The sequence below is a fragment of the Eublepharis macularius genome, chromosome 18 (genome assembly GCF_028583425.1).
Source record: "Eublepharis macularius isolate TG4126 chromosome 18, MPM_Emac_v1.0, whole genome shotgun sequence".
NCBI classification, from domain to species: domain Eukaryota; kingdom Metazoa; phylum Chordata; class Lepidosauria; order Squamata; family Eublepharidae; genus Eublepharis; species Eublepharis macularius.
The window spans coordinates 10,516,831-10,633,803 of record NC_072807.1 but is presented as its reverse complement, the minus strand read 5'-3'; the positions used below and the strand labels follow the sequence as shown (position 1 = coordinate 10,633,803).

Sequence of the window (116,973 nt, the reverse complement as noted above, 5' to 3'; positions counted from 1 at the left end):
CCTGCAGGAAGCCTTTGCTTCCAGCAGGATTTTGCTAGCCGCTTGCTAAGGCAAACGGCTAGCAAAAACAAAATGGCGATTCTCGAATGCCGAAAGAATCCCGAAACGTTTCGGCTTTTTCTTTCGGCTATGACGAAACGTTTCGGCATTCCCTGAAACGTTTTGGGTTACCCGAAAGAAGCCGAAACACTTTTGTTTCGGCATTCTTTCGGCATTCTGAATGCCGAAACGCACATCCCTAGTGACAACCAGTGGTATTCTGTTGTTAGTTCCTTTAGGTTTGTCCTGGAGCAGGCTGTTTCTGGGTACTAGTCTGGCCCTGTCGATTTGTTTCCTCTCTTCATTTGGTGGGTACTGTAGTCCCAAAAATGCTTGTTGTAAATCTCTTCAGTGGGAGACCCAATCAAGAGCATTGGAGCAGATACAATTGTAACGTAATAGGAGACATGAACCATGTAATTAAGTAATGCAGGCCACAGCTTAGTAATAGAGCACCAATTTTGCATGCACATCCAATCTCTGGCATCTCTAGTTTTTATTTTTTTAAGTTTATGTGAAAAACCTCCCGCTGAGACGCTGCTGGACAGAGTAGACAAAATGGAGAGACTAGTGATCTAGTATAGGTGTTAGGGATTTGGGGGGTAAAACTCATTGATCTGGACTGCTCAAAGCTTGTGAGAAAATTCTTCTACCCATTCTGTTTTGCATTTCTGTTCCTGAAATTCTGATTGTAACATTATAAATGTAAAGGCCATGAGAAAGCCACTACACACTGAAGGCTAAGAATTGTTTATATACAGAGATATTCAGCTCTGGCCTTGAGTATCTTTTCCCAGTTATGTTTTGAAATTATTGGTGCCATCTAGGAATGTTATTCTTACTGTGTTCCAGGGCTTTTTTTCTGGGAAAAGAGGTGGTGGAACTCAGTGGGTTTCCCTTGGAGAAAATGGTCACATGGCTGGTGGCCCCGCCCCCTGATCTCCAGACAGAGGGGAGTTTAGATTGCCCTTTGCACCACCACGCAGCGCAGAGCGCAATCTCAACTCCCCTCTGTCTGGAGATCAGGGGGCAGGGCCACCAGCCATGTGACCATTTTCAAGAGGTTCTGGAACTCTGTTTCACTGCGTTCCAGCTGAAAAAAAGCCCTGCTGTGTTCCTTTAACTGCTGCTTATAGCTTGTCACTCTCCACTGTCCAGAAGATCATGTACTTTGACTTGATTGTAAGAACAGGCTGCTTGTTTACAGAATTGTATGAAATCTTATGAACTGTATACAATATTTTCTATATTGACTGAAAGGTATAAAATTCATGTGCTGATGCTTCCATGTAACACGCAACAGTAGCCCAGGGACCAACAAGTCAGTGAAACTACAATAGATGCCAAAATTGAAAATAGTATAGTTCTGAACAATGAAACAGTGAAAAGTAGCTTTAAATATAATTACAAACAACCATCTCAGTGGTATAAGTACAGTTATAACGCCTTTAACACTAGAGTAGACATTTTCAAATTGATGAGGCTCATTAAACTTAGGAAACTCTTTGGTTGTAGCTTGGATATCCCCATGTACAAGGGAATTAAATACAAATCTTCATTTCCCCCCTCAGTCTCTGGCCCATTAATTGTCTCTTTTGAAAAGGTAGTCCTAAGAGACATCCATAAGTTAGAACCAGCACAGCAATACAAGAGATATAATCTGAGCAAATTAGAATGGGATGCTTTAAACTCCCTAAAAAACGACTGCAGCATTATTATCTAAGCTGCAGATAAGGGAGAAGGTATAGTGATTCAGGGCGTTCAACACTATACCCAAGAGGTGGAAAGACAATTGAGAATCCAAACGGATTACAAACCACTTCCTTGTAACCCACAAGTCCAGAATGTAATAAGAATCATTCTCGATGAGGGTCTTATTGCCCATGAAATCAATCAAAGGACCCATGATGCCCTGATAAATAAACAACCACATATGTCAGTATTCTACACTCTGCCAAAAATCCACAAGGAGGGTTCCCCCCACCCCTGGGAAGACAGATAAATTCGGGAACCAATTCGGTTTTGGAACCCCTATCAGTATTTTTGGATTTCTTTTTACAACTACAGACTCGGGCTTACCTTAAGGATACTATGTCCCTTATCACCTTAACTGAACCTCTTGTGATCCCAAATACAGCTTACCTCATGACTAGGGGTGTGCAAAGGCACACTGTTTCGGGATTCTCGTTTCAGGTATACCCGAAACGAGAATCTGCTTTGGCAACAGCTAAATCCGAAATGGCAAGCCGTTTCGGGTTTAGCGGTTCGGGTATCATTTCGGGTTGTTTCGGGTTTCTTTTCAATGGGAAAATGCCTCCGTATTCCTGGATGCCTGGGGGAGCCATTTTCCCACTGAATCAAGCCAAAATTGGTGGGGACCTTCCTCTAACTCCTCTCTAACAACCTCCCAAGTTTCAGACCGATTGGACTTTGGCCCCCCAAACCAGGTCCCCCTATCCTCGCCTAAAAAAGGGAAACGTGAACATATTTTTAGCTTGCTGCTGCTAATTTTCTTCATTATTTCCTATGGGGAAAAAATGAAGAGGCAGGCTTGTCTAGCCAGGGGTGGCATTTTGCATGCAAAATGCCCCCCAACCCTCTGGGGCCCTTCTCCCACCTCTACTCCCACTCCCCACCAAGGCTCAGCCTGCTGCCACTTGGGGGGGCATTTCATGGCCTCCCCAAGTAGGTGCTCTCAGCCCCCAAAGTCCACCCCCCACAGCCGCACACAAACCCAATTCCCCCCCAGCAGCCACACACAGACTCAAATCCCGATTCCCCACATTAGCCCCTCACAGACCGAAATCCAGCAGCCCCACACCCATAACCCCAGGAACAGGCTGGCAAAGGCCAGCCCTCCCCCTTTGTTCCCTATGCTGGGAACTTCTAAACTCTCTTTCCCAGGGCAATTCCGCACAGCCCAGGGTGCCACAATGGTGGGCAAACTTCTGAGTGCCAACTTGTCCCTGGGAAAGAGCACCTGACCTGACACACAGACAACCACCCCCTGACACCCCCACCACCTACAGAGAAGCCTGGCCAGCCTGCTGTACTGTTTCCTATGATGGGAACCAACTGCACAACAAAGAATAAAACACGAACAACACAAAATAATTTTTTTTAAAAATTATTTTCTCACTTTCAAAGTACAAGTAGGCAAAGCATTATGACACATTACACCAGCAGTCCCCCACACAGAAAAATAACATGACTCACTTAAGATCAGAGAATCACAAAAACACAATTCCTGTCAAAAACACTTTATTTCTTGAACACCTTTAGGTTACACAGCAGGGGGGCACACCAAAGGGTATGCCAGAAGTATCTTACACAAAAATAACACAACTCACTTCACATTAAAGAATCACCCGAAAACACAATTGCTTTCAAAAACACTTTATTTCTTTAACTGTTTTAGGTTACACAGTAGGAGGGCACAACAGGGCATGAAAGCAGTGTACTACACAAAATAATACAGTCCACTTCACCTTTTTTGACAGCAATTGTGTTTGAGTAATTCTCTGATGTGAAGTGAGTTGTGTTATTTTTGTGTAGTAGAGTGCTTTTATGCCCTGTTGTGCCTTCCTACTGTGTAACCTAAAGCAGTTAAAGAAATAAAGTGGTTTTGACAGCAATTTTTTGGGGTGATTCTTTAATGTGAAATGAGTTGTGTTATTTTTGTGTAAGATACTGCTGCCATGCCCTTTGGTGTGCCCCCCTGCTGTGTAACCTAAAGCTGTTCAAGAAATAAAGTGTTTTTGACAGGAATTGTGTTTTTGTGATTCTCTGATGTTAAGTGAGTTGTGTTATTTTTGTGAGGTGGAATGCTGGAATGCCCTTTGGTGTGCCTCCCTGCTGTGTAACGTAAAGCTGTTCAAGAAATAAAGTGTTTTTGACAGGAATTGTGTTTTTGTGATTCTCTGATCTTAACACATTCTAGCCGCAGTAATCATATAGAACACCATTATTCTGTCCATTTTATCAAATTCTTCTAGGGTCATACACAATAGCATCAATTCTGGGGATTTACTCACAATTTTCTGTAAAATATCTGACATAACTTCTATTATTTCTCCCCAGAACTGTTTAGCTTTCTCACATGCCCACCACATATGGTAAAATGAGCCTTCATGTTTCTTACATTTCCAACATTTATATGACATTTGACTATTTCCGTTGGCTAGCTTCTTTGGTGTTAAATATCATCTATACATCATTTTATATACATTCTCTCTTACAGTGGTACATGCTGAAATTTTGACTGTATTTTTCCACAACTTCTCCCGAGCTTCCATTGGTATATCTTTGTTACAATTTATTGCCCATTTTACCATTTGAACTTCAACAACTTCCTCTTCTGTAAACCATTTCAACAAAATCTTATATACTTTAGATATCATCCCCCCCCCCTTGGAGTAAACATTCTTCTAATTCTGAATTTACCATCCTGAAACCTACTTTTCTACGATCTACATCATACAAATCTTTTATTTGTATGAAACCAACCATATTTGTATTGAAACCGACCATACTGAAATGGCAATTCTTCATTATTTTTAAGAGTATATTTATTCTGATTAACCTCTAAAATTTCTTTGTACATCAACCACTCCTCCCCAGCATATTCCGTCTTTGGATTTACAGCTTCTGCAGATATAATCCACATTGGTGTTTTCTCTTCCAGGTATTTCTTATATTTTGTCCATACCATAAATAAATTTTGTCTTACAAAATGATGCAAAAACATGGCATCTGCTTTCACCTTATCATACCATAAATAAGCATGCCATCCAAAAAGCTTGTTATATCCTTCTAAAGCCACGAGCTTATAGTTTTTCAGCACCAACCATTCCTTCAACCAGACCAAACATATAGCTTCGTGATATAATTTTAAGTTTGGTAATTGTAATCCACCTCTTTCTTTGGCATCATATAGTACCTTCATTTTCACTCCAGGTTTTTTCCCGGCCCACACAAACTTCAAAATCTTTCTTTGCCATTTTTCAAATTGCTTATTATCTTTAACAATTGGTATTGTTTGTAGTAGAAACATTATCCTTGGAAGTATATTCATCTTAATTACTGCAATACGCCCTAACCATGAAAGATTCAATTTATTCCATTTCACCATGTCTTTATCTATTTGTTGCCATAATTTATCATAGTTATTCTTAAATATATCAATATTTTAGCTGTCAGTTCAATACCTAAATATTTAACCTTGTGGACTACTTCACACTTTGTCTTCTCCATCAATTCTTGCTGTTGTTGTTTAGTCATATTTTTACATAGTATCTTGGATTTATCTTCATTTATATAAAATCCTGCTAGATCTCCAAATTCTTTTATTTTTTCCATTAATTTTAACATATTCTGAGTCGGATCTTCTACTATAACCATCACATCGTCTGCAAAAGCTCTCACTTTATATGAAAATCCTCCTGTCTTCAATCCTTTTATCATATCCTCTTCTCGTATTTGTCTAAGTAGAACTTCCAAAACCATTACAAATAATAGTGGGGAGAGTGGACATCCCTGTCTCGTTCCTTTTCTTATTTCCAATTTTTTCGTTGTCTCAGAATTAACAACTATTGTTGCAAATTGATTTTTATATATTGCTTTAATTGCTTGCATAAATTTCTCTCCCATCTGCATTCTTTCCATCGTAGCAAACATGAAATCCCAATTCAAATTATCAAATGCTTTTTCAGCATCTGCAAAGAAAAAACCAACCTGTTTACCTGGTTTCTTATCATAATATTCAATGGCGTTAAGTACTATTCTCAAATTGTCTTTTATTTGTCTATCAAGTAAAAAGCCAACTTGTTTGTCTGCTATAAATTCCATCAACCACACTTTGAGTCTTTCCACTAATATCTTTGCAAAAATCTTATAGTCATCATTGGTTAATGATATCGGTCTGTAATTTTTTACATTACTTAAATCTAAAACTTCTTTTGGTAACAATGTAATATTTGCTTCATTCCATGTTTCCGGTATCTCCTGTCATTCCAATATTGCGTTCATTACTTTCTGCATCAATTGTTTTAAATCTTCAGCCATTACTTTGTAAAATTTAGCTGTAAGTCCACCTGGTCCTGGCGCCTTTCCCACCTTTGTGGTCTGTATTGCTTCCAAAATTTCCATTGTTGTAATTTCAGCATTTAATTTTTCCTTCAATTTTATGGACATAGCTGGCATATTCAATTTGTCAAAGTACTCTTTTATTGATTTATAATCCACTAATTTTTTCAGGTATAATTTCGCATAATATTTATAAAATGCTCTCTCTATTGAACTTTGGTCATGCAACTCTTTTCCATCTTCCTTTATTTTACTTATTTTCTTCTCTCTTCTCTTTTTCAACTGCCATGCTAAGTACTTCCCTGGTTTGTTGCCTCCTTCAAATGACTTTTGTTTCAGTCTTTTCAATTCCCACTCCACTTCTTTATTTTCCATTATTTTTATTTGTTCCTGCAATATTTTAATTTCTTTTATCAGTTTCTTTTTACCTGGTCTTTTCTTTAATTGCTGCTCTATTCGCACTATTTTCTCTTGTGTTTCCTTTAATTTCCTTTCTTTATTTTCCTTGTCTCTCCCATTTAAATCCATCAAAACCTCTCGAATTACTGCTTTGTATGCATCCCAAACTTTATATATTGGAACTCCTTTATCCACGTTGTCTTGAATAAAACATGGGCAGCCCAATCCTAAGAGGGGCAGGGAAAGTGAATAGGAACCGAACTAAGGCTTGCGACAGCATATCTGGTACTTACGCCTGCGTAAGTGGACCTTCGCCCACGCTGGGACACAGCGCAGGCCCGCTGGCGGGCCGGCATTGGCGCAATCCAAAGGCGGCCGGGCAGAGGCAGAGGAGTGGTGTAGAGCCCCACGCCGGCACGGGGTGCAGGGAAGAGGGTGGGATCAGAGTTAGTCTACTCCCTAAGGCCCTCCAGAAGCAGGAACGCCCACAGCGGCGCAAAAAAGCTACGCCACGGAAGAAGGCGTAGCCCATAGGCGCTCATGGAACGGCGAAAAACCAGCCCCCTTTCCGAGCACCCAGCCCCGCCTCCATGGCCCGAAGGAGCATAGGATGAGAACTATCCTGGGGACCAATCAGTGTGCATGCCTGGCATGGACGAGCCCCCCTCTCCGCACCCAATCATCTGCGACCACACCCTACAAAACATCTGGCCAGTGCAGGCCAAACCCCTCAGGTAAGTGAGCACTTGGCTGGAGGCTCTGACCCTCTGTCTGTGTGCTGCGTGGCATTGCCCCTTTGAACACCGAACAGGGGTGAGGGCATTCATGGTGGCAGGCACAGAATGCACTCGGGGGACTTTATGAAAAAGTGGGGGAACTCCCCGTAAAAGGGAAGAAGTGCAAATGTCTGGCTAACTCCCTTTTTACCCTGACAGGAAGAACGACTCAACATCTAACTGGACTCATGCAAGCTAGTTGCTTCTAACTAAGCACAAACAAATTAACCCTTCCATGACAGAAGGGAATGACACTTGGCGAACTAACTGCAGCCTCTACTGTTTCCTTGCAAGTACCCTGACTCTGGAGTTCCCGCCTGGTGATGTGTGACGGAGCGCTGACAGGTGAGGAGGAGGTAGGGGAGGGGGGGCGTTCCACAGATTAGTGCAAACTGCCCATTCAGCTGAACCCACCCGCTCACTTGCCGCTTTGGGTGAGGCCCAGCAGGGGTGGGGGGCGACCATGGCCGCCCCTGGCCGCCTCAGAGGCAGGCGCCCCGAAAACCACATGTGACCAGGTGTTTGTTATGACCAGCTCATTCCCTCCCTTAAAGGTAAAGGCTTCCCAAGGCCGAGTGCATCCTCGCCAGACCATCATGCATCAGCTGGTTGCTGCTGCCCTCAACTATGTGCATCCTCCCAGATGGCGGAGTGTGGGAGCCAGTGTAACGAGGCAAAGCCCACATGTGTCTTTTTCTCCCGCAGGCACGTCCAGGGCATGGCTGCTCTCCCGTGTCCCGCCCTCCCCAAACACCCCTGACGGACGGTTGGCTACAGCCCAGGAAGCAGTTTCGCGCTGCAGCCTGCATCTCAGCCCCGCCCCTCCGGGCGGGAAGAAGGGCCGTGTGGAATGCTCTGGCAACCTTGCTAGCCTAAAAACAAGCCTGCTTTTTCCAGTGCAATAAAACGAGTTGTAAAACAACTACTTTCTGTGTCTGCGAACCTGACTTCGTCCTCAGCCCCTCCCCCAACACTCTTGTCACATATCTCCACCTGCACATCACTACAAATGTATCTGACAGACCCCGTTCTGCCTCCCCGCCCCCTCCCTCCCCTCACGGTAAAGTCAGGCAGAGGGTTGGGGCAGGGCATGTCTGCAGGGAGGGGGGAGCCACCGAGGGCGTTCAATCCCTGGTAGGACAAGCAGCTTGCATCTGATAAGCCAGGGAGAGGGTTGCCAGGGGGGGAGTGCTGCAAGGGGGCGGGAGACGGCAGGGGAAACGGTCTGCTCACTCGAACCCAAGCCCCATCAGTGAAGAAACTAGGTCAGCGGCAGTCGGATGCCGTATCCCGGGCAGGAGGTCTCGCGCACCTGGGGAGGGTCGCTCCTGTTGCAGCCGCAGCTGCAGCAACACAGTCCCATGAGCGGCCGCCTCCCAGAGTGGGTCCAGCCCCTCAGGTGTCTGCGGCAGCCCCATTGGTCATTCCAACACCCTCCACCCCGCGGCGTCCCGCCTCGCATTCAATCCTGCAGGGCAGTTGCGAGGCTCCCACGCCAACACAGTGTGGTTGTTGGGAGGGAAGGGGTGTGTCCAAGGCTGCGAGTGGCTCCATCCTGGCCTGGCGCCATCTCCTGCTTTCAGCATCCGCTTGCGTTGCCCTGCTGGGGCATGGGAGCCATTCCTAGGCCGGCAGCTCCACCAATCCTGCAGGGGAGGCCACAGGCCCCGCCCACAGGGGCAGCAGAGGAGCACACCATCCGCACAAAGTGGCCGAAACGCGGGAGCCCGAGGTCCCCCAGCTGGCAGCGCCCCCCCGCCCGGGCCATGCAGGCTAGGTGGCCACCCCAGACCCTGGGAGGGCTCCCCCCACTGGCAAGTTGCATGAGCACCCCAGCTCAGGGTAGCATGCCAGACGGAGCAGGGGGCGAGCGGGGGGGCTGGCAAAGCAGCGTCCAGGCCATCAATAGGCCTCTGGCTGCCGGTCCTTCCAAATGGGGCCGTGCCTTCCCCTGGTCTCTCAACACCCTACTCCTCCTACACGCCTCCCCTTCCTCACATCTGCTGGGGGAGGTGGGATGGTATAATAATAAAGACTGATTTCTGTGCAACGGGTGTCTGTGGTCTTTGCCTTGGGATGGGGACGGGGGCAGGCCCGCTGTGTCTGCCTCTTGGTGGCAGCCTCAGGACAACCCTCCCCTTCGGCACCACTTGGTGGCTGTTCCCTGCTGCCCGGACCGGCTGCTTTCCTGGGATCCTCATGGCAGGGCGCCTGCCAGTCCCACGCCAACATCTCTGGATGCAGCCGCCATGTACTTGATGCTGCATTGGGCAAACGAGGGAGAGGCTCCTCAGACCACGCCCACCTCTCTCCTTCCCAACTGCGAGCCCCACCCAACGCACGAGCTGGGGCGGTCTGCCGGCATGGGCGTGGTTTGCCTGTTGCTCTGGGGCCTGGCCAGCATCGCGTGCTGCCCATTGGCTGCGCCTATCCTGGCCCCTCCCCCTGCTGCTTGTCGGGAACAGCGCCCTTTGGCTGCACCCGGCGGTGGCTGCGCATCAGGCCAACCCACAACGCTTTCTGGTTCTCCCAATTTGCATCTCTGCGCCGCTGCCAGAGCCAGCGCCGCTGCACTTTGCTGGCACAGGATACGGCCTGACGGCGCCGTTGCTCCACCTGTGCAGCCACTCCGGCGTTGGGGCCAGCCATAGGATTGCGCAGTTAGTCTCTCTTTTTAATACCTCCAAACTTCTTGGTCTCCCAACAAATCTTCATTTATTCTCCACCTCTGTTTTCTACATTTCATTCCAAATCTCCACATCACTGGATTATGATCTGAGCTAAGTTTTGGTAAAATATCTATCTCCTTTGTGGCTACTGCCAACTCTTTAGACGCCCAGATCATATCTATTCTTGAAAATGACCGGTGGCTCGCTGAAAAGTAAGTATATTGTTGAGTTTTGGGATTATATTTCCTCCAAACATCTTCCAGATTTTCTTGCTTTTGTAATTCAAAAAAAGACTTTGGCAATTTCCCCATTTTATTTTTACTAACAGCTGTTTTTTTATCCATCTGTAAATCCACAACGCCATTCAAATCGCCAGTCAAAATTATTTGTTCATAAGTCCATTGTTCCATTTGACTCATTACTTCTGTAAAAAATTGCTCATTAGATCCATTTGGTGCATAAATTCCCACTATCAGTGCTTTCTTAGCATTATATTGAAATTCTACTTCCAGGTATCTACCATCTTTATCAGAAACAATTAATTTTGTAATTATAAATTACAATTCCCCTCTTTTTTTGCTTGGTTGCCGCAGCGAATTGTTTTCCCAATTCCTTATTTAATACATATTTTACATCTTGATCTCTTATATGGGTTTCTTGTAAACAAATCAAATTACATCTTTGCTTGGCCAACCAATGAAATATTGCTTTTCTTTTAGAGGGTGAATTTAGTCCATTAACATTCTACGATATTAATTTGTATTCCATATTTAGGATTTACTTGTACTTGGAAAGTCTTTTTCATTGTCCATCAAAAACACATCCATTGCATATTTTGATTTAATCACCTGTCTCACAGATTGAAATTCAAAACTCAAACCTTCAGGTAACTCCCATCTATATCTGATATTCATAGATTTCAACTTCTGCATTAAATCCCTATATTTTTTCCGCTCTTGCAAGACCTTCCTCGGTAACTCTTTCATTATTCGAATCTTTGTCCCTCCAATCTCCAATGGGGACCCAAAGTGCTTTCTAATAATTTCCTCTTTAATTCTCTTTGTCATCAGCTGGACAATAATATCCCTTGGCAAGTCCTTCTGTTGTGCACATTTTGAATTAACTCTGTAAGCTATATCCAAATATGTCATCACATCCTCTTCCTTCTGATCCAGGAATTCCGCTATTATTTCTGCCATTTGCTTCATGGTTGCACAGCCCATTTTTTCCGGAATACCCCTAAAATGCAGTTGTTTTTCCATTGCTTTGCATTCCATCACCACCATCTTATCACACACGCCGGTCGCATCCACTTTTAACCCTTCCATCTTTTTTTCTACATCTTGTACCTTTTGCTGTGTCACTTGGAGTTCCATCCTTAATTCATCAATATCCTTCTGTAGAAGTGACTGTAGAAGTAATTCTGCCAAAAAACCTTCGCCACATTCACCCTACATTCCACATCAGCCTCTTAAAAAAGGCATCCGCACCAGACCAGTGGCATCCATCACCAGCAGCCCCTATTCCCACTATGATCAATGATCAAGTCCACTACGAAGTCGAAGAAATATTGGACTCTAAAATCAGATGCAACAACCTTTTTTTTTAATCCGCTGGAAGGACTTTGAGGAGGGGTACAGAGAGTGGGTGGAGTCAATTCATGTAAATGCCCCCCGTCTTGTTAAGCATTTTCATCAAACTTACCCAACCAAACCAGGGAGAGGAGGATCTTAAGGGGAGCAGAATGTCAGAGTCTGGTTAACCTAAGTGACGCCATATTTAATCCTGTAGTGTTTAGTCTTCTTTCCCTCTAGGCACCGACACCTGCAAGGAGCCGCTTCCATGGGAAAGGAACTTCTGTTATCTGTCTGCACAACCTTGGCTAGTCCAGCGTTCCTCTGAGAAACTAGCTATGTGAACTCGGGGGGGAGGCTGGGCTCTGCGAGTGTGAAATGTAACCATTTTCCATCATGAATCATTCCTAACAAATCTTTGGTCTGACAGGATCTACAATCCTGGAATATGCTCGTTTGGATTTGATTGCTGTCTCTAACAATAAACCTTTTGAAATCAAAAGACAATTGTCTTCTTGCAGAAGGGAGTTGGGGCAGACTATAAGTCTGGATATGGCATAGTCTGACAAACGGAACTGTCTTTCAAGAACAAAAACAATGTAATTGATTAGGATGTTAATGAAACAAGCCTTTGATATCTCCCTATAAAAGAGGGGCGAACCAGATACTTGGTACCCTTCTCTTATTAGAGGACAGGGACCTCACAGGTCCCTGCTCTCTGCAATGGCGGGGTCTCAAGGGCCCTTGATTTGGGGGGAAAAGATATCTTAATTGTTTTGTATTATTGTTATGTCTAAACTAATGATTTTGTACTCTGTATCTATCTCTGTAGTGTTCTAGTGTTCAGCAGAGGTGAGGCCCTGATCTGGTGCCTTGTTTCTCTGCTTGTATTCTCCTTTGCCTTTTTAAATAAAAACTTCCAGTCTTGCTTAAGACCTTTTTGCAACAGGCACATTATTCTTAGCAGAGACATCAGTTTAGTACTAGGGAAAGATAAAGTGAGGTTGCACTCTTTACATGCCTACGGTAAGAGGCAAACCCAAGCAACGAACCAAAAGCAACTGGTGGACTAGTCCCCGGTTGCAGAGCGACAATTTCCACAACAGAAACGTTCCAAAAAACACCTGGAAGATAGTGTCTTCTCATGCAAAATCACATCAGGAAGATGCTACTTCGCACAAAACTCCTGGATGAAAGTGTCTTCCTGGCACGATTTCGTATGAGAAGATGCTAGCTTCTGGATGTTTTGCGGAATGTTTCGTTGGCCGGTAAGTCGTGTGGAAATGGCCAAGGTTAGTAAAAATTGTAACTGGAAAGAAACTGGAAGTAGCCTTCTCTTGGGCAAGCTAGAGTGCATTTTCTTCCCGTCCTATTGGCCCACCACAGAACACATGAACTTTTCCGTAGGAGGTTATTGTTATAATTTGATTTCCTAGCTCACCATTCTGGAAACTGCTTTAATGAAACAGAACAGCTATTTCTGTGTGTATTTTCAGCTTGTTTGTTTTTTTCTGCATACCACTTGTGTCTATAGTGCCACCACCCTTTTGGCTAAATTTATCCCCTGCTAAGCACTCCTAGCACTCCATCCACATCACCATTTACAGGCTCTTAGTGGCCGCATTTCCAGCTCGCTTCCTCCAGGGAATTTGATTTCTGTAGCCTGCAGGTCAGTTTTAATTCTAGGAGAAGTCCAGCCTCCAAATGGAGGGGATCAGACGGACTTGAGCAAGGCACCTGGCAACCATAGTAACATCACCTGGTAAATACCATCTCACAGGAGTGCAGGCGTTTACACTTTCATCCCAGTTGGGAGGGGAATGAACTTCTTATCAGTTTGGATTTTGAAATCCCACAAGAACTCAACAACTTTTGCAGACGGTAGTTCGTACTTTTTTGCATAAATTCTAATGCAGCATTGCAGCTACTTTCTTGCGGCGCTTTTCATAGGGAATTCCCCAAATAGGACAGCATCCCTGGCACTGTGGCATCACGCCAAGTCCAAAACTGGAAGTGACATCATGGCACCAGTGACACCAGTTGTTGAGGTCTCTCCCCTTCATTGCTCCCCTTCATTGCTGGAGCAGTCTGGAGGCTGGAAAACCTAATTCCAGAACACACCTCTCAACTCAACCTGAGCAATTTCTCAGGGGAAAAGTAATGTGTTGTTAGGCCTGTGACATAATTGATGATGTGACTCCGTAGCAGTGTGGAGGAGGAAAGCACAGGGTGCAGGAGGGGAAAGACAGGCACTGTCTGGCAGAGTCTGCAATGCCAGCCAAGGTGGGCCAGTGCCAGGTCTGACGCAGCACAAAGAAGCTTCATGCATTCCTTCCTCCCCGCTTTCCTCCCCTTTACAGCGCTGAGGAATGAGAGCTACTCTAGCCCCCCTCCCCATCTCTTTTCCCTAGACCTTGTATAGTTCCCATAGTCCCTCCCAGGGCTTTTTTTCAGCTGGAACACGGTGGAATGGAGTTCCGGCACCTCTTGAAAATGATCACATGGCCGGTGGCCCCGCCCCCTGATCTCCAGACAGAAGGGAGCTTAGATTGCCCTCCGCGCTGCTCCAGCGGAGGGCAATCTAAATTCCCCTGTGACTGGAGATCAGGGGGCGGGGCCATTGGCCATGTGATCATTTTTGCTGAGGGTGATTTAAACTTTAAAAACTCCCCTCTTTGTTCCAGCTGACCCAAAGCGACATCATTGTGCGGTCCTAAGTTCCACCACTGAGTTCCACCACCTCTTTTCCCAGGAAAAAAGCTCTGGTCCCGCCCACTCTCCTGCCATTTCTTTCTTCTCATCCTTCACTCAAGGCACAAGTGTACCTTACAAATGACACAGGGATAGTACCAAAAATGGCATCCACAAATCTTGCCACAGGTGGCAATGCTGAGGAATTCTGACATCATTGTGGTTTCTTTCTTCCACAGAAACCAGCGATGGAGGTGATGACATTACAATGCCTGTCCTCTCAGGCCCTGTATTGTGTTCTTTGCTCAGTAAGGACAGAGTCTTCTCTTTGGTAACCCCTGAGTATTAAATGTTCTTCTCTCCCTGCACCAGGCGCTATCACTGGATATTTTAAAGCACTAGGCCAAGACTTTAAAAAGAATCACTACACTTTTAACTGCTTGTCTTCCATATCTGGTATATTTTTTCTTTCCCTTCTTCATAGAGTCATAGACTCATAGGGTTGGAAGGGATCTCCAGGGTTATCTAGTCCAACCCCCTGCATAATGCAGGGAATTCACCACTATCTCCCTTTCCCCCACATACACCCAGTGACCCCTGCTCCATGCCCAGAAGATGGCAAAACACCACCAGGAGCCCTAGCCAAATTGGCCCGAGTTTTATGAGAACACCATTGTTATAGGTTATTTAGTGTGTGTGTGTGTGTTTTGTCTAGTGCTCACTGGAGATGGGCACGAGCTGAAATACGAACCAAAATTAAGCATGAACCAGGCTAGTTCATGGCTCGCGAACTGTGGTTCATCAGATCCCATTTCTGATGAACAACCACGAACTTTAGGCTGGTTTGTTTGGTTCGTTTTTTGGTTCGTGACTGCAGACAGCCTGGTGCCAATCAATCAGTTTCCTAGGCAACAGGAGATGGACTTCCTGTAGACCTTCTGCTGACCCAGAAGTGACCTTCTGCTGGCCCGGAAGTGATGGTTTTCTGACCCGGATGTGATGTTTTCACGAACCAAATGAACCGGTTCGCAAACCAGGGGCAGGTTCGTGAAAGTTCGTGGTTCATGAAATTTGACGAACCACAAACCACATGGTTCATTTTTTCCCCAGTTCGTGCCCATCTCTAGTGCTGACTACAGGTAGGATCTCCCTAGTTATTATCACATATTATTGTTGATGACTGTTCACCTCCAGGGACATGACTGCTTTGGGCTTTGATGGTTTCCTTTCCAGACACACATGCCTGGTGCTTTCTGGTTGGGTTTGTAGCCAGTGATCAGTCTCCATGGAAGCTGTTTGTCCTCCATCCATTGAAGAAGCAGTTATAAGCAGGGCTTTTTTCTGGGGAAAGAGGTGGTGGAACTTAGTGGGTTGCCAGCACAGGGCACAACTCCTGGCAGGAGGTGGTGCCCATGGTATCACATGCGCAAAGTGCATGTGTGCTCCCACGACCGCACAATGACGTCACTTTGGGTCAGCTGGAACAAGGGGGGAGTTTTTAAAAGTTTAAATTGCCCTTGGTGAACAGAGGGGAGTTTAGATTGCCCTCTGCACCACTCCAACTGAGGTGCCAGAAGCCCTGGTTCAAGAGCACTCCACAGCCTTCCGGACAATTGGGCCAAATCCAATATTGGACTTTGTGAACTGACTTCTGTTTGCTTTCTAACAAATTAATGCTTACCACACTGGTTGCATTTCTGCAAACTGTGCAAATGTTGTTCCCAGCTTGGTACAATAAATAGCCTTGGAAGTCCTTGTACATGTTCTCTCTCTCACACACACACGGACACAGACACGCACACGCACACGCACATGCACAGGACTATTCTTGAGCATCACCAATGCCTCACAATCCAGCTCTGCCAACTGCCAAAAGTTTCTCTCCCAAAACAACCAAACCGGGGCTCTAAGAGATTAAGAGCCAAAAATATACTCTAATTTTCTGTATTACAAAGTGCAAACAGTGCAATAAATACAAACATGGATACAGAATATATTATATAAATTTTGGAAGTGCAAAAATACAGAGTCCAAACATATATCACAATATTTTGTTGTCCGGAAACATCAGAAAGGTTTTTATAAAGTGCCAGTTGCCAGTTGTCAGTACATCAAAGGGAGCCGGTAGGTAGGGAGTTGTGCACAGTACTTATATATTCTCACAGTCCAAAATCATGAATGTAATTAGACGAACGCCGACGGGAGTTTGCTGGCAAATATCATTAACCCGTTTCGTGAGTACCACGACTCACTTCCTCCTGGGCTTAAAACAATTCGGACTGGTCATAAGTATGTTACAAGCACAAGGCATACTCTCCTACCACTCCACACTTTCCTCGGTCATGTCCGAGGAAAGTGTGGAGTGGTAGGAGAGTATGCCTTGTGCTTGTAACATACTTATGACCAGTCCGAATTGTTTTAAGCCCAGGAGGAAGTGAGTCGTGGTACTCACGAAACGGGTTAATGATATTTGCCAGCAAACTCCGGTCGGCGTTCGTCTAATTACATTCATGATTTTGGACTGTGAGAATATATAAGTACTGTGCACAACTCCCTACCTACCGGCTCCCTTTGATGTACTGACAACTGGCAACTGGCACTTTATAAAAACCTTTCTGATGTTTCCGGACAACAAAATATTGTGATATATGTTTGGACTCTGTATTTTTGCACTTCCAAAATTTATATAATATATTCTGTATCCATGTTTGTATTTATTGCACTGTTTGCACTTTGTAATACAGAAAATTAGAGTATATTTTTGGCTCTTAATCTCTTAGAGCCCCGGTTTGGTTGTTTTGATTGCTATTGGTACCGGGGCCGCCCGTTGTTGTTTTTCTGAAAAGTTTCTCTCCCAGCTTTTTTCTATGAGGGATGATTGTGCCATTAGCAGAAAGCCTTTTCCAGGCTGTGCCCCTTCAGGTTGCATATCTGAAAGCTTGTCCATGGTTGGGAAAGATTGCACATATTTTTTAAAAAGCGTAATAATAAAGAGTCCAATGGCACCTTTAAGACCAACCAACTTTATTGTAGCATAAGCTTTCGAGAACCACAGCTCTCTTCCTCAAAATCATGTGACCAAGAGAGCTGTGGTTTTCAAAAGCTTGTGCTACAATAAAGTCGGTTAGTCTTAAAGTTACTACTGGACTCTACTATTTTGAAGCTACAGACTAACAAGGCTAACTCCTCTGGATGTAAAAAAAAAAAAGCATGACTCTGTGTCAGAAAGAAACAAGGTTGAATCTTCACATGCAAGTGTCAAGAAACTGCTTGGGGCGGGGAGGGGGTGTGTACACAAAGTCACATTCAAACACATGATCATTACCACCATTCCTACAGAGGAAAAGAATTCCTTCCTTCTGCAAATAGAACAATACAGGCCAAGCTAGAAGTGACGAATGACACTTGCCTGGCAAGTGAACAGACTCACGTGTATTCCTCCCTGTTCACTTGCCATTCACTTGCTCTCCACTTGATCAAGTGGAGAGCAAGTGAATGGCAAGTGAACAGGGAGGAATACGCGTGAGTCTGTTCACTTGCCAGGCAAGTGTCATTCGTCACTTGTAGCTTGGCCCATAGTTTTACTCAGGTAGTAAAAGGAAAAGAGAGTCATCATACAGAAACATAAGTAGGAGGCTCAGAAGGGCACACACCAGGAGCCAGTCTGGCCACTGAAGGATCGAAAGGCCCCAACTCAGGGCAGCCGTCGTGTATGACTCACTAACAACCTCTCTACATGAGACATCTTACATGAGGACACTCAAGTGTAGGGAGATGCGATGTTGGCCCGGAAGCGTAGTTTTAAAAGGCAGAGCCCAAGGTCAGTTTCACCTCTCCACACACAGCCCGCAGAGATGGCTCCACAGAGGGTGTGTTAATTTCATCTTCGCCTTCCCCAAGTCTCTGTCAATTTCACTTCCCCTTTGGGGTGCCGAAGATGAAATTAACAAACCCTCTGAGGAGCGATCTCTGCAGGCTCTGTGTGGAGAGGTGAAACTGACCTTCGGCTCTGCCTTTTTAAACTAGGCTCCCTGGCTAACATTGCGTCTCCCTACACTTGACCATCCTTGTATAAGATGTTTCTGGTGGTCAAGCTAGAAGTGATGAATTACACTTGAATAGCAAGTGATCACTATGTGATCGAGTGGAGTGCAAGTGGAGCGCAAGTGAACAGGGAGGAATACATGTGAGTCTGTTCACTTGCCATTCAAGTGTAATTCGTCACTTCTAGCTTGGCCCTATGGCTAAAAAAAGACTCATTTGTCTTTGTGGCCCCGCAAGAGTCCCTGCTATTTGGAGAGCAATGTCAACACAAATTGTGAGGAGGAGAGAAGGCTGGGACAGTGAATGGTTAGACACTTTGTTGACAGATCCTCTAATTAAAACACTCACCTTTGCTTTTGCTCAGCCTTGGGCCACATCCAGAAATCAGGTGAAGGCTAGGTTATCTCCCAGAGGAAATTGCCTAACGGAGCTTTTATTTGACTATCTGTGGAAATGGCTTGCTCTGAGGCAACCTCATCTGTCTGGTGTTGGGAAGGAGGCTGGCTAAGTTTCTCCTCTGGCCACCCTCTTGGATGGAGCTGCAATTGTGCTTATGGGCAGGCAGCACTGCGATAAATTAATCCATGCAAGTTTAAAACGAGTCCTTTCCAGGACTTTAATATTTTGCAAATAGATCCTCTATTATAACTCTGGGTCGAACCACCTGCAATCTGCATGGCATGTTGGTTTTGGCCTTCGAAAGCTCACTGGCCCATGCCCTGCGGTTCAGACAGTGCAGTTTGCATGACCCACCCGCCTGCCCTCCCACTGCATCTGCACGGAGCCTGCTATGGTTGCTGCCCATTTCACATCCTTGTAGGAACTGCCTCCTCTTGTCACGGTCTCCAAGAACAGGGAAGCGAAGTACCCCGTCCACCAATTAAATGGCCCTCTCTTGCGGTGAAGGGCAGAGTGAGGAAGGCTTCCAGGCTGTCAAATTTGTCTGAACCTGTAATCCCCACCAGGTGAATGGAAGATTTTATGCCTCGCACAAGCTGCCTTGTAACCTGGAACTGGGTTCCGATCGTCCCTTCTGTTGGTGGCATCTGTAGAATTAGCGGCAGCGCCTTTTTGGTGGGGGCTCTGTTGCAGTATGTGGCTATTCTGCCTGTGCAACATCCAGTGCCTGAACTGTATGTTTTTCCTTGCTTGGCCACCCTTGGCAATGCTTGAGTGGATGCTCGGGATAATTGGAGGGCAGCAAGACCTTGGCAGCTCCTGCCCCTCCCCTTCTGGTGGGAGAGAGGGGCAGTTTCGTCTATCACCTACCAAAACTGTGCCAGACCTTTGGGCAGGGCACTGCACATTCTTCTTTTCTGTTTACTGGGGCAAGGAAAGAGTGCTGCATAGGGGTCCAGTGGGATCTCATGGCAAGGAAAATTGTCCGTTCCAGAATTATTTGTCAGTGTAAGGTAATTTCTATCACAGAACTTGGTGCCAGCCTCACCCACGTGCTTTGTGAGGAATTTGCTGGAAGGAATCCTGGGCAGAATAATCAGCGAAGCATCTTTTTCCTGCTGATGGACAAGTTTGCCTGCTGGAGCCCCGTCTCCCTGCAGTGTGACTGGTTCAAGCGCAGGCCCATCAAGGAAGCCCTTTCTTCTGCTGCTTTCCCTTTGCCAGGGAACCGGCTTTGTGTGACTCAGAGGTGAAGGCTGAGGTTCCCTCTTCTCTCCAGAGAGTCCCTCCCAGCCCCCAGCCTTTATCTCACATGCTGTGCAAGCTATTTGCAGAGAGCCGGTATAAAGAGGCTGGCAGGCTGGTGCCTGAGGGAGCAAGAAAGGGCACAAAACCAGCCTCTGCCCCACTTGTGTGCCAGCTACCTCTAAGCAGCATGGGGAAGGACCAGTTTGCTGTGGGACTGAGGATCTTGCTCCTTCTCTTGTTCCTGATTCCTGGAGAGGCTTCAACATCGACCCCAGAACCGTAAGTGGGAGGGCTAGGGAGGGGCTTTGTTTTCTCGTCCTTGTTTCTCACATGGGGCCAAGCTAGAAGTGATAAATTACACTTGAATGGCAAGTGAACTCAGAGCCGAGCTACAAGTGACGAATTACACTTGCTTGGCAAGTGAACAGACTCATGTGTATTCCTCCCTGTTCACTTGCCATTCACTTGCACTCCACTTGATCAAGTAGATTGCACAAGGAAGCCATTGAAATGCACAAGCATAAGCAAAACTTCAACAGGAAAGAAGAGACTTTAAGAATGAATAGAGCATGGTTTCCAGTTCTGAAAAACACCAGGCTAACAAAAGACTCTACAACCCACAATAGCCCTGCAGAGAAGATTAGCATATCAATCACCAATCCATATGCTCCTCAGGATACAGTGAAGCCTCCCTCCATTAGCATTCCACACCCTGGGAAACTCTTACAGGATGACACAACCCAACCCACCTTTGTGAGTAGATATAAATCACCTGCAAACATCTCCTCCACAGTTTGACACTGAGAGATCCCTGTCTTTCGGTGATACACCTCTGAAGATGCCAGTCACAGCTGCTGGCGAAACATCAGGAACTACAATGCCAAGGCCATGGCAATACAGCCCGGAAAACCCACAACCACCATCGTTTTATGGCCATGAAAGCCTTCGACAATATATCGGAGAGCAAATGAATGACAAGTGAACAGGGAGGAATACACACGAGTCTGTTCACTTGCCAGGCAAGTGTAATTTGTCACTTGTAGCTTGGCTCTCAGAGGTATTCCTCCCTGTTCACTTGCACTCCACTCGCACTCCACTCAATCACTACATGGGTAATTGGGTAATTTAAGGGTAATTGTAGCTCTGTACATGTGAGTCTGTTCACTACGTGATGGAGTGGAGTGCAAGTGGAGCGCAATAGAGAAGAATACATGTGAGTCTGTTCACTCGCCATTCAAGTGTAATTCGTCACTTCTAGCTTGGCCCATGGCTCCATTCTGCTAACTTCCCAGAGTGTGCTACGCTGATGCTCTCTCCACACCGCTTTACAGAGGGGGATTTTAAACACAACATGTTTAACGTGGAACTCACAGCTCAAGATGTGGTGCAAACTCTCAAGTGGTTTTTTAAAAGAGTGAGGCAAATGCAGGGAAGAGAGTTCTCTCCGTGGTTATTAACCGTAATGTAAGAATGTCAAGTTCCCCACTGGATTAGACCAGTGGTCCAGCGTCTATTGGCCAACCAGCTGCCTAGAGGGCCAACAAACGGACAGCTTCCTAGCTCTGGCATTCAGAGAATGACTGCCCCTGGACATGGAGGTTCCCTTTAGTTTAAAGATGAATGGAATAGAAAAACTTAAGATAGCACCCTTCTTTTAAAATTTAAAACCTTCATATTTGGAGAACAGCCACGGTGTGCATTTCTGGCCATACCCATATTTTTATTTAATATTCCAGCAGGCTGTCCATCCTGAAACTATTGCTCATCAACTTCACTGACTATCTTATAAAATACTGTTAAGGTACACCGGTCAGATTGCATCATACGAACCCTCCTTTTTCGCCTCTGTGCTGGGAATCTTGTTGTGCGCAGGGTTCTTCTCTCCATTGTTGGCGGTCCTGCACTATCAGTAAGGAATTTTGGCAACAAATTCTATATCAAATCAAAATGATCAACCCCAGACAATACTGTTTTATTCTTGCAGTAACTCAAATATACCAAATATTTTAAAAGAACTCATTGTGGCGCTTTTAACAGCTGCCAAAGGGAAAGACACCAATCTCCAACAGTAAGCCAATGGTGTGTAAAAACATGGGAATTTTTTATATTAGATAAAATATCAGATAGCGTTGCACGCTCAGGAAACCATGGACCTCAAACGAAGTTGTTTGGAAAATGGCATCTTTTTTAGACAAAATGGCTCCTAACCTAGAAAATCAGACAAATTGTAAAAGGTACCAACTGTATGAGATTTTTTTATACCAGTAAATTAGGATATTGCTTCTCAACTCTTCAGTAATTATACATGTTAAATATCTTTAACATAGTAACATCAACGTTCTATAATATTCCAACCCTCCTTGCGTACATAGTAACATGTACTATTTAATTGTTGAGCCTGTACTTCTTTGTATTTTCTTTTTCAAATAAATATAAAAAGTCTTTAAAAAAATCAATTAGTTCCCTGAGTTCAAGTATTACAGGAAAGGGGGAAATTTTTCCCCACTCCATTCCCCCCCTCATACATAATTGTATAAACTTCTGCCATGTATCCCCTTAACAATCTTTCCTCAAAACTTAAACTTAAGACCATCTAGTCTTCCCTCACAGGAAAGGTGCTCCAACCTCTTAATCATCTTAGCTTATCTCTTCTGCACTTTTCCAGCTGTGCAATCCAGCTGTTGCTGTATCTTTTTGAGATACAGTAACCAGAAGTGCACACATTACTCTAGTTGAGGCTGCACCATAGATATATGCTTTTACAATATTGGCTGTGTTATTTTCCGGTCCTCTTCTAATAATCTTTTTCACATCGGGTGTACGCTAGAATTGTCAGCTCTGGGTTGGGAGATTGCTAGAGGTTTGTGGGGTGGAAGCTGGAGAGGGCAGGGTTTGGAGAGGGACCTCAGTGGAGTATAATGCCATAGAGGTCAGCCACTTTCTTCAGGGGAACTGGTCTCTGTTGCTTGGCGATCAGTTGTAATTCTGGGAGATCTTCAGCCAGGAGGTTGGCAGTCCTAGTGCACTGAACTGATATTTTCATTATAATCCCAAGATCTTTCCCCCTCCCACAGAATTCATGGCTGATTCCGCACACGTTGGATAATGCACTTCCAATCCTCTTTATAGATAATTTGGAATGGATTTTTTCGTGTGCGGAACAAAAAACCCACCTCAAACGATTGATAAAGTGCATTGAAAGTGCATTATCCTGGGAGGTGGGAGGAAAACTGTGGCAGTTTGAGAACTACTGAAGCACTGAAGTAGAGGGGGGAGACTTTACCGGGGGGAGAAGAGATAAATGTGAATTAATAAGCAGTCAGATTAATAGATTGATATATATATATAGATATATACAGGTTAACAAACAGAACATAGATAGAAAATAATTAACTATAAGGATTAAATATAAGGATTGATTAACTAACAATATTTTCTTTCTTTTTGGTAAGTTTTGTACCAAACTGAATGTCTGAAGATATAGATGAGTTAAATTGATTGACTACGTGATGAGAGATATATAGAATTATTACAAAAAGATAGAATGAGTAATATATAGAGAATAAGTCAAATTGTTTGATATAAATGAATGTATGATCTATATGGTTTATGATATATAGAAATATTTGAAATTGAAAAATGGGATAAATTGTTTATCGAAGATGGAAACAAAGACTTACAGTTTGGGCATACAATGTTAAAAATAGTTAAGGATGTACTGCTTAGAATAACGGAGAATATATATTTGTTTTAGATAGAGGAAGCTAATAAAAGTAAGGGAAAGGGGACAAAGGGTTGGAAAGCTGTTGGAAGTCAACAAAAAGGGGGGGAAAGGGAGGGGGTTAGAGATGAAAAAATTGGGGAAAATTGAATGTAAATGTAAAAATAATGGATTCTAACCCAATAAAAAAATTTTCAAAAAAAAAAAAAAAGAAAGTGCATTATCCAACGTGTGCGGAATCAGCCCATATTTAATTTGTGGAATTCACTGAGAAAAAACGTGGTGTGATAGTTAAATGGAACCTCTGTCTTGAAAAGCAAATTATCTGTGAGCACCACACGCTGAGTGTCATGTATGCCAGCACACCTGCCATTATTGTATTCTGCATTCTGTACTGGTCATTACTGTTTTGCTAAAGGTCATCTGAGAATGACTTAACTACTAACATAAAATGCAGGAGAGCCGGTGGGGCCTCTCCGTTATCTGTTGAAAATATGTACTTTCACTTTTACAGTGAGTATCCTTGAAGGCGAGCTGCTAGTAGTGAACGTTGGATCTTTTCCCAGAGACTGGGATATTTTTTTTAATAATTTTTTATTTTAACATCTAGAACAATAAACTACAAAAAACTACAATAGTACAAGGGAGAGAGAGAGAGAGAAAGAGGGGGAAGGGGGGTGGAAAAATGGGGAAGGCAACTCACAAACACTAAACACTACACTTCAATGCTTTCCCTTCATACTGCCATAATTAAAGAAAATAGCTTAATAAAGTAATGATGGAATGGTTGATCTTACAAAATACAAATTACAGTTCAAATTAAATCTCCACCCCCCCCCCCGGGCCTCGGACGCAGTTCTCTCTGAGCAGCTACAGCCGCAGCGCTCGTTGCCTCCCCCCTCCCTTCAGGCTTCAAATCTTCTTCTTTTTGCTTGGTGTCTGTCCCAAATTCTGGATTCTTGTCCACTACATCCCTTAGCTGATCTTCCGAATTAATCTTGTAAGCTTGATCTTTATAACTAAACCCGATTCCTTCCGGAAGTAGCCATTTGTACTTTATGTCACGTTCCCTCAAAAGAGCTGCCAGCTTTTTATACTTAAACCTTCTCTTCCGGACTAAAAATGGAACGTCTTTCAGTATCTTGACTTTATTTCCCAGAAAGTCCAACTCCGCATTATATGAGTTATATAGGATATTGTCCCGGACCCTCCTGGATGAGAACTCAGTAACAATCTCGCGAGGCAGCTGCCGCTTCATTGCATATTTTGAAGATGCCCGACGGACTCCCAAAATGGCGCTTTTTACTTCTTCTTTAGTTGCCCTTGCAGGTGTCGCTAAAAGTTCAGAGGCAAGATCCCATAAATCCTCGTTTTCCTCCTCTTTAACATTCTGGAGACGCAAAATGGTCTGTGTTCGCTCCACTTGCAGCCCAATCAGCTGGTTTTCCACCAACTTTAGCTCCTTGTTCGTTGCTCTCATAAGTGACGCATTTTCCCAAGCAGACTTCTCTGCCCCCCCCCCCCCGCTGCTTCCTTGATGGCTTTCACATCGCTCTCAATTAAGCCCACCCTTTGATCTGTTTCATTCAGCTTGTCAACAAAGGGTTTTATGGCTTCGATAACCGATCTTTTCACCAGTTCCTCAAGCGACTCGCCTCTTCCCTGCAGGGCAGCCGAAACTGACTTGCCCAAAGCAGGACTCTGCTTTTTTGCTGCCATTTTAGGGGGGGGGGAACCGCCAATCTTCCGAGACTCTGCGAGGGGGGGGGGGAATCCGAATCTTCTAAACTTCAGATCCCACCACTCCTTCACATGCGCTTGTAGTAACAGAAGGGATTCGCTTACTTACAGGCTTCCGCCTAATCCTGTTCTTTGCCGTTTTCCATGGCCCGGCAGCACACAAGGTGCCGCGCACGTCTGCCGGCCTCCATAGGGACAAACGGGCAATTTACCCCCTGCCTCGATCTGCCAGAGGGCTCTTCCCATCGCGTCCCGGACCCAGACTCCCTCCCTGGGAGCCCTGGGGGCTAACCTTTGCAGATCAGCCGCCCGGTGAGGCTGCTCAGCCGCTTCTTCTCGGACCTGCCGAGAGGAGCATCCGACATGGCCGCGAAAATGAAAACGAATCCCCAGAGACTGGGATATTTTCACTTTGTGCTTCATTTAGTCTAAACTAATCAGTTCCCATGTAGCTGCTTTGGGGTTTCATGTCAGAATGTCAATGGACCCCAAAGGGCAGCAAGTTCCCCTATAATTAGTAATGGCTTTGTTTGAATTGTCACTTCTGCCAATTGCCACCTTTGTGTGAACCCCCTGAACTGTATGGATCTCATTAAAGTTGCTTCATCTCGAACACTTGTGTGTTAACTGGAGATCTTGAAGGGACCTAACTGCAAGAGACTGACACTGAGAAACAGTAACTGGGCTGAGCTGTTGCTCTCCAAAGGGCATCCAGTGGGTCTCTGTTGACTGACGGATTGATTGAGTTTATTTTTATCTTGACCCCCATCCAAGGAACTCAGGATGGCACACATGGCTCTCCCCTCCCCCATTTTCCCATACAGCAACCCTGAGAAAGAGTTACTGGCCCAAGTTCACCCAGCAATCTCCATGGCTGAGGAGGGTTTTGAACCCGGGTCCTCAAATGCTAGTCTAGCACACTCAACGCTACACCATGTGGGCTCCTCTTTTGGAACCGATCAGACTCTTCACAGCAGGATTGCCGTCTTTTTCTGAACACAGGCATCCATTGACTAAGCCGCAGAACCATTTCCTCAGCTGCTCACCCCATCAGTCCTATCAAGTGGTAGGTAGAATCCCAGCCATGTCCCTGGATTTCAGACACAGAAGCATGATCAGAGTCTCCTTTGTCACTTGGCAGAAAAACACAGACGAGTGGATGACAGCAATGGACTTGTGTACACAAAGTCCCGAGCTAATGGTAAATTTGGTATTCACTTTATCAGCCCTTTAAACAACATTTCAGAGAGAACTGGGGGAGGCAGGGACATCACAGTGTCAACGGCCATTTCCACACGGCTTACCTTCCTTCAGAATGACCCGGAACATTGTGCAAAAAACGCGGAAGATCATGTTTTCTCACACGAGATTTGCTCGATGTCACGCAAATCTCGCATGAGAAAATGCGATATTCCATGTTTTTTGCGCGATGTTCCGGGTCATTCCGAGAGAAGGTAAGTCGTGTGGAAATGGCCTAGGTCAGGGTATGTGCCTAGGAAGAAGTGGTATCTGTTTTCTCTGGATTCCTGATCACACTAAGGTGTGTGTGCCTATCTAGGACCTATGCACACCTTCCAATGAAAGCACGTCGGTCAGGGCAGAGATGGCAAAGCCACCACCCCGTCATGTACATACACACTGGTTCGCCTTAAAACATTGTGCATAAGGGGCAGAACCTCCTTCTCTGTATGACTCTGAAAGTGGCACAGTTACTCCTGCCCATATTTCCCTCTATCAGTCTGCAAAGACACTGCAATCCGGGTGGGAGCTTCTGCACCCACTTAGCCCTGGAGTTCTGCTCACAGATCTCTCGGTAAAGTGTTTCCAATGAGGGCAGAGAGGCAGTGGTTTGCGAGAGTTCTTTCTTGCCAAAGGCAACAAATATATGTTTCTTTCCCCACGTCATGGTTGTTTAAACTGGAGTGGCTGGTTTTTAAAACATTTATACAAACATTCAAATCTTATTCACCAGAGACAAAAATGGAATGAATGTCATCTCATGCACACACCCCGAAAAGTTATCGTATTCCAGTCACAATTTTCTTTCTTTCTTTCTTTCTTTCTTTCTTTCTTTCTTTCTTTCTTTCTTTCTTTCTTTCTTTCTTTCTTTCGTTCGTTCGTTCGTTCGTTCGTTCTTTCGTTCTTTCGTTCTTTCGTTCTTTCGTTCTTTCGTTCTTTCGTTCTTTCGTTCTTTCTTTCTTTCGTTCTTTCGTTCTTGCTTGCGAGCTTGCGAGCTTGCAAGCTTGCTTGCGTGCGTGCTTTTCTTTCTTTTAGGGAAATAAACACTGGGACAATAAACGTCATTTTTTTCTGTCATGTACATCCTCCTACTTTATCACAGCAAACCACTCCCAGATCCTCCAATGGGACTGTCTTTTCCTTTCCAGCCAATACCTGGTGTTGGTACCGTTTCTGATCCATGCTGAGACCTCTGAGAAGATCTGTGTCCATCTGAGCCACTTGAATGAATCTGTGTCTCTAAGCATCACTTGGGAATATGAAGGACAGAACAGGAGCCTGATCGATAACGTGTTGGCTGAGAAGGACTTCTTTGGGTGCATCCCATTCACAGTTAGTGCCTGCGCATTACTTCCATTTATGTTCCTATCTGAAATTACCCACTAATTTGGCAAAGAAACAAGCTACCATTGCCCTGAAGTCACTCAGCAGAGTCAACTGTATATTCTTAGTTTGGTTTCATTTTTACTGTGCCTTTTCTCCACAGCAAAACCCTTTTAAAATTAAGTTTTCTTAAAAAAAATTACTGTGATTGACCAGTCACAAATTTGATCTCTGTTTAGATATTCAAGAAAAAAACAGGGCAAAACTACAGTGAAATCCTAAGCGGAGTTACTCCAGTCTAAGCCCATTAAGCTCAATGGGTTTAGACTGGAGTAACTCCACTTAGGACTTCACTGTCACTGTGAGAGACACTGGGCTGCCATGGAAAACTGCAGCCTTGTGTCTGAAATGTGTAAAAGAATTGTCCAGTGATCTGACATGGTATTTTGCATTGACAGGTTCCTTCCACTGGCAAGCAAGTTCTTATGTATATTTTATTTTCTATAACTTGTTAGGGTGAGGAGTATATAACTTGAATAAGCACAGTTATTTTTATGTTTGGATGATTTTGAAGTTATTTCCTTAAGTTACCTCTTGTCCCCTTAGTTATATTGTTTTGCTCCTAGAAATAACAACTAAGGGGGGGGGGTTCTGAAGAAATTACAAGGATAATTATAGCTCTGTATGCATGACATACCAATGTACAGGGCCAATACATGAAGAGGAGGAACAGGACCAAGCATGCCAGCCCTGCCTCTCCTCTGTACATTTCCCACAAAAGAGCAAAGGATCCCTGCATGTTCAAATGGCATGCACGTAGGCTTTGTACCTGTGGACAGGAATAGTCAGGAACAAATGTGAGCATGATGAAGATGCTGAGGAAAGAGTAGAGGCGGAGTGCTCAGCCCAAAACGTTGGCCCTGTACACTGAGAGGTCATGTGATCTGATCTCCCCAAATCCACTCTCAAGAAGAGGACAACGTGGATGGGCAATGCTGGGCAGTTGAACAAGGTAGCATTTGGAGCAGTTCTGATTGGAGGTAATGGAAAACACTGGACACCAAACAGCTCTAACTCTCTCTTTTTAAAAGAAACCTGATGTGTTCCTTGTCTATAAAAAATGCCTCATCATTGAAACAGAAACTCTGATGTCACAAATTAAAAAGGATGGGTGTTTTTTTAAAGGTGGGGTAAATCAGTTCTCCTGGTATGGAATGGTATACTTCTCCCCACATCACCAACTAGTATATGGTAGACTGGGAAGGGGATCGCATTGTATAAGCGACAACAAATTGTGCTTTGAATGTGTGGAAAAGTTTGATTTTCCTGTGACTTTTGGAAAGCTTTTGCATTTCTCCCCATCCATCAGCAGTCTTCAGGCTAGAGGACGTATCTGTTTTGAATCGCCCTTACAACTACTCGTTAGCCAGAAAACGGCCATTTGAAGATCCCAAGCCCTCCCGCCTTCCCCCTCTTCTCTTCTGCAGGTTCCCAGGTGGAACGGTTCATCTGTAGTGCTCCTCAGAGTGGTGGTGAAAGGGCCAACACACGAATTTAGAAGCCAAAAAATGGTGCTGGTCAAGAACCTGGAGAGCCTGGCCTTTGTCCAGACTGACAAAGCCATCTACAGGCCAGGGCAGAAAGGTAAGCAGGTGGCTCGAGTGCGGAAATGAATCCTGTACAAGCTTTTCGATCCTTTGATAAATCTGTGGCACAACTTCCACTTGAGTCCCCCTCTTGGTGGCTTTCCAACATCCAAAGGCAACGTGAGCCATAAAAAGAAGGCAGAGACAACAAAAGGAAGCGCCTAAGAATGTGCGCACGGATCCCTTCCTGAAATCCTCTTAAGTGCAGATACCGCGGATGCTTGAACCTGGGTCCTTCTGCCGCCATGCTAAAAGTGATGAATGACACTCGAACGGCAAGTGAACAGACTCACGTGTATTCCTCCCTGTTCACTTGCACTCCACTTGCCCGAGTGGAGGGCAAGTGGAGGGCAAGTGGAATGCAAGTGAACAAGTGGAGTGCAAGTGAACGAGTGGAGGGCAAGTGGAGTGCAAGTGAACAGGGAGGAGGGCAAGTGGAGGGCAAGTGGAGGGCAAGTGGAGTGCAAGTGAACAGGGAGGAGGGCAAGTGGAGGGCAAGTGGAGGGCAAGTGGAATGCAAGTGAACAAGTGGAGTGCAAGTGAACGAGTGGAGGGCAAGTGGAGTGCAAGTGAACAGGGAGGAATACACGTGGGTCTGTTCACTTGCTGTTCGAGTGTCATTCATCACTTGTAGCTTGGCCCCATATGTGACGTATTTCTGTGAACGTCTGTACATGAGACATCTTACACAGGGATGCTCAAGTGTAGGGAGATGCAATGTTTGTCGGGAAGAGTAGTTTAAAAAGACACAGCCAAAGTCTCTGTCAATTTCACCTCTCTACACAAGGGTAGCTTAAAAATGACAGATTCGACAGAGATCGCTCCTCAGAGGGCTTGCTAATTTCATCTTCACCTCCCCGAAGGCTTGGGCAATTTCATCTCCCCTTTATGGAGGCAAAGATGAAATTAACAAACCCTCTGAGGAGCCATCTGCACTAGCTCTGTTGTTTAAAACTCCCCTCATGTAATGAGGCGAAATTGACAGAGCCTTCTGAGAGGCAAAGATGAAATTAACAAACCCTCTGAGGAGCTATCTTGTATAGAGAGCTGAAATTGACAGAGCCTTTAAACTTCGCTTCCTGGCTGTTGCGTCTCCCTATTACACTTGAGCGTCCTCATGTAAGAAATCTTCTGTAGAGAGACTCTGAGCCACGCAGCTCAGACAAAGCTACAAAATAACATTGAAATTCTTTCTTTCTCAGTTCTGTTTAGAATAATCTCTCTGAATGAAGATTTCCTTCCTCTGAATGAGAAGGTAAGCCTCATCTTGACATCACAGCAGCATCCAGAATAATTCACAGAAATATCTTTTGAGCTAGGGTTTTTTTTTTAATCAATGGAAATTAGCGACAGGGCTTTTTTTAGTGGTGGTACCACTCAGTCCAGGGCTTTTTTTTTCCAGCTAGAATTCGGTGGAATGGAGTTCTGGAACCTCTTGAAAATGATCACATGGCTGGTGGCCCCACCCCCTGATCTCCAGACAGAGGGGAGTTTAGATTGACCTCTGCATTGCTCCAGCGGCACGGAGGGATATCTAAACCGTCCTCTGTCTGGAGACCAGGGGGCGGGGCCACCAGCCATGTGACCATTTTCACTAAGAGCGATTTAAACTTTCAAAAACTCCCCCCTTGTTCCAGCTGACCCAAAGTGACGTCATTGATCCTGGGAGCGTGTGCGCACTTTGCGCACGTGCATGTGGTACCAGGGGCACCACCTCCCGCCAAGAGTTGCCCCCTGTGCTGGCAACCCACTGAGTTCCACCACCTCTTTTCCCAGAAAAAAAGCCCTGGCTCCGTCTAGAGTTGAAGACGTGGTATGGAGGTTGACTTGGGAGGACCCCACACATCCTGCTCCGGTAGCCTAGACCTGTGGTCACTGGCCACTGTAACATTCCTTTTTAAAAACCGGCCACTAAAACAAGCCAGATCAGTTCACCTGGAGAAAATGGCTACTTTTGTGGGTGGACTCTATGGAATGATGCCATGCCAAGGTCCTTTCCCTTCCCAAACCCCACTTTCTCCAGGTTTTCTCCAGGTTTCATCCCCCAGATCTCCAGGAATTTCCCAACTTGGAGCTGGCAACCCTAAAGCAAACTCTTATTGGGTGTTCAGAAGGAGTTGCCAAGTTATTACTCTCCCTGGCAGAAGCTCTGTCATCAACTCCAGGCTGGGAAATTCCAGGAGATTTGGGGGTGGTCTACAGGAATGGTAATGTTTGTGGAGAGGCAAAACCGCCGTGTGGTATAATGCCCTCCAAAGCAATCAGGGGACGTGATCTCTGTAGCCTGTAGATCAGTTGTAATTTTGGAAGCTTGCCAGGCCTCGCCTGGAGGTTGGAAACCATAACCAAGGACCTAACCCTCATTGCCAGGTGTGAAGTGCAGGTTTTTGCCTCACAGACCCCCCCCCCAGATTGGTACCTGCTAATGGGGAAAAAACTAAGCTGTTGTAAGGGAGAGTGGCTGAGGGAGCCCACAATTGCTTTTAGGTGGCATTAGTCTATTGCTGGACTATCTCTGATTTCTTCCTCTGTTCTTCTCTCCACAGTTTCCTTTGGTTTACATCGAGGTAAGTGAGTAATTTCTCGGGCTGCAATGGCAACTTCTGCCCAGGGGAGATCACAAAGGACCTTTGTGGGTACCGAGAGAATTACAAAAAGTTCAGCATAAGACTCCAGCCAAAGAGATCCTTCTTGAGTTCTTTTGCTCTGAAATGAGGACCCTAATTAGACACTACAAGTAGTGGGGGGGGGCTTTGGGGTAATCACTGGGGGGGGAATTAGGAAATTCCCCCCAGTCCTTGTATCTTCCCTTCCTGGCTTTCAAAAGCCCTCTGGGTGTGGCACAAGCTAGTTCTCCTCCTGATGTGAATTTGCCTTCCGTATCCTACCAGATTCTGAGCACCCTCAGCCCTCACCTGGCTGGTTTTTTTGTTTTTCCAGTTTGTTTAGTTTATATATCTTTCTCCCAACCTGGGGAGTCCCTTTACAATCTGTAGATGGCCCCCAGTTTTTTGTTGTTTTTGTTCTGCACACAGGGCAGAACCAGATGGACATTAGACGGGGTTATAATAATAATAATAATAATAATAATAATAACAACAATAATAATAATAATAATAATAATGTATATACTGCCCTTCAGGACAACTTAATGCCACACTCAGAGCGGTTTACGAGGTGTGTTATTATTACCCTCACAACAATCACTCTGTGAAGTGGATGGGGTTGAGAGAGCTCCGAGAGAGCTGTGACTGACCCCAAGGTCAGCTGGCTTCAAGCGGAGGAGTAGAGAATCAAATCTGGTTCTTCAGATTGGAGTCCTGCTGCTCTTAATCCCAACACCAAACCAACTCTTTCTACACGCATTCCTCAGGAGTTGCTGCTCGCTGGATCCAAGCAAGACAGTTACATCAGGCAACCACTGGGGACACTATTCATGTGGGAGGATGGGCCAGTGTTGTAGCACAATGCTTATATGGTTCAGCTGCGAATCAGCACTCTACTGGTTTGAATCCCACTACTGCCATGAGCTGAGTAGGTGGCCTTGGGGAAGCCACTCCTCTTAGCCCCAGCTCCCCAGCTGCAATGTGGGGATAATAATAACACTAACTTGTTCACCGCTCTGGGTTAGGCATTAATCTGTCTAGAAGAGTGTTATATAAGCGCAGTTATTATTTATTATTAATTATTTATTATTAATGTGTGGCCAGAGCCATTAGTATTAGGAAGGTGTCTGGTGTAAGCCCAAATTAATGAATTTCCCAGGGAATTAAGCCCCTCGGTGAAGGGGATTTTCCACCTCAGGGATAGAAATGATCTTTTCAGTTCAGGTTGTCAGGCAACAAGAGAAAACTTCGTGAAACAGCCGTACCGTAAAACCAAATGTTTCTGTTAATTAACGTGCAGAAGCACGCTTGTGAAATGTTTCATTTTTCCCTAGCCATTTGCCTCATTAAACAATTAATTCTTCAGACAAAGAGCCTCTTGGTTCTGCCGCAGTCTCCAAATGTTTAAGTCCCTCCAGCAGCTTTCCAGCAGTGACAGATTTCCATGCAGGGCTCTGCAGCCCTTAGGATTCGACCCCCGGAGAAGAACAAACCATTTTGGCCTTGAGAACAGTGGGCAGTGAACCCCTGAGTGTGCTCAAGAGTCCCTCTAGCGACTTGCTAAAGAAGCCCTGTAAAAATATTGGCAAAGCCATTGCCGTCAACATGTTGCAAAGCTGCTTGAGTTCATCCTCATAACCAGTTTAGGGCTGAGGCCCCCAAACCTTGATGCTCCCAGAATTTCCCATTACATTGGTCCTCCTTATGTGGTCTTACCAGCTCTGGGTCTCCTCCCCAACAAGAGCCATGCTGTTCACATAGGAGGCACATCTCTAGTGCTGAGAGGGTCTGTAACGAAATGGTTGCCAAGGGTGAGATGAGTGCTGGTTGCAGTTAATCTGTTTTAAAAGGGGGGGGGGAAATGTTCCCCCTGAGGTCTGATGGGCTGTGGGGCCAGGGAGGGGCCGGCAGGAGTCTTGGTGTGAGATGCCCTTCTTCCTGGACTACAACTCCCAGCTGCCCCGGGCCAAGAAAGTGCGGGAAAAATAAGGGGTGGAGCCTGAATAGAGACGATCCTGAGGGGAAAAAGTCAGTTAGTCTCTTTCTTGGTTGAAGAAGGAGAGGCTCCTGCTGCTGGGTGAAACCCGGGTGCCTGGGCCCTAAATGTGGGGGCCTGGGAGGCAGCAGAAAGGAAATAAAAGGGGGAACCTTCCCTCAGACCCCCACCCCTTAAGGCAGAGCAGGGAACAGTGTGGTAGGGAAAGCAGGCGGCGGTTCTCTTCAGTTTGATTTTCTGCCCTATGAGTGCTGAAGGGGGGGGGGTCGACCCCTATGTGTGGTGCCTTTACCTGCTTTGTATATAGTGCTCTGTATATAGGTATTAAATTATATTTTTTTGAATATAAAGGACCTTGTGGTGCTCTGACCACGTAACCTCCCCCACTTGGCATGCTACAAGAAGGGAGGGAGCCCAGGAGAAACTGATCAGGCCAGACCTGGGTGGGTTGCCAATTCTCCAGGGCCCACCCAAAATTCACTTCCCAGTAGGGAAATTCAGCCAGAGGGGTCTCACTGCCCCTCAGTCAGGCGGTGTACAAATCAGTGAGTGGTGGCAGCGATGGAGAGTGTGAGCCACGCCCACCAGGGACGGTGGGAGGCAGATAGCAGGGCTAGCAGGCCATTGATGGCGGCTCAATTGCCCAGACTGAGAGCCAGCGCCCGTTCTGCCACAGGGTCCTTGAGCCGAGTGCACAAGTGGCAGATTATCTAGAGCAAATAGGTTTTTTAAATATGATACACTAGAGAAAAAGAGATTTTTCTGTTGTTCCAACCTGAATTGAGGGCCAGAGAGATGCTCGTTAACGTCATTTATGTATAGACTGAATAATAAAGGGGCAGCTCACACCTTTACTGATAGGGATACTGTTGGTTAGGGATCAAGTTTCCCACTGTAATTTGTGCAGTGGTGCCTTTATGGAGCTCACGGAGTAGAAATAACAGGTTCTTATCTATATTTATTTTGGCCAATTTTGCCCAGTTGAATCGAAAGTGGCAGCCAGGTCAACAAACGCTACATAGTGCCTTTGTTGGCCCGTTAATCCCGGAATAAGCCAATCGATAGAGCGTTTGGGCAATGATCTATGGTTCCAAGACCCTTCCAAAATCCCACTTGTGAGGTGTCTCAGGAGGAGGTTTGTATTTGTGGACTATCTGCAGTGGAGAACCTTCCTCATTATTTATTATACTGCCTGCTATATAATGTACCTAAAATTAAATTTCTGGCTGGAATTTTACCTGCTGCAGCAGCATACTCAAAAACTGAGAAAATCGAATTCCTGTTAACAGACAGTGACAGTCATGTATCCTGTAGAGTTTCACAGTTTGTTTAACAACCAAGAAGATCAGATCCGAGGCTTCTCCGAATGGGGTGCCCTTATGCCCAGTATGATTCCTTGCACAGTTTATTTTAATTTTTTTTTAATGATGATGCTGGATGTAACTGTCTTTAGATAAAGTATGTTTTACTTATCTTGTGATGGCCTATGGCTAATGACAATAAATCTACTTCTTCACTACAGGAAGAGAGGAAATGCTTTAAACATTAACTCTAGATGTGAATGGCTCAAGAAGGTTGCAAAAAGGGGTTGTTGTTTTCCCCACATTGATTATCAAACTTACTGAGATGGTTTCGAATTGCAGAATAAGTGTCAATCCTTGGCAGGTAGATTCCCCAGTTCTTCACAGCAAACACACCAGTGATTTGGTTGAAGTAACTTTTATCGTTAATCCATCAGGTTCAAGGTGTTCAGACAGTAAACTTGGCAGAAGTGACGGGTTAAGAGAAAGAGTAGTTAGACATAGGGTAAGGTCCCACCCCTGGGTAAGAGGCCCGTTGGAAATTTGGTGCACACGCCAGAAACAAAAAGTACCACAGTTTAGACTCCCTGAGTGAAATCACCCTTGTTCCCAGAGAAGGCACTGTTTCCGTTAGGTGCAGCTGGGCCCAAGGAGGTTGGCTCTCACAGCAAAACTTCAAAGCAGAGATAACACACTGAGCTCCTAATTAATAGGCATTGAAAGGCACTCAGAGGCTAGACAGGTAGTACTTAACATATACATGGCATTTATGCAGACAGGCATACATGACATTAACTTTGATTGGAGCGGGACCATGGTAATGGTTATCTATTGGAGCATTTGAGCCCTCCCTTTCCAGTTATAACATGCCTTGTGGTTGTCAATTTCAGGACCCCTACGGAAACCGCTTAATTCAGTGGCAAGCTGTCCAGCTGCAGAACGGCTTCACCCGGCTCTCCTTTCCTCTCACTTTTGAGCCTATCCACGGTACCTACAAGGTGGTGGTACAGAAACTTTTTGGAAACAACATAGAACACCGATTTGAAGTAGATGAAGATGGTAAGATATGACCCTCTTGACCCTGGGAGCTGGAGAGGGAAGCCAAGATGCAAACATGCAGAGCACCAGTTGACGTCGACCACATCCATTTTTCTTTAACAGTTCCACATCTCTCCTAATTTGTCTATTGTGTATTCAGCCAGCTTGATGGAAAATGAAATTGTATGTATGTTCCTGTGGAGCTGGCTGAAAAACACTAGACAATTATGGGAGATAATTCTGGGACCCAAAGAAGTCCCTTTTGTCCTTTTGAATTTTTTTTAAAGGAGACAACCATCACTTTTGAACAAAAAGCAGAAGGAGGACATATAAAATTGGGGTACATGTTTAGCAAAACAAAGGTAGCTCTTCTTGACATCAGGCTGGAAATGGAAGATCATAGTTTGGGAGTCTTTCCCATTTAGAAAGTTCCTTGCAGGGCCAGATCTAGGGTTGCTGGCACCCGGAGCAACCCTAGTCTGACCTCGCGTGCGCGCTCCCAGCACTGCATGATGATGTCATTTTGGTGACGTTATCACGCAGGGTGGCGGAGGCAGCGTGCGGGGCTGGGAAGCCGCCCGTGCCATTCTCCTCCCCACAGGTGAATGGTACGGGCGGCCTCGCAGCCCCCCGCACTGCCTTTCGCCTTCCCCGCAGGATAGAGGGCGGCCGGCTTGCCGCATGCCCCCTGTCCTGCAGGACAGGCAAAAGGCAGCACAGGGGGCTGCGAAGCCGCTCGCACCATGCGCCTGCCCCGCAGGACAGGGGGCGGCCAGCTGCCCCTCTCCTGTGGGGCTGGTGAATGGCATGGGCAGCCACGCTGCCCCCTGTCCTGCAGGGCAGGTGAAAGGCAGTGCGGGGGGCTGCGAGGCAGCCCACGCTGCGACCTGCGCGCTCAGGCAGCTGGCAGCTGTTCCCGGCGTCTCCTCTCTGGCAGCACCAGGGGCAGATTACCCCCCCTGCCTCTCCGATCCAGCCCTGGTTCCTTGCATGTAAAAAAAAGTAATGCACAATGGGACAGCCTAGTTTTTCTACATGTAAGGATGCTTTTATATGAGAAAATTAAAAATTCCACGCACATGCACACCCTGCAGCATAGAATAATAGGCTTGATTCAGAATGCAAATACAATGCAGGCAGAGCTTTTTTCCAAGAAAAGAGGTGGTGGAACTCAGTGGGTTGCCAACTTGCCAGCACAGGGGGCAACTCCTGGTGGGAGGTGGTGCTCCTAGTACCACATGCGCATGTGCAAAGTGTGCTCACGCTTCCAGGACCACGCAATGACATCACTTTGGCTCAGCTGGAACAAGGGGGAGAGTTATTTAAAGTTTAAACTTCCCTCAATTAAAATGGTCACATGGTCGGTGGTCCCGCCTCCTGATCTCCAGACAGAGGGGAGTTTAGATCATTTCTGTGCCGCTGCAGCGCCGCTGCAGTGGAGTGAAGGGCAATCTAAACTCCTCTTTATCTGGAGATCAGGGGGTGTGGCCGCCGGCCATGTGACCATTTTCAAGAGGTGCCAGAACTCCGTTCCACCACGTTCTGGCTGAAAAAAAGCCCTGAATATAGGAAAATATGACATTATTAGAAATAATATCGAAAAACGGTATTGCATAATAGAAGAAGGTGTAGGAAGAGCAGGATAATACATCCAGCAAATATAATGCATACTATACACAGTCCTGTTACCTTTATTAAGGCATCCTCCTGAACCATTCTAATATAGCCCTTTTACCTTTATAAAAATGCCCTCCTGAACAATTCCGTTCTACATCCTTTACGGGATGACAAAAATGTGAGAGGCCTTTCCACAAGGTGGAGGCTACGATACCGGAGTCACACGGAGGGGTAGTTGTTGATCTCGCCCGTTTGCAGGGCGGCATGTTACATACATACTTCAGCCCACCCTGTTTTCTTATGATGCATACAGGTAGGTATGTGGGCCAGCATCTCAGGGCCCACTAGGCCTAGCTTGCTGCCAGGCTGTTTCAACATCCCTGGACAATGCGCTCAGCCATGGGAATCCAATACACATGGGAAGTGTTGTCATTGCTCCATGGCTGTATTAGAAGTCAACACCGTAGCAGCTGGTTCCCATCTTGCGTGGCTGCACCATTTTCAACTGCAAGATGATGATTCTAATTTCCCCCTCTGTTGAAACAGAGAAGACAAACACATCAGGTGAAAGTGGTCCTTGCCCAGCTACACCTCAACAGTAAAAAACATACGATTTATATGCCGCCTTTCTGGACAATGCCCACTCAGAGCGGTTTACAAAGTGTGTTGTTATTATTATCTTCATAGCAATGTATGAGCAGTCACCTAGGACTGCAGGGAGGCCAGATACACTACACGGTGTGCAATAAATTCCTTACAAGCGGAATTTATTGCACACCATGCAGTGTATCTGGCCTCCCTGCAGTCCTAGGTGACTGCTCATACATTGCTATTGCATTGGAGACCTTCGTTTTGTGTTTAGTCAATTATTATCTTCGTGACAATCACCCGGTGAAGTGGGTGGGGCTGAGAGAGCTCCGAGAAGCTCTGACTGGCTCAAGGTCACCCAGCTGGTTTCAAGCAGAGGAGTGGGGGATCAAACCTGGCTCTCCAGATTAGAGTCCTGCTGCTCTTAACGAATACACCAAACTTTGTTCTTTGCACAGCTTGGCTCTCGTTACTAGTAATGGGCTGTTTTACTTCAGTGAGGATTTGGCCTTATTTAGTATCATTTCTGCACTGTTGGGGACAGGGGAATCAGTCGCAATTTGTTAATGTCCTGTCTTTTATGCTGGTATTTCTTTCCTTTCTCTAGAGCTGCCCAAATATGAGGTCTCCGTGAAGTTGCCCAGGATCATAACAATTTACACTGAGGAACTAAAAGTGACTGCCTGTGGAACGTAAGTGAGACCCGGCTAAATTCCTCCTCCTCGTTGCCCATCTGCCTCGTATCCTCTTAAGGCCATTTCACATGAACCAAAGAACTCATGTAAACGCAGCTGCCCCAGGAATTTGTGAAACAAAAGTGGGGGGGGGACAGACCATCCTCTAGAACTGGTGTAGATGGGCGTCCCCAAAGGCCACCAACCTAACCTTGAACCACAGGATCTCCAGTGAGGGGCTGGCGGTCCTTGAAGTGACTGAGGACAGTGTGAGGGGTGATTTTGGCCTTTGAATGGAAGATGAGATGCCTGTTGGCTCAAGAGGGCTCTTCCTCTACTAACATTTGGCCTCGAACCGGCCTGGGTTCTCCTGTTGTCACTGCTATGGGCTGTGTCTTGTGACAGGTATACCTATGGGAAGCCAATCCCTGGCCTGGTGAAGGTTAGCGTCTGCCGGAAATATGCTGAAAGCAGATCCCAATGTAGTAGAAGAATGCCAGAGGCTATATGTAAAGACTTCAGCGGTGAGGTGAGTCTCACAACTGCAGGGGTGGCCTTTTTGTCCCGCAGAAAGAACAATGACCATTTTGTGGCTCTGTGTCAGACTCTGGATGGTGAAATACAGTAGACAGATCCCTGGTTCATTGTAGCAAGACACAGGTTCTTGGTTAAATGACTTTTATTCAGAAATCAGTTCTTTCCATATTCAACTCCAAAGGTCTACTTAGAAGTAAGGTAAGCAACTAAGCAGTTCTTGCAGAATGTTGACCAGAATGACCACATAGGAAAAGTACATCACTTTTCTACCCCTGTTCTTCCCCCCTCCCAATTTCCAAACAACCTAGTGTTGTTTTTTCTGTGTGAGAACATTATGTATATTTGTGCTATCAGGCTACAAGGAGAGAAGACATATCACAGTCAGGAAGAAGGCTTCAAACTGGTAAACACCTGGCCACCTGGGGACGTGTGAGAACTCACTGGAATGTTAGTCACCAGAAACTGAATTATATCTGGCAGTAGAAAATGCAGTCACGTTTGACAGAACAGAGCATATACTTGACAGCAGACATTTTGGCATGAATGAATGGCTATAGTCAGACATGACACTCTGTAACAGCTGGAGCTCCAGAGCCTATTGTTTCTTCATTCCTCTTTACTCCAGTGTTGATCTTTAACCTAGCATTGTTTCAATACCTTTTTGATCAAAAGAGAAGCTCAGAGATAGGAGAAGCCAGAAGAGAATAGCTGCGAAAGTTTAGAATTTCTCTCTAAAGGGTAGGATTAGGAATACCTTCCTCTCTTCCTGCTAGAGCGCCATCCTGCAATGTCAAAAAACTCTGCAAGGGGATGAAATTACAAAAGGGTACACAGAAATGGGTCAAATCCCCTTCCTGTTTGGCACTGCAACCCCCACCATTAGCCTTAAGGTAGTGGCCAGTAAGGGCAAAGGGACAAATGGACGGCTCCTTGCATGATTACTGATGTGGCAAGACTTGGGTAGTGAATACATTACCAGAGGTAACTTGTTGCTTTTTGGGCTCTTTGGATGCAGACAGATGCACATGGATGTCTCACTCGGGTAGTGAAAACAAACATATTTGAGTTGAAGAGGAAAGGATACGACATGAGCATCCAGGTGACTGCCGAGCTCATAGAAGAAGGCACAGGTATGGGCACGCAAGGCTGTGCTCGTGGAAAGGAACAGTAGTTGCCGGGGAAGTCAGATCGGGCAGGTGGGAGCAGGATAAGAAATGTTATGTGGTTACCCTGTTTGTTTGTGTGTGTAATTTGTCTGCTTGGTTTTGGCAGGGCTGGAATTAACAGGCTTCAGTTCCACTGAGATTACCTCCACTCTCAGCAAAGTTACCTTTGAAGAACTGGATTCTTATTACAAGCCTGGGCTCCCCCTTTTTGTGAGGGTAAGGCACAACAGCAGTGTTACCGGGCCAGGACTGGCCAAAGCCCCTCAGGCACTCTGTCCTTCCTTAGGGAATGGGCGTGGCTCAGTGGTGCAGCGTCTGTTTTATATGCAGAAGGTCTCTGTTTCAGCCTTCAGCATCTCCTGTTGGAAGTGTCAGGTGACCTACTGCAGAGACTCTGGAGAGCCACTGTTAGACAGAGGAGACAATAGTGACCTTGACAGAACAAGGGTCTGGCTTAGTAGAAGACAGTTCCGGGTGTTCATGTGAATCAAAAACCTACTGCAGCCCCTCTGGGTTGCCAAGTTCTATCATCACTCGTGTGTGGAGAATGCCCTCAAGTCATAGCTGACTTACGGCAACCCCTGGTGAGGTTTTCATGGCAAGAGACTAACAGAGGTTTGCCATTGCCTGCCTCTGCAACCCTGGTCTTCCTTGGAGGTCTCCCATCCAACTACTAACCAATGCCTGCTTAGCTTCTGAGACCTGACGAGATCAGGCTCTCCCGGCCTATCCAAGGCCAACCCTGCTTAGCTTCTGAGAGCTGATGAGATCAGAATTCACCTATCCACAAAATTGCCCTGTAGGCTGCCTAGAATCAATATAGTCACAGCAGTACTCACACAGCTTTGCATGTTTAGGTGAAACTGGTAGATAGCATCGGTGTGCCAATGGCCAATGAAACAATCCAGATTCGTATTGCGATGCCTCCGTACAGCGCCAGCTACAAAACTGATGGCCATGGGAAAGCACGGTTTTTCATCAACACTGACAATTTCACAGAACAGAGTATTCACGTAGAGGTGAGTTTTCCTTGGATTTGACTGTTTAAAAAATATCCTTATGGCACAGGCTTAATCGTCTTATCAGTCAATTGGAAGGGGAATGGGGCTGTTCTTATTTATTTTACTTATTTATTTGTTTTATTTATTTCATTTATAGTCTGCCTTTCTCACTGAGACTCAGGGTAAATTACATAGTGTGAGATTAGTACAGTCAATATCAAGAGCATTTCCATAAACAATGCCAGAGGGTAAATAGAGACAACTTGGCAGTTCCTTTCTCCTTTTGTCTTTCTTCTCTGCCACCATTTCTCCATTTGTCTTTTCACTGTCAGTCACTTTCATGCTTTCTGTTTCATTCTCTTTTTCAGTTAAAAACATATTTAGGGAAATATATCTTACTATATAATTGAGTAAATGTGTTTCAGACAACTCACTTTATACCCTGGTGCACCACTAGAGGGCACTGAAATGGATGGAACCCTAGGCAAGGCACCATGTCCCTCCAGAAAACGTGGCATGGTGGGAAGCCCAGGCTGGGAGCAGGATGGGAGCAAATGGCAACGCCCACCTTCACCCAGCTGATATTAGGAGTGGAGCAGGTGGCAATGCCCACCCTCATCTTAACCCCATCAGTATTAGGAGCGGAACAAGTGGCAATGCCTAACCCCCGCGTTAACCCAGCTGGTATCAGCAGTGGAACAGGTGGCAATTGTCAGACTATGGAATCCCAGTTATCTAGAGTCCGTCTCCCCCCCCCCTTCTGCAAGAAGCTAAAAGTTTCTTGATTCCAAAAGGTTTATTGAAAGACAGCATTCAAAACACTAGTATCCATATTTCAAGGCCTAGATGGACTTGACTGAACAGAGGCTTTGTTAGGAACGAGATACAAAACGAAATCTGTGATACATCAAACCCTTCGTTCCCAGCCTCCCCCGCAAAGTTCACGCTGATGAGAACTTGGATGTGGGAAGGCTCGGCTCGTCAAGGTCGCTGGCTGAAGAAACAGAGAAGAGTATCCTCTCCCATGGAAAACGCGGTCATAACAATATCTGGACCTGAAGGGAGAGAAAGACTAACAACTACAGATTAAACATGGCGTAACTCTGGTTAAGGAACCACACGACATATTAGATCCGGACAGGAATGCCCGCCCCCCTTTGAACCTAGGTACTTCATAACATGTATTTCCATCCTTAGTGGAATGGCCTGTATTTGGTTTCAGGTGTGGTGTGATCAAGGCCAAAGGTGAGGAACAACCCAGAGAACTATTCCAGCCGCCCTCCCACCATTTGATGGGTAATTTCACAATAAATTGCAACTAGCAACAAAGCCTATCGTGGGAAAAAATACAACGGGCTCTAGAAAGGGGAGAGCGGGCAAGCAGGCATTTGCTCCTCCTCCATCACTGATTCTAGCTGGTGAAGGAGGGGGGTGGGCATTGTCATCTGCTCCACGCCTGATCTGCCTGATCTCAGCCATGTGAAGGGGTGGTGGGCTTTGCTACCTGCTCCATGCCTGATACATGCTGGGTAAAGGTGGGGTATTGCCTCCTGTTCTGTGCCTGACTACGGCTCGGTGAAGGGGGGCAGGCATTGCCGCCTGCTCCAAGCCTAATCCCACCTGAGTGAAGGGGGGTGGGCAGTGCCACCTGCTCCACACTGGGAGAATGGAGGAACAGGTATTGCCTCCTGCTCCACACCTGATCCTGACAGTTGAAGGTGGAGGTACATCCATTCACTGAAACGTAGATCTTGACACTTTCCTACACCTTAAATAAATGACAATTGTCAAGTCAAAGTTGCCTACAGTACTTGTTCTCACAGAGAAAACTGAGCTCAATTGACGCTCTGCCCTCCGGAATCACTTGCAGATGCAATCAGACCAAAGGAGCTCTCAGGAAAGCAGCATTCACATGGGTTAAGCAAGAACAGCCTGCATGTGAATTGGGGAATACACATAAAATCTTTCACTTGAGCATCCCCAGGTAATTGGCAACATGTATTTTCGCTCTCAGTTCAGTCCTCTAGGTATTGTATGAAACCATCATTTGAAGTTGACTTATTAACTACAGTTCAGCTCACTTCAGATGAGAGGTGAAACCTTGGTTTAATTGTAATTATCTAGAGTTAACATAATTGTCCAAATACAAACCGTTTCACTAACTGATTGTTTGAGCTCTGTCCACATGTTACATTGAATGCACGTACATCCTACCTAAATGTGCCTACATCTGTTTGTAAGAAAGAGCCAATACACATTCACTTTACAAATGAAATCAGGGACCAATTCCTGGATACATGTGTGGCTCGTATCACACATGCATTGACAGCAGCATGAGAATAATTTAATGCAGATACAAAGAATCACGTGTACACTATGCACAGATCGAAAGTATGTTCATTGTACCTTGAGAACAGGGCTTTGGGACCTGCCAAACCAGGGCTGTTGTCAGTCTATGGAGTTCAAGTTACTCTGATTTCATCTCCTACCCCCTTGCAGCAAGAAATCCAAGGTCTCTTGAGTCAAAGGTTATTTATTGAAAGATTATATTCAAAGTACAGGTGTCCATGGATAATCCAAAGGCTAAGAAATCTTCTGGCTGAACACAAAGCCTTGTTGAGAATGGTGTGTTAGTTACATGTTGCAGTACATCAAATCCTCCTTTCCATCCCCCCCACATATGTCCAGCTATTGTAGAGGTTTGGGAATGTGAAAGTAACTCCTCCAAGATCTGTGGCTAGCCAGGCTCGATAAGACTGTCCTGGGAACCACAGCTGTCTTCTGAAACCTGCAGACAAACAACACTGGAAAGTTATAGTAGTGACACACAACTGAGGAAAATAATATGACAGTACTGTGGGTAGCAGACCTGACAGCTGTTTCCACACATCTTTCCCTTGCACAAAATTGTGCATAACTCAAAAAATGACGGCATCTTCATGGCGTGATTTCCCATCATGATTCCGTTTCATGGTGCAATTTCTGAAGTCATCATGCCACGAAACAGAGTCATGACAGGCAATCAGGCCTTGAAGATGCTGTTGTTCCGTGAGTTTTGCATGATTTTGCGTGAGGAGGAAAGACGTGTGGAAACGGTCCAGGATCTGAATTCATGGTGTGAAACTGGCCTTAGCTTTGGTTTTGAGTGATATATGAATGTCAACATCCTATAGCTTAATCCTGGTGTATTCCTTTGGGCTACCTTCACACACACTCCGCCTATAGAGACACCTGGCCAGAGCAGAGGTAATGAAACTGGCAATCGTCAAGACAAACAAGGATTTGAGTGATTGCCAGCAAGCCCAAACCTTGCTCCGTGAACTATTCACCATTAAAATAAACCATGGTTTTTCTTTATGTCTGAACCCAGCCTGGGAATGCTTCCATTCATTGTTGGCCTGCTAAGAATGGGAGTGCCTGCCCCTTTCCTATGGGAGATTGTGGGATGCTGGGCTGTGGTTGTGATGCGTCATGGCTGGGGCTACTTTTTTGCCCCTAGAGGATCTACCAAGTGCTGTCCAGCAACACTACTTTTCCGGGTGATGAAGGAGCTCTTGGATGTAGCGCACCCAAGGGATTGTCTTTCTGGCCCATTGTGACATGTTTGCACATAATATTGCTCACATCTGCTCAGACTTCAACTCCAAGTTGAATACAATGCAAACGCAGGACATTCTGTTAGCACTTCTTGCTCTTTAATTTGCAGGGCTTTTTTTCTGGGAAAAGAGGTGTTGGAACTCAGTGGTGAAACTCAAGACTGCACAATGACGTCACTTTGGGTCAGCTGGAACAGGGGGGAGGGGAGTTTTTTAAAGTTTAAATCGTCCTCGGCCAAAATGGTCACATGGCCGATGGCCCCGCCCCCTGATCTCCAAACAGAGGGGAGTTTAGATTGCTCCCTGCGCCAGTGGCATGGAGGGCAATCTAAACTCCTCTCTGTCCGGAGATCAGGGGCCGGGGCCACTGGCCATGTGACCATTTTCAAGAGGTGCCGGAATGCCGTTCCACCACGTTCCCCCTGAAAAAGAGCCCTGTTAATTTGTATCCTTTTTCATTGTGGCATTGAGGGTGCTGATAGTTTGCTTGGAGAGGCGAGGATGGTCGAAGGTATTTTGCCACCTCGGGCAGGAACACTGCTCATCAGCCTCTCCCATGGGAGCAACCTGAGCCCCACTAATGCTAGCAGCGCCTCAGGAGCCAGCCACCACATGTGTAGACTTGGGAAGCATTGTGCCCTCTGCATTGTGCCAGTCTAAGCTGCCACATATGTGGCTTGGGCAAAGAGCTGACCTTATAGAGAAGTGATGGTTTTCCCAGGACCATTGCATTTTTTTTTTACCAGCAGTGATCTTAAATGGGTAGTTCATTCAGACAAACTGTTTTAACTCTTTCCCTCCCAATTGGGTGGGAGCCTGTGGGATCAATCCTAGGTTTGAGGGGCAATGTCTCTAAAGCCCACCAAAATTCTCCTACAACGTTTTGCACTATTATCTTTAGGGTTTGCAGCCGGCAATATTAAAACTTTCCATCTTCCCCACTTGCCAGTGGAGCCAAAATCTTCTGTTCTTCCTAACATTTGTCTTTAGAAAAATATGTTTCCTTCCTGAGCACAGCATGCAGAGCTTATGGCTATTTTCACATCACTATGTGTTTTCTTTTAGGCAAGGTGCTTCAAATTTACAACAGTTACCAAGATGGGCATCTGTCTATAGCAGCAGAAAGCAGTAAGAGTCCAGTAGCACCTACGAGATGTACAAAATGTGTAGTAAAGTACGAGCTTTTTGTGAGTCACAGTATCTGAAGAAGAGAGCTGTGACTCACAAAAGCTCCTACCCTGCCACAAATGTTGTTAGTCTTATAGGTGCTACCGGACTCTTGCTCTTTTCTGCTACAACAGTTACCAGGTTTTGTTTTACTGATGTTTTTGTTTTTGCTTCTTTGTCATGCTACAGTATATTTTACATTGTTCTAACCTTGCTTTGAATGCATTTTAAGCTGTTTTGAATGTCATTGTGGCAGAAAGACAGCATATCATGATAAAAATAAATTAATAAATAATATTTCCAAATCTTTGGGCCCTTTTTCATTAGGCACTTTATAAATCGCCAGAATACTGTTACGATATGAACTGGGTCACGCCTTCTCATCAAAGTGCAACTAAAACAGCATTTTATCACTATTCACCAAGTAAAAGCTACATCCATATTGATTCTGTTCCTGAGACCTTAAGCTGTGGGCATATTCAGCCACTCAAAGTATATTACATCTTAAATCTGGATGCTGTAGCAGAGAAGATTCACTTCTATTATTTGGTAAGTCTGAATGACCTTAACTTTAATGAAATGGGCCAAAACTGTGGCGGAACTTCTGGAGTAGGTCTAGAACTCAGAGGCAGAGAAGGTCCCAGGCCCTATCCAAAGTCCATTTTGAAGAACAGATTTCTGAGGCTGGTTAGCAAGACTGGGGCAGATCTCTGCGAAATTATTGGGCCAGCTGGATTAGTGATCTCTGTGGGAGGGGAGCTCCCTCATCCCACCTCTTGCACCCTGAAGCGGCATCAGGGATAAAATGGCCATTGGGTCAATAGAATAATGTCACTTCTGGGGACAACTGGAAGGGACATCAGTTCTCTCTAGAGGTCTCTGGTGATTTCTAGAGAGGCGTGATGATGACACTTCGTGATGTCATGTTAGGGCTGCCAGTCCCCTGGTGGGGGCAGGGGATTTCCTGCTTCCCATCTCTTCCCCCAGCCATCATGTACCTGGCCATCGGGGGGTGGGGGGAAGGCCCCCAGGAATGGGCCCCAGAGGTTAAAAACCTCCTGGTCCAGCTCGCAGTGGACGCTCTCCCCACAGGCTTGATGACATCACTTCCAGGAGTGACGTCATTGTGCCTGGAGGTGGGCATGCCCACTGCTGGGGACAATGACATCACTCCCAGAAGTGATGTCATCACACCACACTAGGAGTGTGCACGGGCATTGCACATGCACGAGAAGTGTCACAAGGTGAGTAGTGGTGTTCCCCCCCCCCACTGGGAGGGTAAGAGGATCTGGCAACCTTATGTCATGCTGTTGCCAACTGCTGCTCCCCATGCCCCCCAATCTCCCACTGGTTGTGGAGTTGCCGTGGTCCCTATATCCTCCCACTGGGAGGGGGGGCTGGCACTCACTTTGTGCTGGTGGCAAGGTCTTCGTGTGCTAATGTCACCGCTGGAAGTGACGTCGTCACACTGGCCACAGGAGCACTCTCACATTCTGTGCGGGGACAATTCATCCCGTTCGGGGCCCGATTCAGCCCCAAACCCAAGTGCAGGAATACTCCCGCAGCCAGTGTGGCAATGTCACTTCCGGAAGTGACGTCGCCACGCCCGTTTGGGAGCATGCGCAGCACATGTTCCTGAGGTCCCTGCCAGTGGCAGACAACCTCTGGGAGCTTGCCACCTCCTGCCGACCACTGGTGGGTCACTGGGTAAGGTGGCAATCCCCTGGGAGTTTGCCCGCCATCAGCAGGCACCTGTGAACCCTAGCCCCAGGAGCCAAAGTAGGTGCAGGTAGCTGGGGGCAGAGAGGAAGCAGAGGGCACCTTCCTCACGTGTGCAAATTGTGCACATGCTCCCACACTCCCCTTTTGTGCTGGAAAATGGCACCATTATCTGCCTTGTCAGAGGAGCCGTTGGGCATGTTGAAGCTGCACAATAGAAACTGCCCGTTTGGAGGCGCCTGATGGCAGATCAGACGCAGGGCCAAGGTCAGCCATAATGGCAGCAGACAGCCTCCTTGCTCGGCTCTGTGTAAAGCAAGAGGAGCGGGCAGGGATCTGGTTTCAATGTTAAAAAGTGTCAAGCAAGTGAGGGAAACAGAACTGGGTCCCTTTGGAAGAAAAGCAGGCCAGAAATATTATAAACAAGCGAATCAACTCTCTCCTTCCCCCCCTCTTCTCTCCGAGGCACAGTCAGGCCCTTGGCTCCCTTATCCTCCTAACTTGATAGTCCATGGACGGGGGCAGAGGAAGGGAAGGGGATGGAGCACAGCCCCTTGTAGGGTCGCCGGGCAATACCTGACACCTGGTGGGAGGGTTGGGGGGGGCAATATTATGGGAGAATTTTTTAAGTGCACCTTCATGAACTTATCCAAGGTTCTTACTGGAAGCCGCCAAGATTAGCTCTCGGAATCTCTGGAAACTGTGGTTTTACTTCCAGTAAGAACTTCGGGTAAGTACCAGGGGCTGTGTTTTTAAAAACATTTCTCGACTCATTGTTTATGCTCCCACTTTGGGGGGCATATCAAATGATTAAATGTAGAATCTTGGATATTGAATTCCAAAATCTATACATTATGGCTAACAAAATTTGCTCTCCTTCGAGTTTGCAGATTCCATTGGCAGTGGATCATATGGCCCCAAACTTTTAGTCCCTGCAAATTCCACGACAACACTGAGCTTTTCCTTTAGCTAGATTTAAAGCTTTGCCAGCTGTGATTTTATACGGCAGATTTCAAAAGAGAGCATGTGTGGCCAGGCACTGTCTTTGCAATACCGTTTGTATCAAGACAATTCCACATGTTCTTGTCTATGATGTTGATATTCGTTTTAAATATTTAAGCACTATTTTAGCTAATATAATGGGAGTTCTTCTGATTCCCACGAGGTTTGCTGTCTTTTAAATGATTGCTTCTTCAATATAACTGAGAAGGTAGCAAAGTTTTTACAACTTGCTATAAAGCTGCGCCAGGAGAAGTTTCAGAAATCAACCGCTGATATCACTCAACTGTTTTATATTATATTTTGTTCTTTTTCTTTTGGACCATCCTCTTTTCTTTGTTATATGCCAATAAGGACTGATGGAATTGAAAACAGAGTTGCGCTTACCGTAACTACTGTTCATTGACGTCTTCTGTGCAGACACACATGGGACTGCGCCTGCGCAGGCCTGCCGACCGGATTTTTCTTTACTAGCAAACGTCCACTAGGGGGCGCACGTCCGATCCAATGCGCATGCGCGGCCGTTTCCCGCCCGAGCGACATTGGGCGACGTCGCCCCCTTTCCCCTCAGTTTCTCCTTTGCCGCCGAATGCCTTCACATTATCTGGAAGAACACAGCGGGGTAGGAGGGAGGGTTGTGTGTCTGCACAGAAGACGTCAATGAACAGTAGTTACGGTAAGCGCAACTCTGTTTTCACTGTCCGTCTTCTGTGCAGCCCCACATGGGAGACTCACAAGCCACTTACCCAGGAGGCGGGCATGTGTTCTCACCGAAAAAGAGACTGAAGCACTGCATTACCAACAGCAGCCTCTTTCCTTTCCCACACATCTAGTGCGTAATGTTTAGTGAACGTGTCAGAAGACGACCACGTTGCAGCCCTGCAGATGTCTTGCAAGGGCACGCCCCTAAGGAAGGCCACAGAAGCAGCTTGCGCTCTGGTGGAATGAGCTGTTACTTCCAAAGGGCAAGGTAACTTAGCATGCGAGTAGCAGGCTCTAACAGTTTGAGTGACCCAACGGGAAATTGACTGGGCTGTAGCAGCCTTTCCCTTCCTGGGCCCATAATAGCACACAAACAGTTGTTTGGCACTCCTAAACTGCGATGTACGTTGGAGGTAAAATAAAATAGCCCTCCTCACATCCAAGGAATGTAAAGCCCTTTCAGAGTTATCAGAAGGGTCAGGAAAAAAGATAGGAAAGACAATGTCCTGCGAGGTGTGAAATTGAGCCTTGGGCCTTGGGCCTAAAACGAAGGTCCGGCCTGAGAACCACCTTATTTTGATGGACCTTCAAAAAGGGAGAATCCCACCTCAGGGCAGCAAGCTCGCTAACCCTGCGGGCAGATGTAATGGCTACCAAAAAGGCCACCTTACAGGACAACCATTTTAAATCACAAGTAGCCAGTGGTTCGAAGGGTGATTTCATAAGTCCCGTCAGCACTACCTGCAGTGACCATTGGGGAACAATTTCCTTGACTTGTGGAAACATATTATACAACCCCTTCAAAAAAGACTTCGACAAACTGTGGGAGAACACCGTCTTCCCATCTATTTTAGGGTGGAAGGCTGAAATGGCAGCCAAATAGACTTTAACAGAGGAATTAGAGAGTCCCCCATCCTTTAGGGACAGGAGGAACTCAAAAATAAAAGACAACTGGCAATCCCAAACATTAACTGCGGTGTCAGCAGCCCAGGCCTCAAAACGCTTCCATTTAGCTGCGTACGACCTGCGAGTGGTGTCCCTACGGGCATTCAGCAAAATTTCAGCTACCCTGTCAGACATCCCCTCCGTCCCCGAATGTGCCAAGCAGTGAGGTTGAGTTTGGGTAGGTCGTGATACCAAACCCCTTTGTCGGACAGAAGGTCCGGGTTCAGTGCGAACCGATAATATGACCCCTGTGAAAGCTGCATGACATGTTGGAACCATGCTTGTCTGGGCCAGAAGGGGGCCACCAGAATTAAGTGCGGCCCATCCCTCTGGATCTTGCTGACGACCCGAGACAGCAGTGGGAACGGAGGGAAGGCATAAAACAGGTGCCCTGTCCAGCGTATCTGGAACGCGTCCCCCAGGGAGTGGTGACCTAGCCCTCCCCTGGAACAGAATTGCGGAGCCTTCTTGTTGGCCTCTGCCGCAAAGAGGTCTACGTCCGGGAACCCCCAGTCCAAAAAGATGGCGTTCAGGTAATTGTCTGCTACAGTCCATTCGTAGCTGTCGAATCGCATCCGACTCAGTTTGTCTGAGATGACATTGGTGGTGCCGGGAATATGGACCGCCTGAAGGAACACGCCTCTGTCCACGGCCCAGTTCCAGATCCGAACGGCCTCGTCGCAGAGGGCCTTGGATGTAGTGCCCCCTTGTTTGTTCAGGTAGAACATCGTGGTGCAATTGTCTGTGAGCACCTGAACCGCTTTCTGCTGCAGCGTGTCTGCGAATGCGATAAGGGCATAACGGACCGCTCTCAATTCTAGCAGGTTAATATGATCTCTCCTTTCCTGCTCCGACCAAATCCCATGTGCCCTCAGGGCACCACACTGGGCACCCCATCCTACTGTGGAGGCATCAGTCGAGATTGTGATCTCGGTCTGGATGGACCCAAACGCAACACCCCCAAGGAGGTTAGTCTCATCAAGCCACCATCGTAAGGCCCGGATAATCCCTCTGGGGATGGAATATCGTTTATTCTGGGACTCGTGTTCAAAATCATGAACCGACAGGAACCACAGCTGGAGAGGTCGCATGTGCAACCGGGCCATAGGGGTGACAGCTGTAGACGAGGCCATGAGGCCCAGTAGCCTCTGGATCGCAGTCACGGATTGGAACCTGCACTTGGAAAAAAAGGTTCACCATCCTGCCAATTCTTAACGCACGCTCCCTGGGGAGAAAACCTCTGTTCACGCCACCATCCAATTCCATACCGATAAACAGTATTCTCTTGGACGGGGTAAGGTTAGACTTTTGCAAGTTAACCAAAAGCCCTAACCGGGAGCAGGTGAGCATCACTGTACGAATCTGGGCCAGGAGTGCATCAGCAGAGGGAGCTGCTAGGAGCCAATCGTCAAGGTAGGGATAGATGGTACAACCCTGTTCCCTCAAATAAGCCACTACCACAGCCATACACTTAGAAAAAACTCGTGGGGCTGTTGATAGACCAAAGGGGAGCACTCAGTAATGGTAGGCCTTATTGTTACAAAGAAATCTAAGGTACTTCCAATGATCAGGATGGATGGCAATATGAAAATATGCATCCTTGAGGTCCAGGACAGCGAACCACATGTCCTCGGGCATTAACTGGAGGACCGTGTTCAAGGTAAGCATCCTGAACCTCTTGACGAGAACGAATTTATTCAGTTCCCGTAGGTCTAAGATGGGTCGTACCCCTCCATCTTTCTTGTCTACCAAGAACATCCTGGAGAAAAAGCCTAAGGGGGGGTCCTGAGGGAGCACCTCCCACACAGCCCCTTTCTCTAGCAGTGCTACAACCTCAGCCTGTAAGTTATGAGAAGAGGATTGTATTGAGTGGTCAGGAAGAGACAACACTGGGTAAACATCAAACTGAATTTTATATCCAACATTAACGATTTTAAGAACCCAACTATCGGATGTAATTTCTGCCCATGCAGAGGCAAATTGAACCAATCTGTTCCCAAACATCACAGACTGTTCAAATTCTAGTCAGAACTGCTTTGGCTGCGTTGCTGACTCTTTGGCATCGTGGGCTTGGGGACCGCGACGAGGGCGGTAGCTAGCTCTCCGGCGCTGAAAGGAACTTGCAGGCTGCTGGAATTGCCTGCAGGACCCATAACGGGGATACGGCTGGTATCGCTGTTGCCGACCACGATAGCCCTGTGAAGGGCGATACTGGAACCAATTTTCGGCAGACGGTCTGGTCGGGAGGATGCCGTAGGAACGGGCTGTCAGCCGATCTTTGCGTTTTTGGGAGAGGTAGTCATCCGTCTTGGATGAGAACAGGGATTGACCCTCAAAGGGCAGATTCTCAACCTTATTACGTGTCTCGATCGGCAACGCAGTCGTGCGGAGCCATGAGTGTCTGCGGAGGACGACGGAGGAAGCTAGAGCCCTTGCAGAGGTATCAACAGTGTCACGGCCCGCGTTTATTGTTGCCGAGACAGCCGCAGGGCCTCATCGAGGATCACCTTTGCCAACACCCTCTGGTCTGCCGGCAGTTTTTCCATGAAGGCCGCCATACGGTTCCAGAGAAATATCTGGTACGCCCCCATGATGGCTGAATAGTTAGAGATCTTCAGCGTCAGGGCAGCAGAGGAGTATAATTTCTTGCCCAGGGAGTCCAGTTTCCTGCTCTCCTTGTCAATGGGCACTGCATAAGACCCCTGGCGTTGGCGGGTCTGCATTTCCTCCGTAATGAGGGAAGAGGGAGGCGGATGTGCAAAGAGGTATGCACAAACGTCATCCCGTGTCTTGTACAGGGCCTCCAGCTTGCGGGATGTCGGGTACACAGAGGCCGGCTTCTCACAAATGTCGTGAATGATTTCCACCAAGCCCTCGGTGAACGGGAAGGCAATAGTTGGAGGGTTGCCGGACTGGACGTATTGCAGAATCTTGTCCTTTGGCTTAGGATCCACAGCCGATATCTCGATGTCGAGAGAACGGGCCATCCTGACCATCTGCTCCGAGTATAGCCGATAGTCCTCAGAGGGTGACACACGACCAGTCCCAATGATGATGTCATCTGGCGACGGGTCAGATGGCGGGCTAGGACTCGGGCACTGATAAGGCTCTGCACGTAGGTAAGGTGAGACGCGTCTAGGAGAACCATAGTGGGAGAACTCACTCCTAGTGTCACCCCAATACTCCCTGCCAAACGATGGAGAGCTGGCATACAGGGAGCCCTCTCTGTCGTAGCCACTCCGAGGAAGGTGGTAAGGCCGGTCCCCCCTCACCATATAGTCATCGGCATGCCACGTCTCGGCAGCCCGAGGTGGAGCGTCGGGTAGGTCACCATCGCCATCAGTGGAGTGGTGCAACGGGGATGACAGGTGCGGTGATGGGGTCGAGGGCTTCTCCCAGAGGACCTCATCCGTCTGGACCGACGTCGAGTGCTGGTGCTTAGATTTTTTCTTTGACTTCTTTCCGCCCTTGGAGGCTGAAGTCGGATCGGAGCTTCGGTTCCGGTCAATCGGAGCCGGTGACACAGACAACGGATCCGAAACCTTCGGATCCAACCGAGAGCCCGTCTTCGGAACACGACCAGTGCGAGCCGATTCAGTGGGCTTCGGAGTTGATGACGTCGGAGTCGGAGTCGGATCCGACGGCTTGGGAACCGACCCAGCCGGAATGTTCGGATCTGAAGAAGTCCTCGGCACCTTCGGAGCCGATGTGGCGGTCGGTTCCGACCTCGACGGGGACCTGGAACGGTGCCGCTTCCGAGTCGGATCCGACTGCGGAGTGGAGCGCTTGCGACCCGACGCGGAACTCGCAGCCTCCTTCAGATCCGGGGTCATGGAATGCTTGCGACCCGACGCGGAACTCGCAGCCTCCTTCGGATCCGGGGTCGGGTGTTGGGCTTGGCGGCGATCCGGCGAGCGGGAACGCGAAGTGGAAGCGGCCCTTCGGACAGATTCCGTCTCAGGGGGGGTGTCAACCGTCCCACCAGCCGGTGGAGGTCCCCCTGGGGTACCCGGAGCCCCCGACGCCCGCATCGCCCTTCTCCACAACAGGACGTTCAGCCTATTCGCCCTCTCAGCCCTCGCCTTCGGGGTGAACCGTTGGCAGTGCTCACATTTACCGACGATGTGCCCTTCTCCCAGGCACTCGAGGCACACGGAGTGACCGTCCGTCCTCGTCATCTTCGTGGCACAGGTGGAACAACGCTTAAAAAGCGACTTCTCAGACATCTTCTCCTCAGAAAAAAGTTTCCTCAGAAAAGCGGACAGCTAGATCTTCACCGGTCGGCGGCAAAGAAGAAACTGAGGGGAAAGGGGGCGACGTCACCCAATGTCGCTCGGGCGGGAAACGGCCGTGCATGCGCATTGGATCGGACGTGCGCCCCCTAGTGGACGTTTGCTAGTAAAGAAAAATCCGGTCGGCAGGCCTGCGCAGGCGCAGTCCCATGTGGGGCTGCACAGAAGACGGACAGTGAATAAAAACTTTTCTCATGCTGCCAATACGAGCTGCATTGGGCAATGGGGACCAGTTGCCCCCCACCAGAGATTTGGCAGCCCTAGCCCTGGAGTTATAGGTGGTAGCTGCTGCTGTGACAACTGGTTTGGACGTTGGGGCCAGGCAATACCATATCTTTGTTGTACTTCAGATACCAGTCTTGCAATTTTATTTCTCTTGCTGGAATTGCTTCAAATCCAGAATTAGAATTCTAAGTTTCAGTTTACTATACAGGATCTGGTGAGGCATTTCTGGAACCTCCTCGAGCCCTGAGGGTAGCACCCCTAGCATGTGGTGTTGGACAGGTTAGCCTCCCACATGCCATTTCCACTGCCAGCATTTCCTTTTTTCCATGCAGGTGATGGCCAAGGGAGGTATTGTGGAATCTGGGATCCATGCAGAGCCTGTGGAGAATGGAAAAGGTAAATGCTTCCCGCCTTCCTCTGCTTCTTCCCCTTCATCCAAAGGTGCTTGCCGGCTGGGAGAGGAACAGGTGCTGTTTTCATACGCGGTGAGGTGCCCTCCCCTTTCAGCATCTCCAGGGAAATACACTAGCCCTTCCTTGTCCAGAACAGAAAGAAAATCTGCTTGGAGCAATGGACATCTTGCTCTCTCGTCATCTGTACATTCCTTTTTGGCTCTTGCCTACAGGGATAAAGGGAGGGAAGGGGGGGGGAGTCAAGGGATTGCCTGGGGGAGGGAAATTTAACTTCCGGTTTGTACTTCAAAGTTCCCTCAACCAGCAGCTGAAAGTCAGTCAAAAGTACTCTCTCTCTCTCTCTCTCTCTCTCTCTCTGATTTGTTTTTCAATCCACTAGCCAAAGGAATGTTTCTTCTGGATCTCTCTGTGGACATCAAAACTGCTCCTGTATTGAACTTGTTTCTATATGTCATTCTGCCCAGTGGAGAACTTGTTGCTGACACTATAGAATTTGCTGTTGAAAACTGCTTTTCAAATAAGGTAAATGGAAGTACACCAAACACTTCCAGTCCCAGTGCATACACAAAATGACTGCTTCTTTCATTGCAGAACTGGTGTAAGAGAGTGAGCAAATGGCAGGGCTTCCAGGTCAAGCCTAGCAACCATTGGGAGGGTTGAGGATAGGGACGTGGGTATTTGTGACGTCGGTTGCATCCCTATGTCACTTCTGGGGAAAACCTGGAGATGATATAGGATACCTCTAGGAATCGCTGGAAACTCTATGGTATGGTAGCTCTAGGAATTGTTGGAAACTATGATAAAAACAAAAAGATTGCCATAGAGTTTCCAGTGATTCCTAGAGCTACCCTACATCACATCTTGGTTTTTCCTGGAACGTATGAATGTAGCCAACATCAGCTTTTTTAAAAAAAATTGCCACTGCCAACGCAATGTGTCAGGTCTTGCCACGTATTTTCCCCAAGCACTTCACTGCATCACTCAGGTGTATGAGTTAAAGTTACTTTATTAAGGAAGAATACCAGTATCAAGAGGGTCAGACAGGACCATTGGCTGAAGTGATGCATGGTAGCAAAGCAAGGTTAATTATAGGGCAAACTCCCCGCCCCCAATAGGAAAGAAAGCCCATTAGGATTTTGGCGCACTGGGTCATGGAGCCAGGAGAGAGGGGAGGAGGGGAAGGATGAGATCTGCTCAGTCTCTTAGGATGTTGGTGCAGTCTCGGCTGGAACTTCAAGGCCATGTTCACAGGCTGGCCAGGAAATGGTAACCAAAACACCTGCGACATAAGCAGCTAGCAGCCAGTCAGCAAAACAGGTTCCCTCTGCATGTTCTCAGAGGTACGCTACACACTGCAGCAAGAAATTCATAACACATGGCAGATATGCTGGAGGTGTAGATGACACAATGCCTCTGGCCATGGTAGGAGTCATGGCAGCCCTAGGGAAAGGAGCATGTAAGCCCATCTATGCGCCAGTTGCCTTGGTGTTAAACTCTGCAAACTCCAGCAAGGGGGGACTTTTCACAAGAGGGCTTGGGTAAGACGCCCTTGTTTTGTCTCTTTTTATCCAGTTACCGTAACATTTAACAGGAGCAGATGCATCAAAGCAATTTAAAATTAGCTACTTGCCATTCTGTGTGCAACTTAAATGACTTAAGGGTCACAAATTACAGTTTGGATAACTAAAACGTGATTTCTAATTTATTTATTTATTTATTTATAGTCTGCCTTTTTTACTGAGTCTCAAGGCAGATTACACAGTGTTGGCCAATTTGCCAGAGTTTTGGACATCTGGTGGAAATTTATGTTGCAAATATTCATACCATATTTCTCTGTGGTCTCTCTATTATGTTAAATATTGCACTGCAGTGTGTTTTGCATTTATCTAGCTCTCTTGTTAACATGTGATTTCAAACTTAAGATGTAGAATGGTGCCCTGAACATGAACACCAATTTTCATTCCTTCAAGGAACATATCACAGTACAATATTTTGCATTTTTGTTCCCTCGTTGAAAGAGGAGTGGGGATAGGATCATTGGCTGGCATTCAGATGTGAAACATAGAATTGTGTCCTGGGTATGGGTACCAGATGCCATTCTGATATCAACAAAATTATTGTATTACAAATAGAAGGCTAAAAAAAATAATTAAACTAACAGGGCTCTTCATTTGGCAAACTAGTCACCTGGTAGGAAACACTTTTATAGGTAGAGCTAGTGAACTACTGAAAGGTTAACGACATGAGAGGGGAGCCCAAGCCAAATCCAGGATACATTTTTTTTATGCTGCTGTATATGTGATTGTCCAGTGACCTTCTATTTTTGCAGGTGAAATTGTCGTTTTCGGCTGCCGAAGGCCTGCCCAACAGCAAGACACAGCTCCATCTTGCGGCCTACAAAGATTCCCTTTGTGCTATCCGTGCTGTTGATAAGAGCGTTCTGAAACCTGAAGCTGAGCTCTCACCTCGTACTGTGAGTCCAAGCTGCATCTTGGAAAGAAATGCGATCTCTTCAATGCCCAAAAATCTTGCTAATGAATATATGAGGTGCTGTTGTTGAATATATTAGTCAGATATATTAATTCCTCCCACCCATCTGCCTTAATAAGCAAACCTGTAAAACAGATGAAAAACTGCTCGGGGGGAGGGGGGCGGTAAGATAAGTTCAGGATGAGTGTAATTCATCCAGAGACAGCAAACCCTTCATCTCCCTTTGTGGAAGGAGGTTCAGCTATCCCACAAATCATAAACAAAAATATGCCATGCGGGGAGGGGGGGAGTATTTATACACAGTAGGGTCCCAAGCTGTTTTCTGAACATCAGCACCTTTCTGAAAATGTTCATCAAAGCTATTAGAGGTAGGGTTCCCAGGTGCCGGCTTGTGGCGGGCAAACTCCTTGCCCACCGACCCACCAATGGTCAGTGGGAGGTAGCAGACTCCCAGAGGTTGTCCAGCATCGGCAGGCACCCCAGGAACTCACACCATGTGAGCGCAAGGGGTGCAATGATGTCACCCCTGAAAGTGAATTGGCCCCACATGGAGCGTGGCAGCGCTCCCATGGGCGGTGTGATGACATCACTTCCGGGGGTGATGTCATGACACAGGTGTCAGAGTGCTTCCACACCTCACTGCTGGCAGGAGGGTATAGGGACCTGGCAACGCTAACTGGAAGACCTTCTCCTAACTGTTGGCCGAGTGCCTAAGCAGCGACCAGGACACTGTACTGATTAAGGTCTATTTTTGGAACTAACAAACTAGAGACGAAAGAGAGGAGAGACACTAGCAGCCTTACTAGTCGAGAGAGTTTGTGTAGAGTTCTCGAAGAAAAGCTGAAGAATAGCGTTCAGCAGACAGACAAGGACAAGCCCCTTTTGAAGGAAGGTACTCCACCTACAGTCGTGGCTAGCTAGAGTTTGCTGCCCCCTGGAGGATCTTTTTCCTTCCTCTTCGTACACAGGACTTTCTATACGTCACACTAACTACGGGGGCCCAATAATGGAACTGGAACGGAACACAAGATTTTGCATTGTGCTCTCCAGTTCAACTCAAGTTAGATGGGAAACCTGATGTGGATCTTGAGTGTTTTGAATATCATCATTATTGTGAGACGGTGTAGCACAGTAGATCAGCAAGTGAGCTGTGAAACAGGAAGCCCCCGCTTCCGATTTCTGCTCTAAAAAGTTTTGGCAGAGGTGGAATTAATTGAGGCCACTTTGCCAAACCTCTGGGGGAAATTGCCACATCTGGAAGAGATGCTACAATCTATTCCAGGTATACAAAAAATGGCCTAATATGGCCACTCCTTGTTACCAGAACTGGTATTTTATAGGGGAATTAGCTTGCAGTCTGGGTTTTAATTAGTGCGGATCTTAACCAGCTTATACCAGAGTCCCTCTTCCAGATTTCTCGTGCAATAAGGAGGCAAGACTAATAAAGATAAAATGTGTTTTACTAGTAACGTTGCGTAAGCCTACAATAGCACACACAAGCAAGGTACACACAAGAACTAGGAAATAAAGAGTAGGAAAAATAGAGCCATTTGGATTAGCAGGAGAGCCCACTTGAGATTGACGGAACGGGGCAATACTCACCTGGTCACGGCATAGAATCAAGATGCAGCAGTGAAGCGTGGCGAAATCTAATGCCTGCACTAGACCCACAGAGAGACGGTCGGGGTTCAAGATAGGAATGGTGCGCGCTCCTCATGGCAGGGAAAGCCTGCTTAAGTACCCAAAAACGTACCCTGAAGCGCATGCCTTTCCCTGTGGTTCTCACGGAGGAAACAAAGGCTTAATGGGTCTACAACTATCCTTAATGGGCCACTTTAGGATCTGAACATATGATTGTTTGTGACACCTCGAGAAGAGGGGACAAAGGAGGGGAGGGGAGTGCCGGGTGGGTTGATTATATCTTCCAGGATAGCATCAGCTCTGGAATGTGGAGGTTGTATTGAGATGCGTCCATTAGGTGTTCAGGACAGCCGGCACTTAGCTTCCATTCTGGGGCGGCTTCCAAGATATGCATAGCAGGGTGAGGCTGGCTGCTGCGGACGTGACAGGCACGCGTTTACGAAATGGCTTCTCAGAGCAAGCTGTTCATGTTGGTCTTTTGCTGCCTGGGAACATGGCTTCTGCCTTGGCACAGCTTGGGCTTGCTAGCAGACTGCCTGGAGGCAAGGGCAGACCCAGTGACCGACCTGCAAGAGAGTCTCCACAGGAACTGACCAAGGGGCACCTGGCCAGGCTCGTGGGGAGTCCCTCCGGCTGGCACTGTGCTGCTGGCGGCATGGCTTTGTGCCCAAGGGAGGCAAGTGTCCATGGAGGCAGGAAACAGGCATAAATAATAGAGCAGAAATATCAGGAAACAGGCAAGGGCAATGCTGCCCCCAAACAGAGTCTTTGGTGGAGCTTTACAATAGCAGTGCAGGAAACTGACACAGTCCATGGCAGGCCCCATAACAGGAGGGGGGTGGCCCTTGGCAACACCCTCTCTGGTCCATGGCCTCCAGTTCAGTCTCCCAAGAGAATGGTGATACAGCTGCCACTCAAGGATACAGACCAGGATATCTTGGTCATGCCAAGACATCCTGGTCTCTCTTTATTTTTGGAACTGGCCTGGAAACAGCTAGAAAGTAGCAGCCATGTTTCCATCCTGATGGGCAGCCATTGTCCCCATCCAGAGCTCAACTTGGTCTCTAGTGAGGACGAATTTGGAGGCATGGTGACTACTAGCTGGACAGGAATATTTTATATCATATTGAATTATTCTTTGCTTTCAGGTCTATAATTTGCTTCCTGTGAAGAACCTTAGAGGTTATTCCTACCAGAACCACCGTTTGGATGAACCAAATATGGAGCAGTGTGTGACTCCCAAACATACTATTGTGGATGGCATTCACTACAGTCCTTTTTCACATGGTAAAGGTGACCCCTATGAACTCATGAAGGTGAGTGCCAAAGAGACACTGAATTCGTAGCTAGAGAAATGCCCGTCATTGTGCCAGGCCCTCTTTGATTTTCCAAGAATGCATCTTCTGCGCTCCTCTCTGACATGTAAAAAAGATCCGTTTATATCCATGCTTTCTAGATGTTTCAAAGCCTCTTATTTGCTTGTTTTATAGGACTTTGGCCTTAAAGTTTTTACTAATATCAAGATCCGTTGGCCTGAGTTCTGCAACACAGTTTTAAATAGAGGTGGAGTTCCAGGTTTTCAAAGCGTAAGAATGAGCTACGGTAAGAACTGAAAGCAGAATAAGGGCAGAGTGACCCCTCTGCACTTTCCGTCAGCTCCATCTTCATTCATTCATTAAAACCATCAGATGACCCCTGCCAGTATGGTTGCCGGGTCCCCATAGGCTCCCAGCAGGAGGGGGGCATCCCGGCACTTACCAAAATCGGCCCCTGTGATGTGCGGGAGCACTCGCATGGCCAGCATGACGATATCACTTCCTGAAATGATGACATCATGCCCTGCCGGGAGCGCACCACCTATGCACTTGCCCGGGTCAGCTTCCAGTGGCAGCAAGCAGCAAGCTGGGAGTTTGCCTGTCACTGGTGGGCATCAGGGAACTGTACCAGCAAGGCAAGATTAATGATCCTCCCAATGCCCTCTTCTTCTGCTCTGACGGACAGTCTGCCACCTGGCCAGAGGCTCTGTGGAAAGGAATGATTGAAAAACTCTCAGATATTAGGGAGGAGGACTTTCTTCTACATCACTTCTATTACAAAGGGAAAATTCAGAGGGAATTCGTGACAACCTCTGAGGAATGTTGACAGTGAAATTTCTCAGAGCATCTTTGCGGGAGTGTCAGTTCTAGGGATGGCAGTCCATGGCAGATAGACTCCCCCCCCCCAAACCCCTTATAGCAAGCACTCCAGTGCGTTGGTTGAAAAGGTTTTTATTTAAGTTCATGGGTACATCCATAGACGAGTAAGTTGGCAGGAATGGTTATACAAGCATGTGCACTATTGATATATGGAGCACAATTCCCCCCTCCCCTCGAGCAGTTAGCATTTGGGCGCAAAAATCCTAAAAAGTTCCATGAGAACACAATAGCTTTGTCTGGACAGAGAAAGACAGAAGATTACAAGGAATCAAACTCCCTCTTTCCCCTGTGAAGAGTTACAGTACAGCTGCAAGGTCAACAAGCACACTTTTGGAGATAACAGGCTGGCGACTTTCTCTCAGCAGCAGTGCTTTCGTTTCCAGGCAGGCCAAGGATGGCATGATTATAATGGTTACATTATATGGGCATGACATGAATGCAGGACACAGGATACAGTGGTCAGATCAATACAGAGCGCAGAGAATATATGAATGGCATGCAGACATGGCAGGGAGAGGGGCCGCTGAGATCATGAGGAGAAAGAAGCAGCGAAAGAGGCAGCAAGAGTGCCCCTGGGCCGCTTCTTGGGGTGTGGCCAGCACCTTCAGATCCCCACAGATTGGTTTTCTCGTTGCCCTCAAGAGAACGAAATGGAACTGACCACCATCTCCTTTCATATAGAGAAACCAAGCCTGCATATTTTACTTTTAAATTTTACTTCATTTGTATCCCACCTTTCTCCCCAGCGGGGATCCTTGGTAGCTTATATAATATATCTCTCCTCCATCCTATCCCCACAACAGCCCTGTGAGGTAGGTTCAGCTGAGAGTTTGTGTGGTCACACAGCAAACTTCCCTGACAGAGTGGGGATTCAAACCTGTCTCTCCCAGATCTTAGTCTGACTGCCCCACCATGCAGGTGTACGTGTTGATAGACTGAGCCACTATCCCGTGGAGGTAGCTGGAGCACTCTGGTGGTGGTGGTGGAGAGTGGCCTCAAGTCAGAGTTGACTTACAGCAACTTCTGGTGGGGTTTTCATGGGAAGAGACTAACAGAGGTGATTTGCCATTGCCTGCCTCTGCAACCCTGGTCTTCCTTGGAGGTCTCCCATCCAATTGCTAACTGAGGCCGATCCTGCTTAGCTTCTGAGATCTGACGAGATCAGGCTTGTAACAAGCAATTGACACGTCATTCTCAAGGGCTTTGTGTACAGCCAGAAGCTGTCGTAGCCTTTGGATTACCTATGGACACTTGTTCTTTGAATATATACTCTCTCAATAAATAACCTTTGATTCAAGAGACCTTGATGCAAGGGGTGGGAGATGAAATCAGAGTAACCTGAACTTCATAGACTGACAGCCGCTTGGTTTTACATGGGGAGTCAACTGGCAAAGAGCTGCTTCGCAGGTGCCTGCCCCTTGGCGAAGGACATGCATGTGTGAAACAGCCATCAGATAGCAAGGCAAGGCTTTTCAGCGGCAAGCGTGCATCTCTCCGCCACTCTCACTGTCTCCTGTGCTTCTTGCAGAACATCCAGCATCTCCCGTGGTAAGGGCAGGAGCACCTATGGACAGGACCCTTTCCCCCGAGACGTGGCTTTGGTTGGAAGCCTCAGTCAAGTAAGCAACAATTTTAATCCTTGTGGGCTGAGGCAATTTAGTTACAACGATCCTCACAAAGACATTTTAGGGTTAGTAGGAAAGTGGTGATCCTGCTGCTATAAAGGGGCATGCTTTTGACAAATGTATTTATTTCTCTTTATATATACATATTTAACGTTTTCTTTTTTTGTTTGGAGATTTCTTTGAAATCCAGCCGTGTGGTTCCTCTAAAAGAGCTCTAAAAGATGGCAGAAAACTGCATAAAGAACACAGTAACAATACTGGCTAATGTACATGCAATAATGGACACAAAAGAACACATCATGAAACTGTTACAAATAATATTCAGAGAATCCAGTTGTGCCAAATGCAGAAGGGGAGCAAGTGGGGCTGACGGGTTGCTGCGAACTCCTTGCCGGAGTCCAGTACGAGAGACGTCGCCAGACTGGGAAGGGAACATAAACAATTGTTCAAAAGTGCGTTATGAAATACTCGGGCATTCTCCCCACTACATCACATTGGCTACCTTGTAAGAGCATCGCTAATTTTGTTGTGAAAACACCCAACAAAACGTAACACGCTTCTGTGCTTAACTAGGAACTCTTTGCCAGAATACTAAAGGAAAACTTAAACAATATAATCACATAGCAAATGTCAATTTGTGAATAGGTTTGCCAACTTTTAAAAGTGGTCCCGCTAGCTGTCCTTTTGATACCCGTATGAGCTGCACACAATTGTTAGGTGCTTTTCTTTTATTTCATGCCATGAAACGCTTCAGCTGCCCAGTTCCACCCATGAAACCTCTGGTAAAGGGACAGTCACAGGACATCTTTTTTTCTTGTCCAGTTAGCAGCCTTGTGAAACTTCTGCAATCATGCCACAAAACACTGCTCGTTGTTAGAAAATGCAGTTAGAAATAACACACTTCTGCAATCAGGCAACAAAATGCCTATTATTTTTATACAAATTGCCATAGCCGTCAAGAGGCTTTGCAAATATTTCATACTGTTTATACGGATATAGTCCAATTACCTGAAAACTATGTTATCTATATGAAGTGTGTGCGTGTGTGTTGTCAACTCTGGATTGGGAAATTCCTGGGGATTTGGAGGTAAAATCTGGGGAAGGCAGGGTTGGGGGGTGGAAGGGGAGGGGTATGATTGATGCCATAGAGTTCACCCTCTGAAGCGCCCGTTTTCTCCAAGGGAACTGATCTCTATAGTCTGGTGGTGATCTGTTATAATTCCTGAAGCACTCCAGGCCCCATCTGATATATGTGTGTGTGGTAACACTGGGCTTGCCCTGTGGTTGGAGGCAACAGAGGGCTACTTCTGTACATGTTTAGGTATTTGCCACTCTATTAGCAGTCATCTGTTTCCATTCATGTGTTTCTGGGATCCAGATTTTTCCATTTGAACCTAAGGTTGCAAACAAAGAAATGGAAGTTTGTTTATAAAGGCAGTCCTTGTAGAACTAACCCCTACTTCAAGATTGCTTCCTCAAAAATAACAGGATATATAATCCCGTTAGACCCCAAGATTATCTTCTTGAATCAGTGGGGTGATTTACCTATACCTAAAATTAGAAGAGAACTGATGGCAACTCTTTTTGTAGTGGCAAAGAATGAGATAGCTTTGGTTTGGAAGAAAAACTCAGCTCCCTTAATTGAAGCATGGTTGGAAAAAGTGTGGAATTATTTCATTGTGGAAAAAACACACGATGATATCTATGTAGCGGAGAAGTTTCCGGTGAGCTCCAATTTTGTGGAAAAATGGTTCCCGTTTTTTGAATATGTTGAAAAACATAACATTCAGCCGAAATCAAAAATCCTTCAAACAATAACTATGTCAAAGGGTTTTACACTATAATGGTCCACAATGTATATAACTTTGTTGACATGTGCTGTCTCTCCTTCTGTAACAAAATTTCATGCATTGAATTGATTGTTTGTTCGTTGTACAGGTTCAAGTTTGTATGTTGTAATTGTTTTCGTTGAATAAAAAGTTTATAAACAAACAGACAAAAAAGATTGCTTCCTCAAAGTACTGTGGAATTCCTTCCCACCCTTTGCTCCCTGTGTCCTTTCGGCAGTTCTGACGGACAGGCGGACGTGCCCGTGACCATTCCAGACACCATCACAGAGTGGAACGCAGGCGCCTTCTGTACATCGGCGGAGGCAGGCTTCGGCCTCTCCCAGACTGTCTCCATCAAGACCTCCCAACCCTTCTTCCTGGAAGTCTCCTTGCCTTACTCGGTTGTGCGGGGTGAAGCCTTTGTCCTGAAGGCCACAGTCTTCACCTATCTCCAGCACTGCATCAGAGTGAGTGAGGAATGTTTACTGCCTGGCTTAATAATAATAATATAAAAATAACATTAGATTTATATACCGCCCTTCAGGACTTTAATGGCCACTCAGAGTGGTTTACAAAGTGTGTTATTATTATCCTCATGACAATCACCCTGTGAGGTGGGTGGGGCTGAGAGAGCTCTGAAGGAACTGTGACTAGCCCAAGGTCACCCTGCTGGCTTCAAGCGGAGGAGTAGGGAATCAAACCCAGTTCTCCAGATTAGAGTCCCACACTTAACCACTACCTATACCACAAAGCCAGAAATCATTTTGTCTTTCCACTCATGCTTGAATCTATTTTATTTATTTAGAATATTTCGATGTCGTCTCTTCAGAGTCCTGCTTGAAGAGGCTTACAGTTTTTTAAAGTACAGTATTAAAACTTAAGCCATCAAAACATAAGCAGCGTAAAAACTATCCACCGACTCTGTCTTTTTAAACTACGCTTCCCTGCTAACATTGCATCTCTTTACGTTTGATGAACATGCGCCAAGGCGTTTCATGTAGAGAGGCTCTTAGAAGAGGGAGGCGGGATGATTTTGCCCTTTTTCTGCTATGCACTGCTGCATTGACCTGTGTGATGTTCATGCTGGTCCCACAAGCCCAGAGGCAACTTTCTGGGGGTCAGAAAGGACATTTGTGGTGAGAATGTGGCAACAATTTGTACTCCCTCCACCGATGGATTGATAGATCCAACCTTGTCTCTCTCTCACCTTATTGTCAGCCTCCTGTTTCTACTCCAAATGTCTGTTCATGCGTGCATCAGTGCATGGAGGGAAGGGGAACAGGATCAGCCCTGCTGGCCTCATTGCGCCCAACCATCCGCCATGTGTTCATTCACACGTGTAAACGCATCTTACGTTTAAGATTTCTGCCTGGAAATGGTTCTATTTGGAGCTGGCTTGTGACATCTCAGAAGCGGAATAAGAAGTCCAATGGAGAGCGGGAGGGGGGGGTAGAGAGTTTCTCGCCTCCACGACTTGCAGAGTTAAAAGAAGTCGTAGAAGCAGGTAGCAAAATACTAAATAAGAAATAGGAAAGTTGCATGATTTCCACCCATTGCAGAGCTGAGCAACTCTTAGCACAGATTTATAGCATGGTATAAATATTAATATTAAATGTCGCCCCTCCCCAGTAACACCTTTTTGTTGATGGGCAGGTGGCCATATCCTTGGCTCCCTCTGTGGACTTTGTGGCTTCCCCTCTGGAGAATGAGGAAGAATCTTACTGTCTGTGTATGAGTGAAAGGCAAATGGTGTCCTGGACAGTTACACCAAAATCTTTGGGTAAGCAGCTGCACTAACATCAACGGTGGAGTCAGAGGAATTGTGTTTGCGTGGGCATGCATGGACGGCTCCTGCCTCCTAATTCAGGAGGGGAGCAGTCTTGCTCCCATTTGATCAGAGATTGACAGAAACGAATACAGAGAGTGACTTTGGGGCATGGTTTAATGCCCAGCTGAGTAATGCCCAGTCAGCTTTTAAGATTAATGAAGAAGGAATAGTCTTTTACCCCTAGAAAAGAGCAAGAGTCCAGCAGCACCTATAAAACTAACAGAATTTGTGGTCAGGTATGAGCTTTCATGAGTCACTGCTCCCTTCTTCACAAAAGCTCCAACCCTACCTGCAATTTTGTAGTCTTATAGGCATCACTGGACTCTTGCTCTTTTCTACTGCTACAGACAGACAAACACGGCTACCCGTCTTGATTTATCTCCTTGTATCCCTGCCCTGGAAGCAGGTTTATTGCTGGCAGAATCAGGAGCTCAGCAGGAGTAACAAAGCTGCCACTGACCCCCTCTGGCTCTGGCATCCTGACCTCGGTATCCTTCTTGCAATCAGACTAATACAGGAAAGAATTTCCCTGTCACTCATTCCACTGGCTCAGAGTTGCAAGCGGTGGTGCATGAGAGTGGCAGCTCAGGGCCAAGCTACAAGGGATGAGTTACACTTGCCTGGCAAGTGAACAGACTCCTGTGTATTCCTCCCTGTTCACTTGCCTTTCATTGTATGTGATCAAGTGGAGCGCAAGTGGAGGGCAAGTGAACAGGGAGGAAAAGACAGGAGTCTGTTCGCTTGCCGTTCAAGTGTCATTCGTCACTTGTAGCTTGGCTCTCCGTCCCTTCTTTCCATTGGGAAGACAGCACACAGGATGAACTGGGTCTCTGTCTCAGAGCCAAGCTACAAGTGACGAATGACACTTGAATGGCAAGCGAACAGACACATGTTTTCCTCCCTGTTCACTTGCACTCCACTTGCGCTCCACTTGATCACTACATGATGATCAAGTGGAGCGCAAGTGGAGGGCAAGTGAACAGGGAAGAATACATGTGAGTCTGTTCGCTTCGTCACTTGTAGCTTGGCCCTGAGTGCCTGATCAAACCGTGGCCCAAAAGAATATGCAAACGTGGCTCCATTGTCACCTACTGCAGCCTCATCTCCAGCCAAATGTATGAGCGGAGGTAGTGTGGCACCATTTATGGGGGCGGCAAAGCCGGACCATTTCCTAGGGAGATATGTGCTGTCAATGGAGGCACATGGCAGTGCTGGACAAGGTCCCCTCTGACCCTTGGCCAGTCCCCAATAAGACATCACAATTAGGGCCACCAAGGTGTAGCAATGAAAGTGTCGGACTAGGATATGGGCGCCCCGGCTCAATCCCCCCTGCTCCCGTGGAAGCTTGTACAACTTCTATCATGTGGGGGTCCACAAAATATTTTGATGTTAAAAAGAAGTCCTCATACTTGAAAAAGTTGGGGACCACTGCACTATAGTTGCAATGTTAAAATGTTGAAAAATTAAAAACCCATTGTGACCCAGGAACAGATCCAGTTCTGCACAGAAGTATTTAGTTTGCTGATTCTTGCCAAGTGCCCTTCAGCAAATGGGGCTGCTGCCTCAATGAATATCAAAAGCATAAAAGGAAGGCCCAGATCCGAACACAGGAGCTGGCTGGCTCCTAAGTCCTGTTGCATCACTGTGTGCCTCCAAATTGTCCGAGAGGGAACCAGGGAGAAGAAAAGTTGGTGATTGACCCCCCTGACGGGAGGCCATTTCTGTTCTAGGTGAAGTGAATGTTACAGTGAGTGCTGAGTCGATAAAATCTGAAAAGCTGTGTGGGAACGAAATAGTGAAGATCCCCAGCGAAGGACAAACAGACACTGTGATCAAGTCATTTTTAGTTGAGGTTTGTGGGCTGTTTTAGTCTTGGGGGTGGGGAACGCTGGGGTGGTCAGTAATAACATACACATAATTGCAAGTATTTATGCAGAAAAACAATACCTGCATACTGATTTTTCATTCCTTTCCAAAGAATAAAAAAAGGAAAAGCGAAATGAAAAAACACAATAAAACCCACATCCTTTGTGCTTCCCTTTTCTGCCCCTTCATTTCCCTCCTCATACTTACGGTGCTGTGAGTTGAGGTGACTTTGGTTGGTCGTGGTGGGGCCAGGTCATCCAGTAAAGTCCCTGGCCAATGGCCCTGAGGCTTTCCCAGCCTCCTTGAGGCCTGCGACCCTCTATCCACTTAATTCGGGACTTGGCCCCAAAAATCATCCTACACATTCCCCACCTGGACAGGCAAAGAGAGACCGCTCCTCACATGCACAGGGCTGCCAGAAGCTGCAGTTGATAAAACACGCATGTCTTTGGGATACCTGTGGTGGTGAAGAGTGCCCTCAAGTCATTGCTGATTGATGGCGACCCCTGGCAGGGTTTTCATGGCAAGAGACTAACGGAGGTGGTTTGCCATTGCCTGCCTCTGCAGGCCCGGTCTTTGTTGGAGTTCTCCCATCCAGTTACTAACCAAGGCCGACCCTGCTTAGCTTCTAAGATCTGACGAGATCAGGCTCACCTCACCTGGTCTTTACCTGTAGGGATGTGAAAAGATATAGGAAAATGTCATTTTTTAAAAGTGTTTGTGATTCAGAGGAAAAACTGGCTGCTTTGATGTAGGGACTCTGGTCATGCTGGGAAACATAGTCTTGCCATTTTAACCAGAACTCCAGGCCTCACCTAGGCCTCACCTAGGGTTCTCAGGTGCCTACCAATGGTAGGCAAACTCCCGGGGGTTTGCGACCTTTCCCGCCAACCCACCAGTGGTCAGTGGGAGATGGCAAACTCCCGGAGGTTGCCCGCCACCACCAGGCACCCCAGAATTGCGTGCTGTGCACATCCTCACAAGGGGCGCAAAGACGTCACCCCTGTAAGTGACATCATCGCACCAGCCGTGGGAGCATTCCTGCTCTTCGTTTGGGGCCGATTTGGGCCCCAAACAGGCCAAATTGGCCCTCCACAGAGCGTGGGAGCACTCCCAAGGTTGGCACGACGATGTCACTTCCGGGGGTGACATCATCACACTGGCACTGAAGCTTGTGCGAAGAACACCAGGCTGCTGGCACGAGGTAAGTGCCAGGTCCCCCCTCCCAGAGGCAACCCTGGCCTCACCTGGAGGTTAGCAGCCCAAGTATCATAAGTATAGAAAAATGTCTACCTCACAGCTTTCTTGCGAGCCTCACAGAAGCCCAGGCTACTCATGCAGGGCCTAAAAGATCATGTTTCTTGCACCTGGAGGTGATTCCTACCACACGTCTCTGGCACTTGTTCTCATCTTCCCCCCTTTCCCCTCTCCCTTCTCTCTGCGTGAAGCCTGAAGGAGTCGAGAACGAGGCGGTCTTCAACAACGTGATCTGTAGAACTGGTAAGTGCCTATTTGTTCAGGATTACGATACACTAACAACAACAACGACATTCAATTTATATACCACCCTTCAGGACAACATAACGCCCACTCAGAGCGGTTTACAAAGTGTGTTGTTGTTATCCTCACGACAATCACCTTGTGAGGCGGGTGAGGCCGAGAGAGCTCTGCAAGAGCTGTGCCTGACCCCAGGTCACCCAGCTGGCTTCGAGCAGAGGAGTGGGGGGATCAAACCCAGTTCTCCAAATTAAAGTCCTGCCACTCTTAACCACTATACCAAACTAAGGGGGGGGGTTGTCCAGGCATATGTTAGCCTGACCCAGGCCTTTGCAGAGTGGCCTTCCTTTGTGCTGTTATGGGTCTGCCAATGCTTGAGGCTTGCCCACGCTGCTGCTCATCAGGGTCTGGCCCAGGCCCATGTCTGGGACGGGTTTTACACCCCTTTCCCAAGTGAGACGAGTCACATTCTAAGTTTGAGGCCTATCTAATTGGATGTAGCACAACGGTTAAGTAGTTCAGCGGCACTCTACAGGTTCGAATCCCACTACTGCCAAGAGCTCAGTAGGCGGCCTTCCGGAAGCCGCTCCTCTCAGCCCCAGCTCCACAGCTGTATTGTGGGGATAACAATGTTGACTTTGTTCACTGCTCCGAGTGGGGCACTAATCCGCCTAGATGAGTGGTGTATAAGCACAGTTATTATAATACTGTTATTGCAATCATAACTTCCCTCAGAGAATCCCAAGCCTGCAGGTTAGCACTTTCTAGTCTCCCTCACACAACGGTCGTTCTCATGCCAGTTTGAACGTGTCGTGCAGCTATCGCTTTCAAAAGGGGTCCCCCTGGATTCCTCTCCAACAGAAGCCAGAAGATAACCGTAGGTCCTGCCATTTCCAGAGGGGGAGCCAACAGATGCACCTTAAAGACGAATAACAGTTATTCCTGCAGAGGTTTTTGCCTGCTGGAGACTGGAGCCTGTTCAAAGAGAAAACAAAGGCCCACTCACTAGGGTTGCCATCCTCCAGTTCTCCCAGAATTATAGCTGATCACCAGTCTACAGAGATCAGTTCCCTGGAGGAAAGGGCCGCTTCAGAGGATAAACTCTATGGTATCATATCCCCTCTGAGCTCCCAACCCCTTCCCAGGCTCTGCCCACCAAACCTTTGGGAGTTTCCCAAGCTGCTGTTGGCACCCCTACCACCCACTATTATGGCAGCAGATTCCAGCCCGTTCAACAAATGTTGCAGTCACTTCTGGTGCAGTCAGCAGGTGATGAGATGGCTTCACCATCCTTCAGCCACAGTGGCCATTAGAAGCCCACCTCATCTGCTTCAAGAGTCGCCCAAGGAAGTCTGTGGCATAAGAACAATAATAACATTCGATGTATATACCACCCTTCAGAACAACTGAATACCCACTCAGAGCAGTTTACAACGTATGCTCTCATTATCCGCACAACTATCACCCTGTGAGCTGGGTGGGGCTGAGAGAGCTGTGACTGGCCCAAGGTCACCCAGCTGGCTTCAAGAGGAGGAGTGGGGAATAGGGTTGCCAGGCCCCCTCGATCTCCCGGCGGGAGACTGGGGCCTGGCTCTTACCTTGCAGGAGCTTGTGTGTGCGTGCGCAAAGCGTGTGTGCGCGCTCCTGCAAGCGTGATCACGTCACTTCTGGGAGTGACGTCATCATGTAGCCCTTGTTTGGGCATGGAATGGGCCTGTTGTGGGCCCCTGCGGAGCGCAGGAACGCTCCTGTGCTCCACAGGGGCCCACAACCAATCTGGGCCCGTTTTGGCATGGATCGGGTCCGTTTTGAAGCGGATTGGGCCCATTTTGGAACCCTGTGGAGCGTGGGAGTGTTCCTGCGCTCTACAGGGGCCCACAACAGGCCCGCTCCGCGCCAAAACGGACCCAATCCGTGCCAAAACGGGTGTGGATTGGGCCCGTTTTGGCATGGATTGGGCCCGTTGTGGGCCCCCGCGGAGTGCTGGCATGCTCCTGCGCTCCACAGGGGCCCCAATCCAGGCCAAAACAGGCCTGATCCTGTGGCTGCTGTGCGCGGGGGTGCGCTGGCCAGGTAAGTGGGGGCGGGGGTGGGAGGGTGGGGGCAGGGGATCCCCCGCCCCCACCGGGGGTCTGGCAGCCCTAGTGGGGAATCAAACCCAGTTCTCCAGGTTGAAGTCCTACCACGCTTAACCACTGCACCAAACTGGCTCTTCTAGCCCCCACTTTGCACTCCTCCAACCATCTATTCACGAAAAGGCAGTTAAGTCTCTGTGTGTGCCTGGAATGGACTGAGGAATCGTTTTGGTTTCTGCAGTCTTCTGGTTGTGCTAAACAGACCCAATCCACATTCCATGGAACCTTTACACAGTCAGATCATGGGGTTTCTCTCATCCTCCCCCTTCCAAACTCATTTCACCATTCCAGAATTGCCCAGAATTCTGATCAAAAAGGAAACATAGTCACGTTATTGACGCTTTCTGGATGAGAGTTGAACCCGCACAGTTTCAGGATTTTTTTAATAGGACCATCTTAGGTTGGGTGAAGCACATGAAAGAGTCAGAAGGAAAGAGAAGAAGTGATGGAGGGACAGGCTCACAAATGTATTAATCTGCTGGAGGGATGGAGGCTGAGTGGAGAACAGGGAAATCAAGCCGCAGGAGGTAACAGGCATCGATATTTCTCTCGTTCTCTTTTCCTGGCAGGAGACTCCGAAGCACCTGTTTCCTTGACGGTTCCAGAAAATGTGGTTGAGGGCTCAGCCAGGGCCTATTTCTGTGTGCTTGGTAAGTTTATTTATTTATTTTAATTTACAATATTTATATATCACTTTTCTGCCTAATCAAGGGTCACCAAGACAGCTGACGATTAAAACAAACATAATAAAACACACCTTTAAAACAATGCACAAAACTATACAATGGTCTTCCAAGTAAAGACTGTTTCCGAAGAACAGCTTTTTCAGTTCTCAGTACCTCAGTAATATGAAGAACCACATGAATAATGCAAAATTCATTTCAACTTCCAGTTTTTTTTAAAAAAGGAAGAAAGGATTGATATACAGCCAACATACTGAATATTAAATAAGAGGATACAAAATGCCAAGTATCCGTAAAGAAGAGACATTTCCCCTTCTACTCTTATTGCAGCCATACACTGAAATGAAACTTGTTCTTGCGAGGTTTGGAGTGAAAACCATTGTGCGTAAAGTACAGTCAAGCTGCAACCAAACTGACATGGCAGCCCCTTAGGGTTTTCAAGGCAAGAGAGAAACAGAGGTGGTTTGCCATTGCCTGCCTCCTTGTAGAGACCCTGAGTTCTCTTGATGGTTTTCTGTCTAAGTACTAATTGGGGCTGACCCTGCTTAGCTTCCAAGATCTAATGAAACAGCAAAGAGTCTAGTAGCCCCTTTAAGACTAACCAACTTTATTGTTGCATAAGCTTTCGAGAACCACAGCTCTCTTCCTCAGATGCATCTGACAGACAGCTGTGGTTCTCGAAAGCTTATACTACAATAAAATTGGCTAGTCTTAAAGGGGCTACTGGACTCCTTACTATTTTGCAACTACAGACTGACACAGCTAACTCCTCTGGATCTAAGATCTAATGAGATTGGGCTAGCCTGGGCCATCCAGGATAGGAGAAAACAATTAGCTGACCTTTAAAGAAATTCTGCTTATTCTCTGACTATGTGTCAGAGACTGCCAGCTTAGATCTCAAGTAACTTCACTGCGCGAGTCCAAGGATGCATGAGTTAAAGTTGTATTGATCATCTAAGAGCTTGGTACAGTAGACATTCCTTGTCAGGAATAATCCCGCCTGCCTACTAGGTATAATAAACCTTTCAAGCACAGCCCACTCCCCCCAGTTCCCCTTTTTAGCTAGGCTCCCATCTATGCAGAAAAAGAAAAGTGAAGAGAGAAAAAGAGTAGAATTGTTGTGGCTAGTTTAGATCAGTTCAGTTCAGTTCTCAGGCCATCTGACCACGTCTCCTTGGCCACGCTGATAACTACATTCCTTTCTTAGCGTCTGACTGCTTCTTTAGCCGCTTCTCCAGCACTCCTAAAATACGTTATAGAGGACCTGGTCAACAGCCCAATAGTGAACCCCTAAACCCCTCAGAGTATGGCAGGGTCCATGACCCTGATACTATGGAAGTGAAGTGTTTTAGACATCTGAGGAAACAGAGCTTCTTTGAATTGCAACACATTTCTAATTTTGCCACCAGAGTTGTTGTTCATGTTATTTTACACGAGTGCAGCTTGTTCTATGTTAGGAAAACGTTTTGGACCATCAGGATGCTCGTTTCTAAACAATCACAGTATTAGATGCCCCATTACTGAGCTTGAGAGATTTAGGGAGTGATCCTAAAGAGGTCTACTCAGAAGTAAGTCCTATTTTATTCAATAGGGCTTACTCCCAAGAGAGTTCTCTTAGGATTGCACTGCTAGAAGCTAATCCCAGGGAGATCTACTCAGAATTCTACTCAGGTCAATGGGGCTTACTCCCAGGAAAGTACACTGGTATAATGCAATCCCATGCAAAATTACTCCAGTCTAAGACCAGTGGTTTCAATGGGCTGTCTGGAGTAACTTTGCATCGCATTCAGAAATGGAATCTCTGGGGGGGCTGAAATGTCTGCACACATATTCAGATTCCCAAAAGATTCTACCGCTCGATGGTTGTTGTGGGTTTTCCGGGCTGTATTGCCGTGATCTTGGCATTGTAGTTCCTGACGTTTCGCCAGCAGCTGTGGCTGGCATCTTCAGAGGTGTAGCACCAAAAGACAGAGATCTCTCAGTGTCACAGTGTGGAAAAGATGTTGGCAGGTCATTTGTATCTACTCAGGAGGGGTGGGGTTGAGCTGAGTCATCCTGTAAGAGTTTCCCAGGGTGTGGAATGCTAATGGCGGGAGGCTTCACTTTGTTTTGTTAGCCTGGTGTTTTTCAGAACTGGAAACCATGCTCTGTTCATTCTTAAGGTTTCTTCTTTCCTGTTGAAGTTTTGCTTATGCTTGTGAATTTCAATGGCTTCCCTGTGCAGAACACAAAACACTCTATACCCGACAATAGCCCTGCAGAGAAGATTAGCACATCAAGTACCAATCCATATGCAAAAGAACCTCCTCAGGATACAGTGAAGCCTCCCGCCATTAGCATTCCACACCCTGGGAAACTCTTACAGGATGACTCAGCTCAACCCCACCCCTCCTGAGTAGATACAAATGACCTACATCTTTTCCACATTGTGACACTGAGAGATCTCTGTTTTTTGGTGCTACACCTCTGAAGATGCCAGCCACAGCTGCTGGCGAAACGTCAGGAACTACAATGCCAAGACCACGGCAATACAGCCTGGAAAACCCACAACAACCATCGTTCTCCGGCCGTGAAAGCCTTCGACAATACATTCTACCGCTCGTTTTACTTTCATTGGTGCATGTTGCTGTCCCATCTGACCATTCCCTGCCTGTGCATTTTTCTTACCGTTTCCTCACTGTCTTTTGTAACTTCCTCCTTCTCATTATTACTTCTTCTTCTTGCTCTCACATCCCTGCCTATTCTGTGGTTCTTCCTTTCACTTGCCTTCCAAGCTGACCTGAGCCTGTGTTCTCCTCTCCCCTTTCAGGTGATATCCTGGGCACAGCCTTACAGAACTTGCAGCAGCTGCTCCGACTTCCCTATGGATGTGGAGAGCAGAACATGGTCCTCTTTGCACCCAACATCTACATCCTGGACTATCTGAACAAGACGGAGCAACTGACTGAGGAGACCAGATCCAAGGCCATTGGCTACCTGGTTGCTGGTGAGAAGACTCTCAGATTCGACTCCTGTTATTTCTCTTTAGTTGGGATGGATAATTGTCCACAGATAGGGCTGTCTATGCAATCTGCTTAACCAATAGCTCAGTCCATTAAATCTATACAACCCAGTTCTATGCATATTTTCTTAGAAGTAAACCGTACCGACTTCGGTAGAGGAGGTGCGTGAGCCTGAATGCGCAGCTGAGAAGTAGCGCATGCTAAAATTGGGAACATGCCACAACCATTCCCAGATGGAGGGGGCACTGCTATTGTTGAAGAATAACAACAACAAACAACATTCGATGTATACCCTGGTAGGAAGCTACTTACAGCACAGTGATTGTTATTTTGCATAAACAATAACTTCCATTTCAGGCTACCAGCGGCAGCTAAAATACAAGCACACTGACGGCTCTTATAGCACCTTTGGACTACGTCACCATGTGCAAGGAAACACGTGGTAAGCGTCACTGTTTCTCCTCTGTTCCCCCATCTGCAAAAACACTGGAAAGCTGCAGAATAAGAGACTCTCTAGGTGAGACATCTGACACATGAACAACTCGTGGGAGATGCAATGTTAGTCGGGAAGGATTGTTTAAAAAGATAGAGCTGGCAGCAGGGCAAAAGCTTTGCTTTACACTGGAGCTGTCTGAAGGGGCTGTGAAATGGCAGAAAGGAAACTTCAGCCCATTAGAACCTCTCCAGGTCCAAGCCCAGCTCTGGAAGGCAGTTCCAGCTCATTTCCATTTCTCAGTGCCCTCTGGTTGCGATCTCACACGGTTTTAGACTGGAAAAGTGAATTGACAGAGCCTTTGGGGGTGGTGAAGATGATATTAACAAACCCTCTGAGGAGCGATCTCTGCCGGCTGTTTTTTAAAACTGTGCTTCCTGGCTAACATTGCGTCTTCCTACACTTGACGAACACACGCTGAGGCATCTTGTGTAGAGAGCTGCTCACAGAATCTAGCTTCCTGAAGAAATTCAACTTTCATTTTTTAACAGCAATTTTTAGCCCTACAGTTGTGAAAATAACACTTGACAGTCTATGGGAAATGCCCGGGGAGAATCTCTAGAGCTGGGAAGGGGTTTGTGTGTGTTCTAAATAAGATGTCTGTTGTTCAGGGGACAAGGTTTTAGCTTACAACTCCTTGCCCCACCCCCAAGAACTGAAGCCAAAAAAGCTCTGCAAAATAGAAAATGACGGAGAATAAATTATGCAAAAGAAGAGATCATTTATTCAGGATTTACACAAACGGGCAGAATTTTGGTTGACTAAATGTTTATTTTTTTTAATCTGTAGTACTAAGTATTAAATGCAACCCTGATTATGTCAGAGGAGATTAGCTCGCTCAGACTCACAATCGCCGCAGTCCATCATATTGTAGAGTTACAAACAATCCAAGGTGGAGTGTAGGTGGAGAATCAGAGACGGGAAGATAGCAGAAAACATGGTTTTCAGTTACTGAGGACACACAAAACAGGGAATAGATTTATCCCTTCGTCTGGATGCAGTCCCCAGTTAATCTTTTTACCTGCTCTTACATAAATACATAGCCCCGCCTGACCTGGATAGCCTAGGCAAGCCTGATCTTGTCAGGTCTCAGAAGCTAAGCAGGGTCGGCCTTGGTTGGTAATTGGATGGGAGACCTCCAAGGAAGACCCGGGTTGCAGAGGCAGGCAACGGCCAACCTCCTCTGTTAGTCTCTTGCCATGAAAACCCACCAGGGGTCAGCCACCATAAGTCAGCTATGGTGACTCCTCCATCACCACCACATAAGTACATGTCTATCATTCAGTGTTATGACGGAAGAAAAGGTCCAGCACTTGGAAGCAAGACGGGCCTAACTTGCCGCCCCCTCCCCCCCCGCCTCCAACCCTGGATGGCCCAGTGCATTCTCTTGCGCTCAGGGGGGTGCAGACGGCAACGAGAGGTGTTGCAACACCCAAGGGATCCTGCAATAAAATGCCCTCCCCTGCCCACTTTGTACACATATCAATGATGGACATTTTGCTAGGGTTGCCAAATCTGGTTTAGGAAATCCCTGGAGATTTGGGGGGGAGGGGTGCCAGAGGAGGGCAGAGGAGGGGAAAGAGCTCACTGGGAATGTGATGCCGTAGGGTCCGCCCTCCGCAGCTGCAGGTAAACTGATCCAGGTGAACTGCTCTGTGTCATCTGGAGACCAGTTGTTATTCCAGAACTCCGGGCCCTTCCTGGAGGTTGGTAACCCTACATTTTGCAATGAACAGTAATGGGAGCACCTTTCAAGCACATCAGGCTTTAAACTATATGCTGGTCCTCCCTAGATTATTAGAAGGGTAGCAGAGTTGCATCATTTGCAGGGAAGAGTATGACGGGTGTAGGAGCTTTACAGGCTAGTGTGCATGTAAGAGAAAACAACAGATTTACACTATGAGTCTCTCTACACAAGACATCTTACACAGGGACGCTCAAGTGAAAGATCTTCCACTTGCTCTCCCATTGTGGATACACAAGCACTGCTAGGGAGACAGAGTGCATTGAATATAAGACCACACAGAAAGTAAGTCACTTGAGCGTCCCCATGTAAGATGCCTTGTGTAGAGAGACTTGGCTTAGGTTTAGGGGGGGAAATGAGAGTTCTTTATTGTAGGAACTCCATACTCCGATCGGAGAGAGAGAGATTGCTATCTACCTTTCTAGTCTAAGGATGGCACTGGGTTGTAGGACAGGTCCTCCATCCATGGTGCAAGATGGAGAGGAGACGAGTGAGGACTAGAGACTGTGACAAAGAGAGAAAGAAGAAGGTGCCTCAAGGAGGCAGTCCTGAGATTAGCAATCTACACATCAAAGAGCATTTCAGGTCTGTAAGGAGTACAGAGTAAACAGATCTCTGACCAAACTCTGAAACCTGAGGAGAGATAGCATTGGTCCTCCTCTTCTAACGCAAGCAGAAATAATCTGCTAGGGTTGCCAGCCTCCAGGTGGTGGCTGGAGATCTTCCAGAATTACAACTGATCTCCAAGTGATAGAGATCATTTCTCCTGAAGAAACTGGCAGCTTTGGAAGGTGGACTCTATGGCATTATACCCCAATGAGGCCACTCCCCTCCTCAAACCACACCTTTATAGTCTCCCCCCCCTAAATCTCCAGGAATTTCCCAACCTAGACCTGACAACCCTACCTGGAGTAGCAATAACTATCTATCTATAATATTTTATTCCTCTCTTCTTTCAAGGAATTCAGAACAGCAGGCATGGTTCTCTCTTCCTGATTTTATCCTATGAGAACCATAGAGTTTTTGGCAGATCCTAGAGCATTGCCTCCCAATGTTTTTGATGGAAGTGATGGTGCATGCTTGCATAATGCAGGCATGCCAACCCCACCCCATTTTCCTCCACTGGCCTTTGAGCTATTGGCAGGCGAGGTGGAACATCTCACATCCCTAAGTCCCACACACTTCATCCACTGTGCTACACTGGTATAGTGAGTCACACGAGGCAAGACAAAAAGAATCTTCACAGAACAGAGGGCCAATTTATTCCATATTGTGAGGGCCCCTTGAGCAGATCTGTCTTGGCAGGCACAAAAGCAAGGAGGGGAGGGATGATGCTCTTCTCTTCTTGCAGGCTGACCGCTTTTGTGCTCAAGTCCTTTGCACAGGCCCGTCCCTACATCTTTGTTGAAGACCAGCTCATCACGGATGCTCAGGCCTCCTTGGCTTCCAGGCAGAAGGAGAACGGCTGCTTCCAAAGCTCTGGACACCTCCTGAACAATGCCATCAAGGTAGAAGTGTCAGAACCTAAAGGTTATGGCCAAATAAGAGAACAAGACAAAATAAAATAAGACCGTTAAGAAGGGCTTTTGGACTTGCCTTTGGGGCTCAGAATTAAGGAGGGATCATTCATGGAAGAATAATGTTACTTTGTTTTCTTGGGTTTTGTTTTTGGAAACCAGTTGGGGTAGGCAATACACTTAAAACCTCAAAACAGTTGATCATATTTCAGCATTTGGGTCATAACTTAGGGGCTGCAGCAGCAAATAAAGTAACCTACTTAGAAAGAACTTTCCTCTTGTTCACTAACAAGCGGCTGAGCCAACAGAAAATCAATGAGTGCATTAATCGGATCATGAAGTGGGAAGCCCGTGAGAGCGAAACTACATGAGACAAATTACACGAGGACGCTCAAGTGAAGGGAGATGCTATGTTAGCCGGGAGGTGTAGTTTGATTTTCACCTCTCTACAGAGCCGGCAAAGATCACTCCTCAGAGGGTTTGTTAATTTCCTCTTTGCCTTCCGGAAGGTTCTGTCAATAATTAACAAACCCTCTGAAGGAGGATCTTACTGTGTAATCTGCCTTGAGTCTCAATGAGAGAGGCGGATTATTAACGGTGATGATGATGATGATGTCCTGAAGGGTTTTTCAGGTAACTATTTAAAGTGCTTCACGTACACTAACTGTGAATTCCTAAACAGAATTGAAATCAATGGGCTCAGACTGGAGTAACTCTGCTTGGGATTTCACTGTAAGTAGCCTGCACAGCAGCATTGCAAGGTAGACCAGTATTCTCACCTCCGTGTTGTGGACGGCAGTGGAGAGTGGCACCCCCAGGTCTGCTGAGGGAGCAAGAGTTGACAGCTTCGTGCCTTGTTTTCTCCAGGGCGGGGTTGATGATGAAGTCACTCTGTCTGCTTATATCACAATCGCTCTGCTGGAGATTCCTTTGCCCGTCTCTGTGAGTATTCCCCTTCTCCCTCCATGGGGGTTCTATCAGGAAAGAATAAAGCTCCCTTTGAGAAGGGACTTTCTATTGATTTGTTCTGTGCAGTACCATGCAGACATGGGTATCAGGTGGTTTTGGCAGCGGGTATGAAGGTGCCATACAAGCCATGCACAATGGTCTTGCCAAGCCTTCAGAAATGGTGCTGGCGGCTTCAGACGAGTATCTTTGTCCTTTTCTTTCCAGCACCCTGTTGTGCGCAATGCTCTCTTTTGCTTGGAGACTGCGGCCCAGGCAGAAGACATCCACGTCTACACCCGGGCTCTGTTGGCCTATGCCTTTGCCTTGGCAGGGAAAGAGGAGAAGAAGAAAGAGATGCTGTCCTCCCTTGAGGAGGCAGCTGTAAAAGAAGGTGAGAAGGGCGCTCCAGAGAGGATAACATGTTTCAAGAGCAATTCCCGCACCGACCCCATCCTCTGTTTCCTGACCCAAGGGGGGGATGTGTCCGTCAGCCCTGTCTGTATTTTTTCATGCAGCCGCACTATGATGCTGTTTCCCCTCTGCTGGATTCAGCTCATAACCTATACCTGATATAGTCTAGTGTTTAACAGAGAAGATGTCAGAGAGGCAATATCACTCACTGGCTCAGAGTCTTTTCTACACTAGACGTCTTGGTGGATGTTTGTCAAGTGTAGGGAGATGCAATGTTAGCCGGGAGGCGTAGTTTAAAAAGACAGAGTTGGCAGAGATCACTCCTCAGAGGGTTTGTTAATTTCATCTTTGCCTCCCCAAAAACTCTGTCAATTTCACCTCTCCAGTCTAAAACTGTGGGATCACAACCAGAGGGCAGCCAGGAATGGAAATGGATTGGAGCTGCCTTCCTGAGCCAGACATGTACCTGGAGAGGTTATAATGGACTGAAGTTTCCCTTCTGGCATTTCACAGCCCCTTCACACAATGCCAGTGTAGAGCAAAGCCTTTGGCCTGCTACTGGCTCTGCCTTTTTAAATTTCCCTTCATGGCATCTCCCGACACGTGTTCTTCATGTGTCCAATGTCTCCTGTAGAGAGACTCTCACTTTGCCACTTGTCTGCCAGTTGTTTGAAGAACTGTTCACCTATTACGCAGCAACATTGCAAGTAGCCCAGTATTCTCTCTTCCATATTGCAGGTGGCAGCGGGGGGTGGCATGCCCAGAGCTGCCAAGATAGCAGAGCAAGAGCTATCCTAATCAATCTCACTCCCACACTCCTTTTCACAAAGGTGGCTCCATCCCCTTATTGTTTCACGGATTTTTTTTTGTTTGAAAAATGCACAAAGCAATATGCTGTAGAAACAGATCTATGCAATGAAGCCACCTGTTTCCATGTAGTATCCTTCTCTAGGCTAGATGACTCTTAGACCTTTGCCAGACATCTGAGCTCTAGAGCAGGAAGTCCCCTGGTTTGACTCTCACTGTAGCGGCTTTGAGCAGCCGGCTCTCTGCCTCAGCCCATTCCTGTAATGCGGTGATAGAAAGATGGCCAATATTATGCGGCTGGCGTGACAATTACAAGATAAAGAATCTGAAGGACTTTGAATCCTCAACAGCACTGCAGTGTTGTTGTTATTAAGTCAGCAATGGGCCTCTCAGCTGCTATTCAAGTTAATATGCAGAAGAGAAAGTAGAAGAAGAAGCACGTGCATGGGAAATCTGGCCAGTGCAGCAGTTTTGAGAAAGAGCCCCTTTAAGCCTCGTGTGTGAAAATGCCTGTAGTAGTTACCAGAATTCTCTGATTCCGCCTCTGAAGGAGATGGCTCCATGCATTGGCAGAGGCCTGGCAGACAACAGGAGGAGCACCATGGGCAATTCTATCAGCTCCGGGCTCCCTCTGCAGAGATAGAGATGACAGCTTACGTGCTCCTTGCTCACCTCACCGAAGGGCCAGTGCTATCCAGGGAGGCTCTGACAACAGCATCCAAGATTGTCAAATGGCTCAGCAGGCAGCAGAATCCCACAGGGGGGTTCTCATCTACCCAGGTAAGCTCTTTCCCGCCAAGACCCCACAGCAAGAGGCAGGCAGGGTCGTGTGGGGTTTTTTTCCTTCAAATTTTTGAGGTACTGCTTGTAATTGGCAAAAAAATTGCAGTGGGAACAAAGGGATTCACAAAGTATGACAAACATAAAGTACAATTTTGATCCTTTATTCCACATTTATCACGTTCTCTGATTTATATCATTTGTGGGCAGCTTTTTGCTTTATTTCCAAAACTGCACAAGCTATTTTACTGCCCAGATGAAGATTTTTTTGTCCTTCCTCTCCTTGGTGGAGGCGGGGGGGGGGGGGGGCTCTGTGTTTTCTCCCAGAGAATTTTCCCATTTGCTCATCCATTTCTCTATTCCATTCAACGAGCTGAAAGAAACTGGAAAAACTGGGGGTAAAGCCATTGTTGCAAGAGAATCTTTGGATAAAAGGAACTGTATCACCCTCAGTAATAAAATTAAAGGATTAAAAGCAAAGGGCCTGAATGTCAGGCTGCAGAGGAAAGCTTTAGATAAGCTGCAACATTCTCCCAGTACAGTTGATAGACATGTCAAATGACCAACCCAAGACCATAACCAAAGGCCCAAGGGCCTTCCTCAATGGCCAATAATACACACTTTAGTAATAAACAGACCCACACTTCCAGAAAACAATATGTATCTATTCTGCCCTGATATTCAGGCCCTATTTTGAATCTTTTGATTTTATTACTGTACATTGTACAATAAATATCTATTTTGAATGTATTTTATGATTTTAGCTTGACCCTTGTAGCATCTACAGACCATTTCGGGTTGAGTTGTGGGTTCTCCCCCTCCTTTCTTTGTTTACTGTGTCCCCCTCCCTAATCATTTTCCAGATGGCAGTAATTTTGCTATGCTCCATACAAGTCAATAGAGGTTGCTAGCTCCAGGTTGGAAAATTCCTGGAGATTTGGAGGGTGGTGCCCGGAAAGGGCAGGGTTTGGGGAGGGACCTTCTCAGGATATAATGCCATACAGCCCACCCTCCAAAGCAGCCATTTTCTCCAGGGGAACTGATCTCTATGGCCTGGAGACAGGGCTGGCACCACCAGTGAGGCGAGTGCCGCGGGCACTGGGGCACCAGAGGGCACTGGAAGGGGTGCCACCGCCACCACTACCACACGCCGGGCGCAGCAGCCGTGGGCCAGGCACAGCATGGCGTCCAGGGCAGCGTGTGGAGTGCGGGCAGCCTCTGCGCTCCATCCCACCCACCCACCGGCCAATGGGGCCGGCTTTGCTGCATGATGATGTCATCACATGTTGACATCATCACACAGTCTGGGGGGGGGGCGCATGCACACTGCATGCGTGCACATGAAGGGGCAGCTGCGGGCACCAGAAACCCTGGCACCGCCCCTGCCTGGAGATCAGTTGTAATTCCAGGAGATCTCCAGCCACCACCTAGAGGCTGGCAACTCTACGCGGAGGACTTTCATCCCATGTTTGGTGTGGGGCTGCTGGTAGGAAAACATGGGGTGGGGTGGGAGGCAGTTGCTCCTATATGTCAGACCCTGTTGTACCAAGGGCCTGTGGTATGTGGGGGGACAGCATTCACCCCAGAGTGATTTCTTGATTGGAGGTGATGCTTCTCCAGTTCAGCTGTCCTGTCAATTAACCTTTTATTTTCATATCATGTTGGTATGCTTTTTGGTAATAATAACTTTTGGTTTCACTCATATGAAGTATGAACGATTCAGACACGAGGCAGAAGTGGGAAAAGGGAGATTTACACAGCTGCCATTTTCACAGAGACAAGACAAGTCCAAGGATGAGGGCAAAGAGGGGGATGAAGGAAGCAAGTGATTAAAATCCATGTCTTCTTTGTATCCCGCTGTGTTTCCAGTCCAAAAGAGGACTACAACAGTGTTCTCCCCACCCCAGCAACACTGAGATCCATCTTCACATTCTTTTCACCCGCTTACTTGTGGCGATGCCAAGAGAGCATAACTATTCAGAACTTGAGGTTCATCTTCATTTTCCACAAAGCAGTTTTCAGCCAATACGCACCAGACTGTCCTCCTGAGTCAAAGGGCGGCCTACCTGTGAGACAGGAGAGGCTGAGAGAGAGTGATTGGCCCAAAGCCACCGATGAGCTTCCATGGCAGAGCAGGGATTCCAACTGGGGTCTCCCGGACCCTCGACCAGCGCTCTAGCCGCTCCGCCGCACTGGCCCTTATCCCAGGGTAGCCCCACTCATCTCTCGACGTCTGTTGCAGGACACCGTGGTTGCCCTGCAGGCCCTCTCCCTGTACGGGGCTTCCACCTACTCCAAGACTGATGCACAAGCAGAAGCAAAACTGCTCTCTGGGAAGGAAGTCCAGCACCAGTTTCAGGTGGACAAACACAACCGCTTGCTGCTTCAGTGCGGAGCTGTGGCCAAAGTGCCAGGAGACTACAGCGTGCAAGTGACGGGAGAAGGGTGTGTCTACGCGCAGGTGAGCATCATAGGGGTGCTTGGGAGAGGCAAGTGACAGGGGATGTGCTTTCCAATATTCTTGTAACTGATCTGGACCAGGCTGTGAAGGGGTGACTCGTTAAATTTGCAGGTGACACCAAATGATGCAAACCAAATGATTCAAAAGGGCTTTTTACTGAGATAGGAGAGCTCTATTGTAGGGAGGGGGCCTCTGATGATCCACTAATGAGTCAGGAACCATAAACCGCGCCACTATGTGATACTGGATTCCTGCTAATGCTGTGTCTTTGCAAACTTGTATCTGTTTACCCTATGGCATTGTTTATGGAAATGTTCTTGATATTGACTGCACTGATCTCCCACTGTGTAATCCACCCTGAGTCTCAGGGAGAAAGACGGACTATAAATGACGTAAACAAAATTAAAATAAAACTGGGAGGAGCAGCAATCACCCTTGAAGATAGGAATAGAATTCAATGAGATCTGAACACACTGAAAAGGTGGGCAGATTTGAATAAGATACAATTTAACATGGGTAAGTGCTGGATTTTGCACGTGGGTAACTAAAATGCAAAGAATGGGGGATAGATTTCTGGGAAGCAGTGTGTGTGAACAAGATCTTGGGGGTACAGATAGGAAGCTAAATATGAGCAGCTAGTGTGATGCAGCAACAAAAAAGGCAAATGCAATCTTGGGGTGCATCAACAAAGGCACAACAGCATACAATGTCCTTGTCCCTCCCACCATATACCGGATTGGTCAGACCCCACCTGGAGGATTGTATGCAGTTCTGGAGGCCTCACTTCAAAAAGGATGTGGACAAATTGGAACAGGTGCAAAGGAAAGCAACCAGGATGATCAGGGGCCTGGAGACCAAGCCTTGAGGAAAGACTGAAGGACTTGGGAATGTTCCGTTTGGAGAGAAGGAGGTTGAGCGGAAAGATAGTTGCTCTCTTTAAAATACTTGGGGAAGGGAGCTCTTCCTATTGGCAACAGAGGATAGGACTTAAAACAATGGGTTGAAATTCCAGGAGAGGAGGTATCAGCTGGACGTTAGGGGAAACATCTTCATGTTCACGTTAAAAGTAATCCAGCAGTGGAATCGGCTGCCGGGGGATGTGGTGGGCTCCCCCTCATTGGCAGTCTTCAAGGAGCGGCTGATGAACACTTGTCAGAGATGCTTTAGGCTGTTCCCTCATTGGGCAGGAGGTTAGACTAGATGGTCTGTAAGGCCCCTTCAAGCTCTATTATGCTTTGAATGGAGAGTTCCCACTTGGAGACAGTGGAATGAAGAAATGAAGTAATAAAGAGTCCAGTAGCACCTTTAAGACTAACCAACTTTATTGTAGCATAAGCTTTCGAGAACCACAGCCCTCTTCATCAGATGCATCTGTAGCATAAGCTCTCAAGAATCACAGCTCTGGTTGTTGGGGGTTTTCCGGGCTGTATTGCCGTGGTCTTGGCATTGTAGTTCCTGACGTTTCGCCAGCAGCTGTGGCTGGCATCTTCAGAGGTGTAGCACCAAAAGACAGAGATCTCTCAGTCACAGCTCTCTTTGTCAGATGCAACTTTATTGTAGCATAAGCTTTCGAGAACCACAGCTCTCTTCGTCAGATGCAACCGTCAGGTTGCATCTGACGAAGAGAGCTGTGGTTCTCGAAAGCTTATGCTACAATAAAGTAGGTTAGTCTTAAAGGTGCTACTGGACTCTTCGCTATATTGTGACTTCAGACTAACATGGCTATGGATTTATGAAGAAATGAAGGCGCAGAAGGCAAGAAGGGATAGGATGAAGCATGTGGGCAAGGAAAGAAAAGGAGGGTGGACTTCACTGAAGTATAGGGTTGGAAGGGACCCCTAGGGAAATGCAGGAAATTCACAACTACCTCCCCCAAACACACACACACCGGTGACTCTGATTCCATGCCCAGAAGATGGCAAAACACCATCCGGATCCCTGACCAAACTGGCCTGGGGGGAAATTGCTACCTGATCCCAAGGTGGCGATCAGCATTACCCTGGGCATGTTAGAAGGGGCCATGAGAACTTAGCACTGATGTATCCCTTCCTGGCCTCCCTCTCCTGATCTGTCCAGGTTCACAGAATCAGCATTGCTTCTCCTTTATCTTTCCTGGGAAGATGCCCCTGGGCCCGGAAGGCCCACTTATGGCCAGGCACAAGCAGAGCCTGCAGGACTTGCCCAGCTCTGGGGTTGTTTCAGTGCCCCCTAGCAAATCAGAGCGGGGGGAGGCTGGAGAATAAGAAGGGGAGGCAGGAAAGGCTCCTGTGCCTTGAACAAATGGACCCAATGACAAGGAGGAATAGCCTCAGAACCGTTTAGAGGAGAAGAGACCAAATGGGACAGGATACAGATCGCAGCCTCACAAGCACCCTCCCAGTGCAGGGTGTGAAGCTGGGTCGGCTCACAAGTCCGTGCAAGTTGCGAAGGAACGACCTGGAGTGAGACATCCTATTGCCATTTCCTTTCCAGACCACCTTGAAATACAATGTGCAGCCCCGCCACGAGGGCGAAACTTTCGCACTGGAGGTGCACACAGTTCCTGAGACGTGTACAGGACCTAAAGCCAACGTAGTGTTTGATGTGGCTATCAATGTCAGGTAATTGCATACTCCTGAGTAGGTCTCTAGTCTAGGCCACTACATGAGGAGTGGAGCTGAAGACTGAGAGAGGGAAGCTCTCCTCAGTTGAACGGCCATCAGCAGGCCTTGAGTAAATCTACACCACACTTCGGTGAATATCAGCTAACCATTTACGGAAGTTCAAGCATGCCAATGTGGTTGAGCAGCTAGACTTGGGGTGCAAGTGATGTTGGCGGTTTCCTAAAGAGTTTCCTTGAGAAGTCAGCAATGGGAAATGTTCTCCACCCACACATTGTTTCTTCCACCACTCCCCTCCCCTCTCACAGGGCAATAGCTTCCTACAACGAAGAGCCAGTTTTCCTGCCAGTATAACAGCAGTTTAAGAAATGTATTGTCGAAGGCTTTCACGGCCGGAGAACGATGGTTGTTGGGGGTTTTCCGGGCTGTATTGCCGTGGTCTTGGCATTGTAGTTCCTGACGTTTCGCCAGCAGCTGTGGCTGGCATCTTCAGAGGTGTAGCACCAAAAGACAGAGATCTCTCAGTGTCACAGTGTGGAAAAAGATGTAGGTCATTTGTATCTACTCAGGAGGGGTGGGGTTGAGCTGAGTCATTCTGTAAGAGTTTCCCAGGGTGTGGAATGCTAATGGCGGGAGGCTTCACTGTATCCTGAGGAGGTTCTTTTGCATATGGATTGGTGCTTGATGTGCTAATCTTCTCTGCAGGGCTATTGTCGGGTGTGGAGTGTTTTGTTGGCCTGGTGTTTTTCAGAACTGGAGCCCATGCTCTGTTCATTCTTAAGGTTTCTTCTTTCCTGTTGAAGTTTTGCTTATGCTTGTGAATTTCAATGGCTTCCCTGTGCAGTCTGACAAAGTAGTTGGAAGTGTTGTCCAGTATTTTGGTGTCCTGGAATAAGAGGGCACAGTATCTTATTCCAGGACACCAAAATACTGGACAACACTTCCAACTACTTTGTCAGACTGCACAGGGAAGCCATTGAAATTCACAAGCATAAGCAAAACTTCAACAGGAAAGAAGAAACCTTAAGAATGAACAGAGCATGGGCTCCAGTTCTGAAAAACACCAGGCCAACAAAACACTCCACACCCGACAATAGCCCTGCAGAGAAGATTAGCACATCAAGCACCAATCCATATGCAAAAGAACCTCCTCAGGATACAGTGAAGCCTCCCGCCATTAGCATTCCACACCCTGGGAAACTCTTACAGAATGACTCAGCTCAACCCCACCCCTCCTGAGTAGATACAAATGACCTACATCTTTTTCCACACTGTGACACTGAGAGATCTCTGTCTTTTGGTGCTACACCTCTGAAGATGCCAGCCACAGCTGCTGGCGAAACGTCAGGAACTACAATGCCAAGACCACGGCAATACAGCCCGGAAAACCCCCAACAACCATAGTTTAAGAAATGTTTGCCCTACCATGTAACTCCCTCCGTTAATTCTTCTACTGGGCAGGAACCAAGCAGGCACCATCAGAAGCTTCTACATTTGGCCAGAGTCAGTCGCATCTGCTGCTGAGCCCGCCAGTTCCAGTATCAAGCCCCACTTTCTGTGGTCTCACCGAGTGCAGGGACAGGAGTGGCGCCAGGGTTTCTGGTGCCCCCAGATTGCGTGATGACATCACTGCGTTATGACGTTGTCACTGCGTGATGATGTCATCAGCAAGCCGGCCCCATTGGCCGGCAAGTGGCTGGGACGGGGTACGAGGTTGCCTGCACTCCCAGTCAGGCATGGCGGGTGGCTGGGGAGGGTCTGCACACCGCCCCAGACACCCGCCGTGCCTGGCCCGCGGCTGCTGTGCCCGGCTGGGGGCATGCGTTGGTGGCGGCGGCGGTGCAGGGCTGGCCTGCTGCAGCAACTGCAGGCTAGGCACACCATCTCCATGGGCACGTGCCTCTGCCTACAGCACCCCCTCCAGCGCCCCCTTCAGTGCCTCAGCTCCCGCGGCACCTGCCTCACCACCTCAATGGTGGCGGCCGTCCCTGTGCAGGGAGTACTTTTATGTTTAAAGCCACCATGCAAGCCAAGGGCCAGCCAAGGGCTCATCTCCTCAGGTTTTCTCAGGCAACTAGAAGCTGAGCACCAATCTACCCAAGCTCCTCCTCAGATCCTCTTGGGGACATGGCTTGCACCACTCCCCTTAGCACTCCAAGTACTTTCTCTTTCCTTTAGCTTCCACTACCATCCCCACAGGTCTCCAGACAGCCACATTTCAGCCACAGGTCCTCCCTTGCCGTTTCCAGCCTGGACTAATCTTCTGCTCTTCTCTGTGCCCAAGACTGCCATTTTTCTCCCAACCAGTCAACGTGGCATCTTCTGTGACTAAGGAGCCCCATTGAGGCAGGCCACATCAGCACACCTGAAGGCAATTCTTCACCAAGAATATTTTCCCAAGAATAAGGCATTGGTGGCTTTGACTTTGAGTTCAAGAATTTGAAATGGCTTCCTTTTTCTCTTTGTCTCTCAGCTACACCGGCAAGCGCCCATCCTCTAACATGGCAATCATTGATGTTAAGATGCTGTCAGGATTCATTCCAGTGAAATCATCAGTGAAAAAAGTAAGCATCCTATATATGTTTCAGGACCCCACTATAAAGAAGCATCTGTCTTGAGAAGAGACCTGAGAGCTCAGGATGTAATCTCGTTAGATTTTGGTTCGCATTTGGGTTTCCTGGGCAACCCTAAATTGCTGCAGAGATCTCATAAGTCTATATTGCAGGATTTCAGCTGCCACTTTGAAAGTTGCTAGGCAACTGTTATGACATCATTAACTCATCGGACCTCAGAAGTAAAGCAGGGTTGGCCTTGGTTAGTACTTGGATGGGAGGCCACCAACGAAGTCCAGGGCTGCAGAGGCAGGCAACGGCAAACCACCTCTGTTAGTCTGTTGCCCTGAAAACCCCACAGGGTCTCCATGTCAGATGTGACTTGATGGCACCTTACACACAGAAGGCACCCTGCCTGAGGTCGCTATGTACTGTTTGCTGATAGGTCCATGAATTTGTCTGATCTTTTTTTAAAAAGTCAACTAAGCAACTGGCTATGTTGTGGTAGCGAGTATCATCTGCTAATTTATTTGGTAGGCTCATCTGACCAGGGCCATTTTCACACTGCTTACTGGCCACGGAACATGGCGCTGAGCTCCCAGAACAACAGTGTCTTCCTGGCGCAAAAATCGTTCTCGTGCGAAATCATGCCACTGTCGTTCTGGGAGCTTAGCGCCATGTTCCGTGGCCAGTAAGCAGTGTAAAAATGGCCCCCGTCTCCTTCCCCTCACCATTGTGTGAAGTTTCAACTGACCATGGGGCTAGAGACCCCACAGCATTGCACCTTAATAATGCAGCCCTCTTCATTTTGCCTCCTCCAGCTAGAAATGCCCAAGATGATCAAGCAGACAGAAGAGAGAAGAGGTGATATCATCATAGGGTCCATATTGCTGGTGAGTGGGTAGGAGGACCCAAGGAAAGACAGGGAGAAGCATTTCTTGGGGGAACAATGGTCACAGTGAGAGGAGTCCCCCCTCCCCCATCTCTCTGAAGCCTTGAAGCCGTACGTAGGTATAAAAGCAACAGGTTATGCCTCTCAGGTTATTCCCACTTTGCTTCCCTCTTTTATTCTCAGAAGAGGCACTGCAGTGCTCTTATAGTGTCTTCGTACCCCTGAGACCTGTACCTCTCCTTTCTCCTTCCCTGTAAATAAGAGGTGGAAGAGAGAAAATTCTCTTCTTGTCCCCCTTTGGATGGGAGACCTCCAGCGAAGACCAGGGTTGCAGAGGCAGGCAGTGGCAAAAAGCCTGTGTTAGTCTCTTGCCCTGAAAACCCCTCAGGGTCTCCATGTCAGATGTGACTTGATGGCACCTTACACACAAAAGGCACCCTGCCTGAGGTCACTGTGTGCTGTTTGCTGATAGGTCCATGAATTTGTCTGATCTTTTTTTAAGAAGTCAACTAAGCAACTAGCCATGTTGTGGCAGCAAGTAGCATCTGCTAATTTATTTAGTAGGCTCATCTGACCAGGGCCATTTTCACACTGCTTACTGGCCACGGAAAATGGCGCTGAGCTCCCAGAATGACAGTGTCTTCCTGGCGCAAAAATCGTTCTCGCGCAAAATCACACCAGGAAGACACTGTCATTCCAGGAGCTCGGCGCAATGTTCCATGGCCGGTAAGCAGTGTGAAAATGGCCCCCATCTTCTTCCCCTCACCATTGTATGAAGTTTCAACTGACCACGGGGGCAGCGACCCCACAGCATTGCACCTTAATAATGCAGCTCTCTCCATTTTGCCTCCTCCAGGAAGTAACGGAGGTCAAGCGGACAGAAGTGAGCACCAATCACGTCCTACTGTACTTGGAACAGGTGAGTGGGTAGGAGGGCCTGAGGAAAGGCAGAGAGAAGCATTTCTTTGGGGAACAATGGTCGCAGTAAGAGGCGTCCCCCCTCCCCATCTCTCTGAAGCCTTGAAGCCATATGTAGGTATAAAAGCAACAGGTTATGCCTCTCAGGTTATTCCCACTTTGCTTCCCTCTTTTATTCTCAGAAGAGGCACTGCAGTGCTCTTACAGTGTCTTCGTACCCCTGAGACCTGTACCTCTCCTTTCTCCCTCCCTGTATATAAGAGGTGGAAGAGAATTCTCTTCTTGTCCCCCTTTGGATGGGAGACCTCCAGCAAAGACCAGGACTGCAGAGGCAGGCAATGGCAAACCGCCTGTGTTAGTCTCTTGCCTTGAAACCCCACCAGGGGTCACCATTAATCAGCTATGACTTGGAGGCACCCTCCACCGCCACCTTCCTTACTCCACATGCTCTCTGGTGGAGGGAAGGATTCCGGGTTCCGTCTCTTTTGGCCTGCTTTTGCAGTTCAAGATGCTTGGAAGGAGGGGATGGAAAGAGGCTACAAGCAATATCCTCTCATCCTGAGAGCCCTCATAGTTATGGGGTGCTTCCTCGGGAGTGGACTTGGCCAGTCTCTGCTGCATTAGGCGATGGGATTTGTGTGGCTTCACTGAGATTTTTCGAGCATTGGGAGGGGGAGCAGGAGAAGGATGTGAAAATGGTTGCATGAGCTCACAGGGGTGTGTGCAAAAGCACTCATTTATGCCAAGCCCAGAGGGGCCCAGTTAAGAGGAAACAGAGGCTGCTCCTACCAAGCCTGAGGGAGTTCCCCAAAATATCAGTTTCCATAACAGGCTGCCGTGGACTCAAACACCACACCCTCTGGTCATCTGAGGGGGGGGGGGTTCCTCCCAGCCTGTAGGTGGGGAACCTCAGTGGAGTTTGCGGTTGCAGCTGTGGAACCTAAGAGAACCTAGAGACTATTGGCTCTTCACTCACCATTGTGGTTGCAGCCATGGAAACTAGGAGGACCTAGGGCCATCGACTCTAATGCTCGCAGTCACTCCAAAGCGATATGGGGGTGGGGTAGGGCAGTAGGGCCTTTCCCTTCCTGTGTGAGCTCCGCACTGCCTGTAACTGGCAGTTTCTTTTTCACCGGGACCGCTGCCCTCTACAGAGCATTGCTGAAGAAATCCTGCTCGGATGGCAGGGCCAGAAAGACTGGCGATTCCAGGGACAAGCCCCTCCCCTCCAGGATCAAAATCAGCTGACTGACCCTGCCTTCGGAGAGGAGGAGCTGTATCCCAAGAGTAAGGACTGCCCCACTCCTAGGACCTCCAGAGAATGCCAATCTCCAGAGCCCTCTGAGGAGATAAAAGTCCCACGAATATTCTCCCTCTCTCCATGAGTCTCTCTACATGAGACATTTTACGTGAGGATGCTCAAGTGTACAAAGACGCACTGATTCTGGGAAGCATAGTTTTAAAAGACAGAACCAAAGGCCCTGTCAATCTCATCTCTCTACAGGAGGGTAGTTTAAAAAGACAGCCAGCAAGAAGGCTCCTAGGAGGATTTATTAATTACATTTTCGCCTCCCTGAAGGCTCCGTCAATGTCACCTCCCCTTAGGGGAGGTTAAGATGAAATTAACAAACCCTCTGAGGAGCGAGCTCTGCCTGCTCTTTCTTTTAAAACTGCACTTCCCAGAAACATTGCATCTCCCTAAACTTGAGCATCCTCATGCAAGATGCCTGATGTAGAGAGACTCTATGAAACAAAGCAAGAAGCATCTGAGAAGGAGCTGCGTAGTCTCTCGCCACAGGCCTACTTCCTTTGGGGCGTGCAGCACCACCTGGCTGGTTGAGCTCTTGCTGGGGATGAGGAGAGCTGTGTTTAAAAGGAGGAGAGCTGTGTTTAAAAGGAGGAGAGCTGTGTTTAAAAGGATCAGATGTAAGTAAATCCCACTGCTTCCTCAGATAAGCAATGTGACTCAGAGCTACTCCTTCACGGTGGAGAGGGAGGCGCCCGTTCAGGATCTGAAGCCTGCCTTGGTGAAAGTCTATGATTACTACGAAACAGGTGAGGAAAGACTTGCGACCCTGTTGTAGGTATTTAAATTTTTAAAAACCTGATCCCTTGCTTCTCAGCCTCTTCAAGCAGCTTACCAAAAATTAAAGGTGGCAAAAATAAATGTACGTAAATGTTCCTGAACAAATCCTTATTTATATTAGACTACAGAACATCTGTGCAGAAAGCTGGAGGCAGCATTTTACAATACTCCACTTCCCCTGCCCTGACTGTTATTTCCTTATTTCTCCAGGTGACTCTGCCGTGGCTGAGTACAACGCCCCCTGCAGTACAGGTAGAGTGTGAACAGAGGTTGTCCCTTGCCAGATGTCTCAACTCTCGCTCTTTGCTTAACTATCTTATCGCCAATTTACTCGCCCCCATGGGCATTGCTGGGCAACTTTCTGAGATGAAAATACTCTTCCACCTAAAGAGAGATCAGAACATTTTTAAAGAAATGTTTACAGGCCACTCTGTCCCAAGGGATAGCAAACAACGCAATGCAAAGAGTTCAACCCTCTCTTGGAAGCTCTGCCGAAACAAGATAAGTGGCCCTCGTGACATGTGTGAAAGCAATTTGTAAGAACAGGTCTGCATATCAAAACTATTAAAAAGTTGCCTTGGTTTCACTTCACTGTGAAAATTGCTCCTTGAAACTACCAAAAGCTGAAACTGATCAATGGAGAGAGGAATATGGCGATTAGATGGTTGTTGTGGGTTTTCCGGGCTGTATTGCCGTAGTCTTGGCATTGTAGTTCCTGATGTTTCACCAGCAGCTATGGCTGGCATCTTCAGAGGTGTAGCACCAAAAGACAGAGATCTCTGAAATTGCTCCTTGAAACTACCAAAAGCTGAAACTGAACAATGGAGAGAGGAATATGGCGATTAGATGTTAGCATTTAATTTCATATAAAGCCATCCAGTGGGTTCGACTGTCCTGGTCTGAAGAGTCTGAAAATGACCGGATGACACACAGAGTCACCAACTGTGGCCCTGAAAGCAATCTACCCCATCTGCTTTTGATGCCAGAAGTAAGACCTTTGTGAATCTCTTGGCAGGAAGTATGTTGGGGCAGGGGCATTTAAGAACAGCAGATTACCAATTACTTCATTTGCTGATATTATTTTGCAAACCTGGGGGTGGGGGAGCTTGGAGATTTTTCTGCCTCACCCACCAAACTACATTATGCCTTCTCTGGCTGAATATTTGGCATAGTTTTTTTTAAAAATTTATTTTGCAGGTGAGATTAAACAGAAGACTGCATGATGAATGAAGAGATCCAAAGTTCCCATTCTGGTTCTTGTTTAAATTTTTCTTCCACTGAATGATGAAGACTACCAAAGATAAAGAGGAAAGGCCCTTTCCCAAATTTCCTCTGCTTGCCTGCCCCATATTGTGTTACCAGTTTATAAACTGACCATCATAAGCCTCACCCAACTGTGGCTTTACCCAAAGAACTGTTAGTGTAAAATAACGCTGTGGAATAAACGCTGAGCTGATTAGAGAGGCAAAAGCTTTATTTGAGGAAGTTACATACTTGAGGGAAAGAGGGAGAGAGAGAGACCCTAGCTATCTGACTACATCTTACAGAGAGAAGTGTGGCAGGAGAGAGAAGAAGCAGGATATTGCCCTGTTAGGCCCAATAGGAGACAAGACAAGGAAATGACCCCCAGGAAACAAGAGAGGTGCTGCTCTCACTGTCCTAAGTGATCCTTGCTGCCCCCTGCATGGTAGGCTCTTCTTCCTTCTTGCTGCTGCAGTACACCAGACATTGCTATTTCCAACACCCCTTCTCAATGTCTAGTGTACAAAGTCCACAAAGTTCAGTCTTTCACGTAGACTTTGGAATTTCTCTTTGGCAAGTGTCTTGGTGAGGATGTCTGCTATCATTTCTTCTGTAGGGCAGTACTGTAGCTCAACAAGCCCTTCTTGCATATTTCTCACAATGTGATTCTTTATGTCAATGTGCTTGGTTCTTGATCCAATTCTTTCTGTATTTGCAAGCTTTATGCAAGTTTGATTATCTTCAAAGAGTTGTATAGGTTTGGGTTCATTTATCCCAAAGTCTTCTGATAGTTGTAGAATCCACTTGAGTTCTTGGCATGCTTCTGCTGCTGATATGTATTCAGCTTCTGTAGTTGATGCCACTACAAGGTCTTGCTTTCTGCTTGTCCAACTGATTGCTCCTCCACCATAAAAGAATACTCGTCCACTGGTAGACTTTCTGTCTGTGATGTCTTCTGCCCAGTCAGCATCCATGAATCCCACTAGTCTGGGATTGTCGCTTGCTGGTAGCTTGAGCTTCAGTTGTGCAGTACCTCTCAGGTATCTTGCCAGTCTTTTGACTGCTTGCCAGTCATTCACACTTGGTGATGCACTTTTCCTGCACGGTATTCCAACTGCTGCTGCTATGTCAGGTCTGGTTACTGTACTTATGTAGAGCAGTTTTCCAGTTGCTTCTCTGTACACTTTGATGTTTCTCAAAGGTTCATTGTTTCCATTTTGTTTCAGGAAATCTGTTTCCATTGGAGTACATGTTGGTTTTCCATCTTTCATATCCATGTAGTCTAGGAAATCCATGATCTTTTGCTTTTGATTGAGAAGATAGCTTCCATCTTCCTCTCACTCTAATTGAACGCCAAGGTAAAAACTGACATTTCCAAGACGCTTTACTTCAACCTCTTGGTTCAGGTGCTGAATTATTTCATCACAATCTTGTTGATCCTCATAACAAAGGAGAAGATCATCTACATAAATCAGAATAAAAGTCCATTTGTTGTCTTTCTTTCTTGAGTACAGGCAGCGTTCTGCCCCACCTTGCTTGAATCCTTCTTTGATGAGCATTTGGTTCAGTTTCTGGTTCCAGGTCCTTGCAGCCTGTTTCAGTCCATAAATGCTCTTCTGCAGTTTGCATACAAGTCCTCTGTCTTTGGACTGTTCAGATCCTGGAGGCTGTGTCATATACACGTCTTCTTCCAGCTCTCCATGAAGAAAAGCAGTTTTCACATCCAGATGCTCCATGTGCATCTTCCTTGCGGCTGCTATGCTCAGTAGTGTTCTTACTGAAGTGTGTTTTCACTACTGGTGCAAAGGTTTCATCATAGTCTTCCCAGCTAGAAGGTTCTGGTACAGCTTCTGTTTTTGCCAGGTAAGAGAATTTCAGCAGTGGAACTCCTTTGTTTGTTCTGTCTGAGTGTCTGACACTTGGCTCTGCTTCCCCTTCTCTTTCTGTGGGCTCTGCAGGTGTCTCTTGCGTCTCAGTCAGGTCCCAGAGTTGCACAATTTCTGGCTGCTGTGCTGCATCAGCTTCCTTTGGTGTAGACCCTCTGGTGTCAGGCTTGCTGGCCTTCTTTTCGTCAATGTACACCACATGGCGGATCTTCACCATGTCTGTCTTTGGGTTGAGGATTCGATACCCCTTGCATCCCAGTGCATATCCAACAAATATGCCTTCTTCTGTTCTGAGATCCATCTTAGACCTCTTCTCCTTTGGAACATAAGTGTAGGCCTTTGATCCAAACACTCTCAGATGCCTTACATTGGGCTTGTGGTTGTACCACAGTTCAAATGGTGTGCTGCTTGTACCCTTTGTAGGTAGCATGTTCTGCAGATAGGCAGCAGTGTTGATAGCTTCTCCCCAATATTTTTGAGGTAGCTGTGCTTCTTGCAGCATGCTTCTGCACATTTCTGTGAGAGAACGATTTTTCCTCTCTGCGATCCCGTTGAGTTCGGGTGTATGCCACGGTCAGGTGATGCTCTATTCCTTCAGCTGCTAGGAAGCTTGTCATCTCCTTCCCCACGTACTTGCCTCCATTGTCTGTGCGGATAGCCATTGGTTTTCTCTGGAATCTGTTCTGCACCATTGCTAGGTACACCTTGAATTTTTCCAGTACTTGGCTCTTTTCTTTGAGCAGGTAAATCACAGTAAATCTTGAAAAATCATCAGTAAAAGTCAGAAAGTACTTACTTCCACTGGGTTTTACTGTTCCCATGGGTCCACAGACATCACTGTGAATCAGCTCCAGTGGTCTTGTGGTTTGCTTCTCACTCTGCTTGGTGAAAGAAGATCTTGTGCCTTTGGCTTGAATACAGCAAACACATTTCTCTGCATCAGGACATTTTCTCATTTGCAAATCATTAGTCAGATTCTGCCTTTCAAGCTGATATATATAATCCATATTAGCATGTCCAAGCCTTCTATGGATAAGATTAGTACAATTCTTGTGGGTGCAGTTTTTAAATAAATTCATTGCCCCTTCAGAGCAATCCAGCATATACAGGCCATCCTTTAATGTGCCTTGTGCAATTAATTCACCTTCATTGATAATAAAACATTTCTCTCCTTTGAATACAGTCTCAATGCCCTTTTTCGCCATCATAGATACAGATAATAAGTTAGTTTTAAGTTCAGGTATGTAGAGACAATCAGCAATCTGCACTTCTCTAGTCTGGCCACTGGGTAGCGAACAACATGCAGATACGGTCCCTTGTCCCCGAGCTGTTAAAGCTTCTCCATTTGCAGTATACAATTTTTCATGACATGTATTCATCTCATCAAAAAATTTTCCTCGTTGCATAGATGGTTAGTGCATGCACTGTCAATTGCCCATTTGTATATACTTTGATCATTTTTACCAACATTTAAACAGTCCTTGTTCGATTTTCCCCTCGTTAGGCTAGCGGAATTCGGCAAGCTATTAACTCGATCTGCATTCCTAAAGACTTTTGTTTCCGTCCCTCGTGGTGGTTTGCTCACTCTCTGTGAATCACGAAAGCGACAGTCTTCCTTTAAATGCCCTCCTTTTCTGCAGATGCTGCAGAACGAATCATTTCTTGAACTGACTCTTAAAGCAAGCTCTCTGGGCTGATTTTTATAAGTGTGTCTGTTGAAACTTTCTTTTTGCAATCTCGCAAGTACATAGTTTAAGCTTAGACTTTCTCTCATTTCCAAAACATGCACAATGCTTGCATAAGATTGAGGAAGGCTGCTTAACAAAATTATTGCCAAATCCTCATCCTGGATCTCCTTTCCAAGGGATCTTAATTTCTGTGTTAATTCCATGAAATTTGCAATATGGTCTTTTAGTTGTTGCTGGGGCTGCATCTGAATTCGATACAATTGTCTCAATAGCAAGATTTTAGTTTTAATTGATTCTTGCCGGTTTATTTGTAGAAGAGACTTCCACATATGTCCCGCCGTGGGCTCATGAATAACTCTTAACAATTGTTTATCAGTTAAAGCATTAATGATAATAGATCTTGCCTTATTATCCTGCTTTATCCATTTGGCTTCATTCTATTGGTTTCCTGTTGGATTTTCATCTGTTACCGCAGACCAGATGTCCAATTGTATGAGGTGCACCTAATCCTTTCTGCCCAGAGATCGTAGTTTCTCCCGTCGTCTAGCTGAATGACTTGGAACCCCTGCTGTGCACTATAGGAGTCGGCCATCTTTCCTCTATTGTCTGCCCTCTGTATTTTAGCCTGCGGCTATGGCAGAAGTTTTATTGCTCTCTCTTAACTTCAGCTTGCGTTAATTGCCTCTGTGGCCCATAACCCTGTTAGAGCGAGTGTAAAATAACGCTGTGGAATAAACACTGAGCTGATTAGAGAGGCAAAAGCTTTATTTGGGGAAGTTACATACTTGAGGGAAAGAGGGGGAGAGAGAGAGACCCTAGCTATCTGACTACATCTTGCAGAGAGAGAGAAGAAGTGCGGCAGGAGAGAGAAGAAGCAGGATATTGCCCTGTTAGGCCCAATAGGAGACAAGACAAGGAAATGACCCCCAGGAAACAAGAGAGGTACTGCTCTCACTATCCTAAGTGATCCTTGCTGCCCCCTGCATGGTAGGCTCTTCTTCCTTCTTGCTGCTGCAATACACCAGACATTGCTATTTCCAACAAGAACAACCTGAATGGCTGTGGGAAAGCAGAATAAATAGGTGAGAAGAGTCTATATAGACGGTGCCCCTTCAAACAATGTACCCTTTCTCAGTCTGAGATCCGCAGTGTCCGTCTGTTGGAGATAATAAAAAATACTTCCTATTCTACAGTCATGTCTCTAGTGCATTTCTAAGTAATAGTGGTTGGGGGGAGGGTTGTGTCATTTTCTAGTAAAAATCCAAGGCAGAGTTAGCAGCACTGAAATGTAAGGCAGAAGAAGCCTTCTTCTTTTGAACACCCATAAAGTGTGCGTGCGTTTGATTTTCAGCAGCGGAATAATTGTGGGAAGGGTGTGTTGAAGCTCTCCTTGGCCCAGGGTTTCGCTTCTGCCACTCCTTGCCCAGTTGCTTTTTATCCAGCCAGGCTTTAAGTCTGGAAAGTACACAATTAGGAGAAAAAAGTTCAGGGGGGGGGCGATAAGTATCCAGAGGAAAGGGGCAGCCTTCTCTCTCCCCTCTGCCACTTTCCCCCTTGAATATTTTGTCTATTTCAGCCCCTAGGCATACTTAAATGTGCTGAAATTAATGGGTGCATACCAAATGTTTGCAAGGGATGGGTTGAGACTCAGTAGTAGAACATCTGCTTTGCATTTGGAAGTTCCAGGTTCAATCACCAGCAGCTCCAGTTAAAAGAATCCAGTCACAGGTGATGTGAGAAGACCTCAACCCTAGACTCTGTAAAATTGCAGGGCCACCAGCCATGTGGCTATTTTCGCCGAGGGCAAGTTAAACTTTAAAAAACTCCTCTCTTGTTCCAGCTGACCCAAAGTGACATCATTGTGAGGTCTTGAGTTCCACCACCTCTTTTCCTAGAAAAAAAGCCATGGGTATGACCGATATGTGTCCATATGTAAACCTTTACATTACCAGGTGCTGATGAATCAGAGATTCTGTACTAAACTGGTTGTCTTTTCAGCAACTACTGGTTTTCTTTTTTCTACAATTGAGACAATTTTCATATTTACCTTGACGTTCTGTGGGCTGAATATAATCAATCACTTCTTTTCTGATATAGCACCTTTACTTGAGCTAGCCTGTGCCAGAAATTATATAGGAGAAGCTGTCATTTTTCTTATTTGTTTTTTGGTAGTATGTTGCTCATTCTTTCTGATCCTTCTATCCTACATTATAATCTTAAACACAGTCCTGAAAATCCCCACCACAGATGGGAAACGGAAAGCCTTTTCAACATGTGCTTCTCATCTTATTGTGCACTTTGGATGTATTTCCATTATTTACCTGAGGCCCCAATCCAGGTATACTTTGAATGAACCAATGCAAAAAAGGCTGCCCCCAACGTAAATTGCAAAATAAAGGAAACTCCACGGGGGTTGTAGTCAGTACTATATACAGTACACCATATAAACTCTCAGAAAATAATTTAATCACTGTTTAGCATCTACAGTTACAACGTACAATGTATATTAACTGTTTCACTATATATTCAGAACAACATTCAAAGTATCCAGAATAAACCTGCAAAGTAAATTAACCAGTGTCCCAGTGACGTATCTTCTTAAAGGTCACACAAAAAACGATGTCCTCTTTGTAGTCAGTTGAAATGTGATGTCACAATAAAATGACTGCGGGGATAAATTGTCCCTCCAGACTTGTTCCAACGCAAGCTACTTGTCCTGAACGGAAAAAAGAAAGAGACACACCCAATCTGGGGCCGGCTGAAGTTCAGATTTCATCAATGCCTCATCAGGAGCGTCAGTCTCCGTGGTATTCTATTCTTACAGCATGCGTTTTAAACATCTGGAAATACAAACACATTATTGTAGCCAAACCTTCTCCTCACATTCCATGACTTCAGTATGAAAATTAACTTACTCACTCATGCGTGCACCTCTTAGTGCTTCCAATCGCGGTAAATCTTACACTTCCCACTGGTAACGTGTGGCGGCCGTGTCTTCTCAGGCGCGCCCCGTGTGAGTCCAACTCAATACTCTTAAAGACCACCCACTCAGCTCATACCCTAAAGTTTAAAGTAACCGCCGCTTCCTGCTGCTAAACAGAAACTAAAGAAAGCAATTCAACACCAGCTCATTGTTTAACCCTTGAGGTTTCACGGTGTGCAAGCGAGTGATCCAAAAAGCCTCCCTGCGTAAAAGAGCTACCTGGTCCCTTTTTACTACTTCCAAAACGGCAACCCGAAGAGAGTTGCTCTCATGATCACACTCTATGCAGTGCTGCACCAAAGGTGCTTCTAAGACCCTGTTTCTGATCCTTGAAAGATGTTCCAACACCCGTACCTTTAATGGTCTGCCTGTGCACCCTACATACAATAACTTGCACGGACATTCAATCAAATAAACCACCCCTGCAGTGTAGCATGAGGCAAAATGAAAACACCTCAATTTCTCTCCTCTGACCCCAAGTTCATCACCTTCCAGCATGAGATTACACATGGCACACCTGCCACACTTAAAATTACCCCGAGGCAGGCGTGCCTTCTCCTGTCGTCCCCATGCTGCTCCTTCACTTTCTTATGGGAGGATAGGGGGACCTGCTTTGGGGGGCCATAACATGGCCCCCCAAAGTCCAATCGGTCTGAAACTTGGGGTTTTTTTAGAGAGGGGTTAGAGGAAGGTCCCCACCAATTTTGGGCTGATTCGGTGGGAAAATGCCTCCCCCAGACGTCTGGGAAGACGGAGGCATTTTCCCATTGAAAAGCTGAAAGCCAAAAGAAGCCGAAAAGTTTCGGCTTTTTTTCTTTCGGCTAAGCCGAAACATTTCGGCTTTCTCCGAAACTTTTCGGCTAACCCGAAAGAAGCCGAAACACTTTTGTTTCGGCTTTCTTTCGGCATTCAGAAAGCCGAAACGCACATCCCTAGTGACCATATGTAAACCTTTACATTACCAGGTGCTGATGAATCAGGGATTCTGTACTAAACTGGTTTTCTTTTCAGCAGCTACTGGTTTTCTTTTTTCTACAATTGAGACAATTTTCGTATTTACCTTGCTGTTCTGCGGGCTGAATAAAATCAATCACTTCTTTTGTGATATAGCACCTTTACTTGAGCTAGCCTGTGCCAGAAATTATATAGGAGAAGCTGTCATTTTTCCTATTTGTTTTTTGGCAGTATGTTGCTCATTCTTTCTGATCCTTCTGTCCTACATTTTAATCTTAAACACAATCCTGAAAATCCCCACCACAGATGGGAAACGGAAAGCCTTTTCAACATGTGCTTCTCATCTTATTGTGGTTATCGTGCACTTTGGATGTATTTCCATTATTTACTTGAGGCCCCAATCCAGGTATACTTTGAATGAAGACACATTGATCTCTGTTACATATACGCTAGTGACTCCATTGCTGAATCCGTTTGTTTACATCTTGAGTAACAAAGATGTCCAAATAGCACTCAAGAAATCCCTGGGCAGGAGCACATGCACCGAAAAGATATGAGAAGCTCTTTGAACTTGCTGTAAGTCCAGTGAGACCTTAAGAAGAACACCATCCATGCTGGTATGAGCTTTCAAAAGACAGAGCTCCCTTCCTTAGGTACTATAGGAGAAAGAAGCCCCTTTACCTTAGTTTTACAGAAAATTATGGGGAGGGAGAAGGAAAGAGGGAGGAGTTGAGCAGAGAGAGGCCTAATATAATAAATCCAGTGAGATTCTTTATGTGGGAACTTGAACCCCTATGTGGGGTAGTTTCGATGGGAGAGATTACAGGTTCTTGCATGAGGTGAAGATAAACAAAAGTGCAATAAAATAAATGACAAATTAATTAAGGAAGAGATCGTGGGATATATGAGAAAATTGAACATCAGTAAAGGATTACAGTATGATGTAATAGGTGAAGAACAGGGTGTTAAAATTGTTAAAAAGAGTCCTCTGGAGTTATTAGAAATTATAATGAATAAAGAACTCCAAGTCTCAGTTTAAGCCAGAATGACAGAAGGTGTTTATTTTCTGGACAAGTTCTAATTCAGCCCTTTCATGTGGCATATTCCTTATGAAGTTTTTCTGTCGCATAGGGGCTTTCAGATCCGCAACAGGATGTCCAGAGAGATTAACAAAAAAGAGTCCAGTAGCATCTTTGAGACTAACCATCTTTACTGTAGTATAAGCTTTCGAGAATCACAGTTCTCTTTGTCAGATGCATGGAGGGTAAGAAAAAACTGGTCAGATATATAGGTGGGGAGGGGGGAGTAGATGCAATCATTAGCTTCTGATAATGGGATCAGTTACTTCTGATAATGAGATAACCATTCGTAGTCTCTATTCAATCCAAGCCTGACTGCGTCAAATTTACATATGAATTCCAATTCAGCAGCTTCCTGTTGGATTCTGGTTTTGAAAGGTTTCTGTTGAACTACAGTGACCTTTAAGTCCTTGATGGAATGTCCTGGTAGATCAAAGTGTTCTCCCACTGGTTTCTGGATTTGCCATTTTTAATGTCAGCTTTGTGTCAGGTTCAGAATGGTTTCCTTAATGCTATAACCAAAGAGACTCCATTTTCATTCTTTCAGTATTCTTAGTGCTTTGTTCACAGGTGCCAAGACGTTCCCGAACAGCTATCTCCCAGAAGAGGAATGTTTTGACTACTACTTTGCCAGCCTTGGGAAACTTTTGCTTTCTCAGCTTTAGACGGATTGTTTTGAGAACTATAGGGGGAGGTTGGGCCTGCCAGGGTTTGATACTCTGTACTTTGTTCTGTGCCTATCATTCGTAACAATTCACGTGTACCAGCCTAGATATTGCATCTAGGTCAGTGGACTATAATGGTTGCCTTTTTCAGTAAATCTTTTGAAAACAACGGACTCTTGTCTGATTGCAGAAGGTAGTCTGGATCACAACTATTATTTAGCCACAGATCTGACATTTTGTTACGAATCACATCTGTTCCAATGCCTAAGCCGGGGCAGACGGATGCCAAAGCCACTCCTGACAGGGACCCTTTGTTTGATCCTTATGCCTCCCCCGGTTCGGAAGGACTGGAACTTCAAGGACCCGTTCAAAGGAGAACGGGGTCTTCCGTTACTACAATATATACCCTCGCTCCTAGCACGACTGATACTCGGCCCATAGCAGCAGCTGACCCACTGATACCTTTGCCGACGCCGACACAGTGGGGATCGAGGCCTAGGGACGCGAGGAAAAGAAGAGCGAGTACGATGTTCACGCAGCCCCCAATGGAAGGCCAACGGAGCTTGGGAGTGATAGCAGAGCAATCCAGTAGTCAACCGTGGTATTACTGGAACCGTGAGGCTGACCAATTGGAGTGGGATCGAAGAGGTTCGGAGAGTACCCAGACATGGGAAGCGTCCCGTCGCGATGTAATGAGTTGGGACTATGTGGAAGTCGCTCCATGGACGGGACAACAAGATCTGAGTGAGCGCACGTGGATACAATTACAAAGCCGAACCGTAGCAGTAGATGCCGGAATTTTGGCGGTCACAGGATTAGCGAAAGGAATCCTGGCGGGGAGAGCGCATGAAGAGCAAGGTAATGGGGCCCAGGGCTTGGGAGAAATAAGACCTTGGCCTGGGGCAACATATGCAGGTTCCGATGCAGAATACTTAGAGACTATGCAAGTCCCTAATGAACCTCCCCAGAAGTATGCAGAAACCAAAACCACCGCAGTGGATTCAAGTCGGGTACAAGTCCTAGAAGAGAGACTGTCTAGTATGGAAGAGAGTTTGGCCCACGCCATCCATTTGCTCTCCATGCTAGTTGTCGGAGGATCGGATGGGAGCCAAGAAACGGCTTCAGGCGTACAGAACATCAGTCAGAGCCTGTCAACTTTACAAAGAATCATTCTGCGGACAGAAACCGTGTGCAAGTTCAGCAAATTCCATTAACTGACAACTCGCAACAACCTGTACAGCCACCGAATCCCACACCAGGGCCAGTCGATGAGAAATCGGACAATACCGAAGAAGAAGAAGAAGAAGAAGAAGAAGAAGAAGAAGAAGAAGAAGAGGGAGTAACAGGAGGGGGGCAACCACGAGAGGAACCGATGAGAACCCCGCCGCAGCCTGGGGGTACACCACAGCATCCACCGGGGGAAGCTCCGGTCCTCACGCCTACACCAATTCAGCCGCAAGGTCCACCAATCCCCCCACCGACCATGACCCAGCAGTGAGGACAGCCGTTCCTGCCGAGACTTGTGGCCCCGATACCACGGGGCACCACTCCTTGGCAATTACCGCTGCCAGGACCGATAGGAAGGGGCACCACACCCCGGCCATTACTACATCCGGGACCAAGAGGGACCCCTCCACCACTACAGCCTGTTCTGAAAGGACCTCCTCCGCCGCTACAGCCAGTGCCGAGAGGACCCCCTCCGCCAGTTCAGCCAGTGCCGAGATGTCCCCCTCCGCCAGTCCAGCCAGTGCCAAGAGGACCCCCTCCTCCATTACAACCTCAACCGAGGCCCCAGCAACCTCCGATACAACCTCCTCCGCAGTACCCTGATGGGAGACCTCGACAAGTGCCTATAGAATATTATCCACTGCCTGCACCGGTTGCTAGACCCCAGGAATTGCCGATGGGGTGGGTCAAACTGGAAGCCACGTTTGACGGAGACCCCTCCAAATTAGGATTTTTCCTAGTACAAGCTCTACAATTCTTTAACCGTTGGGGACATTTGTTCGGAGATGAAGCCAGCCAGATCGAGCACTTGGGGTCCCGCCTACAAGGAAAAGCAGCAGAATGGTATGTAGCCCTTTACGAATTGGGGGCTCCCGAATTAAACACATTGCAGGGTCTTGTAGATGCGCTCTGCGCCCAATACGAAGACCCCTTGGAAGAAAGTAGAGCCAGGACCAAATTACAATCCATTAGACAAGGCAGCATGTCGGCTAGAGACTATGTTACAAAATTCCGACAGCTGGCCGCTAAATGCCCAAGGTGTGAGGAGTCCACCAAAATAATCCTGTTCAAACAGGGCATGAATCCTAGACTGTTGGACAGAGCCCTTATGCAAGATAATCCTCCCACACTTCTGGGGTGGATTCAATTAACGTGTGAAGTTGAAAATCGTATGCAAGAAGTACGCCTGGTCGAACAACAACAAACCACTGGGCACCGGTGCTCATCCGTACTTGTGAGAGGAAGTAGGGGTACTGGATATGCAACTAGAGGAGCGAGAGATGCTAGATGGCAACAAGGACTGTGTCTACAGTGTGGCCAAGGCGGTCACTTCGCGGCACAATGTCCGTTCCGGCCTGTGCAAAGAAATCCGTTCCCACCAAGGCGTCCAGCCCCCACATCTCTTCCCACGCCGGCCCGCCCAATGCCAGCTCCCAGAGCAACAAGAGGCAGGGGGACTTTCCGCAGAAATCCTCCCGATAAAGATTTAGAGCTAGAAGAAATTATGGACTATGATTCAACAGCTCTAATCGGTGAAGAAAACCCCGAAAGTCCTGCCTCGGGAAACGAGATGGATCTGTCGTAAAAGGACCCAAGCGGCAGATCAAAAATCAGTCAGTTCCAATTCCGGAAAGACCTCATGGGTCCATACTATTTATACCAATGACGTTAGTCAATCCAGAAAGAAAAACACATATCCGTGTACAAGCACTTATAGATTCAGGATGCTCCAGAGACATTATGGCACCAGCTTTAGTGAATGGATTAGTACTACCCATTAGTACTACCCACGCCGGCCCGCCCAATGCCAGCTCCCAGAGCAACAAGAGGCAGGGGGACTTTCCGCAGAAATCCTCCCGATAAAGATTTAGAGCTAGAAGAAATTATGGACTATGATTCAACAGCTCTAATCGGTGAAGAAAACCCCGAAAGTCCTGCCTCGGGAAACGAGATGGATCTGTCGTAAAAGGACCCAAGCGGCAGATCAAAAATCAGTCAGTTCCAATTCCGGAAAGACCTCATGGGTCCATACTATTTATACCAATGACGTTAGTCAATCCAGAAAGAAAAACACATATCCGTGTACAAGCACTTATAGATTCAGGATGCTCCAGAGACATTATGGCACCAGCTTTAGTGAATGGATTAGTACTACCCATAAAAGAGCTGGAAACCCCAGTCATTTTTGAACAAATGGATGGTACCAATATGAATCCAGTCACAACCGAAGCGATACCTGTCATTACAGGTATGGGACAACATTGGGAAACGAGATCATTCGTAATCAGTGCTACAGCCAAATACCCGCTAATTTTGGGGAGCAGATGGTTGTGGGATCACAACCCATATATAGACTGGACGGTTGGAAGCATCACCTTTTCACATGATAAATGTAAAAATCATCGTTGGGACCAGAATTGGGGTATCAACCCTACCCTCATTGAACAAGCCCTGTTAACTCAGGAAGAAATTAACCAAATACCTAAAGAGTACAGAGCCTATGTCCAAGCCTTCACTGAAGAAGAAGCCAACTCCTTACCTCCCCATCGGAGGACGGACTGTGCTGTGGAAATTTTACTGGGTTCATCGTTACCCAAGGGCAAATTGTACCCCATGAGCCCTAACGAGCGAGAGGAGCTCCACAAGTTCATTGACACTAATCTGCAAAGAGGTTTCATCCGACCTGCGAATAGCTCACACGCTGCTCCAGTACTGTTTGTCAAAAAAAAGGATGGGGGATTGAGACTATGCACAGACTTTAGAGGACTTCATGCAGTCTCCTCCAGCAACACCTATCCCATACCACTCATCAGAGATCTACTCAACGTCGTGGCACAAGGTAAGATCTTTACAAAATTGGATTTAAAAGATGCTTACTTCCACGTCCGTATAAGGGAAGGCGATGAATGGAAAACCGCGTTCAACACACCCCTCGGCCAGTACGAATACTTAGTTATGCCTTTTGGCCTGGCCGGAGCACCTTCAGTTTTCATGTCCACAATCAATGAAGTATTACATGAATTTTTATATAAAGGAGTAGTTGTTTATCTAGATGACATTTTAATTTATTCAGAATCCGAAGAGGAACTTATAGATCTTGTGAAAAAAGTATTAACTACTCTGATGTGTAATAAGCTGCCCATCAAACTGTCCAAATGTGAATTTCATAAGACAGAACTCACTTATTTGGGATACTGCATCTCCAAAGATGGGTTGAAAATGGACCCGAGCAAAGTGCAAGCTGTCCAGGAATGGCAAACACCCAGTACTCGTAAAGAACTGCAATCTTTCCTAGGGTTTGCCAACTTTTATAGAGAATTTATTGCTAACTTTGCCCAAATAACTCTCCCCCTTACTGAACTGCTAAAAACCAAAGACAAAGGGGAGCAAGCCAAGAAACCAAGTGCTAAACTAACTTGGACACCACAGTGTCAATCAGCATTTGATCAACTCAAAAAGCAATTTATTTCTGAACCAGTACTGCAACACCCTGACGAAAATCGCCCATTTATAGTACAGGTGGACGCCAGCAATACTGCGATTGGGGGCGTCCTCTTGCAGCGTGGGGAGGACGGTGGGCTTAAACCCTGTGCCTTCCTGTCCCGAAAATTTTCTGAACCTGAAAGAAATTGGAACGTTTGGGAAAGGGAGGCTTTTGCTGTAAAAGCGGCACTCTCCACCTGGAGACATTGGTTAGAGGGAGCCCGCCATCCGTTTGAAGTATGGACAGATCACAAAAATTTAGAAGCGTTATGCAGCCCCAGAAGGTTGAATGCCAAGCAGCTTCGATGGGCAGAATACTTTTCTAAATTCAATTTCACTTTAAACTTTTTACCCGGTAAAACTAACTTCCTGGCAGACGCCCTATCGCGCATGCCTCCAACATAAGAGCAAGCGGGAGGAGACAATAGACACTGTCTTTTCACCTACGCAACTGGGGGGAGTGGTTACGACGTGCAGTCGCGCAGCCCAACCTCCTCAGTCAGACCAAGGGTGGAGACTAAGACTAAAAACTGAAGTGGAAAAGGAAGGGGAGAATGTACCCAAGGAAAAATTGCAACAATCCGAGCAAGGAGAGTGGCTTTGGGGGGACCGCTTTTATGTACCCAGCAGTTTAAGAAAAGAAGTATTACAACGCTGTCACGACGCCCCCACGGCTGGCCACTATGGGTACTTAAAAACACTTCATCTAGTGCAACGGCAGTTTTGGTGGCCAGGCATGCGCAAAGACATTTCCCAATATATAGCGTCATGCCCCATCTGTCTTAGTGCCAAGTCACGCAAAGGCAAGCCACCTGGACTTTTACAACCTTTAGAAACGCCAAGCAGACCATGGGAAACCATATCCATGGATTTTATCACAGACCTTCCCCCCTCCAAGGGCCACACTTGCATTTTGGTCGTAGTAGATCTGTTCTCCAAACAAGCTCATTTCATACCCTGCACCACTATACCTTCGGCCTGAAAACTAGCAGATATATTCCTGAAACACATTGTTAAACTGCATTCTTTTCCGTCAAAGGTGATTTTGGACCGCGGCGGACAATTTGTTGCCAACTTCTGGCGGGAGCTTCTACAAATTATGGGAATTGAACAAGGTTTAAGTTCCAGCCATCATCCTCAAACCGACGGGCAGTCCGAAAAAACTAATCAAATATTAGAACAATTCCTCCGCTGTTATATCAACTTTCAACAAGACAACTGGATTGATTTACTTCCCTTAGCGGAATTCTCGTATAATAACAGCGTACATGCCTCCACTGGAGAAACCCCCTTCAAAGTAGTCTATGGCTTCCACTTCAAGCCTTTCCCGTTTGAAGCGCTCCCCCCTCCTACTTCAGCGTCCAAAGATGTTTCACAACGGGGGGGGGGGAAGCAGCTCAACAATGGACTGTAATTAAAAAACATCTTGACAAAGCCAAACAGGATTACAAAAAATACGCTGATCGCCATCATGTGGCCGAATGGGACTTACAACCCGGAGACCTTGTTTATCTATCTACAAAAAATTTGAAAGTTACTCAAACCAGCCGTAAATTGGCATTGAAATTTCTAGGACCTTTTCCTGTTCGTAAAGTGATCAATAAAGTGACTGTAGCCCTGGATTTACCAAAAAATCTGCGCCATGTACATGATACATTCCACGTTAGCCTTTTGAAAAAAGTTCCCCCAGCAAATCAATGGCACACCCGTGGCCCCCCTATCCCAACTTTGATTGATGATCAAACTCATTATGAAGTGCAACAGATTTTGGACTCTAAACTTAAAAGAAATCAGCTGTTTTATCTTATCCGATGGAAGGACTTTGACTCTGGGTTTGATGAGTGGGTACACTCTGTACATGTTCATGCTCCTAGATTAGTTAAAGCGTTCCACACCCGTTATCCACATAAGCCGGGGGGGAGGAGCATTTTAGGGAGGGCAGAAATGTCAGGTTCAGAATGATTTCCTTAATGCTATAACCAAAGAGACTCCATTTTCATTCTTTCAGTATTCTGAGTGCTTTGTTCACAGGTGCCAAGACGTTCCCGAACAGCTATCTCCCAGAAGAGGAATGTTTTGACTACTACTTTGCCAGCCTTGGGAAACTTTTGCTTTCTCAGCTTCAGACGGATTGTTTTGAGAACTATGGGGGGAGGTTGGGCCTGCCAGGGTTTGATACTCTGTACTTTGTTCTGTGCCTATCATTCGTAACAATTCACGTGTACCAGCCTAGATATTGCATCTAGGTCAGTGGACTATAATGGTTGCCTTTTTCAGTAAATCTTTTGAAAACAACGGACTCTTGTCTGATTGCAGAAGGTAGTCTGGATCACAACTATTATTTAGCCACAGATCTGACACTTTGTGTCCATTTATTCTTTTGCGCAGAGGTTGGGTGGTTTGTCCAATGTACAGAGCAGATGGACATTGTTGGCACATGAGGGCTGTGAGGCCCCGCCCACCCCCTGCCGCCCCACCTTGCTCGGCTGTGCCTCTGGGCACTCGCTGGGCTGGTGGCAGGGAGTCCCCTCCGCCTCAGACTTGACGGGGGCAGCCGTTGGTGCACTGGCCTCAGCCTCCACCAGTTGGCCAGAGCCTGCGTCTTGCCCTCTCTCTCCTTCTTGCTCTGCGCGTGCTCTTCCGTTCCCCACTTCTCCTCCTCCACGGCGTCCTTGGGTGTCTCCCTTTTATGCCACCACTTCAACCAGCCTCCCCCTTCTCCCCCAATCTCTCACTGTGCTCCCCTCTTCCCCCTCCCCGTGCCAAGCTTTTCCCTCTATCATTGGTGCTTTCCCCTGCCTCTCCTTGAGCAACCCCATGCCCGGCCCGCCTCCTTCCCCTTTCCTCTACTCTTGTCTTCTGTCAATCTCCTCTCCCCTTCCTCCGCTCCAGCTTGGCCCGTTACACCGGGGAGCCTTCCCAGCCCTCCACTCCCCAATCGGGCTTCGAGCTGCCGAGGGTTCCCGCCTCCTGGCTGCCCCTGCCGTCCAGGCCCGCCCCCGCCCTGGCGTGGGCCTCGCCCGTCCAGCCGCCATACACTGCCCGCCCGTCTGCCAGGCTTGGTCTCCCCCGGGCTCCTCTCCCTTCCTCCCTCCGGCCCCGGCTGTCACGGTGGCGCGGAGCTCTGCGCCTCTGGGGTCGTCTGCGCCGCGCTCACCTCTGTCGCCTCCTCCTGCCCCCTTCCCGGCTGGGCGTCGTTCCGGCGCCTGGCTTCGCTGCTTCTCCTCGGCCTCCTCCTTCCCTGGTTGTGGGGTGAGTTGGGGGAGCTCGGCAGGAGGATGGGCTCTGTTGGGGCCGCAGGGGTGGGTGGGGCATGGCCGAGCTGAGCCCAGTCTGGGGCAGGAGGGTCCTGCTCCGGACAAGGGCATATATCACACAGAGGATGAGCAGCTGTAAGAGCCAGAGATAGTGTAGTTGATGCCATTGGGTCCTGTAATTGTATTCCCTGGGTAGATATAGGGGCAGAGCTGGCATCTGGGTCTGTTGCAGGGTCTGGTACCTGTGTTGGTGACTCTGCTAGCTGATTCATGGTTGTAAGTGAGAAGTCGTTTAAGGTTGGGGGGCTGTCTGTAGGCAAGGAAAGGTCTTCCATCCAGGGCTTGTGAGAGTGAGGCATCATTTTCTAGGATGGGTTGTAGGTCACTGATGATATGTTGGATGGGTTTGAGCTGGGAACTGTAGGTGACAACTAGGGGTGTGCAAGGAAAAAACTTTCGGCTTTCTTGTTTCGGCATTACCCGAAACAAGATTCTCTACCGTTAAAGCCGAAAGCCGAAACAAGAATCTCTTTCGGCTTTCGGCATTCTTTCGGCATTCTTTCGGCATTCTTTCGGCTTTTTTCTATGGGAAAATGCCTCCGTCTTCCAGGACGCCTGGAGGAGGCATTTTCCCACCGAATAAGCCCAAAATTGGTGGGGACCTTCCTCTAACCCTTCTCTAACAACCAACCAAGTTTCAGACAGATTGGACTTTGGGGGGCCATGTTATGGCCCCCCAAAGCAGGTCCCCCCATCCTCCCATAAGAAAGCGAAGGAGCAGCATATTGTTAGCATGCTGCTGCTAATCTTTCTTCATTATTTCCTATGGGGAAAAAATGAAGAGGCAGGCTTCCTTTGCCAGGGGTGGCATTTTGCATGCAAAATGCCCCCTTACCCTCAGGAGCCCTTCTCCCACCCCTCCTCCCACCCCCCACCAAGGCTCAGCCTGCTCCCACTTGGGGGGGCCATTTCATGGCCTCCCCAAGTAGGTGCTCTAATCTCTACCACTGACAGCTGGGGGAGGCTTGTCTTGCCAGGGGTGGCATTTTGCATGCAAAATGCCCCCTTACCCTCAGGAGCCCTTCTCCCACCCCTCCTCCCACCCCCCACCAAGGCTCAGCCTGCTCCCACTTGGGGGGGCCATTTCATGGCCTCCCCAAGTAGGTCCCCTCAGCCCCCAAAGTCCACCCCTCACAGCCCCACACAAACCCAATTCCCCCCCAGCTGCCACACACAGACCCAAATCCCCCCAGTAGCCCCTCACAGACCCAAATCAACCCCCACCTGCCCCACACCCACCATAACCCCAGGAACAGGCTGGCCTGCCCTCCCCTTTTGGGAACCCCTAAACTCTCTTTCCCAGGGCAATTCCGCACAGACCAGGGGTGCCACAATGGTGGCAGTGCCAAATCGTCCCTGGGAAAGAGCACCTGCCCTGGCACACAGACAACCACCCCCCTGACCCCCCCCACCACCTGCAGAGAAGGCTGGCCAGCCTGCCCCATTGTTCCCTATGCTGGGAACCAACCTCCCGTCAAAGAAGGGAACACAGACACACAATGATTAAGTTTAAAAAACCTTTATTTTATCATTTTCAAATTACAAGTGGTCAACAAATCACAACATATTACACTTATTGTCCCTCACAGCACAACACAACACAATTAACTACACATCAGAGAATCTTAAAAACAATTTTTCTTTTGAAATGGACAATCTGTAAAGTTTTGAACATTACAACAGGTTACATAGTAAGCGGGTACAACAGGGCATGGAAACAGAAGCCCACGCTAGACAAGATGATCATAATAACTACCAGCCTAATACAACTCTCCCTCCATAACATGACTTAATGGGGGGGAACCACTGCAACAAAATCCCCCCCAACCCTCTGGGGCCCTTCTCCCACCCTTCCTCCCACCCCCCCACCAAGGCTCAGCCTGCTCCCACTTGGGGGGGGGCATTTCATGGCCTCCCCAAGTAGGTGCTCTGCTCTCATCTCTACCACTGACAGCTGGGGGAGGCTTGTCTTGCCAGGGGTGGCATTTTGCATGCCAAATGCCACCCTTACCCTCAGGGGCCCTTCTCCCACCCTTCCTACCACCCCCCACCACATGCATTCCTTGACAATCAAGAAATCTGGAGTTAAATATAATGTGCATGTAAGTCCCTCAAAGACAGAAGCAATATGGAGGTAATGACCCATTTGATTTCCACAACCTCAGACACAATTAGGGATCCGTTTCCCCTTGGTGGGGGATCCCCCACTCTCACCTATCACCCCCTGTCACTGCTTACCTGGCTGGAAGGGGGAAAGTCAGGGAATGAGCCTTCAAGGTACGCTCCTGGGGCTGCTGCCGTGATGTCACTGATGTTATCTGGCTGCCCTGAGAGTATTCCTGTGCTTTGCAGTGGGCTGATTTGGGCCCTACAGGCCAAAGCAGGATCCCTTGTGGCCCAAATCTGCCTGCTGTGAATTGTGCGTGCTCCCCAGCCTTGTGTGATGATCACATCACTTCCTAGAACAGACATCATCATGCCAGAGCATTGCCATGAAATGATCATGCGTGTGTGAACAGACCCTAAGTATCCTGTAGGCTTCAGTGATGGTATAGTCTGTCAGTAATGTTTTCACACACATTATAGAGAGAGAGAGAGACAGAGAGGGGGGGGAGGCACTGAACCTAGATTATTTCTTCTATTTTACTGTCCCCTTCCAAAGCCAGGGTGGCATTGGCACAATGCCCCCCTCCCCCCGGCCAGAGCCTTAGTAACAGTATGCATTGACAGGCCCATGCATCATAGTCCTTTTTGAGACCCAGCCAAGTTGTGTGCCTTTTGGAGAAAAATGTTCAAGTTGCTGGTGGGGGTATGAACAATTTTTAGATATCCACTGTAGTGCAATGGCTAGAGAGTTGGTCTAGAATCTGGCAGACTCTGATTCTGTGCCTTGTAGGCTTGATGGATGTTCTTGGCTCAGCCTAAGTAAACAATTGTGTTGTGTTTTCCAGAGGCAGTCTAGGTGATTTTGGGGCCCTAGACAAATGTTCTGGACGGGGCCCCAGAACCAGTGCCGCCCCACCACTGGCTCCTTGCCAAGGCCAAGCAATTTGGTCACCTAGGCCCCAGATAGAGTGGGCAGGAGTGCGTTGTTTCCTTCCTCCACCCCCCTCCACCCCCTCCAACAACTAAGAAGGCCATCGGTGGATGTAGTCACTCCAATGTGAGGCATGGAGCAGCTGTCTATTGTTAGCCTGGTTGTGATGAGGGTGAAACAAATCAAGGGAGAACAGCAATGTGTAAACCACTATAGGTTCCCATGGGGGAGAAAACCG

At 47.1% G+C, this 116,973-nt stretch overlaps 2 protein-coding genes across 2 annotated transcripts; both read left to right on the top strand.

The window, feature by feature from the left end:
* The first annotated feature begins 19,862 nt into the window (after positions 1-19,862).
* LOC129345356 (alpha-2-macroglobulin-like) lies at positions 19,863-101,182 on the top strand. Its single transcript, XM_055002475.1, has 37 exons — positions 19,863-20,202; positions 27,772-27,955; positions 29,434-29,590; positions 30,795-30,847; positions 32,139-32,159; positions 36,386-36,554; positions 39,346-39,430; positions 39,818-39,941; positions 40,965-41,079; positions 41,222-41,331; positions 41,973-42,134; positions 47,207-47,428; positions 56,094-56,157; positions 56,554-56,696; positions 58,504-58,647; positions 61,454-61,621; positions 61,796-61,907; positions 64,029-64,119; positions 66,193-66,421; positions 67,608-67,734; positions 69,513-69,634; positions 71,097-71,148; positions 73,850-73,930; positions 76,773-76,949; positions 77,323-77,407; positions 80,554-80,710; positions 81,587-81,661; positions 81,893-82,058; positions 83,436-83,665; positions 85,908-86,126; positions 88,599-88,726; positions 91,200-91,290; positions 92,100-92,171; positions 93,027-93,089; positions 95,041-95,143; positions 95,385-95,426; positions 96,372-101,182. Exons 1-37 carry the CDS (start codon positions 19,988-19,990, stop codon positions 96,395-96,397), a joined length of 4,584 nt encoding a protein of 1,527 aa, XP_054858450.1. The 5' UTR covers positions 19,863-19,987; the 3' UTR covers positions 96,398-101,182.
* On the top strand, positions 101,046-104,488 carry LOC129345712 (olfactory receptor 10R2-like). The gene is made up of 3 exons (XM_055002937.1): positions 101,046-101,051; positions 101,886-102,165; positions 104,159-104,488. The coding sequence occupies exons 1-3, from the start codon at positions 101,046-101,048 to the stop codon at positions 104,482-104,484; spliced, it is 612 nt and encodes a 203-aa protein (XP_054858912.1). The 3' UTR covers positions 104,485-104,488.
* Positions 104,489-116,973: the final 12,485 nt, after the last annotated feature.

Coding starts and splice junctions, on each gene's coding strand:
- LOC129345356 (XM_055002475.1), top strand. CDS start 19,988: ATGCTGTGCAAGCTATTTGCAGAGAGCCGGTATAAAGAGGCTGGCAGG. Junction 39,431..39,817: donor AAAGTGACTGCCTGTGGAAC/GTAAGTGAGACC, acceptor GTCTTGTGACAG/GTATACCTATGGGAAGCCAA. Junction 82,059..83,435: donor GGAGGCAGCTGTAAAAGAAG/GTGAGAAGGGCG, acceptor CCGCCTCTGAAG/GAGATGGCTCCATGCATTGG.
- LOC129345712 (XM_055002937.1), top strand. Junction 102,166..104,158: donor TATTTGTTTTTTGGTAGTAT/GTTGCTCATTCT, acceptor GTTTTTTGGCAG/TATGTTGCTCATTCTTTCTG.